This window comes from Pocillopora verrucosa, chromosome 1 (genome assembly GCF_036669915.1).
Source record: "Pocillopora verrucosa isolate sample1 chromosome 1, ASM3666991v2, whole genome shotgun sequence".
In the NCBI taxonomy this organism is placed as follows: domain Eukaryota; kingdom Metazoa; phylum Cnidaria; class Anthozoa; order Scleractinia; family Pocilloporidae; genus Pocillopora; species Pocillopora verrucosa.
In genome coordinates, this window is record NC_089312.1 from 12226696 (window position 1) to 12359131 (window position 132436).

Consider the following 132436-nt stretch of genomic DNA (forward strand, 5'->3'; position numbering starts at 1 on the left):
CCAGAAGTATACGGAATAAGGTGTTCGAATTGCAGGCTTTACTGCTTACTGATTGAGTGGATATCACTGCTATGACCGAGACCTGGCTTGACGATAACTTTCAAGATTCTGTACTGCATCGTAATGGTTACAATATCTTTTGGAAGGATAGGTGTAATCGTCGTGGTGGAGTGCTTCTGGCTATCAGGGATCAGATTTCTTGTATACAAAGGACAGACCTGGAAACGGAATCTGAGATGCTGGCTCTTAAAATCCAACTAAATCCTACTTGTAGTATTTTTCTCTCGGTGTTTTACAGACCTCCTAATGCAGATGAATAATTTCTGGCTGATTTTAGATATTTTTTTATTAAATATTCAGGCACGGGTTTGACAAACTTAGTGGTCACAGGAGAGGAGTTCAACTTTCCTTACATCAACTGGAACCTCGGATGCCCCATTGTGTCCGACCCTGAAACTGTGGAGTTCTGTAATGTCCTGGGTGATTTCTTTCTTCTTCAGAAGAACCATCATGAGACCCGTGATACTAGTAATCCTAGCACCAATGGGAATATTCTTGATCTTGTGCTTACCAATAATGAGTATCTTATCAAATACGTCTTAGTGCATACTAATGCCTTTGACTCTGATCATCACCCTCTAACCCTCTCAAGTTACATGTTAAGAAAACAAGGCCAAAAAATGCTCGACGTAAAGTTTATTAAACGGCTCCAAATAAACCCGGCCTCAGGCCCTCTTTTCACTACTGCTTAAGTAGTGTTCATAACTGCGAAGATCGCTTTCATATTCACGTAAAGTTTATTGTTACAGAAGAGGAGATTTTAAAGGTTTGCAAGAGACATTAAGAGCTCTACCTTGGGACCTGGTAACATCAGATACTAGTATTGACACCAGCTTAGAGAAATTCCAGGACATGTTGTTTTGTGCTATTGACCAGGGCATACCACAAAGAACTCTGAAACGGCGTTCTAGGCTTCCCTGTATTGATATCGAAATTATGAAATTGATTAGAAAGAAGAAGAAACTTTGGAAACTTTTGAAAACTAATGGATCAGTCTTTATCTGAAAAACTCCAAGAAAATCCTAAGCATATCTAATCATTCTATTCTAATAATTCTAAGACCAAACGAATTCCGGAAACTGTTATTTATGGAGACACTTGGTCTAGAGACGTGAATTCTAAGGTGGAACTATTCAATGTGTTTTTTCAATCTGTCTACTCTAAATCAACAACTGATGTCAATCTGGCCACATATGTTGTTAACCCAAACTTGTTATTTGAAACTATAACAACAGATCCAGAGCTTGAAGGAATCTTGAGTAGGATCAATATAAAAAAGGCACTTGGTGTGGATAACTTACCTGCTCGTATTTTACGTACTTGTGCAAAAGAGCCCTCTTACCCATTTGCTTATTTATTTAATTTATCGCTGAGGACAGAGAAAATACCCACCTTATGGAAATCAGCCGATATTACCCCGATCCATAAGGGTGATAGTAAGGTGCCCGTAACCAACTACAGATCCATCTCTTTATTGCCAATCCAGGCCAAGTGCTTGGAGCGTATTGTACATTCTGCTATTTATGATCATATCTCACCATTTGTAACTGATTGGCAGCATGGTTTTGGTAAAGGTAGATCTTTTGAGACTCAACTGATTTTAACCCATCATGATTGGGCAAATGCCCTTGGCGAAGGAAGACAAGTTGATGTAGTCTTTTCAGACTTTTCCAAAGCCTTTGACAAAATAAATCACTCAGTTTTGTTGAAAAAGCTGTGCAACTTTGGGATTACAGGATCATTATTACTATAGTGTGAAAGTTATTTAACCAATTATCAACAGAGAGTTGTGCTGGATGGTAAATCCCCTTCCTGGTCTGATGTCTCATCTGGAGTCCCTCAGGGCTCTTTATTAGGGCCTTTATTTTTTGTCATATTTTATTAGTGACCTCCCTGAAGTTGTTCTACATAGCAGTACTATTGCCCTTTATGCGGATAACTGCAAATGTTCCAGGATCATTGACACGGCTGGCGATCTTGAATTATTTCAACAAGACCTGGATAATCTGCATCAATGGAATATTAGGAATTTCACGAACTTTAATGCTAAGAAATGCAAAATCACGAAAATTTCTAGGAAGGTTCAACCACTTACTTCTAGTTTCTTCCTGGAAAATTCTGGATTGGAAGAGGTTACAGAGTTTAAAGACTTAGGAATTATAACTTATCATCACTTAACATGGAACCCACACATTGATTACGTTGTATGCAAGGCCAACAGAATGCTTGGCTTATGTAAAAGAACTTGTAAAGGTCTAGCTGACCCTGTGACATTGCGTACTCCTTATTGCTCATTGGTTCGCTCAAACCTGGAATACAGTTCGGTGGTATGGTCTCCCTATACAAAAAGAAATATTGATAAGCTGGAAAGGGTATAGAGAAGAGCAACTAAATTTATCTTAAAGAGCGATGATCCCTATGACATTCGCTTGAAGAAGTTAAACCTCATGTCACTGGAGAAAAAAAGATTACTGACTGATGTGACATTCTTATATAAAGTAAATAATGGCAACATAGATATTGACGTCAGTAAAATTTTAGATTTCCACTCTGAAGCAGACCGCTTTTCACTTAGGTCTAAGGACTTTTTAACTTTAAAGAAGAAATATGCCAGAACTAATGTCTTGATGTATAGTTTTTTCGATCGAATAATTGACATGTGGAAACAATTACCTTTCGATATTCGTTATTCTGATAATGTAAATATTTTTAAGTCTAGAGTTGAGAAGTTTATTAGTGATTCTTAAGTATTTTTCCTTTTCATAAATGCAGTTCTTGAATTTATTATCTTCAGTGTATTTATATTAATCAATAGGTGATCTGTTTTTATTCTGATAATGTAAATATTTTTAAGTCAAGAGTTAAGAAATTTATTAGTGATTCTTAAGTATTTTTCCTTTTCATAAATGCATTTCTTGAATTTATTATCTTTGGTGTTTTTATATTAGTTCATAGGTGATCTGTTTTTATGTGGGGTTTCGAACTCCTTTACAGATTATCCTTTGGCCTTTTTGACTATAGATTGTAATAAATAAGTTATTTCAGTTTTTGTTGCTAAACTACGCTTTCTTTCGCTTTATGACACCGAAAAGATGTTTCCGTTTGTTTTTCGCTAAATTTACGCTGTTTTCAGTTTTATCTCACTGAAGACTAAGTTTTCAGCCTCTATGCAGCTAAATTACGTCCCCTTTAGATTTATCTCACCGATCACGTTTTTTCGCTTGTTTGCCGTAGAATGAGCTGTTTTTAGCTTTATCGCACCCAAAAAACGTTTACTTGTGAATCTGGCTCAAATTCTTCGACTGCTTAAATAGTCAAAGAAGCAGACACAAATAGACTGCAAAAACTGGAAAATCTATTTTATTTGGTCGAAGTAAATCACATGGTCAAAGTAGCCTAAATAGTTATATGATACCCATTGATAATATAGCAGAACTTATCCCCTATCAGAATATGCTTACCGCAGGACAGATTAATAAACTAGGAGAAGGTATTAGGTTCGGAAGTCCTCTCTTTTGATTTTAGCTTTATTTCAGTCAAATCCAGGTTTTTGCTTTTTGTCGCTAAATGACGCTGTTTTCGTTTTTTTTTTTATCGAGAAACGTTTTCTCCTTGTTGTAGCTAATCACGCTAATTGAAACTGTATCTTACTGAAACCAACGTTTTTTCTTTCTTGCTTAATTACCCTGTTTTCAGCTTCATAGCACCAGAAACATGGACGATGGCTTAAAAGGATCAATCACAAATCAATTTACCGAAACACAAAACAGTTTCTCAAAACACAAACCAATTTCCCGAAACACAAATCAGTTTACCGAAACACAAAACAATTTCTCAAACACAAACCAATTTTCTCGAAACACAAACGAAAAGACTGGGCACTTGCGCCGTGATTATCAGAGAGATCCTGGAAGGGACTCATTCCCATGATTTTCCGCTTCCATCATGGCGACTGTTACTCTGTTGTGGACGATTTAACGAAAATGTTCTGCTACAATTGTGGATCTGAAGTGCTAGAGGACTATTTGTATTACTCTCAGTGTGGAAAAAAGCTGGAAATTGCTGTGTCATCTTTTCGATTACTGCTGTCCTCCAAAAATGTAACGGAAAAAGGAAGCAATACAGGCTAACTTTAAGAATGGATTCAGCTACAACGTTATTCTATGCTTTCTTGAGAAGTATCATCGTTGTGTTGCGTTGTTGACGCTTAAAAGGAGGTTATCTGAATGCAATCTTAAAAGAAACAAAGCGGAGGTCGATTTGTCTGACGTGGAGAGATTGATACGAAACGAGCTGGATGGCCCAGGCAGCATTTCTGGTTACATAAGGATGTGGCATACATTGCATGTGAAGTATGGCTTGTATATTCCAAGGGTTGAGGTGGCATCCCTTTTAAGAGAGTTAGATCCAGCTGGAGTAGAACAGCGAAAAAGGCACAAGTTGAAAAGAAGAAAGTATAACTCACCTGGACCAAATTACTGCTGGCATGTGGATGGGAATGACAAATTAAAATATTTTGGCTTTCCAATTCCTGGTGCTATTGATGGCTATCGTCGCAAGGTATTACGACTTTATGTTGACAGGACTAACAATGATCCAAAGGTCATGGCCAAATATTTTGTAGACTGTGTTGAGGAGGGCTGCCCTTCGTTACTGAGAACAGATTGTGGAACTGAGAATGTAGTAATTGCAGGTGTACAGAGCTTTCTACGAGCAGAGTGTGATGATGATTTAGCCAGTGAAAAAGTACTTGATGGACTTCTCATTACCAGCAAAATATGAAAATATTATTTCAACATTTGTCACAATCATACCTAACATCAATAACGACATGCATTATACATTCAGTTGATAAATAAAGGGCAAGAATGTCATCATTTAGCTAGAACACAATGTATACTATTTTAAGCATAACTTTATTAATGTATATTGAAACAACAGAACTGAACAGTCGGCTTTTTTTCAATCTAAATAAGAACTTTGTATTTAGCAAACACAATATCACTAAGGACGTTTTACAAGCACTTTAACTATGTGTAACAGCCTAGCATAATTCACACTTCACCAAAACTAGGTGAGCTGAACATGCGTTCTGTGAACTCATTCTTAAACGACTCATAATTGGCGAGCAAATCACAAACTGGAAAGTTTGACTAGGTGTTTGCTGTTAGTTTCCTATGGGGCTTATTGTGATCAAACATGATAGTTAAACTTGTGTCAAATCCAATAGCAGGTGTTCCATCACATCCTGTTACAAACTGCAAAACATATGCAAGTTCCATTTCACTGGTCTGAATCTCTTCTGTGTCAGGATCTAGGACATTTGAGGTCACTAAGACTTGATCAACATCTTCCAGGTAATTTGAGAAGTTGAAGGCTATAGCTTCTTCACCTCTTCGTTTGTTTCTCCCCTGATCAGAAAAAATGCAATGAAACTGGTTGTCGACAATGTCAGCAGTTAGCCTCTCGTTATTATCATGCTGCAGTAACTTGTGATATTTGTCTGGATTGTTTCTAATCATATCCAAGATGCCATTTGTCATCAGTCCTTTAATAAAATGATCAATTTCAGACTGGGTTGATAAAATGAGCTGGTGAAGGCAGATACATCTGATAAATTCTTGCTTGTCTTCAAAAGCCACAATAGGCTTTGTATATCCTGCTTTGAACCTTAAAGGTGTATTAAAAGAAGCTTCTTGCTTGAACTTTACTGGGTCGCTGATGGCTTCCAGCCCTTCTAAAGTTGTTTTAACCTTTCCCACTTAGGAGGTCACAAACTGACACTTTCACGGCATCTAATTTACCATACAGTATGTAGTTTGCAACAGGGGCAGCAAACATTGATAGATAGATAGATAGACGTTTATTAAGAATACCTTAATAGCAGCTGGAAGCTGAATTACAAAGGTGTACAAATTATATAATAGAACTATACAATAAAATCAAACCTAAAAGGGAACTAATTTACATATGGGCCCATATACAATTGTAATAGATGTCAATTAAAATGTCTTGCGCTTGCTGGAATGAAAGTATCTCTGAACCGATTTGTTTTAAAGGAAACTCTAAATGGTCTGCGTCGTCGTAACTCCATAAGTTGATCTCGGTTGTCGAAAGGCAGTAAGTGGTACAAACAATCCAAGGGATTGGAGACGATGTTGTTAAAGAATTTTAAGCAAAGGTCTTCCCTCCGATCCCTTAGGGTTTTCAGCTCTGCCATCTGAAGCACTTCTCTATAATGATTATCATAACCGTATATAATTTTCAAGGCTCTCTTTTGGACACGCTCTAAACTTAAGCTCAAATAATCGGGGAGACTATAATGGTAGACCTGACATCCATAAAGTAAGACGGATTGAATGCAAGCAACATAAAAATTCACTAATTCTGGTGATGGTACCTTAGCTCGCTTTAACTGAGTTAAAAAGTAAAGGCGCTTAGCGGCCTTTTTAATCGTCTCAGTAACGTGAGTGTTCCACTTGAGGTTGTCTTGAAAATACACACCCAGTAATTTCACGACACTAACGGTGCTAACCTTAGAGCCATTAATTTCTATGAGATCGTAGGAAGGAGGGGAGCGCACGAAGGAAACTCTTAGCTCATTACATTTTTTCGAATGAAGTTGAAACGAGTTAAGTGTTGACCAGGTAGCTACTTCGTTTATCATAGACTGAGCATTGCTAGGACCACCCTTGCTTATGATTTCATACACTGTCGTGTCATCTACATATTTTATACAATCACTGGCTGATGGTACTTTCAAATCATTTATCATAACCAAGAATAGCCACGGTCCCAATTTTGTTCCCTGCGGTACTCCTGCTCGGACCGATCCCCACTCTGAGAGACAATCATGTGCAAGTTTGACCCTTTGTTTCCTATCTTTAAGAAAGGCTATTATCCAATTAATGATGTAAGGGTTGATATTGTAGGTCGAGAGTTTCGATAGCAAGAGGCTGTGATCTATCAGATCGAAGGCTTTTCTATAGTCCAACGCAAAGATCCGCACGGTGTTCCCCGTTCCGTCTGTTGCTTGCGCCCAATTGTGCATCAGGTTTATCAATGCATGCGCAGTGGAGGATCCTGGAATACACCCAAATTGATCGGGTTCCAGGCGTTTCAGAAGTGCTGGTTTCACATGTTCATGGACGACGTAGTGCTCGGCAATTTTGGACAACGTTGGTGTCAGTGAAATAGGTCTCAAATCTTTCGCCGCATCCTCAACTATCTTTGTTTTGGGAAGAGGGGTGATGTTTGCACATTTCCAAATGTTCGGTAAAGTCCCTTGACTAATCGAGGAATTGATGATACAACGAAGAGGTTGAGCGAGCTCAGGAGCGAAGTCACGCAAGACCCAGTTTGGGATATTATCTGGGCCCCCAGCTTTGGAGGAGCTGACCGTACTAAGGCATTTGAAGGTAGCTTCCAGTGAAATAATGGGAGTTTTAAAACCCTCAGTGCTCACAGTTTCGATATTATCTAAAAGTGGGTCAAACGAAGCTTGAGGTTCTAGCAGAGCTGTGTTGATTTCATTAGCCAAGATCTTAAGGTTGATTGAGGTAGCTGGTTTAATTGCTAGGAGTTGATTTGCGACACTTGTAGATGTTTTGTTCATTCCACATAACCGCCTACATTCGGACCACCACATTTTAGGATTGTTTTCGGTCAAAACGCTGACTTTAGTGTTGTAATAAGAGCGTTTGCAGAGCTTCCGTTCCCTGTTTACTTTGTTCCGGTAGTAGTGGAACAATGGTTTGTTGTCTTGGTAATATGCTCTTTGACGGTGTGCTATAAGTGCCTTGAGTTTGGGTGAAATCCATGGTGCGTCGTTTCGGTGGAACTTAACTCGCTTTTTGGGAAGGATAGAATCTAACCCTATGTGAATTAGGTCACTGAAGTGAGCATACTGTTCTTGGACGCTATCTATAGTGTCGATTAATGACCAGTCGACCCCCGTCATATAACGACCAAAAGCCTGTTTGGACTCAGCGTTAACAGCACGTGTAGTAACCGTTCTGTTTGCAGGAATATTGGCCTTCGATCTAATTTTTGGAAACAAACCAACAGTACAATGATCGGATAGTCCGAAGGGCGGGAATGGAGAAGGTTTCTCGTAGTGTTCTGTAAGATTAGTTGGCACTTTGTCGAGTGTACGATCCCCTCTTGTTGGAAAATGGACGACTTGCGTGAGGCGGAACTGCTTAATAACTGGTGAAACATTTGCCCTGTTCCAGTCGCCAGCGAGAATTATACCTGCGCCAGGGATATCACTCTCTATCCTAGAGAGAGAATCCATCATGTAATCAAGGAGGGGCTCATCTTTGGCAGGCGGTGGAGGATGGTATACTGTACCAATGATAAGGCAGCTATAACCCCGGGGCAATCGGTTGGGCGTGATTTTGGCCCACAAAACCTCAGGGCCCTCGGGGTCAGGAAACTCATAGTCCCGTAGAATTGAGAATTTGATGGAATCTTTTACATATAGAGCCACACCCCCATGTAGCTTGTGGGTCCTATCTTTGCGTATGATGTTGTAGCCACTAATGTCAACTACGCTGTCATCAATAGAATCTTTCAGCCATGTCTCCGTTATACAACAAAGATCAAACTCGTGGGTGTTCAAAAAAATACGAAGTTCGTCTATTTTTGGTGCCAAACTCATTACATTAGACACAGCTATTGACGGTACGAACTGCAAGGTGTTTTTCCTGGCGTCGATGTTTCTCTTAGGCTTGATAATAGCCAGATTATTGAAATTGACGGCTCTTTCTTCTGTGTAACGGCTGGAGGAAACACGCGTAGTTACTCTCACGGGAATTGTTGAAAGTCTCGGTAAAGCGTGATTATTGAACCGTAAAGATTCATTCAAGATGGAAGAGTTATAGCAATTAACAGTTCTTGGTCTTGTGTAACTACTGGAGATGGCGCGTGTGGTTGTTCTCACGGGAATTACTGAAAGCCCCGGTAAGGTGTGATTGTTCGACTGTGAATAATTATTCAAGGTTGAAAATTCATTCGTTTCTGAAGAATATTTGCTTCGGCCTGTATTTAATTGTGTTTTAGTAAGTCTTCCGGACCGTTTCCCTCGGTACTTAAAAATTCCATCCGCTCGAATGTTCTTAAATAAAACTGACCGTCTCTCCTGAAGGCTGTAATTTTTCCGGAGCGACACCAGTTCGCGCCGAGAGTACTGTAGGGTCGTTGTTTGGCGAATTGGAGAATCAAGCTGCCGAATTAAATCTCGAGTGGCTCTCTGCCGGCTACCAATGGCGATAATAGATTGAGCAGGACCGGGGTTGGTCGAAATATCAACGTATACCGTGATGTCCAATGGAGGGTCGTGGCCAGGGATGACTAAGGAGACAAACCCGTGTTTAGTGTGCTTCTGCATTGGAACTCTTGATCGATGAAAACCATCTTTGACGATACAAGTGCATTTCTTCTTGAGTTGAACAGCAGTGTGCAGGGGTTCCCACCTTGATTTAAAAGTAGCCTCGAAGGATAATAAATGGTTTAGAAATGCAGCGCTTAAACAGGATAGAATAGTGATAGAAACTAGAGCTACTCTAAACGTGGCCGCCATGATTGGCGCCGATTACAAAAGGCCATGTGATCCTTGATATACTGATAGTTTCTTTCAGTGTCTCAAATCCAGAGTTTTGACTTTGGTATCCCGCAGCAAAACTGGATGAAACACTGGCACTACAAGGAGGACGGCTAGGATTGTTGCTACTCATGACACCGCTAACATTAGCATCACATTTATGTACAGTAGTACTACCTGACACAGATGAGGTGGTGATGGGGAGAGGACCTGACAAATCACTTAGTGTAGTTTTAGTATTTGAAGCCACAGAGTTGGTATGGGTGTACTTTGTAATTTTACTTTGTATGAGTTCACCCAGTTCTTGAAAATCCTTTTCACTATCACCCTCACTGTTACTACCATTAGAAATGACATCAACAAGGCCTTTTAAGGCATAATAAAGGTAATCTGAAGAACTACAAAGATACAATGTTAACCTGTTATAAGGCTTTCCCAGTTCAGCTTTGTATCCATGTAAACTAAATGCCTCATCAGATTCTTTCAGTCGTTTAATTTCAGTTCCATCTGGGTATAGCAGTTTGTGGGAATTCACAGAGCAGTAGAAATTTCATTTCCGTTATGTGGCGATTGCTTAGCCACAGCTAACTTTAGTACCTCCTCACTATCTGCTGTTTTAGGAAGCCTTATGGGAAGACTTTTTCCTGGCTGAGGCTTTAGCATACTTTCCTCCTCCACGTAACGCAGTATTCCTATGTTTATTGTCACTGGTTCGTCCTTTTTTATTCTTTAACTTCTTGTTCTTCCGCTTAAAATGAAACACCTGCTCATCTTTTTTCTTCTTCATGAAGGTATCCAACTTTGGAACAGGTTCTTTGGAAGATAAAACATCAGATGTGCTTAGATCAGCCTCCAAGCATCCAGTTCTGCTGCTATGACGTTCCATCGTTTCGCAGCTAGAAGAACGATCGTCAGAGTTCTGGGCCGTAGGATTACCACATTCTACGCAGAATTTAAAACAGGATTTTACCTCGCTACCGCAATGGCTGCAAAACATGTTATCGAAAATTTAATACCGAAAAGCACGATGAGTTTAGCTTGGTCACATGGTAAACAGTCGCCATGTTCGACGCAGAAAATCGAGGCTCTCTGATATTATAATAAAGTTCGGATATAACGCGCGCTGTCATTGGTTGAAAGAGCGTGCTCTATGAGAGTGTAGAGCATAGAGCTGAGCTAAAGCTGTCACCCCATCTGCCAAATTGTACTATGTTCGACCTTTTCCGGGACTTCTTTTTAGCTTTTTTCCGACAAATGAAAGTGAAATTTCGGAACACGCGAGCCGGCAAGTAGCAACAGACCTTTTCCGGGACTTCTTTTTAGCTTTTTCCCGACAAATGAAAGTGAAATTTCGGAACACGCGAGCCGGCAAGTAGCAACAGAAGAACTAAACAAAGGTTTGTAAACATACCAGGCGCCGTGGTTTACGTTATTAAAATGTGAGCAGATACGAAAATCCTCAAAGGAAAAACAAAATAGACGTTCCGAGTTTTAAATATTTTCACGCTCAGTTAGATTGCAAGCTTACTTACGTACGGTAATTAAAATCAAACACAGCTAACACTCGTATAGTATATAAAGTTCAGTGTTCAAAAGCAAAACAGAACAAAACAGAAATGATGAAAAATATTACCAAACTGGCATAACTGTTAAAATTCGTACTAATCATGATGGTGTCTGAGCAAATATGATCATGCAAAAGTCCATCGCGGCTCACTCATCATGGCGATCTCCGTTCATCACAGAAAAGTAAGCCTCAGAAACTACATCGGCCGCCCTTCGAGTGAAAAAATAAGAGGTTGCTCTGATATCCTTTCTGATGCGTTGAGTGGAAAGTCACATCAGTCACTGCAACCGAGTTTTGCGGCGCTGCCATCCCGAGCGATCTTCATGTTCCAGTGAATTCGGCTGTCGTTCATTCAAAAAATACTCCCCTTGAACAGTTTGTTTTCTACCTTGTCATGTGAAAAAACTCGCGTGTTTTATGAGCCATAATTCGGCTGAAGTTCACTGAACATTTCACTTAGAGATTTTGTATTAGAGACTTAAAAACTTCAGGCAAAAGTGTTAAATTCGACCTGCCGAACAATTTTAGTTTGTAAACTAACGCAAAATGTGAACTTTGATGGTTTGACATTTTTGACAGCTTCAGCCTTGCACAGCCAATTAGATTATTTGAACCATTCTAACAGGGATTCTGATTGGCTTGTTGTAGCGTGCTTTATGAGAGTATGGAGCATGCTGTCGACATTGTTGTTCGCTTTGGAAATGAAGTTTGTTTTGAAAATTGAAAGTAATGCTTAAGGACTTTAACGGATTATTTATTATAAATCAAATAGAGAAGCCTTGACTGTGCTCTGTTCTGTTATAAAATACTTAGGAAGCGGCTAGAGCACTCAAGAACTACGTCTCGTGTTTCTCCCTACACTTCTTTCGTGCTCTAGCTACTTCCTGCGTGCTTTATAACAGAACAGAGCGCAGTCAAGGCTTCTCTATTTGTTAAATCACGGCGCAAGTGCTCAGTCTTTTGGTTTGTGTTTCGGGAAAATTGGTTAGTGTTTTGAGAAGTTGTTTTGTGTTTCGGTAAACTGATTTGTGTTTCGGGAAATTGGTTTGTGTTTTGAGAAACTGTTTTGTGTTTCGGTAAATTGATTTGTGCTTTGAGAAATTGGTTTGTGTTTTTGAGAAATTGTTTTGTTTTGGTAAACTGATTTGTGTTTCTGGAAATTGGTTTGTGTTTTGAGACATTGTTTTTTGTTTTGTAAAAAAACATGTCTTCGTTTGTTTGCTACTAAATTGGCCGTTTTAAGCTTTATCGCACGTAAAACATTTTCTGCGTTTGTTTGCCGCTTTATTACACCCATTTTGACATCACTAGTGGTCCCTGTAATCTAATTGGCTCTAATTGGTGCGATTTATTCACGAATCACACCATTTTTTGCTTTAAATCGCATCTTTTTCCCAGCAAATGAGGAGGTTACGTTAAAAACAAAACAACCAATCAGATTTTAAGGCTTGTTTAAAGTAACCGATCAAATTGCAGGAAAATGAAAGACAAGGAGTATCATGTGGCAAATTTTGCAACTTTTGTTTCCAAAAACGTTACTTTTTTCCCCCAAAAAATGGACATGAATTTAATTTCAGACCGGCTCAGAACTGCATCAATAAAATATTTGAACTGACCAAGTCCTGTATTTGGGTGATTTAAAAATGGATGTAATAAAGTGGTAATTGAACCTCGTGTCGTGCAATTTTGGAAATTGAAATCTGAAATCATACTTATGATTTCAAATCACGCGTATGATTTCAGCCCAAATTGCACTCCACTCAGTGCAATTACAAATGAATTGAGCTGTTTTGTGACGATAGGTTTTCACTCGCTAACTGGGAAACTGAATCTTCGCGGACGGAACAATAACAACTTGGGGAAATAACTCGGTAAAGACCACTTGGCAGCGAGAACGGAAACTCGTCACGATTTCCTGGCACACGAAGATCTACTTCGAGCGAGCTTATACGGACGTCAAGGATAAGACAATCTTTGGTTCCACAGTACTTTTATTCTAGGTCAGGCCAACAAGTGACCTCTAGCGTACTCTAGTTTGTAATCATCAAAGCTGTACAAGGTACTTGCTTAAGAACTAACTGGTGTGAAGTGCTATTGTTATCCAAATCGCAATATTTGAATAAGGACACAAAGGAGCGGAAAAAAGTCTCTTTGAAGTCAAACGAAAACTACTTAAATATTCCATCTGTTTCTACGACGGAAAGAATCTCAAAATTAAAAAGACGGATGCAATAAACTCTAGGCCATTAAAAATAGGAAACTTAGGTGCGAATTTACAGCTCTGATATAGAAAACAATACCCATCTTAATTGCAGCAGCGCAGCTTAGGAAATAAAAACGGAAAAGCAAATAAAAGTTTCTGCTTATCTATGCAAGGTTGGTTTGGAAACCATCGCATGAAAAGAAATTAAATTTACGAGTATAAACTCAGCTGCTATCTACCATGAAAACCAATGTTTCCAGAAAGACCATTAACACTTATATTTACCTAAAAAAAACCATGTAATAAATAACAAAAGTGCCGACAAGTAGGTGCATATGATGAAAGCGAGTAACAACAAAATTCTATTCAAAAGCTATTGTGGTTTTTATGCAATTTTTGATTTTTTTTTAAATGAAAGGACTTGAAATGGTTAAATGTGAAAGTTTACGAATAAATATGTTCCAAACAACCACACGGAAAAATCAGTGAATTTTCCCGTAACAGTTTTTAGCTTTATCGCACCAGAAAATGTTTTCTGCCTGTATGCAGTTAATCACGCTAGTTTCAGCTTTATCTCACTCAAAACGTTGTTTCGCTTCTCCGCCAATGAATTATGCTTTTTTAAGCTTTATTGTGCCGAAAATAGGTTTTCTGTCTTTTGCAGCTAATCACGCTGTTGTTGCCTTTTAAAGCAACGTAAAAAGGTTTTCTGCCCGTTTGCAGTTAATCACGCTGATTGTCGCTATATCTCAGTCAAAACAACGCTTTTTCTCTTTTCCTGCTAAACTATGCTGTTGTCAGCGTTATCGCGCCGAAAACATTCTTTTGCTCCTTTGGCTCTGAATCAAGCAGTTTTTATGAATCTGCAGATTGTACAATTGAACCATTTGACCTAGTTATGCATTTTTTCCAATTGAACCTTTAAAGCTAGTTATGCATTTTGTCTGGTTAAACCATCAGGGCCAGTTTCAAATGGTTCTACTGCACAATTTGCACAATGTAGCTGAATTAAATCCAGTAGTTAAATTGGTCAAAATAGGTTAATTGATTTAACTGGTTAAATAGTCAAACAAGGGAACACAGTTAAACTGCACAAATTAAACAAACTATCTTCATCAGTTCAAGTAGTTTAAATGGTCAAACTAGTTTAGGGTTAGGGTTTAATCAGACAAAAAGTATTACTAGCTTAATTAGTTAAACTCGCACAAAACAACTTTTTTGCAGTTATGGCGCAAAACTACACTGTTTTGTAAAGCTCCGAAAACGTGTTTTCGTATGGTTCCAATTAAACTGGGCTGTTTTGAGCTTTATTTAATTAAAAACAATGGTGGCTTTTTGTTGCTAAACTATGCTGTTAAAGCTAAAACTAGCATGATAGGTTAGCAAAATGCAAAAACCTTTTTTCAGTGCACTTACGCTAAAAGCAGCGTAACTCAAGAACAAACAAGCAAACAAAACGTTTTAATTCGATAACAAATAAAAACCGTGGTTTGACTAACATCAGCGTGATTGGCTGAAAACAGGCAGAAAACAGGTTATTTCAGCGGCAAAGAAGCGAAATAACGTTTTCGTTGAGCTAAATCTACAGAGACGAAATTAAGCTTCATAAAAGCTGAAAACTTGGTCTTTAGTAGAGTAAAGCTGAAAACAGCGTAAACTTGACGAAAACAAGCCGAAACATCTTTTCGGTGCCAAAAAAGTTTAGCGACAAAAAAAGTAACACATTGCTTTTCGTAAGATAAAGACCAGAACAGCCTAATTTAGCTGCAAACAAAAGAAAACATCTTCTCGATGCGAAAAAGCTGAAAAAAGCATAATTTTGCCACAAAAAAATCCCAGAAACGTTGTACTTAGTGAGATCAAGGTAAAGTCCGCTTGATTAGCTGCACCCAGGCAAAAAAACTAACAAGAGTGTAATTCCAATCCAGTCCTTTTGCGTTTCACTGTTTTCGCTTGTTTCGTCGCTAAAACCATTTGACCCGATTAAGCTTGCTGGTGGATTTTGTCCATATGTGCCAATTGAGCCAACTCAGCAACTTTCTACGTTTTGTGCCGTTTGACTGTTTCCGCTGTTTGCACTTTTTTTTAGTTGAACTGTCTCCTTGCTGGTTTGACTACTTAACCACTTAAGCTGTTTAAGGTGGTTATGCTTTTTGTCGGATGAAACCCTAACTCTAAGTTAGTTTGACCATCTTAATGACTAGACCGTTGAACCATTGAAACTACATTGTGCAGTTTGTGCAGTTGAACTAATAAGCATAGTTATGTATTTTGTCTAGTTGAGCAACATCAGCTAATTTGACCATGTAAAGTACTTAAACCAGTTCAGATAAATTGTATAGTATTTCTCAGTTGACCTTAGTTTGACTGTTAAACAACTTGAATTATTTGAGCTTAATGGTTCAAATTGTGCAGTTGAACCGATTACACTAGTTATGCACTTTGTTCAGTTGAAGCATTCAAGTTAGTTAAAACAGTAAAACGATGATCTGAATTTCTCCAAAAGTACGCCGATTCTGGAACTGAAACTACCCTCCTAGCTGGTTATAATATTCTAGTTTTTAAATATGTAAAAATTTCTGCGGGCCTGCCTCTACTTTTTATAGGGGCAACTCGCGAAAAAAGCTCAAAATTAGATATTGCATAATTTGACGATGTTTACATCTAATGTTCTCAAGAACAAACGTTTCAGACAAATGGAACGTGCGAAGCTTTGAGAGAATGTTATCTTATGAGCAATATCCGAAGTGAAATCTCGCCTCTGGTTGTCATCTTTTAAAAAAAAATTGATCAACCTTCATGGAGAACAACTCGACGTAACTACAAACATATACTTCAAATCATCCAGATTCCGAATGTTGCACCTTCTTTCATGGGAATTTGAGCAATCCGAAATCCTCTGAAGACACACTGTTATACTTGTATGATGTGATTTGAAACATGTTGAAGTCGGCTGATCTACACGAAACTATCCTCACACCGGTCATTTGTCATAAAAAAAGCTTGTAAAGGTATAAGTATAACAGTGTATCAAGTACAATTATAACAGTGTATCTTCAGAGGACTTCTGATCGCTCAAAGTTCCATGAAAGAAGGTGCATCAATCAGAAGCTGAATGATATGCACACGATTTGAGGTATATTTTTGTAGTTACGTCGAGTAGTCCTCCATCGTTGATCAATTTTTGTTAAAAGATGACATCCAGAGGCGAGATTTCTCTTCGGGATATTGCTCATAAGATAACATTCTTTCAAAGCCTTGCATGTTTCATTTTTCCGCAACATTTGTTGTTGAGAACATTAGATTTTTGCGACGTTTTTGTAGGAAAATGAGGCCCCAGGCCTCGAACAAGCAGCCGTTGATACCATCACGACAATGATGCTGCGACCTTAAAAAGGAAATTTTTGTGCATTACCCCTGAGTGCCTAACTGCATGAAAAATTTGAAGGGGGGTTGAAAATTTTCATTTCCCAAGATATTTGATTATTACAGAGACTTGCTCTTAACTGTTATCGCTCGATTTACTTAAGTCTGTTGAGCCATGTCAGCCACTTGTTTTGACCAGTTTAACCATTTCAACTAGTTCTGAATTTTGTCCACTCGAATAATTTAAGCTTGATTGACCATTTGAACTAGTCTAACCAGTTGCCATAGATTCTGTAGATTATGCAGCTATACTGTTTGCAACAGCTTGATAATTTTTCCGCTTAAACTGTTTAACCTAGTTATGCACTTTGTTTGGTTGAGCTTTTTAAGCTAGTTTAACTGTGTTCCCTTGTTTGACTATTTAACCAGTTGAATCAATTCAAATACTTTTACCATTTTAACTACTGGATTCAATTCAGCTACATTGTGCAGATTGTGCAGCTGAACCATTTGACCTAGTTATGCATTTTGTCCAATTGGCCATTGAAGCTAGTTATGCATTTTGTCCAGTTAAGCCATTAAAGCTAGTGTCATTTAACGACCTAAATCAAGTTTTGGCTAAAAAATTAAGAAACTTTTCGCTAGTTTGACTATTTAAACCAATTAAGCTAGTTTGACCATATAAACTAGTTGAAGTAATTAAGGTAGGTTGTGCAGTTAAACCATTTAAGATAGGTATGCATTTTGTCCAGTTAAATTATTTTTAGCTAGTTTGACCACTTCAACCATTTAATATAGATTGTGCAATTTCCGCAGTTTCATGGTGTTTGTTAGTTCGATTATTTAAGCAGATCAACTAATCAAGCTTGATGCAAGCGTTTGTTCAAGTGTTTGTTGCTTTTTTTCCTTAAAAAGTTTTAGGTAGTTTAAACATTTAAAGAAGTTTAACCAGCTGAAAGTAATTTTGCAATTTTCGAAGGTTTACTGTTTTCAATGTTTAACTAACTGGTTAATTAGTCAAAGCAGCGAAGATAATTAAATACACAAGAAGTTGAAATGGTCACACTTGCCTAAAAAGCTAAATCGGACAAAATGCATCAGTTGAATAGTTCAAACAGTAAAATAGTCAAACTATCCAAAACAGTATAACTGCACAACCTATGTCAACAGGTTTGACTAGTTCCAATGGTCAATCAAGCTTAAACTATTCAAGTAGACAAAATGCATAGTTATGCATGGTTCAATAGATTAAACATCAATTGAGCAACATTTCAGCTGCACAAATTTCAAAATCGATCTTAATTGGTCGAGGTAGATCACATGGTCAAACAAGCTTAAATGCTTTAACTGGACAAAATGCATAGTTAGCTTAATAGGATCAACTGTAGAAACCACATAATCTAGCTTAATTACAGTTCACATGGTCAAACTAGCTTAATACTTCAACTGAAAAAAAATTAATACCTTGCTAAGTACGTTCGACTTCACAACCTGGACAATCTCGCTGAACTGGTTCACCTGGTTTAACAGTAAAACCAAGGTCACCTGAGAAACGGTCAAATAAGCCAAGACAGTCAAGCAGCACCGATTACAAAATCTTTGTCAATTGGTTGAAGAAGCTAAAATGGTCAAACTGGCTTGAATGGTTCAATTGCACAAAATGCATAACTAGCTTAAATGGTTCCGTTGCACAAAAACTGCACTATCTACCTTAATTGGTGTAAATGGTTAAGATAATCAAACCAGAAGAAACAGTGGAAGTGCACAAATTGCTCTACTGAAATGGTTGATTATGTTCAAATGCTCAAACTAGGTTAATTGGTTCAACTTGACAAAATGGATAACTAGCTCGATAGGATCAACCGCACAAACTGCAAAATCAAGCTAAATCGTTTAAACCCGCTAAAGAGTCAAAGTAGCCTAAACTACACAATCTTTCTTAGTAGGTGAAACTTGTTCAAATGGCCATACTAGCCTCCATGGTTCAACTGGACAAAATGCATAACTAACCTAAATGTCTTAGTTAATTAAATTATCAAAGCAGGGAAGACAGTTAACCAGCTTGAAGTATTGCAATGGTCAACCTACCTTCAATTGTTGAAGAGCAAAAACGGCAAAATCTAGCCCAATTGGTTTGAGAAGTCGAAATAGTCACACTAGTTTAATCGGTTCTACTTTTGAAATAGTCAATTTAGCTGAAATTAAAAAATTGCCCATTTTGTTGAAATGGTTCAACTGAATAAAATACGTAGATAACTTAATTAGTTCAACTGCAAAAAGTTCACAAGCTGGCTCAAATGCTTCGACTGCTTAAATAGTAAAAGAAGCAGACACAAATAGGTTGCACCAATTGCAAAATATTTTTTAATTGGTCAAAGTTTTTCACGTGGTCAAAGTAACCAGAATAATTATATGATACCCATTGATAAAATAGCACGACTTATCCCTTATCAGAAATGCTTCCTACGAGCCAGATTAAGAAACTAGCAGAGACTATGAGGATAGGAAGTCCTCTTGTTATCAAATCAACAACGAAACAAAGTGGTAGGTTCTTTGGTACACTGCTAGCAAGTATTGATGTTCCATTGTTATTAAAAGCATTACCTAGTAATGGTATTCAGGCTTATAGCAGATATCAATTGCCACCACCAAAATCCGATGGTAGTGGCATGCAAGTGAGAACATAAAATGAGTCATTGGTGCCGCACAGACCACCTCCATTTGTAGGTAGTTGGTCTAAAGAGGGAGAAGTGTATCCTCGGGCAGCACCACCATTCGTCGATAGTTGGCCTAATTAGACAGGTACCGTGGCTGCTGGTTTTCATAAAAGCAAAACAAAAAAGACAACAAATGGAAAAGGACTACTGGCGGGGAAAAAACTCACCATTCAACGGATTCCCTCTAGTGGGCACAAGTTTGAAAATAAAGCATTGTCCAATTATGAAATAATTAACTGGGTGTGTTTTTCAGAGATCAGAAGAGTGATAAGCATAGGATAGAATAATGTTATGAATGTCAATGATAGTGTAGGTGGTAGTCCACATTGGCTTGTCATGAATATCTAAGGAGATAATTGAATACTTCGACAGTTTTGGTCCAAAATAGGTTTTAAAGTTGTACAATAGATCACATCTCAATGATGTGTGTAACATCCCACAGTATCAGGATTTGTTCAGTGTCTTATGTGGATACTAACTATTGTTTGTATTACATGAATGACCACAGTATGGGGAAGACATATTATAACGTCATAAAAGTGTTTTCCCATACTGATTATGCTTATAAGAAAAACTCATAAAATAGTACTTCATAGAAGCATATATGCGTAAGATGTCGAAAAGGTGATAAAGGGGACACTGGAGCACAGGGACCTAAGGATGATGAAGGTGACACAGGGCCACAGGGGCCATCTGGTAGTGGTTATTCTGCAGACTTTTCAACTGTTTTATTATTATTGGATGGAACTCAGATAATGATAGGTAACTTGCATATGAATAGTAAAAAGGTTTTTAGTTTTGGGAATCCATCAGGTGTAACAGATGCCAGTAATTCAAAGTATGTTGATACCATTTCAAACAACAAACTGAGTGGCTCTGAGACTTTCCAAGGTGATATAAATACGAATAACAACCGTATTAAGAACTTGCATACACCCACTTCAAATAAGGATGCTTGTTAATGGCGTATCGTACTTGGCATAATACTTGTTAGTAGTTTGATATTAAAAACATAGTGTGAAACGAAAAATTTTAAATAGATTGAATTATGTCGATTTGCTTTTACTACCTACCGACACTCATTGAATTAATGTCCCATTTAAGAGGAGTGTCATTTGATAAAGAGAGTTATTTGGACCAGCTGAAATCTGTAGACAATGTTTTCCTACACATGTGTTCCTTGGTTGACGCTTTTAAGCAACAGTACAAGAGATAGTTTACTTGTGATTGATTAATTATTTATTAAGTATTATGTTGTAATCAGCACTAATTAGTTTTAACATATTGTTCCAGTAGTTGTGATAATATGAAAGGGTTTTCTTTGATTTGGTTATCTTTATGTAACCTACATTGATTTGTTTATCATTTAATATCATGATGAAATTAAAATTAATCATCGGTTTTCTATTACCATTGATCTGTGGTTACCATTTATATTTTCAAAGACTGTTATTGCCTTATTTTTGTTCTTTGGTGTTATTATCATGTCATACTTTTTGGTTGGACTAAATATTACCCTAATCAGGAAAGTATTTCCTGAAATATGTTGATCTTCCTATTATTTCACACTGGTTATTATGGAAGCTACAAAACTCTTTCATTGGTTCATAACCATCTACATGCCCACAATTGGTGCACAAAATCACATGGTCTTTATTCTCCAAGCACTGTTTCTCCCAACATTTCTCTACAATGACTGATCGTTCCTTTATTTGCTTTTTACAACGAATTACTTCTTTTAATTCAACATGAATTATTTTATTTGAATACTATATATCATAATATTACATAGATATTATATGTTTAAATATTATAAGGGGTCATCCTTGGTTCCTTTAAATTATATTTCATATTATATAATTTCTCTTCAGCTTCTAATATATTGTCCTTATTAAAATATCTTGTATATCCTGTATAAATATGTATTTTATCACGGTCATCAATCCAATAGGCATTATCATCCAGTTCACTATCATCTGTAAAGCTACTGTCATAACTATCACTACTATCTCAAGAATCGTCTTGACCCTCATATACATAATCGCTATCTTGACTACTATGATAACTACTATCATCTGATTATATTTCCTGAGATTCCATGTATACCCATACATTATGATAGCATATGGATTCTAAGAAATAATAAGTATTATAAGAAAAAGCCAGTCCAAAATTAGCACGCAATAATAATACAGAATCACTGATATCTGGTGAATATGCGCTGAAGCACCAAGTACTTCACCACTTTCTTAACTAGTTAAACCACTTAAGCTAGATTGTGTAGTTTGTGTAATGGAATTATTTAAGCCAGTCATGCATTTTGTGCAGTTGAACCATTTTAACTACTTCAACCAATTAAGACAGATTTTGCAATCTGTGCAGTTTAACTGTTCTCTCTGGTTTGACTATTTTACAAGTGCAACCAATTAAAGTAGTTGACCATTTTAAATACTTCAAGAAACTAAGAAAGAATGAGCAGTTTGTGCCGTTTATTCCCACAATTTTAAGTATTCCAACCAGTTGAGAAAGATTGTACAGTTTTTATCAGTTGACCTTCGACTGTTAAACCACTTGAACTATTTCAGTGTATTGTGGATTGTTCAGTTTAGTGTACTATTTTTGTGTAGATTGTGCAGTTGAACTGATTCAGTTAGTTATGCTTTATTAGCTTAAGCAAAACTATGTTCGCTGGTTGTACTATTCCACTAGTTAGTAAGACTATCAAAAACAGCTAAACTGCACTAACTGCACAATCTATCTCAACTAGTTCAAATGGTCAAACTAGCTGAAATTGTTTAAGTGGACAAATGCATAACTAGCTTAATAGGTTCGACTGCACCAACTTCTCAATCTAGGTGAACTGGTTGAAATGGTCATGAAATAATCAAAGTAGCGACAACTGTAAGTGCACAAATTGCACTATCTATCTCAAATGGCCGTTGTAGTTCAAATGCTCAAACTAGGTTAATTGGTTCAACCGGACAAAATGCAAACTAGCTCGATGGGATCAGCTGCGCAAACTGCACAATCAAGCTTAATTGGTTAAACTTGTTAAATGGTTAAAGTAGCTAAGACAGTTTAACTGCACAACTTGCATGATCTACCTTAATTGATGAACGTTGTTCAAATGGCCATACTAGCTTCAATGGTTCAACTTGACAAAATTCAGAACTAGATTAGTTGGTTCAACTGATTAATAATCAAACTAGGGAAGACAGTAAAACTGCATGAAGTAGTGCAATAATGAAACTGCCTTCGATTGTTGAAATGCACAAACGGGAAAATGTTACCCGTTTGTTTAAGAAGTTAAATGATCAAAGTAGCTCAGTTAGTTCAACCAGTTAAATAGTCTAATGGGCAAAGACAGTCATGTGCATAAATAGTCCAATATTAATTCGTTGAAGTAGTTCAACGCTCGACCGAACTAGCTAAAATGAGTCAATTGGACAAAATGCACATCTATCTTAATAAGTTCAAATGCACGAACTGCAAAATCTAGCATTATTAGTTCAAATTGTTAAAATACAGTAATATGCCGATTACTTGATTACTATATTTGAGCATATAATATCTATAAAATATTATGATATATTGTATTGTAATAAAATAATTAATGATGAATTGGATGAAGTAATTCGCTGTTACCCTTCCAAATATTGTGTACCACCTATTATTAAACAAGATGATGACAAATTGAATAACAGATTTAGTTTCTTGAACCTCTTATAGGCTTTTTTAAACAACCAAAGTTTCTCGGGGTAGTATTTGTGTAATAATGTAACTTCATTTATTGCGTCTTTGTTTAATGATTTATCTATATGATTAAAGTTTGCAACACTCCTTTTGTTGAAGCTTATATATATGTTTATATTAATCAGATATTTCTCATCATTAATTGAGCATAAAGCCCACCATCGAGAGTGCCATTATCTACACCGAATGATATAGGGTGAACGGTAAATTTTGCAGATATTCCAAGAAATGTAACATCTATCCATTCATTGTTTGTATTTTGTGCAAATACAGTGTATCGCTTACTAATGGTCCGGAAGAATCATGTACTTTATAGTAGAAATGTGTTGCAGGCCCCTTGTAACTATATCTTTGAAGAAATTCATATGTTCCATCCATATCAAAACGTTAATTTGTCACTATACACTGTGAAAAGTATATTATTGGAAACTCCACATTTTAATCTTGATATTAAGATTTGGTTTCCTTTTCATCATCATGTGCCATTTCATAATTAAAAAAATATACAGTTACAAATACCAATGTCGCTGCTTGCTTAACACCATCCACATATGATTTCTTTACAGCATCGTTATCGTTTGTTGGTGTAGCTAAATTGATTATGTCTTTTATTACACCCATTTTGAATCACTGGTGGTCCCTGTAACCTGATTGACTTCAGTTGGTGCGATTTGTGAATAAATCGCACCATTTTTTGCTTTAAATCGTATCCTTTTCCCAGCCAATGAGGAGGCTACACTAAAAACAAAACAGGCAATCAGATTTCAAGGTCTGTTTAAAGCAACCAATCAAATTTCAGGAAAATGAAAGACAACGAGTGTAGTAGCAAACTTTGCAACTTTTGTTTTCAAAACTCTTATTCCCCCCCCCCCAAAAAAAAAAAACTAATGAGGATAAGCAGTTGAAAAGTTTGCAGAATCATCACTAGCAAATGGCCCCTGTGGCCCTGTATCACCCTTATTACGACCTCTGACACCAATGTCATCTTTATCAACCTTTGTATCTCCTCTGTTACCTTTTGGACCCTAAGGACCAGTATCTTCCTTTCGGTCCTTGTGCTCCAGTGTCTCCTTTGTCACTTTTAGGACCCTGAGACCCAGCACTACCACTACCAAGTGGCCCTTGTACGCTGGTATCACCCTTGAGGCCTTGTGCACCAGTATCTCTTTTGTAACTATTATCAAAAAGTTAGACTAGTTCAAATGGTTAATCAAGCTAAAACTGTTCAAGTAGACAAAATACATAATTATGCATGGTTCAATAGTTTAAAAGTCAATCGAGCAACAGTTAAATTGCACAAATTGCAAAATCGATCTTAATTGGTCAAAGTAGTTCACATGGTCAAACTACCTCAAATACTTTAACTGGACAAAATGCACAATTAGCTTAATAAGATCAACTGCACAAACCGCAAAATCTAGCTTAATCGGTCGAATTAGTTCACATGGTCAAACTAGCTTAATACTTCCAAAAAAAAATAGACACTTAGCTCAATCAGTTCAACGTCACAACCTGAAACATCTAACTGAAATGGTTCACCTGGTTTAACAGTCAAATTAAGGTCACCTCAGAAAAATTGCACAATCTCTCTCAACTGGTTGAAGTACTTTAAACGATCAAACCAGCCAAGACAGTCAAACTGCACCGATTGCAAAATCTTTGTTAATTGGTTGAAGAAGTTCAAATGATTAAGCTTGCTTAAATGGGCCAATTGTATAAATTCATAACTAGCTTAAATGGTTGCATTGCACAAACTAGCTTACTTGGTTAACCAGTTGAGTTAATCAAACTAGAAAAGACGGTAAAAGTGCACAAGTTGCAGTATCTATCTGGAGCGGTATATGTTGTTCAAATGCTCAACTTGGGTTAATTGGTTCAACTGGACAAAATGGATAGCTAGCTCGATAATATCAACTGCACAAACTGCACAATCAAACTGAGTTGTTTAAACTCGCTAAATAGTCAAAGCAGCTAGAACAGTTAAATTGCACAAATTGCACAATCTTTCTTAGTTGGTTAAACTTGTTCAAGTGGCTTCCATGGCTCGTTCAAATACCTTCCGTGGTTCAACTGGACAAAATGCATAACTAACTTAAATGTTTCATCAAGTTAAATAGTCAAACTAGGCAAGACAGTGCAACGGTCAAATTACCTTCAATTGTTGAAGTGCACAAACGGCAAAATCTAGTCCAATGGGTTTAAGAAGTCAAAATAGTCACATTAGTTTAATCGGTTCTACTTCTGAAAGAGTCAATTTAGCTTAAATGACAAAATGCCCAACTTGCTGAAAGCTATGACGTTAGCAAGTCCTCTTATTATCAAACCAACAACGAAACAAACTAGTGGGTTCCTTGGTATATTGCTGGCAATTATTGGTTTCTCATTGTTATTAAAAACATTAACTGGTAATGGTATTCTGGTTTGTAGCAGATATCAACCGCTACCACCTCTTCCACCACCAAAATCAGATGGTAATGGCATGCAGGTGACAAAATAAAATGAGTCATTGGTGCCGCATAGACCACCTCCATTTATAGTTAATTGTCCAAAAGAGTGTATCCTCAAGCACCACCACCATTCATTGGTAGTTAACCTAGTTAAACAGGTACCATGGCTGCTGGTTTTAATGAAAGCAAAAAAAAGGCAACCAAAGGAAAACGATTACTGGTGGCGAAAAAAACTCGCCACTGAACGGAGTCCCTCAGTGGGCGCAAGTTTCAAAATAAAGCATTGTCCAACTATGCTATAATTAACCGAGTAAAGAGAATGGGAATAAATCATTTTATGGGTGTATTTCTTAGAGATCAAATAAGTGATAAGCAAAGGATAGGATAATGTTATAAATCTTGATGACAGTCTGGGTGGTGGTACACATTGGGTTGTTATGAACATCGAAAGAGATATTGAATAATTCGACAGTTTTGTCTCAATTGTCCAAAAGAGGTTATAAAGGCGTCCAATAGATTAAATATTAATGATGTATATAACAGCACAAAGTATCAGGATTTGTTCACTGTCTTATGTGGATACTAACTATTCTTTGTATTACATGAATGACCACAGTGTGGGAAAGACATATTATAATGTCGTAATAATGTTTACCCATACTGATTTTGCTTATAATGAAAACTTCCTAAAACAGTTTTTCTTATATAAGCATATATTATAATGGGCATATTTACTGTAAATCATAGCAAACTACAGATAGATACAACTGTGGACGGTATTGAAGGACCAGCAGGGCCACCATGACCAAAAGGTGATAAGGGTGATACTGGTTCAAAAAGAGACAAAGGTGATAGAGGTCTAAATACTGATGCACAAGGCGCCAAGGACGACGTTGGTGCACAGGGGCTATCTGGTAGTGGTGATTCTGTAGACTTGTCAACTGTTTTATTGTTGGATGGAACTCAGATAATGACAGGTAATTTACATATGAACAGTAAAAGAGTTGTTAGTCTTGGGAATCCATCAGGTGCAATGGATGCCAGTAACAAAAAGTATGTTGGTACCATTGCAAACAACATACTGAGTGGCTCTGAGACTTTCCAAGGTGATATAAACATGAATAACAACCGTATTAAGAACTTGGATACATCCCTTTCAAATAATGATGCTGTTAATAGGGTATTATACTTGGCATTATACCTGCTGGTGGTTTGATATTAAAAACATGCCATGAAAGGAAAGATTTTAATATGATCAAATTATGTTGATTTGCTTTTACTACCTATGTAAAGGCACTCATTAAATTAAGGTCCTATTTAAGAGGAGTGTCATTTGATAAAGAGAGTTATTTGGACCAACTGAAATCTGTAGACAATATTATCCTACACATGTGTTCCTTGGCTGATGATTTTGAGTAACGTTACTAGAGGTAGTTTACTCGTGATTGATTGATTATTTATTAAGTATTATGTTGTAATCATTATCAAATAGTTTCAATATGTTGTTCCAGTAGTTGTGATAATATGAAAGGGTTTTCTTTGATTTTGTTATCCTTATGTCATCTATATTGATTTGCATATCATTTAATATCATAATGAAATTGATATTAATCATCGGTTTTCTATTACCATTGATCTGTAGTGATGCATTGTTTATCTTTTCAAAGACTGTTTTCTTACTTTTGTTCTTTGTGATTATTATTATCTCATACTTTTTAGTTCGATTAAATATTACCTTATTAAGAAAGTATTTCCTGAGATATATTGACCTCCCTATTATTTTATAGTTGCTATCATGGAAGCTACAAAACTCTTTCATTGGTTTATTGCCATCTTGCTCACAATTCGTGCACACAATCACATGGTCTTTATTCTCCGAGCACTGTTTCTCTCAACATTTTTCTACTATCATTGATCGTTCCTTTATTTGCTGATAACAAAGTATTTCCTGAGATGTATTGACCTCCCTATTATTTTACAGTTGCTATCATGGAAGCTACAAAACTCTTTCATTGGTTTACTGCCATCTTGCTCACAATTCGTGCACACAATCACATGGTCTTTATTCTCCGAGCACTGTTTCTCTCAACATTTTTCTACTATCATTGATCGTTCCTTTATTTGCTGATAACAACGAATTACTTCATTCAATTCAACATGAACTATTTTATTGCTATACATTATATTATAATATTTCATAGATATTATATGTTTAAATATTATTGGGGGCTATCCTTGGTTTCCTTAAATTAGATTTCATACTACGTGATTCCTCCGCTGCGTCTAATATATTTCCCCCGTTAAAATATCTTGTATATTCTGTATAATTATGAATATTATCTTGGTCATCAAAGTAATAGGCATGACCATCCAGTCCACGATAATCCATAAAGCTACTATCATAACTATCACTACTCTCTGAATAATAGTGTTGACTATCATATACATAATCACTATCTAGACTATTATTTTAAATACTTCAAGAAACTTTGCTTGATTATGCAGTTTGTGCCATTTATCCACACAGATTGATTTGAGCATTTCAAGTATTCCAACCAGTCGAGAAAGATTGTGTAATTTTTCTTAGTTGACCTTTGACTGTTAAACCACTTGAACTATTTCAGCTAGATTATCCAGATTGTGCAGTTGAAGTGATTAAGCTAGTTCATGGTAACTAGCTTAAGCATCACTATCTTCGCTGGTTTGACTATTTCACTAGTTAATAGGACTATAAAAAACAGCTAAACTGCACTAACTCCACAATCTATCTCAACTGGTTGAACTAATTCAAATGGTCAAACTAGCTTAAATTGTTCAAGGTGACAAAATGTATAACTAGCTTAATAGGTTCAACTGCACAAACTTCTCAATCTAGCTTAACTGGTTGAAATGGTTGAATGATCAAACTGGCAAAAACTGTAGGAGTGCACAAATTGTACTATCTATCACAAATGGTCGATGTAGTTCAAATGCTCAAACTAGGTTAATTGGTTCAACCGGACAAAATGCATAACTAGCTCGATAGGATCAGCTGCACAAACTACACAATCAAGCTTAATTTGTTAAACTCGGTAAAAGAAGTTTAAATTCTTTGAATGATCAAAGAAGCCAAGAACGTTTAACTGCACAAATTACATGATCTATCTTGATTGATTAATGTTGTTCAAATTGCCATACTAGCTTCAAAGGTTGAACTGCACAAAATTCAGAACTAGCTTAAATGGTTCAACTGGTTAAATAGTCAAACCAGGGAAGACAGTTAAACTGCCTGAAGTAGTACAATGGTCAAACTGCTTTCAATTGTTGAAGTGCACAAACGGCAAAATGTAGCCCAGTTTCTTTAAGGAATTAAAATGATCAAAGTAGCTTAATTAGTTCAACCAGCTAAATAGTTCAATTAGCGAGGACAGTTATATGCACAAATTGTCCAATCTTAATACGTTGAAGTTGTTCTATGCTTGCTCGAACTAGCTAAAAAAAGTTCAACTGATCAAAATAAACAACTATCTTAATAAGTTCAACTGCACAAACTGCAAAACCTTGCTGAATTGATTTAAATTGTTGAAATAGTCAAAGTAGGTGAATTGGTTCAACTTTAAAAACGGTCAAACCAGCCTAAATGATAAAACTCACGACTTGCTGAAATGTTTCAACAGAAGGAAATGCGTAAATAACTTAATCAGTTCAACTGTATGTACTTTACAAGCTGACTCAAATGCTTCAACTGCTTACAAAATCAAACAAGCAGAAACAAATAAACTGCAAAAGTTATTTTAATTGGTCGACGTAGTTTACATGGTCAAGTAGCCTAAATAGTTCAACTGGATAAAATGCACAATTAGCTTAATCGGCTTAACTGCTAAAACTGCACAAGCTGAAATGTTTTAACTGGTTAAATAGGCAAACTAGCAAAAGCACTTAAACTGCACAAATTGTACAATCTGTCTTAATCGGTTAAAAAAGCTCAATGGCCGATCTACCTTAAATGGGTCAATAAGAAAAAATTTTATTCATAATATAGGAAAATGTGTTTTACAAATCTGCACTATCAGAAGACTAATTTAATCTGTCAGTAACATACTTCTGATAATGAATAGACATTGGTGTGCTATTACTGTTAATATTTGAATTGATAAAATTAACATCAGCAGCATGTCTTTTCTTGTGCCTGTGCCTTTTTGACATTAATTCTACTTTTGCTGTTCATATTCAAATTACCAGTCATTGCTCTTGTACCATCGGTTTTCAAATGATTGCTTGTTTTTGTATCAATATACCTTTTCTTGCCTCCATCTGTTGCACTTGTTGGGTCTGCTACATGAATCACCTTATTGCCTTTCATATCAAGACCTTTTGATGCGTCTATAGTAAAGGTTTTACTGTCAACATATTTCTTGTCGCTGAAGTCTTTCCTTTGCCTCGAGGCTACAGCTTCATCATCATATTGTGTTCTAATGAGGTCATAAATGGTCTTATCATCAGCTTCCCATCTGTTACCACTTCCCAATATTACCAATTGGTTATCATCACTTTTCTTTCTGTATGTTGTCTCGCAGAATGCCTTATTAAAAGCGTCATTATTTGAAGTGGGCGCATGCAAGTTCTTAATAGTCTGCAGAATCACCATTACCAGATGGCCTCTGGGGCCCTGTATCCCCTTTTTCACGCTTAGGTCCCTGTGCTCCAGTTTCCCCTTTGTCACGACCACCAACAGTAATGTCATCTTTATGACCCTTAGGACCTGGTATCTCCTTTGACACCTTCAGGACCCTGAGACCCAGTACCACCACTACCAGGTGGCCCTTGCGCACCAGGATCACCCTTGGGGCCCTGTGTACCAGTATCTCCTTTGTCACTCCTATCTCCCCTAGCCCCCTGTGCACCAGTATCTCCTTCTAGACCTCTTCTTCTATGATTCTATGTCTACGTGGCAAATTGCATGGAGTTTATCGGAAAAATCTTGACACCTGACTAATAAGGGTACGTGGAGAGTTCCAGCAATCCTGCCAATCTGGCTACTCAAGGCCTAAAGGCAAAAGATCTCACTGAGTTGGATTGGCTTAGTGGCCCCTAGTTCTTAGGGAAGACTGCATCTAGCACTCCCGAAAGAGACATAGATCAAGAGACCCTCAGTGCAGACGATCCAGAGTTGCACAAGGAGATGAAGGCTTGCGTCACTAGAGCCAAGCCACACAATCGAGGCGCACTACATGAGGAAGTTTTCAAGAGCTTTTCCTCGTGGCTGTCCCTCAGATGTGCCATCGCCACCCTTATAGATAGGGCAAGGTCCTTTAAGATGAGCAATGCAACGGACAAAACCTCAAAACACAATCCGAACAACGCCTACCCCTGAAGTGCTTACTCAGGCTACCAATATTATTATTAAGGCCGTCCAGAATGAAGGCTTTGAGGAAGAAGTTGCAGCCATCGCAAGCGTCAATCCCCAAAACGATGATGGTCATAACGGTGTCAAAGAGACAAAGAGAAAATTATAGAAGTCACACCAGTATCAACTAGACCCCCTACGTCGACGATTCTGGAATCTTGAGGGTTGGTGGACATCTTCATTGGTCTAACCTGAGTTCTCAAGAAATGCACCCGGTACTTCTACCAAAAGGCCATCCTGCATCAAGGCCGCTGTTGAGTCATTACCATCAAGAAGTACACCACCAGGGACGCTAGATCACTTACAGAGCCCTACGGAACGCTGGGTATTGGCTTGTAGGTGATCAAGTGGCTGTGGCAAAGCTAATTAGTTCCTGTGTGACATGCAGAAAGCTATGAAGTTCAATATTAGTACAGCAGATGGCAGACCTGCCACTCTAGAGAACTGAACCACCCTCCACGAACGCAGGTTTCGACGTGTTCGTTTCATGGATGGTGCAGACAAGGAGAACGAGAGGAGGAGTGGCGAACTTTAAGTGCTAGGGATTAGCTTTTACATGCTTAGCTTACCTTAGATGTTACCGAGGCAGCAACTTCGTCGGTGCAAAGTCTGAGACTGATGAAGCCCTCGCGGAGATGGATAGTGAGTCGGTTGCGAATTACCTGTCGGAACAGAATTGTGAGTGGATCTTCAACCTGCCCCACGCGTCTCATTTCGGCAGTGTATGGGAACGTCAGATTGGTACCATCCAAAGCATCCTAGACACCATGCTCTTGGAGTTAGGGGCGCGACAGCTAACCCACGAGTTTCTGGTTACCCTGGTGTCAGAAGTCATGGTGATAGTCAATACCCGCTCGATCACGGCGATACCATCCGATATTGAGGAACCTTTACTGTTGACACCAGCTATGCTGCTTACGCAAAAAGACATATACGCTTGGACCACTTCCAAGTACCTTCACAACACAGGATGTCTATGCTCGACAGAGATAGAGAAAGTTGCAATTCCTAGCCAGTCAATATTGGACCAGGCGGAGACGAGAGTACATCCAAAATCTCCAGGTGCAGATGAAGTGGAAGAAAGAACAGCAAAATCTAGTAGTTGGAGACATGGTCCTGATGAAAGACGAGCAAGCCCACCGAAAAAACTGGCCCCTGGGCAAAGTTGATGATGCAGTCAGGGGCAAAGACGGAAGAGTGAGGAAGGTGACGGTACTGACCTCCAAAGACGGGCAGAGGAAGATGTACGAGCAACCAATCAGTACTCCAGTGTGGTTGGTTCCCATGGAGGACGTTTCCATGCACTAGGACAAGAGTTGGTGACATTAGTTACAGATACCACTCCTTCAAGGTTCCACAAGATCCTTGGGCGAGGAGTGTGACGTGAGTCACGCTTATCATTTTCGGACTTGTCAAGTTAATTAGTAATAGCCTATCTATGTAATTCAGGGCTTACGCCCCCTTTAGCTATCAAATAACATATTTGTTGGAGTCTAAGTTAGGAGTTAGGAGTCATTTCTGTAAACACAATTTCATCTCATTCTTGGAGCTGGAGTTGGACAGTGTCAGTTCATATTTCTTTTGATCTTTTCAGCTATCCTGATTTTATTTCTGTTATTGTAATCATAGTTTTCCGCCAAGTGTTAATGAAAGCAAGTTTATCAATAAATCAAGTGTGGTCATCATGGCACTTGGTTGAAGCGGCATTGTTCTAACTCGCAACCCCATCGGAGCTGAGAAACGCGACAACTAGCATGAGTAGCTGCCAATAAGCGAAAAACCTTTTTTCAGTGCGATAAAACGTTTTTGTGCGATGAAGCTAGAAACAGGATAATTTAGCAACAAAAAGCCAAACCGTTGTTTTTAATTAAATAAAGCTCAAAACAGCCCAGTTTAATTGTAACCAAACGAAAACACGTTTTCGGTGCTTTAAGGCTGACAACAGCGTATTTAAGCAACGAACACTCTGAAATATATCTTTTCTTTGTCTTAAAGATAAAACAGCGTAATTTAGCCACAAAAAAAATGTTTATTCTCTTGAGATAAAGCCCAAAACAGCCCAATTTAGTTGCAATCGAACGAATACATGTTCCAGTGCCAAAAAGTTTAGAAAAGCGTAATTTGGCCACAAAATTCACAGGAACGTTGTTTTAGGTGAGATAAAGCTGCAATCAGGCCAAAAAAAAGAAGAGAAACACCTTTTCCTGGTGCGATACAGCCAAAAGGAGGCTAATTCAGCAGGAAACAAGGTAATTGAGATAGTTTATCCAATTTATCGCATTTGCTGTTTTCGCTTGTTTGACCGTTTAAACCATTTGACTCCGTTTAGCTTGTTGGTGGATTTTGTCCATATGAGCCAATTGAGCCAACTCAGCTATCATTTGCATTTTGTGCAGTTTCACTGTTTCTGCTTTTTGCAATTTTTTTTTTAGTTTAACTGTTTTTGCTAGTTTGAATTTTTAACCAGTTTCATTATTTAACCTAGTTATGCTTTTTGTCCAACTAAACCCCAACCCTCAGCTAGTTTGACCATTAAAACTACTCGAAGTAATGAATACAGTTTGTTCAATTTGTGCAGTTTTAACTGTGTTCCCTTGTTCGACTATTTAACCAGTTGAATCAGTTAACCTACTTTGACCAATTTAACTACTGGATTCAATTTAGTTACTCTAATAGTAGTGATAGTTGGTGATAGTTGTGATAGTAGCTTTATAGATAATAGTGAACTGGATGATGATGCCTATTACTTTGATGACCAAGATGATATACATATTTTTACAAAATATTTAAGATATTTTGATGAGGGCAATATCTTAGAAGTGGAAAAGGAATTAAATGATTATATTAATCAGATATTTTTTATCATTAATTGAGCATAAAGCCCACCATCCAGAGTGCCATTATCTATACCGAATTAAGTATATCAAAACTAAGCAAGAAGACTACAACGTGTTCAGTCAACAACCATGTTTAATCCTCTAACTATTACCACTGTGCATGCCCCAATATGCGCGTGACAGAAACCGAAAGTACAAAGTTCAATAACGCAACATCTCCCTTTTTGAGGATAGGAAATAACTTACAAATCTAACACGAAGTAACATAGAATCTTGTTGAACTATAATAAGCTTGCATGCAATGAACTATAAATAAGGTTCAAGGTAACTAAGATCAGTCTCTGTAATTAGTGTCCAAATGTTCAGCAAAGTCCAAGGCTCTTCCATAACTTGAGAGAGGGTCTGACGAGTCTCTTGATGAGAGACAGGGAGGTGTGATTGGCTTCAAAGGAGTTAAAGCCTTATGCTGAGATTGTCACTTGTTAACACAGGGTGTAGCTGTCTTTTCTGTAGTGCTGGGTGAGGTCAGCTTGTCAGTAGGGATTGGGTTGATATGAGAACGGTTTCGTCTCACTACGCCTTTCTCCGTCTCAATCAGATAGGATCTGGGTGTTTCTGCTGATCGGGTTATGGTACTAGTGGTTACTGATTCCTTGATGAGTACAGGTGTACCAGGTTGCAAGGCTTTCAGTGGGACAGCATTATGCCGTTGGTTGAAGCTAAGCCTTTGCTTTTCTTTGCTCTCTGCTTCTCTTTCACGTAGCTTACCCATGTCTGGTTAACACGGATTAGGATTTGCGTGGAAGGTTGGGATGGTGTTTCTGAGTTTCCGTCCCATTAGTTGTTCTGATGCTGAATAACCACAAGCATGTGGGTAGATCTATATCCTGAAAGTCCCTTGGATGGGTCTTTCTCTTTTTTTAGCAGTGATTTAATAGTTTCTACCGCACGCTCTACCTCACTATTGGATTGTGGGAAGCAAGGACTGCTCGTGATATGCTTGAAACCACACAAGGGTACTGTGGGCCATTGTCGCTTCTTCTGGGATTCCATGTCTTGTGAACATTGCTTTCAATGACTTCAATGACTTCAAGAGACTTGCTGGTCTTTTGCATGGCAGCTACTTTGATATAGCGCGAGAAGTAGTCCACCACTATCAGGTAATTCAGCTTGTCGAGCTCAAACAGATCTGTTGCAATCATCTGCCACGGGAGTTATTAGGTTACATTCTGGATAGAGCATCTGCGATGTACAGTTATTTTCCAGGCACATGGTTCACCTCTTTCAAGTGGAAGCACATAAGACGCATTCTTAGCCTCTGTATTCTAGGAGGGACTTCATCCAGTGTACGTGTAGCGAGAAGGGGTACCAGAGGTTTGTGGTCTGTTTCAGCGACGATAGACTTTCCAACTATGTAATCGCTGCATCACTCACAGGCCCAGGTTAGTCCAAGAGCTTCTTTCTCTATTTGTGCATATCTGCATTCTTCTGGGGTGATATAAACACCACATGGATATAAACATCACAGGTCTTCAGGTCTGGTCATCTTGCCTCTGTAACAGTACTCCTCCTAGTCCAAACGATGATGCATCTGCTGAGATTTTGGTTTCCAAGGAACTTGATTCTTGTTGCTCTAAACACACACTTCTCGATGTTTAGTGTAACACCTGCTGTGGCGAGCCGCTCCAATAATTGCCCCAATCTTTTGTTGTGTAGCTCTCGGGTAGGGGCATGGACGAGCACGTCATCAATGTTACATTCAGCTCCATTGAGCCCCTCAAGGATCCTGCTAATACATTTCTGAAACGTTTCTAAACCTGAGCGTATGCCATAGGGTAGCACATTGAAGCAGAATCGACCCCAGGGTGTAATAAAAGTCGTGAAGTGTCTCGAAGTTTCGGACAACCTGATCGGCCAGAAGTCAGAGTTTGCATCGAGCTTTGTGAATATCACGTTGAACATATTCATTAAGCTTCGTCAAGTCCACGCACACTCTCACTTTGCCATTAGGCTTGGGGGTGACCACCATTGGGGCACACCACTCCGTAGGGTTATCTACAGGCGATATCACTCCACCCTTTAACATTCTTTCGATTTCGCTCTTGGTGATGTCGTAAAGTGGCATTGGGACTGAGAGGGCAAAGGGCTTTGCGTCATCCTTTAGCTTAATGGCGTATTTCTCTTTCATGACTCCAAGTCCTATGAACAGCTTGGGGTAGCTATGCACCACTTTTGCTTTGTAATCGTCGCTGGTCAATTCACACACCCAGATGAGGTTAAGTTTCACTGCAGCGGATCTGCCCAGGAGTGGTCGTGCCAAGCTCTTCACTGCATAGATGGTTTCTTTAACAATGTTTGAGATTTAGGCAAGGTTAACTACCACTTTTCCCTTACAGTTCGGCTTGTAGTTACAAGGGCCCATTAGCACTTTACTGATAGGCTCCAGCTTTGTTTACAGATGAAGGTTGAGAACACCATATAGAACAACAGTGACATCTGCTCCGCTATCAATCTTGAAGTCTACTTTTTCATCTTTGACAAGAACGGTTGCCATCCACGGTGTTTTCGTGGAGACGCTTTGGACTTCATACAGGTCTACCACTTCTCCAAGGAAAAAGGATTCAGGATCTTCTTCAGTGGCTATTTCAAACAATTTGCCGGGTTTTGAGCCTTTGCAAGCTTATGCCCAGCGACCAATTTTCAAGCATTTTCTGCACTTAGAAAGACGTGCTGGGTAGATTTTCTTCGGATGAAAATTACCCAGGCATCAACATATTTCTTTTTAACCACATCTTTATTACTGTCATCACTGCTGTTATAATCTGGTATTAATGACCTGCTTTTTAACTCGTGAATTGCGTGCATGCGCAATAGCGAGTTATAGATACGATGTGGGGAATAGCATTCGCTCGCTCGATTGGTCGATTCCTGTAAACTTTTTTTCGATTTTAGGCTTTTGAGTGCATTTGATAGTTTTTGGCGAGCAATAAACAAACGAAATGGTGACCTTTGTTGCTAAGAATAGTGGTGGGGTGAAAAAGAAGCCGATGACAATCTTAAAAGAGTGTTTTTTTTTCCGTTTTAGTTTCAAAAAGCGGCGCCAGCGACTGGCAGGCAAGTAAGGATTCACACTGAAATAACAGAACAACCTTTGTTTTTCATAAAATTGTAATTCACAATCTTTGAACTTGAAAACAATCCGAAGATTCATTGAAAATATCACTTACTGCGAAGTGCACGGAGTTTGCAGATGTTCAAAAGCTTTTTCTGTTATGGCGTGAGATTGAGAACAAAATCGATCATTACGTTTCGTATCGTGTGTTTTTCCTGTATGAAGCAACAAAAGATGCCGGCGACTGACGAAATTACAAGTTAACACGAAAATCAAATAACACTTAAACAAACAATTTTAGCTACCGATTTTCAGTGAATTTTTAACGAAAAATTTTCTTTTGAGTTTCAAGACAATTTGAAGATTCAAAATACGTATTACGTACTAAAATGCGAAAGTTATACACCACAAAATTGATAAATAGGCCTGAAATGAAATTCTATCTTGTATCTTGTTATTGATTATACGTTGCCTAGCAAGTGACTAAAATCTACCCAGGCGGAGTTCCAAAAATGACGGTGGCAGTCTTGGCTTAGTTATATCACTCAAAACTCGTTTCCGTTTGTCTCATTTGATAAAGAGGGATCGTTAATGTTTTCATAAAGACAGTATTGCCTTGATTTTCTCATTTCTAAAATGATAGAGAGTAAATTTCACTTTTCACCCACATTTACTTCCAACCTAAAAACACATGACATCATCCACCCTTGTCAAATGTAATAGCATGATCATTTCAATCGCAATGCCTTCTTATCCCAACGTTACTTTGTTTCTTTGCTACATTAGCGAACACTGAACTACTGCTCGACACGACAATCAACCACAAAATTCCCTAAACCAGATAACATTAAACATAATCCATCCCATAATCATGTGTCAATTCACGAGTTTGCTCATAGAGCACTTTGATTAATGTTTGAGGTAACAGATTGTTAATGTCTATTTTCTTGTGTGTGTAAACTTTCATTTACCTCAAAGTTACAGCTTCATCATCATATTTCGTTTTAATAAAGTCAAAAATGGTCTTACCATGAGCTTCCCATCTGTTACCACTTCCCAATTTCAGCAATTGGTTATTATCACTTTTTTTCTGTATGTTGTCACAAAATACCTTATTAACAGCGTCATTATTTGAAGTGGGTGTCTGCAAGTTTTTACGGTTGTTTTTCATGTATATATCAACGTGGAAAGTCTCAGAACCACTCGACATGTATCAACATACTTTTTATTCTTGGCATGTGTTGCACCTGATGGATCCCCAAGGTTAACAACCTTTTTACTGTACATATGCAAATTACCCGTCATTATCTGAGTTGTATCCAATAATAAAACAGTTGAGAAGTCTGCAGAATCACCACTACCAGATGGCTCCTGTGATCCCGTATCACCTTTATCACCCAAAGGTCCCTGTTATCCTCTAACACCAATGTCATCTTTAGCACCCTTAAGACCTTGTATCTCCTTTGTCACCTGTGGGACCCTAAGGAGCGGTATCTCCTTTTTGTCCTTGTGATCCAATATCTCCTTTGTCACCTTTGGGACCCTGATGCCAAGCGGCACCACTACCAGGTGACCCCTTGTGCACCAATATCACCCTTTGGGCCTTGTACACCAGTATCTCCTTTGTCACCCGTATCTCCCTTAGCCCCTGTGCACCAGTATGTCCTTTTAGACGTCTATCATTTTTGTCTCCTTTTGGTCCAGTATCACCCTTATCACCTTTTGGTCATGGTCGCCTTGCTGGACCTTTAACACCTACCACAGTTGTATCTATTCTGCTATGATTTCCAGTAAATATACCCATTATATCATATACTTATATAAATAACTGTTTTATGAATTCTTTTATTATAAGCATAATCAGTATGGGAAAACCTTTTTACGACATAATAATGATTCTTCCCCATACTGTGGTCACTCATGAAATACAAACAATATTTAGTATCCACATAAGACACTAAACAAATCCTGATACTGTGTGCTGTTATACATATCATTGAGATTTAATCTGTTGAACACCCTTATAACCTCTTTTGGACAATTGAGACCAAAACTGTCGAAGTATTAAATTATTTTTACCTGTTCATAACAACCCAATGTGTACCACCACCCACACTGTGATCAAGATTTATAACATTATCCTATCCTATGTTTATCACTTATTTGATCTCTGAAAAAGACACACAAAATGCTTTATCCCCATTCACTTTACCCAGTTAATTATATCATAATTGGACAATGCTTCGTCTACAAAATTGCACCCACTAGAGGGACTCCGTTGAATGGTAAGTTTTTTCCAAACCAGTAGTCGTTTTTCTTTGGTTATTTTGTTTGTTTTGCTTTTATTAGAACCAGCAGCTATGGTACCTGTGTAACTTGGCCAACTACCAATGAATGGTGTTGGTGCTTGAAGATACACTTCCACCCTTTAGGAAAACTACCTAGAGGATAAGTTGTGCTATTTTTTCAATGGGTATCATATAGCTTTTTAGGCTACCTTGACTATGTGAGCTACCTCGACCAAATAACTAGATTATGCAATTTGTACAGTCTATTTGTGTTTGCTTCTTTGGCTATTGGAGCAGTCGAAGCATTTGAGCCAGCTCGTGAACTTTGTGCAATTAAAGTAATTAAGTTATCTCGTTTTCTCCGGTTGAAACACTTCAGCAAGTCAGTATTTTGTCTTTTAAGCTAGATTGACCATTTTGAAAGTAAAACCAATTATACTAGTGTGACTATTCTGACTTCTTAAACCAATTGGGTTAGATTTTGCCGTTTGTGCTCTTTAACAATTGAGGGTAGTTTGACCATTGCACTACCTCACGCAGTTTAACAGTCTTCCCTAGTTTGACTATTTAACCAGTTGAACCATTTAAGTTATGCATTTTGTCGAGTTGAACCATGAAAGCTACTATGGCCATTCAAACAAGTTTAACCAACTAAGAAAGATTGTAAAATTTGTGCAGTCTAACTGTCTTAGCTACTTCGACTATTTAGCGAGTTTAAACAATCTAGCTTGATTGTGCGGTTTGTGTAGTTGATCCTATCGAGCTAGTTATCCATTTTGTGCAGTTGAGCCAATTAACCCAGTTTGAGCATTTGAGCAACATCAACCATTCCAGATAGATATTGCAATTTTTCCTAGCTTGATTATCTTAACTAGTTAAACCAATTAAGCTAGATAGTGCAGTTTTGTGCAATGGATCCATTTTGTGCAACTGAACCAGTTAAGCCAGTTGATCATTTGAACTACTTCAAGCAATTAGCGAAGATTTTGCAATCTGTGCAGTTCGACTGTCTAGGCTGGTTTGACCATTTAAAGTACTTCAACCAGTTGAAATGGATTGTGCAATTTTTCTCAAGTGAACTTAGTTTGACTACTAAACCAGGTGAACGATTTCTGGTAGATTGTCCAGGTTGTGAAGTTGAACCGATTAAGCTAGTTATCCTTTTTTTTTCAGTTGAGGCAAATAAGCTAGTTTGACCATGTGGACTACTTCGATCAGTTAAGCATGATTGTGCAGTTTGTGCAGTTGATCCTACTAAGCTAATTGTGCATTTTGTCCAGCTAAAGTATTTAAGCTAGTTTGACCATGTATACTATTTCGACCAATTAAGCTAGAATATGCAGTTGATCCTATTCAGCGTATTATGCATTTTGTCCAGTTAAAGCATTAAAGCTAGTTTAACCATGTGAACTGCTTCGACAAATTAAGATGGATTTTACAATTTGTTGTTGTTACTGCTCCATTGCCATTAAACCTGTTGAACCATGCATAGCAATGCATTTTATTTACTTGAACAGTTTAAGCTTAACTGTCCCTTTGAACTAGTGTAACTTGTTGACGTAAGTTGTGTAAGTTGTGCAGCTGTACTGTTTTCGATAGTTTGAGTATTTTACCGTTTGAGCTATTTAAATTAGTTGAGCTATGTATTCTAACCGGTATAACTTTTTAAAGACAGCTTGACCATTTGAACTACTTGTGTATTTAACTACCTTCGCAGGCTTCACAATTTAACCAGTAAGTCAAACTTTCGAGAACAGTAAACCTGCAAAAATTGCAAAATCACTTTCAAATGTTTAAACTTGTTGAAATTGTTTAACTAGAGTTTTTTAAAGGGGCAAAATACATTATGAACTTACTAGGTTCAACTGGAGAGACTTTTCAATCAAGTTTAATTGGTTGACTTCGTTAAACAATCAAACTAGCGAACACGGTGAAACTGCAGAAATTGCACAATCCATATTAAATGGTTAAAGTAGTTAATATGGTCAAACTAGCTGAAAATATTTAACTGGAAAAAATGCAGAACTAGCTCAAATGTTTTAACTGTACAACCTACCTTAATTAGTTCAATTAGTTAAAGTGGTCAAACTAGCTTAATTAATTAAAGTGCCTATTAATTGGTTTAAATACTTAAAATAGCTAAAGAGTTGAAGCACTCAAATTTGATAAGCTGTCTTAATTAGTCACGGTCGTTAAGTGACACTAGCCTTAATGGCTTCACCGGAAAAAATGCATAACTAGCTTTAATGGTTCAATTGGACAAAACGCATAATTAGGTCAAATGGTTCCAGTGGTTAAAATGGTCAAAGTCGTTTAATTGATTTCATGCATAAGTAGCGTAAGTAACTCAACCGGCTAAATGGCAATCGAGCAATAACAGTTAAACTGCACAAATTGCACATTGTACCTTATTACTCGATGTAGTTGTCAATCTATGGTTATACTGTTTTAAAAGCTTTAACTAGAGAAAATGCATCACTAGCTTTATAGGATCAACTGCACAAACTGCACAATCTGATGGTTTAACTAACTTGGATGTTTCAACTGAACAACCTGTATAACTAGCGTGATCAGTTCAACTGCACAATTTGAACAATTAAGCTCAAATATTTCAACGGGTTTAAGAGTCAAACTAAGGTCAACTGAGGAAAACTGCACAATTTATCTAAACTGGCCAAAGTACTATAAATGGTCAAATTAACTTCAAGGAATAAACGGCACAAACTCCAGAATCTAGCTGAATTGCTCGAAGTAGTTAAAAAAGTAAAACTATTTTAATTGATCAAACTGGTTAAATAGTCAAAGCAGCCAAGACAGTTAAACTGCACAGATCGCAAAATCTTAGTTAATTGCTTGAAGTAGTTCAAATGGTGAAACTAGCTGATGTTGCTCAACTAGACAAAAAGCATATCTATTTTAACTGGTTTAACTGCACAAACTGCACAATCCAGCTTCAATGGTTCAACTGTCAAGTAACTAAGATAGTCAAACCTGCTTAGGGTAAGGGTTTCATCGGACAAAAAGAATAACCAGCTTAAATAGCTTAAATGGTTAAATAGTCAACTTGTAAGGAGACAGTTAAAATGAAAAATTGCAAACAGTGGAAACAGTCAAACGGCAAAAAATGCATAAAAGTAGCTGAGTTGACTCAATTGGCTCATATGAACAAAATCCACCAATAGCGATCAAACAAGGGAAAACAGTGAAACGCAAAAAGACTGGACAAACTAGCTGAGTTGGCTTATTTGCCACTGAATTACGCTCTTGTGAGTTGTGTCCCATCAAAAAAGTATTTTTAAAGTGCATGACTTTAGCTGTGCATGGCTGATCTTAACTATATCTAACTTCATACAACGTTTCTGCGATTTTTCTGGCCACATTATGCTTTTCTCCGCTTTTTCGCACCAAAAGGTTTGCGTTTGTTTTCAGCTTAATTAGGCTGTTGTGGGCTTTTTATCACGAAAAGCAACATGATACGTTTTTGTTGCTAAACTGCACCTTTTTAACTTTATGACACCGGAAAGATGTTTCCGTTTGTTTGTCGCTAAATTTGCGGTTTTCGGCTTTATCTCACTGCAGACGAAGTTTTCATCTTCTATGCAGCTAAAGTACATCTCGTTTAGATTTATCTCACCTAAAACATTTTTTCGCTTGTTTACCGCTGAAATAAGCCATTTTTAGCACCCAAATAAAGTTTCCTACCTTATTTTTTAGCTAATAACCCCGATGTTAGCCAAACCATGGTTCTCCTTTTTCGCTACTAAAATAAAGCTGTTTTTAGCTTTATCAAATCGAAAACGTTTTGTTTGCTTGTTTGCTCTTGAGTTACGCTGCTTTTAGCTTAAGTGCATTGAAAAAAAGTTCTTGCATCTTAATAGTCAATCACGCTAGTTCTAGCTTTAACTCACTCCGAACAATGTTTTGCTTTTTTGTCGCTAAACTACACTGTTTTCAGCTTTTTTTTTTTTTACTGGCTTTGTCCAGTATTTTTTGTGTTTCACTTTTTTCGCTTGTTTGATCACTAAAATCATCTGACCCAACTTAGCTTGTTGGTGGATTTTGTCCATTTGAGCCAATTGAGCCAACTTAGATACTTTCTGCATTTTGTGCCGTTTGACTGTTTCCGCTGAGTGCAATTTTTTGAGTTTAACTGTCTCCTTACTAGTTTGACTATTTAACTACTTTAGCTATTTAAGCTGGTTATGCTTTTTGTCCGATGAAACCCTAACCCTTAGCTAGTTTGATCATCTCAGTGACTTGACCGTTGAACCATTGAAGTTACATTGTGCAGCTGAACTGATAAACATAGTAATGCTTTCTGTCTAGTTAAGTAACATCAGCTAATTTGACCACTTAAAGTACTTCAACCAGTTCAGATAAATTGTGCAGTTTTTCTCAGTTGACCTGTTAAACCAGTTGAACTATTTGAGCTTAATGGTTCAAATTGTGCAGTTGAACCAATTACGCTAGTTATGCACTTTGTTCAGTTGAAGCATTGAAGTCAGTTAAACCCCGTGAACTACTTCGACCAAATAAGCCAGATTATGTAGTTTGTGCAGTTGATCCTATCAAGCTGGTTATGCATTTTCTCCAATTAAAGGCATTTAAGACAGTTTGAACATAGTTTGACAACTACATCGAGCAATAAGATACATTGTGCAATTTTTTTGCAAGGTAACTGTTATCGCACGATCGACTTAAGCTGGTGAGCCATTTAAGCTACTTACGCGTTTTGTCCAGTTTAACCATTTCAACTCGTTCTGAATTTTGTCCACTCGAACAATTTAAGCTTGATTGACCATTTGAGCTAGTCTAACCAGTTGACATAGATTCTGTAGATTATGCATTTATGCTGTTTGCAACAGTTTGACCATTTTTCCACTTTAACTATTTAACCTAGTCATGCACTTTGCCTGGTTAAACTTTTTAAGCTAGTTTGATCAGTTTGTGAAGTTTAACTGTGTTCCCTTGTTTGACTATTTAACCAGTTGAATCAATTAAATTACTTTTACCATTTTAACTACTGGATTAAATTCAGCTACATTGCGCAGATTGTGCAGCTGAACCATTTGAGCCGGTTATGCATTTTGTCCAATTGACCATTGAAGCCAGTTATGCATTTTGTCCGGTTAAGCAATTAAGACTAGTGTCCTTTAACGACCTTAAACAAGTTTTGGCTAAAAAATTTAGACACTTTTCGCTAGTTTGACTATTTAAACCAATTAAAATAATTAAGACCTTCAAACAATTAAGGTAGTTTGACCATTTTAACTAGTTGACCTAATTAAGGTAGGTTGTGCAGTTAAACCATTTAAGTTAGTTATGCATTTTTTCCAGTTAAATATTTTCAGCTAGCTTGATCAACACTTTTCGCTATCTTGACTGTTTAAATCAATTAAACTAATTAGGCCCTTCAACCAATTAGGCCAGTTTGACCATTTTAACAAGTTGAACTAATTAAGGTAGGTTGTACAGTTAAACCATTTAAGCCAGTTATGCATTTTGTCCAGTGAAATATTTTCAGTTAACTTGACCATTATAACTATTTCAACCATTTTATATAAATAAACCAGGAAAGACGACGTTTCGGGGTCATCGTGACTCCATTATCAAGAGACTAGTTTAAAAACATGCAAATAAGGAAAGGTACAAGAATAGCATAAATTAGAATGAACGGCTTAAACAAACACCTTGGCGCGGATGGAATCCGTTTGCACGTTCAGTGTTGGCTTACGCATGCGAATATACAACATTTCATTAACAAGGCAATCAAATTTGCCGTTACATTTCGCGATGACGTTGAATTGCTCGATCAAGCGTTCAGGCATTTCACTATTGTGCTGGAGGTGGTAGTGTTTGTAGATAGAAGATGATTTCCTTGTGTGCCCTTCTACGCGCTCGTGTAAGTGACCACGAGTATAGCCCACATACCCTGCATCACACAGGTTACATTTAAATTCATAAACGATACATTGTTGGTTAACAATAGGGGGCTTAATTTCGTGTTGCAAATCAACTGCGAGGGATCAATCAACTTTCTACGACTATGCCAGAGCTTCGAACTCACACCTACTTTTGCCAAGATCGACAAAGATAGGCGTGCTAAGTGGAAGAAATCATCTGCTTCCTTTACTAAGAACGTGATCGCGGAGGAGCTCAGAGTAAGAATACAGGAGAGTATGGTACTTCGAGAGGAAATCAATGGCATCTATGATGAAATCCGTCAGACCTGTTCACTATTCCGCTATATGTGCATCTTACGAACCATCACTATGCTTCGGAATAAACTCCAACTTGAAGTTACGAACACTCACACTCGAAAGATCTCAAGGCTTCTCTACAGAGAAACTGACGTCGACGAACACATCCTGAATATTTCCTCTTACGAACTATCGTTCTTCCAAAAATTGGTTCTCTGTCGTGGCCTGAAATTTGCGATCCCACAAAGAGTGTCTCCAGTTGAGATCAAGGCAAGCTTCGAGAAAGTATACTGGAACCTTGAACGGCATCTACCAAACGAGAATTCACGCGAACTAGCAGCCGCAACCTTACGATCTGTTGCGCTAGAGTATATTAATAAGAGTAGCCCAAAACCTCCTAAAGCCCTCTTGCAAGCTATTGAAGATCTGAAAAAACGCGATGACATCGTTGTCACAAAACCGGATAAAGGGTCTGGTGTTGTTGTTATGGATAAATCAGAATATCTTCGCCTACTATCCGAAGCGTCAATAAACGATACCAGCAAATTCCGATTCGTCGACTCGGAGAGACCGAGAACCAGAGGACGACCTCCTAAGTATTACCACCCTCTCCTTCAGAAAGAAAGGGAGTTGGAAACTCTCATTCGAAAGATTCTACCGAAATCCATTGCTGACGCTCTCCGCCCGAAAGGGTCCAGACTCGCACACTTGTATGGCTTGCCGAAGACACATAAAGAACAGTTGGCCGTGCGGCCAATACTCTCTGCTACTAACACCTACAATTACTCGCTAGCGAAATGGCTTGACGACAAATTGAAACCCCTGTCGTGCAACCAATATACAATGACAGACACATTCCGCTTTGCTGATGAAGTACGAGGCTTCGAGATCAAGAACGGCAAAATTTTAGTTTCCTATGACGTCACCTCATTGTTTACAAATGTACCATTGGAGGAAACAATACAGATCTTAGCTGAAAAAGCCTTTGCCCAGGATTGGTTCAACGAGACGCACAGCTTGAACATCTCTAAAGCGGACCTAATCGACCTCCTCCGAGCAGCTACGAAAAACCAGCTTTTCCAGTTTGACGGTGCTTTATATGAGCAGACAGATGGAGTCGCTATGGGTTCTCCCCTTGGACCGTTGCTGGCTAACGTCTTCATGTGCTCGGTTGAGGAAAACCTCGAACAACACAGTCAACTTCCGCGCTATTACCGGAGGTACGTCGATGACACCCTGACCGTAATGCCTGATAGGGTGACCGCTGGCCAGTTTCTAGACACCCTTAACTCTACCCATCCCTCCCTCCAGTTTACCATGGAAGTCGAACGGGAAGGATCCCTTCCCTTTCTAGGAACTGAACTGCTTAACCGTGCACCAAAGATTGAGAGCAAGGTCTACATCAAAAGAACCAACACGGGTCTCCTTCTGCATTTCCAGAGTCATGTTGACATTAAGTACAAGCGCAGCCTAGTTAACACCATGGTGGATCGCGCTTATCGATTATCTTCTAACTGGTCTTTCTTCTCCGAGGAATGTGACCGCCTTAGAGGGGTTTTTCATAACTTGAAATACCCAAAGCCACTGGTTGAAACTACAATCAAGCGGTTCGTTGAGAGAAGGATTTCATCTGCAGAGCCCTGTCCATCACCAGACGTACCATCGGAGATTGTGAGATTAGTGTTACCCTTCAAGGACCAGTCGTCAGCTAATCATGTTAAACAACAACTGAACAGTCTAAGCTCGAAGTTAAGCGTGACTGTCCAACTAGTGTTCGTTAGCCCTAAGCTCGATCAACAGCTTAAGCAACACGAAATTAAGCCCCCTATTGTTAACCAACAATGTATCGTTTATGAATTTAAATGTAACCTGTGTGATGCAGGGTATGTGGGCTATACTCGTGGTCACTTACACGAGCGCGTAGAAGGGCACACAAGGAAATCATCTTCTATCTACAAACACTACCACCTCCAGCACAATAGTGAAATGCCTGAACGCTTGATCGAGCAATTCAACGTCATCGCGAAATGTAACGGCAAATTTGATTGCCTTGTTAATGAAATGTTGTATATTCGCATGCGTAAGCCAATACTGAACGTGCAAACGGATTCCATCCGCGCCAAGGTGTTTGTTTAAGCCGTTCATTCTAATTTATGCTATTCTTGTACCTTTCCTTATTTGCATGTTTTTAAACTAGTCTCTTGATAATGGAGTCACGATGACCCCGAAACGTCGAGTAATAAATCTTTCCTGGTTTTTTCTATGCCTTTGCTTTAGCAAATCCCTGCTGATCAAGTGTTTTATATAAATTGCGCAATTTTTGCAGTTTGACGGTGTTTGCTAGTTTGATTGTTTATCCAGATCAACCAATCAAGCTGGTTGGTTAGTTATGCATTTTGTCCCCTTAAAGAATTTTAGGTAGTTTAACCATTTAAACAAGTTTAATTAGTTGAAGATTTTGCAATTTTTTCAGGTTTACTGTTTTTGATAGTTTGACTAACTGGTTAAATAGTCAAACCAGCGAAGATAGCTAGGTACACAAGTAGTTCAAGTGGTTAAAATAACTTACTTAAAAAGCTAAACCAGACAAAATGCATAACTTAACTAGGTTAAATAGTTCAAACGGTGTAATAGTCAAACTATCGCAAACAGTATAACTGCACAATTTAAAAAACCTATGTCAACAGGTTAGACTAGTTCAAATGGTCAATTAAGCTTAAACTGTTCAATTAGACAAAATACATAGTTATGCATGGTTCAATAGCTTAAAAGTCAATCGAGCAACAGTTAAACTACACAAAATGCAAAATCGATCTTAATTGGCCGAGGTAGTTCACATGGTCAAACTACCTTAAATACTTTAACTGGACAAAATACATAATTAGCTTAACAGGATCAAGTACACAAACTGCACAATCTAACTTAATTGGTCGCATTCGTTCACATGGTCAAACTAGCTTAATACTTCAACTGAAAAAAAAAAATGGATAACTAGCTTAATCAGTTCAACGTCACAACCTGGACAATCTAGCTGAAATGGTTCACCTGGTTTAAAAGTCAAACTAAGGTCACCTGAGTAGAATTGCACAATCTCTCTTAACTGGTTGAAGTAATTTAAACGGCCAAATCAGCCTAGACAGTCAAACTGCACCGATTGCAAAATCTTTGTTAATTGGATGAAGAGGTTCAAATGGTCAGACTGACTTAAATGGTCCATTTGCACAAATGCATAACTAGCTTAAGTGGTTGCATTGCACAAAACTGCACTATCTAGCTTAATTGGTTTATCTAGTTGAGATGATCAAACCACAAAAGACAATTAAAGTGCACAAATTGCAGTATCTATCTGGAACGGTTGATGTTGTTCAAGTGCTCAAAGTGGGTAATTGGTTCAACTGGATAAAATGGATAACAAGTTCGAAAAGATCAACTGCACAAACTGCACAATCAAACTAAATTGTTTAAACTCGCTAAATAGTCAAAGTATCTAGGACAGCTAAACTGCACAAATTGCACAATCTTTCTTATTTGGTTGAACTTATTCAAATGGCTTCCATGGCTTGTTCAAATAGCTTCCATCGTTCAACTGGAAAAAATGCATAACTAACTTAAATGGTTTAACTGGTTAAATATTCAAACTAGGGAAGACAGTGCAATGATCAAACTACCTTCAATTGTTGAAGTGCAAAAACGGCAAAATCTGGCTTAATGGTTTTAAGAAGTCAAAATAGTCATATTAGTTTATTCGGTTCCACTTTTGAAACGGTCAATCTAGCTTAAATGACAAAATGCCTAACTTGCTGAAAGCTATGAGGTTAGGAAGTCGTCTTGTTTCCAAACCAACAACGAAACAAAAAGTTGGGTTCCTTGTTACATTGCCTGTAAGTATTGATGCGCCATTGTTATTAAAAGCTTTAACTGGTAAAGTTATTCAGGCTTATAATAAATATCAATCGCCACCACCTCTTCCACCACCAAAATCAGATGGTAGAGGCATGCAGGAGAGAACACAAAATGAGTCCTTGGCGTTACATAGACCACCTCCACTTGTAGGTAGTTGGCCTAAATGGGGAGAAGTGTATCCTCAAGCAGCACTACCATTGATCGATAGCTGGCCTAATTACACAGGTACCATGGCGGCTGGTTTTCATAAAAGCAAAACAAAAAAGATAACTAGTGGAAAAGGACTACTGGTGGGGAAAAAACTCACCATTCAACGGAGTCCCTCAAGTGGGCGCAAGTGTGAAAATAAAGCACTTTCCAATCATGTTATCATTAACTGGGAAAAGTGAATGGGGATAAAGCAGTTGATGGTCGTGTTTTTCAGAGATCAAATAAGTGATAAGCATAGGATGGGATAATGTTATAAATCTTGATGACAGTGTACACATTGGGTTGTTATGAAATCTAAAGAGATAATTGAATACTCCGACAGTTTCAGTCTCAATCGTCCAAAAGAGGTTATAGAGGTGTCCAGTAGATTAAATCTCAATGATGTAATAATAGCACACAGTATCAGGATTTGTTCAGTGTCTTATGTGGATAATAACTATTGTTTGTATTACATGAATGACCACAGTATGGGAAAGACATTATAATGTCCTAAAAGTGTTTTCCCATACTGATTATGCTTATAGTAAAAAATTCCTAAAACAGTATTTTATATAAGGATATATATTATAATGGGTATACTTACTGGAAATCATAGCAAAATGGATACAACTGTGGAAGATATTGAAGGACCAACAGGGCCACCATGACCAAAAGGTGATAAAGGTGATACTGGTCAAAAAGGAGACAAAAGTGATAGAGGTATAAAATACTGCTGCACAAGGCGCTAAGGGAGATATTGGTGCACAGGGGCCATCTGGTAGTGGTGATTCTATAGACTTTTCAACTGTTTTACTATTGGATGGAACTTAGATAATGACAGGTAATGTGCATAGGAACAGGGAAGGGTTGTTAGTCTTGGGAATCCATCAGGTGCAACAGATGCCAGTAACAAAATGTATGTTGATACCATTGAAAACAACATACTGAGTGGCTCTGAGACTTTCCAAGGTGATATAACCATGAATAACAATCGTATTAGGAACTTGCATACACCCACTTCAAATAATGATGCTGTTAGTAGGGTATCATACTTGGCATTATACCTGCTAGTGGTTTGATATTAAAAACATACTGTGAAATGAAAGGTTTTAAGAGCTAATGTCAGCATCCATCAGACAAACAGCGGCAAGTCGCCCAAAATTTTCTTTTACTCCTACTTTCATATTTTGTAGTCCAATGTGTCCTAATAATTGTGGTGTAGTTTTTTGTCAAAATATATTTCGGTTTTCGAGAAATGATTATTTTCCTTCGACCGCTCAAATATGCAAATTTTCACCGTGAATATTACCCGAGTTGTGTGACCTCATGTAACGAATATACACGACCTCCGGTATTTCTGTCCATTATCCTTTGTTTTGTCATCTAAACTTAGTCCTCTGTCATTATTGAAGCTGGCAAAGAAATATTTATTTTTTGGTGGATATTTTTGTCCGACATACTTTTCCTATGTCGAAGAGTAGCATCAAAATAAAGACAGTTTTAACAATGACCGATATGACGGAATCTACTGAGCTTCAAGCTTTTTAAAAGACAAAAGGGTGGTTATAAAGTTGCTATAAAAATTTCCTTGTGTATTTGTGTTGTTCTATCTTGAGACGAACTCAAAGTCCTGCAAAATTTACTTGCTAGCGACTACGAAATATACATGGTGTGCCTACTTGTCGCCATCGTTAACTGGCATAAATCACTACAATTTGTAAAAAAAACTAACATAGCAGTCTGACCTTGTTTATTTATTATTTTATTAGCTGTTTCGATGATCACGTTAATTAAGCTCTACCACATTCTGGCCAGATTTCAGATTCGGAAAATGAAGTTGATCTTATTTTGTCGCGTGCTGACATCTTCAAGACACCAAAAGATATTCATGATTTTACAAATTGCCCCACTCATAGATCAAATCTCGGTGTTGGGTGAAGTCGTGGTTCCAATAGTAGATGTAGAGTGCCAAAAGAAGTGTCCGGCCATAGTAAAGGTAGGGTTAAGCCGATTCCAAAAGTCGATAGGGGAACTGGCAAGCGTGTATCACAGATAGTACTCAAGATGTGTGGAAAATTCATACAATCTGGCTCCGGTAAGTAGGCTGCTTACCACCGTGTGCAAAATTACGCGTCCCATTATACTTAAGTCTCGATTTGGAATTGGTTAATAGGTTACCAAAAATCCAGACAGAGGCAGAGTTTTCTGTACTAATGTCTGAACACTTTGTTGGCTTTCCGCCCTCTGAAGGGACGCGTAATTATGCACACGGTGGTAAAGGGCACTTCCGCACTAGTTACTCGACACTGACCAAAGTTGTTTCTCTTCACCAAAAATCACATCAAAATTTGTCCTTGCCAAATTTCAAGTACACTTCACGCATCAGTACCCCCGTGGGATCCCTTCACATAAGTGAGCGGGGGCGCGCGCCGGGAATTTCGAAAACGACCGCTATAAAATTATAAAAGGTATCTGAGTCTTATCCGTGTGGGAGTGGCAACAATTGATGTCTACCCCTAAAAAGTACTAATTCAAAAATAAAAACTGAAAAATCTCAAAAAATAAAAACTCCTTTATTTAGGCTTGAGTCAGATCATTAAAAACGTCCTAGTAATTCTTATTTCAGGTGTTTTATTGAGCGAGAAACACCCTAAAACGTTTCAGTTAGGTCTGTGATAGTCCACTTTAGTTTGAGACATTGTAACAAGTACCAGGTCGCTGATTTTGACCCCTAAAAGGTACGACACAAGCATCCTCACCCGTTTTCGATCGCCTGTTACTGTTTTCTCTCTCCTTGCGAGGGTTGCACTTTTAAGCGATTTTGCGTTTGCAAGGTATTTCATGTATCGTAAATTCGCGAACTTTTCATTTAAATTTAATTCCGCGTAAGAACACTAAGATAGAATCGAAATAGACTACCAATTTTTTCTTAGAAAAGGCAATTTTCATGAAATTTAAACAGTGATGAATAATATGTTATGCACGCCACAGACAAATCACGATAGTTTGCTCAACCTTGTCGCATAACTGTCAAGAAGTCTCTTAAGCCGAATGAATAAAGGGGGTAAGTTAAAGAAACTAAAGAAACTGTGGTGCTGCGTCGGTGGGAGAGTATAGCAGGTAATTTAGTGTTAACAATTGAGTTGAAAACGTAAATTGGCCACCGTAAAGGGTAAAAAAGCTGACGTTTCGAGCGTTAGCCCTTCGTCAGAGCGATTGGGGGAATTGTGGGTTGTGCGTGGGTTTATATGCAGAAAGTGGAGCTACGCTATCGGTGGGAATGTGTTGACGAGAAAACAGGAATAAATTCCCCCCCAAAAAAGAACCTTCCACGCAGCGGCTTTCTCTGTTTTACTAATATTTTTCATTTTCTTTAATAGTATTCACCCTAATTTTCCTTTTCTTTTTTAATCCGCCCCCAAAAAGAGAGGATGCGTGATATGTTGGTCTTGCCTTGTTATTCCGATGTAAGTAACGTGAATCTAGGTGATGTTTTAGAATAACTTTATTTATATGTCTCGACCTTTCAAGTTATATTCTATTATATTCTATCATTTGTAGAATACAATATATAATATAACATATAATGAACTATACAATCACACCTTATAACAATCTATTTTCGCGAATTTATCAGTCAATTCAACACATTGCTTGGTTTTTGGTTTGCATTTCATTAGTTTTTCTGGATCAATATCAGTATCTGGGCAACTGCCCACCTACCCCTCCCCTAACTCAACAACAGTCAATTGACAACAAGTTAAGGTTAATGTTGGGTTAGGGAGGCATAGGTGGGCGCCCAGATGCTGATAATGATCCGTTTTTCCTCCTCTAATGGCAGTCAGTGCAAGATGGCGGCCGGTCGTGCCATTTGGTTGCTCCGACTTTTTGTCCTTTTCTTTCTCCTTTGTGAGCTTAGGGGTTTAAAAGGGACAAGAAATTGCAACATAGCAACCACGCATAGGATTAAAGAAAGTTTTTTAGTCGTGTAATCTATTACGGCCCAAACTGAGATGCTGGTTATGATCCATGTGAAATTCCACTCGACTGTATTCATCCGAACCCAGGTGAGGTTATGAAAGGATTAAAGCCTAACTAAGCGACTGGTTGCGACTTAATTCCACCAAGACTTGCTCAGAAATCAGCGGAGGTGTTGTCCCAGCCGTTTAGCACACTGTGTATTTATGTGCTAGATCACGCGACTGTGCCATCACAATGGAAACTTGGTGAAATTTCTCCAGTGCATAAGAAGGACTGCAATCTTATGTAATCCAATTACCGGCCAATATCGATATTACCGTCACTGTCAAAGGTGTTCGAAAGACTAATTCATAACAGAGTCGGCCCATACTTTGAGGATCTTTACCACAAACTAGTTTTCGCATATAGAAAGAGGCACGACTGTGAAGCTGCCCTCCTCAGTTTAACGGAGCAGTGGAGGAAAGAATTGGTTAACCGAAAAATTGTTGGGCTGGTGTCTATGGTGTCTATCTAAAGCATTCGACATGTTACTGCACAGTCCAATTATCCAGAAACTGGCTAAATACGGGTATTTATTGCTACGAATTTTAATTACTGTGCCGAGTCTTGGCATTTTTGTTGTAATCGCTCAACAGAAAAACTCGAAAAACTGAACGAGCAGGCACTGCGCATCGTTTATCAGGACAAAATCTCTAGTTGTCTAGTTGTTCTAAAATCACTAGTTGTTAAAAATAGATATAGCACATTAGCATATCAAAGACTTGCAAAAATGTTAATTACAGTGTTTGGAGTAATTGGGAATGGAAACGCACCTACAAGTATTTCCGAGTTATTGACGGCACGTAAATCTAACAATAATTTACGTGGTGATGCTATTTTAAGACTACCTAAAGTAGATTCTACAAAGTACTGGATCAAGTCATGGAGACACCAGGTATGTATGTCTCTATTTGTCCTAGCTTTCCTAGAAAAATAAATTTCCTTATGTGCCTCTTTATCGTTAATTTGATCTAAAAGGGAATTTTCTACTTTCGTTCACACATTTGTACTTTATTGTGATTATCAGTATGATTATCTTTATATTTATCTAGAAACAAAAAATCTGCGAAGTCTCTGGTGGACCCGACGGCCACTCAAAAGGGTTTTAGCTCAACACTATCTATACTGACCTATTTTAAGGTACGCCTAAATCCTAAACAGGACGAATGACAAGAGATATAGGCAAATATATCTGCTACACCGTGTCTTAGAGCTTAAGCAAAGTTGGACGACAAGAATGTCAAAATAGTTTGTGCGTTCTAAATATCTTTACATTTCCTTGGCTCCTTTGTTAAACAGCAACGTTGATTTTGACGTGCAACACGACTCCTAAATCTTCTAAAAGAGCCAGGTTTAAGGAAAAAACAAGGGAAGAAATACAGTCGCAGTTGCGTCGTACTCATTGCTTAAGCTCCCAGCATTGGTTAACTTAACTGGAAGGTCAGAATTATTTAATTAAATGAAATTTAAACTTTCTATTAAATTTACTTACATGTGAACAAAAGTGGTTACAATAAATTTAACTTTCAAATAGTCATTTCTGGCAATTTTCTTATTTTCAGTCAGTTTTCAAACCATCTACCCGTCTTTTAGGTCAGTAATGGACACTTCAGCTCTTACTTCCTTTTTTTTATTGGGCATTAGGATGATACTGTAAAGAAAGAAAGAAAGAAAGAAAGTAGGAAAGAAAGAAATTTAGATATGGTTATTCAGTTACTTATTTTATTCACGTGATCCTTCCTATCCCCGTACATTTCTGTTTCTTCCGTCCCATGGATGTTTACTATTATAGCTATATAACTTTCGACGTTCATTTCAAATAAACTGTATTGCTCCCAAATCGTACCATTTCTCCCTGGGTTATCGTTTTGTATGGGTTTACGGAAGATTCTAATTGAAGGAATATTTTCCCATCCTTCCGCACACCCCTCCATTTCTCGTTGCCCACTCTGGATGAAGCGCGTGCCACCGTAGCGCTGCCCCTTTTTAATCTCCATGTGAAAGAGAACACGTTGTCCTCACTTAAGAATTCGGTTTCCCTTACATCGTCCTGTTTGAAAAATGATTCTCTATTCAGACATAACGGATTGCAGGCGATTGCAATGTTTTTAAACATTTTTTTCGAGGGGGGTGGGGAAGTTTTAATGGTTGTGATTAATTGGTAACTGGTCTTTGTGTCGTCCAATTTTGTCTGTAATCATTCTCTCTATTCACAAATCGGACTCCCGCTCGGCAGTTGTCCGATTTTGTTAATCACTCGTATGATTATCGAATGTATTGGACTCTAATTAGTACTTTTAACTTTATTAACCAATTGCTTTATTGATGACAAAATTGATTGATTGAATGATGGCGTGATTCAATGTTTGATTAAGTGACTGATCTATGCCTCTACAGATTCATTAATTGCTTGACTGATAATTATAACCATTTTAAAACAACTAACTCTATTATTTGGGGAACAATAAAACTTTTTTACAATCAAATGGTAAGTGAGACAGTGTGTATTCTTTATTATTTCATACTTTCTGGCCCGATAGTTGAAGACGTAGTCTGTGTATTTCACCCTGGTATAAAACTGAGTGGCTCAGTACACAGCTGACCATGAAGTCCTCCCACATGTACCTCTGGAACATCAGATTGCATCCTTTGACTTTGCAAGTCACAATCTTAAATGGACATAAACTCAAGTGGAATGCAACCTGACTCCTGCAAAAAAAAGTACAAAATCCAATTTTGTCCTATAAACAAAGTTTGTTATGAAAAAAGTAATCAATGAATGTTTGATTGATAAATTCTGGAGAGAAGTGGGAACATTTTTGTTCTTTTTCCAAACCACAAAGTCCAAAACTTCAACAAAAGATAGCTTTACTTACTTACAATAATTTTACTTCTTACTAATGGCTCGACTACACTGCCATGATTAACTTCGTAGAGGATTTTAGACTACTCACAGCCCTCTATTTTCTTGTATTTTCTTTATATCGTTCAATGTGGGGATAGAATCGCGAGGAAAATGGACGCCAGCGCAGAACGAAAGACTTGATTGCGTAGATGGGGACTGAGCCGTTCGATTCGTTCGTTAAACCCACCCCCACCCCCTGCGTGCTTTGTGCTCCCTCCGCTCGCTTTTTCTTTCGTGTGCGTGAATAGGCTGGGAATGGTATAAGAAGATTTCTCTCTTCATGGTAAACAACCTTGACCCTCCATTAAAATTCCGACAGAGAGTATACGATGATGTATGTATTTTTAAAAGCATTCGATAACACAGAGGAAACTTTCATGATAATTGAATCACCAAAGTGGTTGGTAACTTCAAGTGTCGGTCGAGTCTCGGTCGATATATCGGTCGTGAATTGCCTGACGAAATCTTACGATATCTTACTTTTAAGCTTCGATATAAAAGAGAACATCGAGTTCTATTAAGTTTTGCAAAAATTACCTTGCTTCAAACGAATTAATTGGGTATGTAGATTTCACTGACGTTAAAACGTTTTTTGTAGTTATTGACATGCCAAAGTATGTGAGGCTCTTTTTTATGATTTTTCAAGTACTTTTTTATTTAAGCCTTCTTTTGTGACGAGGATCTGTAAATATTTTGTTCGCCATGTTCAAAATAGATTTTCTCACCAACCAATAGGACTATGAAAAAAGCCTTTGGCACGTTTGTAGCTTATCACCTGCTGATTGGCACGGTGCAGTTTGTTTGGTCGTGCTCAAAGGCTGGTAGTTTAATTTAGTAAACATCGACTTTTTTAATGTTTAAAGGTTGCGTGCACTGACCATTAAACCAAATCTTTAAAATAATTATCTCTTCATAATCTACATTGTATTACCTTTGCAGTGATGCTTTTCAAAGATTATGTCATAAGCGACGCGCGTACAATCGTTTTTCCGTAAGACACCCCTTAAGGTCTACAGTAACCTTAACCGCGATAGCTATCGTTTTCACATGTGGAATTTAAAAACACTGAATTAAAAAATTGAGGTTCATGCATTCCTGGACATTGATTCAGTTAAAGACTTCTTTGTTGGAAGCAGAAATAAAAATAGAACGAAGGAAGTGGATTGAAACCACTTGACTGATTAAAAGTTTTACCTCTTTGCATGTTATATTCAAGGAGATTGACAAAAAACGCTTCCGAGTTCATACATTATTTACAACATTTTGAGTTATTCGAAACGTAGTCGAAGACCGTGAGCTAAGAATTTCGACAAACAGCGAAATATCATATCATCGATAAGATACCTCGTAAGACTGAAAATAAACTGGAGCCACACCCACGAGATTTTGTTTGATATGGGAGTTTTCGGTCGCTAATTCTGCCTTTTTTGGGTGCCCCAATAATTGACTACGTGAGAGCGCAATCCGTAATGGTGAGTCAGATTTTTTCACTTCACCATTCGTACAAGCCTCAAAGACCAGATACTACAAATAAATAAATATAATATATACTGTACTGTTTTCAACCTTCGAGCTCCTCAATGCATCTGCGCATCGCCGCTATTGTCTCCCGGTGCTCAGCCTACCTCTTTTTGTTGAGTTCTTCTGATCGCCTCATTTTTTTCCAAAACGGCTGCGAGGTCCTCCTTGACCTCTTTAAAATTTTTTTGTGGTACCATCTTCTCCTCTGCCCTCGCCGCCTGGTTTTTTGCTTTCCTCTGATTTATAAATATCATTCGAAAAATCTAAAGTCAGAAAACCAGGCCGAATCCCGCAGGCGAAATTCTTAGCTCCCATTTATTTCGCTACGTTAGAAAAAGTCAAATGCACACCATATTCTTAATTATTATTATTATTATTATTATTATTATTATTATTATTCTTCTTCTTCTTCTTCTTCTTCTTTTTTTTTCTCTAGAATTAGAGGATGTATGTTTTACTTGCCCATCATTGGTCTTCACTATCTGCTTCCTACCTTTGGTACGTTCCTTCTCGGGCGGTGTTTCCGAGGCCATAACTCCACTCACTAACTAGTGTTTACGCATTCGCCAGTATCGATTGCGTCTCCGCAAAACCCGCACCTATTTGAACAATCGACAATTGTGTGATCATGCAAGCCACACACCATACACGTTTCTACTCTCGTATCATCCATAACGAATAGTTCGTGAGGAGTTATTCGTTCGTCAGCGATCTTCTAAACCTTACTCCAACTGGCATTGAATTCTTCGAACTTATGCTCATTTGAACCATCCTTGTAGACGTCATGGCGTGAGGAAAACCTGACTATTGCCAGACAAATTGCCCAGCAAAGCAGTTTTAGGACCATCTTAAAAATTTTTTTCTACCGGAATGTCAACATTTTGTTTTTGACGCTCTGGTTGACATAAGAAAACCAAGAAGGACTGCTCTGCTTGATTAAACGCTTAAAAAAAGTCCGTTCCTTTAACCTTATTAGGTTAATCCCAAGACCTTAACATGAACACGCGGCAATCTCTTTTGTTCTTTCGGCTCATCTGGAGGATTGGGCTGATGGCCAGGGGGAAAGATGACAAGATGTCGGCGTTCCACTTCTCACAAAGGATCGGGATCTAATGATTTAATGGTTTATGCCAGCGACCTCATGCTATCTTCACACCTGTCTTTTTTCTTTCGACACAAAACGTACATGGAAAGTACGACCACACCTGAAGAGCTTAACGATGTACCATGTATTAAAGACAGGTTCCAGGTATGCTTAATACTTGTTTCAGGACTTTTGGGCGACACACACGTGCATCTCAGGACTTTTGCGCGTGGTTTGAAATGCTTAACTTTTCTCGTGATGAACTTGGTCCTCTTATATTTGGAAATGATCTGGGAGTCAAACTCCGTCTTATAAACTCGTTGCAAAGAAAGAGACTTCTGAAAAGAAATGTTAACTGTGCAAACTGTAGAAATGCAATGCACCTTACTCGCCATTCGCAAAATGATAACGGATACATTTGCTGAGTAACTGCTGTGTGTATAGACACGCGTATTCGTCAATTTCAATATCGAAGAGGTAATGTACTGTCTTGTTTTTGTTCTTATACTTCTTCTGTTAACTGTTTTTCTAAGAAATGTCTCCGTTATCGACGCACCTCATCAGTGAGAGTTCAGTCATATTTCGCCAGGAGCAGAATCTCGCTTGGAAGGCAATTGCACTTTCTCTGGCAATGAGCACAAAAGGATTAGTTGAAAATAATGGCGATTGAAGGGACGGCTTCACGGAAAGTTTTAATCAAGTTTGCCCGAAAGTGCCGTGAGGTTACATGGGAAGCACTACTGCATCACCCAATCCCACAGTTACGCGGCCCGGGTGTTATTGTATAGATTGACCAAGTCAAAGGTAAGTACACAGACAGAAAGCAGTTTTTTCATTTGTTGTTTTAAGGGGTGCTCATATTATAGATTGAGAGGACAAAGATCGAAATGCGGCTGGTGTAAAGTAATTCCCTATAAATAGAACTGCTCATAGATTTTCTTTTAAACTTTGCCTGTTGATTGTCTATCTTAAAAATACAACGATAGGTGCAATGTGTCAATATAAAGGAAAATTTTGATGTTTGTTTCATGATAAAGGCGCGCACTTTTTAACCGACAATGATTAAGTATGTTCCGAGCATACAGTGTCCTCGTGGCCATAACCAGCTAAGATCACGTTTCTAATGATAATGTATTTTTTCTTCATAGAAATTAGTCTATATTCGTGTTAAAGAAAGTCGGTGTTGGCTACACTCAAACGAAGAGAAAAAACTTTAGGTCACCGTATTTGTTCACGAGGAAAAGACGATTTGTCTCTCTCTAAAGCCAGGCCGCATAGAAAATAGCCGTCAGCTTGTTTGCGCGCGCGTTGAACGCGCTAGTCACTCATAAAATTCTGCGCAGTAAAGATGCGAAATGCAATACTAGGGAACCACCATAAAAAGAATTGTGAGTTGTCAACCAGTTCTCTTATGGCACTAATGCAAAAGCTCTCTTCCGTGCTAATCTTTCCTTTAATATCAATGTCCAAAGCAGTTAAAGAATCCAAGCGTCATCGAACCAAACCAAAAGAACTTCCTGTCACTTTAATTCTATCACATGGCCATGACAAACTTTCCAAAGGAACAATTGCACGGCCAACCAAAACCGTTATTTACATCGGGCTTTGCATGGTTCGCGTTCAAATTTGAACGAGTTTCGAGGATCGAGTCGAGACTGTTAACTGTCAATTTACTTTTGAGCAGCTGTGCGTTGTCTTTTAGGTAATGGTTGCCGAAACATTAATGAATTGAGTACTAAATTACATGTAACAAAGACGGCGAGACTACATTTCCATCATTATTCACGATTTAGGTAGAGTGGAGGGGTCTTCGGACGAAACCTCGGAACAAGTGTAAGAACAGAGAGTGGGTCTGGGACTACGTATATAAATTCTGATACGGCTTTATTTTGTTCAGGTAGTTATACGATGTTATACTGTTCTCACAAAGGTCCGCACAAAAGAGAAGACCGCTGATAGCTTGTGCCGTATGTTGTGCCGTATGGTTTTGTTCTGTATCCCAATTTACATCCCAATGTAATATTTGGGGTGAAAAATTTTTGATGAAAAGAATAAATGCTTTTACCCGGAATTTTATATCATCTAATTAATAAATTAGTTTCAAATATCCTGAGCTTGCTTCTCTCGGTTCCGCGTCGATTGTGTCCACAGATCAGCAGCCTGTCAATAGCCGGAGAAATCGGCTACCAACGTGATAAAAACTTTGACACATTCTTCGTATGAACAGATGTTATAAGTGTCGCTTTTGGCAAATTTTCTATCCTTTTCATCAAAACATTTCACTGACTACTAGATATTATAATATATTACACTATAACAACGCCGTCAGAACTTGATTAAAGGTAGTTTGTATCTGTAGAGCATATTCTTCACTTTCAGCCACCGTATAAGACATTGTTTACATAATTCTACTGAGAAACTCATTGACAATCACTAATCACGTCCGACAGTTTGTCTATGAGGATCTGTTTTTTGTCTCTTAATTCTACAGGGATCTCAAAATGACTACAGATGGCTCTCAACAAAACCACATTGAATTTCTGAAGTGTGTTACTATGGTAACGTTCACAGAGGTCGTACGTGTCGTAGCAGATTGGATGTGAGACTTTGATCTCTTTGTCAACTTTGTCTACCAGATCTTGTCTCTCGAAATTTTCCTGGACGCATTGGACATCTTTCTCCTCATCCAGCGATATCCCGATCACACCCTGATCTTTTCGTCGCATTGCTGCTAGCCGGGAGAAAAAGCTCTGAACTTGGCTCTTTGTCAGCCACTGTTCTCTAGTGAATACGTGCATTTGATTCATTTTTCGCATTTCGAATGTCCACTGCAACTTGGGCGGGGTCTGCCTTTCGCCCAGTTCTTTCTCCAAGTGTAAACCGTGCCTTTAGGTATTCTTTTACCTTATCTGAAAATCTAACGCTGCCCCTTGGTTTGCTTACGGCCCATCCTGTTCGTAGAGACGAGTGGGGCGAAGTATCCACGGGAGAAGTGAGTGGTGTAATGGAATCTAACGAACAGCTCGAACACTCGATACCAGTGGTATCTATCGACGAGAACTTAAGGACCCAGTCCCTTTTGATTACATTATACTGGCTTAACCTGCTGACTGTATGCTGTCCAACGTCCAGCTGCAGCTCTAGCTGCGAAAACGTTTCGAACACTTCAACACATCCAAACACAGGGCATTCAAACAATGGCGTTGTACTCTCTGTTTCCTTGCTGCCCTTTGAACGACGTTTGACCACACGCTTTTCAGGAGGGTCATAAAACCCTTGAGATTCTATGGTTTGAAGGGACGTTTGGCCTGGGTGCTTGATGTAAATTACGTCATATGGAATGTACTTCCCTTTACCGATGCCATAACATTTCCAAACTCTCAGACCTTTATCTCCATATTCGAAGTTGTGGAAGCTACTAAAATGCTCAATCTTAGTTATACAGAGAGTGTTCTATGATTCGTTGACTATGCTCACTGCAGCTGTTGTTCCCTTCACTGGGTGTTGCGTCAATGCATCTCCCATGTCCACGGCAGTTAGAACATTGCGCCTTTCGTTGCAGTAAGCACGAATAGAGGACTTCATTGGACAGAGGATACGATCGCAAATGTCTTTACCAGACTGCGGCTCCGAGTAGTCATAACTATGAACTTCAACCCTAACTGCTTTTGTGACATCTCTTACAGCGGCTACTAGGGAGCTGTTTTGATAGAAACCGGCTTCATCTGACCTTAGATGGACTTTCTGCAGCAAAGGATTCTTTACTTTCAGCTGCTTTAGAAGATCTTCGAGAATTGACTTAACTGCATACCAGTCCTGAGTACACTGATCAAAGAGGTGAGCGTACGAGATGACTTCCGTCGTGTTAGACTTGCTTCGAGACACAACGCTACTAATGTGCCAACTTAACCCTCTTTTTCCGCACCAGTCACTTTGCTTCTCTCTATAGCGCAGCTGCAGAAACTTCATGGCAAAATCTATAACAAGAAGACAAGAAGTCTGGTCAAGCTTTGCGATAATATCTTGCTTTGCACATTCCTGATTCACGGATCTCATAATGTGAGCTTTCCATTGGACGATAGCCTCCGAAGATTTCTGGATGTCGTACAACAAGTCAATTTTTTGGTCCTCGCTGTAAAAACTTAAGGTTTTGTTATCCTTAACAATCTGTTGCATATTCTGCAAAACGGAAGTAATCTCGTCGCATTGAGGGCAGAGAAGCGTGTGTTAATGTGAGCAGTGTTCCTGGAAATCTGGATCGTTTGGATCGCTGAGACCAAACTTACGACAGTGGTTGGGACATTCGCTCTCATCTTCCTGGCAGTGACTCTGAAACTGGGTTTTGAGGTACATTTTACCCTCGCTGAGGGCTCTCCGCAGTTCGTCTGCCACGTTCTTTGCGAGCCCAATCTGATCAAGCTCGCCCACTATCCGGTGGAGTTGCGCGAACCCCGCCGACCCGTCAGCTGCTGTGTTATCCAGGCCGCTAAGGGACTTCTGTTGAGAGGCTTCCCTTACCTCGAGGATGAGAAATAGGGTTGAACGGCCAAGTGGTTCAAACTGTTCTTCTTCGCAGAACTGAAGGTACTGCTTGACCATTGTTGACCTTGTGACTTTGCGAATGACATTTGGCATTGTGATCTTCTCGCCACTGCTGAGCCTCAGTTTCCTCGTACTAAATGATACGTCTTGATAAAAGTACGGGCGATTCGCGAAGTCTAAGAAATGGTCAAGCTTTATTGGTGGCAATCGAACTCGATGACACGGGGACTTTTCGACCATAGAACCTGGACCACACTCTCTTGCATGAGCTCTAGCGCGTCTAATTTGCCACTCGCTTAACTTTGAGTATGGCTCGTGGATTTTCTGAAGTGTCTTCACTGGATATCGATACGCATATAGGCTTAGAATTTGGGTCTTCAAGGTACTCGTCATGGCGTTACTGTAGGCTTGCATCAACGGTACAAGGTCTAAGTAGCTAGTCCCTTTATCTGGTGTAAAACAGGCCTGAAATAGCTGTTGTCCAGCCTTCGGCGCTATGATGTCACAAACGAGAGTACAAACTTCATTAGCCTTGCCAATGCAAATCTCTTTCTCGTGTTCTTTTGCCTCCTCTCATGTACTTTTCAGCTGAAAGGTCAAGGGAATGACACGGCCAGCACCGGTTGCTACCGGGTTAAGTTTCTCCATGGCATTGTAAACGCCGACATTGCTATCTCGCTGGTACTTTCAGCTGCCTCTTCGTCTCTAGAGCTCTGGCTGTCGGTCTCAGATCTGCATCCCAGAGTCCAATCAGCTGTAAGGGCATTTGGTTTCGGTCGAGGCGGCGTCGCGGCAGGCGTTGATGTGACTGTTGCAAGATTTAAAGCTGCCATTCGTTTGGCGAGTCTGGGAGTTGAGAAAATCAAACAAAAATTTGAAGTCCTCCCGCCATGTGATTGACTGCATAGTGTGTCCCCACTGAAATCTTTGCGCGCATTGTTGCGAAAGTAGAATTCCGTTCGGTTCACTATCAGCACCACCGCGTGCAATTGTATGGTACATTAATCAACCGTTTTCTCTTTTTAGGTCATCCAATTTAAAGCCAAAACACTATTTGTCACTTTTTTCAAAAATGTTGCCCATTTTGGCCGCGTACCTGTAAACATAACTTGCTTGCTGCATCAGCAATGTTGCGCAAAATGTTATAGTGTGTGCCACGCCGAGGAAAACAATTTTGCTAGCATGCAACATTTTAAATGAACATTTGTCGTTAAAAGTTCTTTAGGTGTCAATGCATATGATGGTCTGCTTTATTTATGGGATCAGGTAGCGTCACATCACCAGTAAGGTTCGTCCTCTTGCTGGTTACTTTCTTCGGGACGTTGCCCTTGCAACAACGTCATGTTCTCCGCGAGTTTGATCTTGTGCAGCTTGTAACAAGATACGCAGATCACTGAAAAGCACGAAATACAACAATAATGCAAAACGATAATAACTAGAGCCATACTTATAGAAAACAAATAAAAATTTGTTGCACTATAATCACGTGACCCCGGGGTACTCTCTTAATTTTAGGATAGCGGGTGTTTGCAAAGGTTGTTAAACTCTGACTCTATGTAGGGAAAATCGATGCCTGCTCGTTTTTACATCAATAACACAAAAGGGCTTTGTGTAAATGTATAAATGTCAAAAACAGAAGGAATGTTATCTTGCATCGGCGTAAACATTGGTCTCAAATTACTCTCCAAGTTTATTTATCAAGTATCTCGCCTTGCGTGTATGACATAAAAAAATGCTTTTGTAAACATGTAGATGTTAGAGATAAGGTAGGGCAGTAAAACCCAATGTATTACGCATTTTTCGGTGCAGTTGCTGTGTTTCCCGATTATATACATAATTGACTAACGTTACAATTTTGTGATATTGGAAACTTAGGTTGTAGATTTCAAGTTTGCTTCGGAGCAATGTTACAAGTCGAAGTGTGATTTAACTTATCAAGTTGCACCACAGGCGGCCCAAGCTCCAGTTGTGAGATGATCATCTTGCGCAATAACAGTCATGGCGGAATTATAAGAGTTTGTATGGGCATATTTACGACCGCTCTAAGGTATAAAATAATACGTCAAATTCTCTAAAAAAATACCTCACCTTACTTTCACAGCGTATCGCTTGTTATATGACCGCTTACTTTGATGAAAAGAACGCATTTTAGCGAGTTGTCCATTTCGAGGTTTTCAACGTTCATAAGAAAAGCCCAATTGGGCTTTTCTTATGTACGTTGAAAACCTCGAAATAAACAACTCGCTTAAATGGGCTCTTTTCATCAAAGTAAGCGGTCAGATAACAAGCGACACACTGTGGAAGTAAGGTGAGGTCTTTTTTTTTTGAGAATTTGACGTATTTTTTATTCCTTAGAGCGGTCGTAAATATGCCCATACAAACTCTTATAATTCCGTCATGACTGTTATTGCGCAAGATGATCATCTCACAGCTGGAGCTTGGGCCGCCTGTGGTTGCACAAGCTACCATGTGGTATCACGGTACGTATCTTGGGACGAAATCACAGCAGTTGTTTTGTTTTATACTCACTCGCGTGCGAGCTTTGGCCCAAATGTTAATCAAATTCCAAAGTACTGAATTCTGACATTTATCGCACCTCAATAAATGTGTAGATATCATCTTAATTTAAACCCTGCCCCTCATTTCAGGACAATACCTGGTTGGTAAGCTAGAATTTACATAAAAATCGTACTTACGGGAACCTTTTGGAACGAATTCTAAAAAGATTGTGTTAATTTCCCCTGACATGTCGAGATGAACTGCATTTCTAGTATTTAGCTGCTTTTTCCGGCCGTTGTGCAGCGGGTACTGGCAAGTGCAACGTGGTCGCCAGTTTTTACCCATGTTTCCTCTATGCTTTTCGCAGATCCAAAGTTCTTCAAGTTGATCAGGGGAAAGGTCGTGTGGTAACCCTGACCTTTTAATGATAAGCTCATATTCTTGTACCGTTCCTCTAAGCTGACCTAAGTGACATGCTTTTAGATGATCACTGATATCACCTCTACATTTTTAAAGCTTTACCTCGCTGAAGACTCGCCACAGACTGAAGCCTCTCTGGTCTCGAAAAAGCACTTGCATGCCATACTACACTTGCAGGCCTTCCAGAAAAAATAAAGGGTCAGCGGGTGCAATCGTTCAGCTTTAAATTCCAAATTTTAGCCCCCAAACTTCGACACATAGACTTACAAGTGGAGTTCTATGACTTATTCTTGAAGAGAATGCAGCTGCAATCCAAACTTTCAACCGGACATTAAGCGCGAAACATGGCTTTAGTTTTCGAGTTTAGTTCGCAACAGCGAGTCAAAGAAGAGTATCGATAGATGCCGACCGCTGAAGTTTGCTGGAGTTATCATAAAGTTCACCAGTTTGGGGCGCGAGGAATATCTGAAATTTCACATAAACCCAAGATGCGACGAAGGTAAGCTGTATTTATGACGAAATAGCTCTAGTAGTTCGATTTTGGTGTAGGCGAAAAAATCGCGAATGCTCGTACATGTGCTGATTCAAACGGTCATAACTTTTGAAAAATCGAAAACGCACCGGGGTTTTTGCATATTTTTGCCTATAAAGGTCTAAACTTAACGGCTGTGTAGAATAGGGTCGTCAAACAGGTCCCAAATCCCAAAACTAAACGTCTAAATCAAGGTTATTTACCCAAGAGCTGGGTCATTAGCTGATTTTGTTGGGCCTGGGCGGTTTGCATCCCCTCGATGGCTCGACTCAAGGCGTCACCCTCGCCTGAGAGCTATTTCATTACATCCCTGAAGCCTTCCTCCTCTGAGTCGCTTTCAGCCGCTCTTATGCGCTTTCGTCGGTTTTTGCGCTCTTTGCGGCGTGTGGTCTCGGCACTCGACTCCGAGTTTGTCGAACTGGAGGTAGCGGGCGAAGGAGTAGAGCTTCCCTCTGGTGTTTGCTCGGCATCTAGCGCTGGCTCCGGCGTGGTGATCCCGACTTGCCTCAGCTTATTGCAGGTTATTACATCCCTGCAGGCTAGCACCGCGTCTATGGCATCGTAGTGGGGGCTCTTTTGAATATTTTTCCCACTGTTTGCGGTTCCAGTCTTTCTTTTCTTTGTATAGATTCTAGAGGTGCTTCAGCTTGCGCTGGCACTGATCTACTGTTTTTGTGATGCCTTGTTTATCGTTCAAAGCTCTAACAATTTCATCCCAAGCTTTCCTACTGTCCTTGCTTTCCAGGCGGTAGATATTATCGGCCCATAACTGGACCAGGACAGCCTCGTCTCTTGTTTGCCAACGCTCGCGGCTCTTCTGAGTGGAAGGTCCGGGCTTTGATGGCTCAGTTGGGAGCGATGGCGATGGCGATGGCGATGGCGTTTGTACTGTGGAATTAAACTGCTCTGCTCCTTGCTGCATACCATGACTTGAAGAATAATAAAACCCAGGAAATTGGAGAAATTCCCTCGAGCCACTTCCAGGAAAGTTCAGTGGAGACCCGGGTTGGTAAGGAGAGTACTGGTTAAAAGAATAAAGGGGTAAGTTTCTAAAGAAACTGTGGTGCTGCGTCGGTGGGAGAGTATAGCAGGTAATTTAGTGTTAACAACTGGGTTGAAAACGTAAATTAGCCACCGTAAAGGGTAAAAAAGCTGACGTTTCGAGCGTTAGCCCTTCGTCGGAGCGATTGCTTTCGATTGCTTTAAATAGAAAACCCTATAGTAAACTGTAGAAGCATATTTTGGGATTATTTAAAAAAAATGTTTTTTCTATTTATTTACATTACTTTATTTTTAGATAAATTTCGATAGTGAAGTTATAATTGACCATTAAAGCAGCCGTTTTATTCAATTTATTTGTATCCTGATTGTCATTTCAAGCAGAGGAAATTAAGGTTGGTAACAATAAACAAACGGCGTGTTTCAAAACCTCAGTCGAAATCAATATATATATATATATAAAGTGATTTCGACTGAGGTTTTGAAACACGCCGTTTGTTTATTGTTACCAACCTTAATTTCCTCTGCTTGCTCGTACACTAAAAAAGAAAAAGAAAACGAAAACGAGAATTATAATCGAAATGCGGTAATAAAAAGAAAAAGCAGTCAGAACAAATTCATCCATTTTCATTTAAAATGGGAAAAAACTTGTTTTTTGTAATGTCCCATCTAACCTAAATCAGGTTATTTGGGCATTAAAAGCTATTTCTTTATCTCATTAACATCGCTCCATGTCTACTATAATAAGTGAATAATTATTGTTATTTTTTGCAACCCTTAAAGGTGATTACACTACGATATGTGAATTTAGACATCATTGTTATAAAGTAAAAAAAATTTAATATAGCTTTCAAACCAGTTTTCGCCATTTAACGCCAGACGATTACGTTCACGCCTAAAAGAGGCGCGAGAAAGCAACACAAAACCTGCCCAGAGGCCATTTGATCTTACTGCTAGACGAAATATCAAACCTCTGGATAAAACAATTGAGATTGCATCTTTGCAGCCGTTTTAATTTTTTTCTCGTTTCCATGCAACCCAGCCGTAAATTTGGTCAGTAAATCCCCTGTTCCATTGGTTTATTTGGTGAGTTCTTTTTGCACTTTCTGCTTTTGATTTTACTGCTTGACCAGCCAACCAGCCTGATTTTACTGCTTCCCCGGCGTGAGCAGTTTTAAACTGGAAGTGAAAATTCTTGTTGTAGGACGGCAAAAACACCTAGAAAAGGAGGGAATTTGTATTTGTTTTTTCTTACGTTTGAATAACTATCACAGATAGATTCGATAAGGCAAAAAAATTCTGTCACATACTTTAAATAGAGTTAAGTACGTTAGCGGAGACAGGGGACTGAATAAAAATTTTGAATCATTTAAAGCCACTAGCTTATACCTGTCAAATATAGCTATCAAATATAGCTCGCCGATAGTTCACCGATAGTCGACCGATAGCTCGCCGATAGTTCACTAATAGTTAACCGATAGATCATCGACACTATCGGCCGATAGATGGACGCTCAAAAGAAAGATATTGACCGAGTATCGGTCGAGAATCAGTCAAATATCGGCCGAGTGCCGGCCGAGTGCCGGCCGAATGTCGGTCGAGTATCGGCCGACATATGGACCGATACTCGACCGGCACCCGAACGATATTCGACTGATTCTCGACCGACACTCGACCGACACAATCGACCGATATGTCGACTGGGTGTCGACCGATAGTGCCGACCGATAAACATAATCGATATAATAAGGAGAAATTCTATCTTGGTCACTCACAGGAGTTTATGGGTTAAGACACATATGGTAGTCATATGTATGAGAAAGACAACATTTTACTCCAGTAAAGTGTTCTTATGTAGAATGAAATGCCAAACTCATTGAAATTAAGTTGACTTCGTGATTCAGGTTTTAGCTAAAGAAATGTGTAATACCTCTTTACAAGGATGAAAAGGAAAGTCCAAAAATTTTCTTTAAGCAATTGTCTTCATATCAAACCGGGTGCAATATACAGTCGCAAAAGCAATCTTATTCTAACTTTCCTCCTTGAAGGGGCTTTGTGTATCAATCATGTAAAGTTCAGTGCCTCCAGAGTCATAAGCCAGGATTTTGAGGTTACAAAATAATAAAATAATCAACGAGTTATGCCAGGCTAATTTATCGAGAGTCAATTACGTATAATTTCCTAAAATCGTATGGAAAGTTTTAAATGTGCCTCACTTGTGCTACATATACGGATTTATCGTTCTTAATCACTGATGAAATTTCGAAGGTGTGATTCAATTAATTCAAAAGAAAATATCCAAGCAGATTAGAGAAATGGTTCACCAATTGTAAACTGATTGTATGTTAGCAAAACTTCCCGAAATTATGGTGCCGATAAGAATTTATCGTTCAGAATCACTCATGAAATTCCAAGATTGTAACTCAATGAATTCAACAGAAAATATCCAGGAAGGTTACAGAAACTGACTCTCGAATTAGAAAACTGTAAACAATTATTTATGCTAACCATGTGCTTAGCAGCGTGTTTGTGAGCTCAAATTGACAAGACACTGTTTAATAACATGATCACAGCTCGGACGCTTCTTGCAAAATGTGATGACTATCAGTTCAGAAATTGATTCTTCAGTTTCCACCATCAGGAAAAAATAATCGTATCGCGAGCATGTTCATCATAACCCGAACATTGAGTACGCCTCGAGATGTTAAGTGAAGAGAAATTTGATCCCTGTTTTGTGAGACAAACCATTTCCTGAAGTTCGAACGAATCAAGTAGAAAGCACGAAACCATAGCGCTGAAAAGTACCTTGATCAAACAATGAAATTCACTCCTCCAGCAGACTGACACCACTTTTTCATCCACATCTGCGGTCAGAAATTTATTTCTCAGAAGTTTGACGTATTCTCACATGACAATATTGTCAAAATCAAATTACTGCGTCAGATTCAATAAAAACATGAACATCGCTGACTCAATCTCATTTTACTTCAATTTCGGGAAAGGCTGTTACTTTGTTTTTAGGGTAAAACAACACATCTTTGTTAAAGCGCAATTTTTTTTAATGAACGAAGTAAACCCTGCGATAGTTAATTGGAGAGAGAATGATAGAAACTTGCTCACACCGTTCGCTATCATTTGAAAACTTTCTAGGCAAAATGTAATCCGTAAGAAAACTTCTTTTCCCTTAACACCACAACTGTATTAAACATTCCAAAGATAGGGCAAGAAATGACTTGAAAAATGCAAACTCTTAATTTGAAATGTTATTCGAGCAATAAACCAGCGCGAGGGTTTTAAAGCGATGAATGCGAAAGCCGTTGTTTTACCGAAACGCGATTGAATTACAAAACTGAAACTAGTATCTAACGATGATTGGCAAAGAAAGGTTTGAATTTTTCTGCGTTAGAGAATTTTTCTGGCGTAAGAGAAAACCTAGATAAGACACCATTTAGCTTCTCTTCTTTCTCGGATCCTTTGTAGTTCGCTTCTTTTTGTTGAAGACCTCTTTTTAGTCCGTTTTCTGGAGCTCTTTGTATTTTCTTCTTACGTTGCTCTTCGCCAGATATTCGCCTTTTAACTTATGCCTTTTCTTGTTCTCTTTCGCGTTCCTCTCGCCGTATTCTGCCTATTTTGGCGTCCTTTATAATTTTCTTGCACGTTTTTCTCAACGCGCTTCTAATTCTTTTATTTCTTTGGTCGCTCTGTCTCTTTCTTTCCAGAATTTTCATTATTTTCACTCAAAACCCTTTCTCCGCGAATTGAATATAGCAATTTCCTCCGGCTGACAAAGCATTAGCTCTGTCGGTATTGTTGCTTTGCGAGTATTCCCTTTCGATAAAGTGCAACTCATTCTTGATATCAAATTCTTTACCTTCTTTGTTGATGAAAGAGTCAACAACGACATCTTTGCTGAAGCTAATGTACTTTTCCTCATTATTGGGAATACATTTGATGTTTCCTTGAGTTTTACCGAGATTGTTAACAAACAGATGAGAGTCATGAGCATCCAAGTTGTGAAAGATGGCAGAAGTGAAATTTCGGCCTCTTTTTGTAGGTTGCATATGTAGTGAGCTGCTCCACGATATTTTCCTGTGAAATGGCAGTGGTCTCTCACTTTGTCATTATTAAATGAACCCTAGCAGATCCAGCAGTGCGCAGCGCTATTAAACTCACGCCTATCTATCTGTATCTATGAAGATCATATCTTATGCAAAGTCGAGTTCCTTATAAATCTTCTGGATGTTTTTTTCAAGTTTTTCAGCGAAGATCTGAGCAAGATCTTAATCCTCACTTTTTCGCTCTATAGATGACTGGCTCTCGTTCGTCTGCCGCTCCGCGGCCTGCCCCTGCGGAGCCTGGCCAAAGGCTTAACCAAAGGTCTTCATTATCTCTCACCATCTCACACGATAAAATCATCTTTATCTTCATTTGACGATTCTCTCAAATTATCCTCAAGACTTTTGGTTTGACTTTTTCCATGAACTCTCTATTCAATACCTACAATTCCTTCAATTCTATATCGCCTTGTAAAACCTCTCAACGTCCAACGCTTTATTAGCAGAGTATTTCGTTCTTCTTCTTATAATTTTTAAGTTGCGGTTGACTTCTCTGAGCGTCTTATTTAATCCTTTGATCTTACTTTCATTTTCTTTTGGAGTTGAAAGAATTAGTCTTTCAATCTTTTTCGTTCTCGGCGGCGGAATTGGTTTTTGAACATTTAAAGCTGTACCATTAATGTTTTTCGTTTTTTGTTTATTTGCTGCCGCTCTTAGAAGGTTCTTTGAAGTGAACTGTGTAATCATTGGAATCTGCAATAATTGTCGACACAACCTCTTTGATTATAAACGCAAGAAAAAGTTTTGCGTAATAAAGCTAAGACAAAAGCCTAGAACGACTTCAAAGCAAGATATACAAATGGAGACTTGAGTAAGTTCAGTGCGCAAGTGCTGAAGTTTACCTCAGTCGATCAGATGGAGTTCAGTCGAGCGTCTCAGGATCAGACAGAAGATATTGGGATGATGACATGAAGAAGGCACTTAGAATTGGAGGTTTGAAAGTTTGAACTTGAACTCACTCTGAATCGATGAGGAAAGAAAGAGGTGGTAGCAGTTTCATTGAACAAGAATCCTGTGAGCCGCTTAAATGAGGAGATTAAGGTACATTATCCTAATACTTCGATGCAAAATTCAGAGGAATATCCACAAGAACGAAAAATTTAGCCCTCTTCAGGCGCAGAATCAGAGATGGCTTGCGGGGCCAAATATGAGCTACTAGCCTCGAGAGCGCTTCGCAGTATGATGCACAACAACAGGCTGTGGAATCTCTTGTGAAGAGTAAATCAGCTCCTCCAGGAGACCCAGCGTTCAATCAGACAAACAGTAATTATGAAACCCCTTCGTTCAAACAAATATGCGCAGAATTTGGAATTTCATCAAGTACAGACTTCTGCTTCAAAGGTTACAATCACGATCTTGGTTTCTGTTTTCATTCATGTGACAAATCTTGGACGGTCGGGAACTTCAAACTCTTATCTTGATAATAACAAGTTTAGCTATGAGCTTGGAAAAGCCATCTAAGGAAATCTGATTTATTTCATAATGAATAATAAAGTGAAAGTTAAAAAAGTTTGACTTTTTCATAGCAGACAAGTCAGAGGGCTTGACGCAAGCTGGGATGGCGAGACTGAATCAGTCAATTGAGGCATTCGCTTACTGCATTCTTGGTTCTCAAGTCAATGTTAGATCAAGAGAGATAGGAAAATGACAGTTCCGAGACAATGCAAAACCAAGGATAAAAAAGTTTTTTGGGTCAAGCACGGACCACTTTTTATCCTTGGTTTTGTATTGTCCCAGAACTCTAATTTTACAACTACGACTGAGACAAGCGCGGAAATGTCATATAACAATTATGATATAATAACTTGTCAATCTTTAGTATCAGAACGAATTTAGAAAATTTCAAACATTTGACAGGATCAGCGTCAATGTTGTATCTTCACGCAAAGAACTCGTGATATGCCTTGATTTGTTCTTCTGTTAAAACACTGTTTTCTCAAATGAGAAGAGTATGACAGTTTCATTATGAGTTCACGCTTTTAAGCTCATGGTTCATGATGATGAGCTGAGCATCAGGGAGGATTTTCCTGGACTCCCTTCTTTCGTATCCACCAATCTCAATCCACTTCCATGAGGATCATTGTCTCTCACACTCTTGAGATCGATGAATAGAGAGAATCTGTCTCCGGCATAAAATTCTGTTGCCTTTATCGCACTGTTTTCCTTACCAAATCTTCTGAAGACCTCTTCCCACATATCTCTTGTCTTCATTCCTTGGCTGTAAATCTTATCTGGGATTCCATCGACAACCACCTTCATTTCAGTGATGTCAGGATTGAGTGTAGAATCGGAGTTTGGATTTGATACTATGTTGCCAACAGAAAGGCTGGACGTGTGGCTGCCGACGCTCACGTTCTTTTGGGAGACGAAAATATACCATATTCTATTGCCAATACGAAGCGAAGTCTGTTTAAAATTCCTTTAGAATTCAAATGTTTTAATATATTGATAGCAGACCAAGGTAATGCATGTGTGCTATTATTATTTTGGTAATGGTGTTTTGTACAACTTAATTCCTCAAGTATCTGTGTGCCGGTTCAGGGTTGAATACCCGTCAAGAATACAATTTCCTAGCCCTGGAGAAAGCATTCCTTTGTCTCTAAAACATACCTACAAAGTCGAAGCTAACCGATATGTAATTACGTTATTACTTGTAATAAGTAATAAGGAGCTCTGCGAACACAATTTTTTTGATAATATCACGCGAAAGAGAACCTTAGAATATTGGTTGAGTTATGATTATTTTCTATATTCTCATTGGTAAGGATTACTGAGATAGTGAATGATCACATGCGATGTAATGGAGGAACTTACAATCGATTCCATTAGTTTACCAGGAACACTGAATAATGAAGTAGGGTGGTAGTTGCATTTGTCGGTCTCATCGTCTTTTTCTTTTTTGTACATGGGTACAACATCAGCTGTTTTCCACATGGTAGGAACTAGGAACAACGTTGCGGTTAGCGCTTACTTTAAACACAGACAGCAACGAAGGAATAATAGCTGTATTGGCCAGCTTGAACAGTTTTGGTGGGACTTCATCAGGACTACAAGAAGTATTGGACTTTAATTTTGCTAAGGCATGAGTAATGTTTTCTGCGGTGAGGCTAATACTCGAGATTGTGGATGTGATAGTGCGGGTCTGATTGGAGCGCCATCATGATAAAGTGGTGGCCATTCATGGGAAATTTGTCCGCCTATCGTAAAGAAGTGGTCATTTAGGAGGTCGGCTTTTTTAAAATCAGAGATTGCCAGAAACTTGTCCTCTTTCCTGGTGTTATTGATATGTGAGCTGATGCACGCCTCAATGGCATTCTTGATGGAATTGGTATCCTTTACCTCATCAAAAAGATTCTTGTAGTTATTACATCTAGCAATTCTAACCTCGTGTGTCTTGATTCCTTAGCACCCTGTATTTTGTCCACAACTTCTAATCATTGGAGTTTCGTGCTTTCAGCAGAGTTTTAAATCTGATGTTAATTCGTTATGGTGGCTAATTTGCATTATAAACTCGGTTTATAAAAACCAAATTATCTTGTTATACTCCCCCACCGACGCAGCACCGCAGGCTCTTTAGAAACTTACCCCTTTGTTTATTTGTTTTAGAGAAAGTTTATTTCCGAATGGCCTTTTCCCGCTTATTACGTGAATCGAGTTCTTCACCAGGACACAACCAGGTTTATAGCAGTTTTAAACACAAAGAAGAGTTAATTTATTTGAACTTTAATGGATGAAGCAAACGGCGTTACATACATTGTAACACATAAATGCCCTTAATACTAAAAAAGTAGCTACTGGGGAAACTCCAGGCTACCTCCAATCATCAAGATCACTTTTTCTATTCCGCTATTGACCATATATAACCAAAATATTCAATTATAAAATTTACTTTATACCTCGGTTGCAGAATTATGAATTTACAGATACCTGAAACAAAGAATTCTTAAATACATACTACAAATGTTTGAATACAAAATTAAAGAGATCTTAAAATAATTATCATTAACCTGTAAGATCTATAATGCAGAGGTCAAAATACGTTTTGAAAATAGCATCAGTTATAAAACCGGCATGCATCATATGAGGTTTTTAAAATTGCGTCCTAGTGATAAATAATGTCAATTGGATTTTGTGTCGCATTGTTTCTATTTCACGGTACATAAAACAATTACTTCCAAATGCTAGTAAAATATGCAAAATTTAAAAACAAAATCAGCTTAACTTACTTGTACTGAAACTAAGAAAATAGTTGTAAAAAATGAAAAAAAATCCCTGCAGCCTTTTTCCAAAGAATTGTTTACTTTTCCCTCTGAAGGAATCCGTCACTCTAATCTAAACTTCAATTTAAAGATGACAGGTCAATGAAAACTGGCAAACCATATGAAAATAAAGAATTCTTTTCTCAACAGAATACTCGTTTTCTTTGTGAAAATTAGTTTTTAAAAACCATTTAAGTCTAGTTACTGAAGGTTTTATCATCAACCATTTTCGTTTCATTTACCTACTAAGCCTTGCTCGTTAAAAGTCATTATTTCTACTAGGTCTTTGATTGCTACACTATTAACTAGGCTAAAACGGGCATTTTCTTCCCTTCTTTGATATGACTTAAGATAAATTTTATTGTTCTTTATTCATCAACCTCTTCTAACTACTTTACAGTTCCTACGTTTGTAATTTCATAGTTTTATTTCCGTTTCTCATGGTACAATAGTTGCTTCGCTACCAGTAATTATATATTTGATGGTGAGGATACTTTTATTTCAAATTATTTCATGGTTTTCACCTCGATTCAGACCCGTTTTAGGGAAAACTTCCTTGGTTAAGACAGACGTTTCTTCGAATTAATTTGGTTGCGTGCAACCACGTAAATGGTAAGAAAATATCAAATGTATGGCGTAGTCTACAATACTATTAAGGATAGCTAGCGTAGCGTGTATGCTTAAGCTTGTTAATCGTATGGAAATTACGTTTAATTTCTTTTCTCCGGCTACAACCTTTGTGAAAAACAAAGCTTAAGCTTTTGTGCTTAAATCAGTTTTGAAAGCCCACAAACTCGCCCTCAGACCTAGCATAGTTAATCATTGTTATTCTTTACTAGTATTTACTGCTAGTGAGAATTGATGCAGTTATGTCTTACTGAGTGTATAAATAAAGATGCTTGCTCAGACCGTGTGTTGTCTGTGGGAGGGAAACAAATTAAGAACAATTAAAGTAAAAGGAAAACTAATGCACCCACTCTACACAAGGCTTTCTTTTCAAACGTCATTGATATAATATTTTATCCCAAAGATATATCTTACCTTTTTCTTAAGTAGAAATAAAGTAGCATTTTCTAAGTGAAGTGATCTATAAATATTTCATACATTTCTTGCATGGTGGAAAATGGTAATAGTTAGCTCGAAAGATATTGCCTCAAGGCATAAAAAAGATATAAGTTTTGGGATAGTTGGAGGGAAAGCAATCTAGTCAGTCTTGATTCGTATGTGGTATGGTGTAATTATTGAAACTGAAAAAAGATTAGTTAATGATAGTCTTCAAGAACAGTCTAAAAACATTAGGATATTACACTTCTTGTGAGATCTAGCTGTGGTGCTACCATTAACTTTCATTAATTGTTACCTTTTTTGGAGGAAGTCCTTAACCAGGCACTTTTTTTCTCGTGTAGATGATGCCCACACAGGTTCTAATAACTTATAAACCTTACACTCTGAGATAGCGAATAACATGCATAAATAAAGCAAAAAATATTATTATACATTTGTACGAGCTAGAATAAGTGAAAAGGTGTAACTTATCAAATTCAGAGATGATGTTTGCGTGGCAGATAGTTTTCAAGTCACCGAACGAGGTAAACGTGCATACAAGTTAAAGCCTATTAAAATTACAAAAGGATGGACAATTTCAAAAATACTTGAATAGCAAATCATTGTGAGAGCAATTTATTGTACTCAATCGTGACGTCGTCACTGACCCCTTTGCTACGAAATTTTAAATGTAAAAAGTCTTCTTGACAAATTTTGAAGAAGTACGTTTATAGAACCTTTAAAAATCTTGAGCAAATAATCTGTTTTGTACAAAACAAAAATTGTAACGAATGTAACATCTAAAGCCAATTAGCATGTTGTGCGTGTGAAATTACATTGATATAGTTTGGGTCATCGGGTCTCAGGTGTAACTGGTAAAAATGGTACAAATTGCAAGTGTTCTGATATGCTTTAAAGTTTGAAGCCTAATTAGAACAGTATCTTTTTTTCCCAGCAGCACACGATTGTCACTTTCTGCCACGCGAACAAGCAACCCTTAAATTGTATGAATTGATATTTCTCAAACTGATTTTATCATCTTCTAAAACTAAATGTTTCCAAAATTAAACTCATTTCATATATTATTTGAAGTAAATATAAAATCTATAAAAAAGTTCTGCCCTTTTGAACAAAAGATAAAAGATAATAGCTTTATCCTCTCGAAACAAAGTAGAATGATTTCTCCGTTTCAATTTATCACTGTGTTATTCATTATCCAACATCGATAGTACGGTTTAAAAAACCAATCATTATTTCTCATCACAATTGTGTTGTTTTGAAATAACGGAAACAAAAAATATACAGGCTATTTAATCCATTTCAATCCGATTGTCGTGATGTCTTGGTTTTGCACTCCGGCTCAGTGAAGAATTTGCATACTGCCCCCCATCCTCCCCACCCCGCCCCTTCTTTATTTGACTTAGAAGTATTTTTTTTTTTGTTTGTTTGTTCGTTTTTAACAGTAGTCCTGCCCATATCTAAAACTATTTCAACAATGGTAATTCTCCCATGAGTCATTACTAAACATTCTACAAAATTAAACTCCAGAAAAAAAATTCCCTCTTCGCACCAAGGCATAATCTTTGCGTAAGTTTACAACTTATCTTTCTTCGCTGAAATTTAATTTTGCTTTTCAGCTGGTATTTACAATTCTATTAGCAATAATATTTTAATTTCATGTAGTTGTAATTCGTTAAATAAAATAACTCTACTCGTTCAAAGTATGCAATTTTCTCTTCGGTTAAAAAATTAAAATTTAGTACTCGATAAAAGTGTTAAACTACTAAAATGGAAAAGGAAACCTCCCGCACATTCCGAAATATTCTTGAAAAATTCTTCACTTTCAAATTGAAGTTAATTGTGAAATTTAAACGCATAAACTGAGAGTCCACTCGGCGTTGTGGAGTGAATTTCTACCAAGCAAAATGCTTCCTTCGTAAACGACAACCTCGATTACCTGACACCAATTCTATTATATACTTTCCTCTCACTAACTCAACTCCAATTAACATTTACATCATAGACCACACAGTAGTGAAGAAGTAAGAGAGAAAGGAAAGACAAAGCATACCTGAGTTTACTAATCACAACAATTTGATTAAGCAGATTTTTTCATCCAATTCAAGATGGTATTTTCTCTTTAACTGGATAAAGAAATTCTTATCAACTTGGAATCGAGTTGATATTTACTTGAATTAACTATATTTCTTTACCACCTAAATGGAACGGTTCTTGGTCGGTCAGCGCCTTCCTTGACCAGAGGCTTGTGAAATTCCCGCCCTTGCCTGGAGTGTATGAGTGCCCAGCACTGTTCGCAATAGTACTGCAGGCACGTGACATTTGCGCAAAAAAATGGTGCAAATTTACCTGCGCACCGGGCGCCATGACACTCGTCACACAACTGATCATCCAAAACATATGGCTTGACTTCAACCTGGAAAGTGATATGAAACTGTGTTATTGATAAGAAAGGCTATTGCACATACTAATGGAGTAAAATAAAAAATGGGAGTAAAGCTATTTTTATTTAAAACCTACAACTATCAACACAGCTAACTAAGATATCTTCAAAAGAGTTATAATATTAATATATATAATATTAGAGGGGTTTGAGAAATAAGGTATTCCAAGACTTTTTTGCTCAGGTATACGGTATTCTCTCATGATAGTGATTTGTCTTTTTATCACAGGTAGTAATTCGGCATTTAGTGGATGACCAGAAACTAATAATAGTTATTCCCGAATGAAAAACAGTTGGGTGTTAACACTTATTCAAGTGGGCAAAGTAGTTTTTCCGACCTCCGCTATTGGGAACGATGGTATAAGGAGATGTAATATCAGTAGTGAAAATAGGTTTGTCTTGGCCCAAAATCGCGAAAAATTGACTAACATGACATGACTAACAATGTCAGTCGAAAGGCTTACTCTTTTATCTATGTCGCCATGTTGCAGCTGCACAAATCTGGCACTGATAGCGGCAATATAACTTTGTTGATTGGAGAAGGCCACTCGACCAGCACCTTAAATGTAAAGCAAAATGTAATATGTCAAAAGCTGAACAGCAGCTCCTTATCTGTTGCCGTTGCAACTTAATTTAGTGTTAACAACTGGGTTGAAAACGTGTATTAGCCACCGTATTAGCCGCCCTTTACCGTGGCTAATTTACGTTTTCAACCCAGTTGTTAACACTAAATTACCTGCTATACTCTCCCACCGACGTAGCACCACAGTTTCTTTAGAAACTTACCCCTTTATTCATTTGCCGTTGCAATTTGTTCGATATTCGTAATTTTGCATATGCACGCTTTGTAAAATTGCTCTATTGTCTTCGCTATATTTTTTCGTTTTGCATGTAATCCTTTTCCTAAATGTCGTTTTACTAATCCAGTTAGCTGATTCGAATTTGAAAAAATCTTTCTTCGAGTTTATGCAACTTTTTATTACTGAAACGTAACAACTGCGTTAAGCTAAATAACTCTTACCCTTAGGATATTTCAGTTCAGGATCTACATCTATCCCAGCATAACAGACTCCTCCATACAGCCGATCCATTATCATGGCCAGCTCTATTGCTCTCAATGGGCGAGGCACTCCACCGACAAAAATTGTTTTCCTTGGGTCAAGTGGATGTGAACCGTCCATGACAAAATCTGAATCATTCAGATTCCAAGGCCTTATCTGAACCTGTAGTTTCAAACGAAATGAGTTTTTTTCATACATTCACAATTTTTTCTTGAAGGGGGAAGGGGGAAAGAAAGAAATTTTAAATTACATCCGCTAATTTAACATAGGTCTTTGTAGGCTCTAGGCAACTAGGTTAATCAGAGTTGAAAAAAATTTACAACATCGTACTAACCGATCATAAGGGCCGTACAGGGGAAGATTTGCCGGAGGTCGTAGCAGTACGGACTGAGCGCAGCGACGTCCGTTCAAAAGCGACCTTGGGCCAATATTCTCCAGTACAGCTGAAGCAAGTTACGTCAGTAAGTAGTTTCATATGTGGCACCCGAACCTAACCTGTTTAGTTTGAATTTGCCGGCTATCGCGACCAAAAATACATGGCTTATGGCCGTTTCTGTGGAAACGGTCAGCATAACATAATACGGAGTAAGAACCGATAAGGATGTTCGGAAATAACTCAAGACACCTTGCTAAAAAATAAAATGTTAAATTCCAAATTAAGAGTTCTCCTGTCTTCCATCCGAGTTAGAATAATGATAGGGACACAGAGAAAAGGAACTCACGGGTTTGTCTTTAATAGTAGGACTGGACACACACAGGTAGAGTTTGTCATCTTGCTGGAAGCAGGCGTCGATTAGTTTCTGCACCGATTGCTCCTCCAGGTACAGCAGAAATGCATAACCTGTGGAAGAAATGGATTTTATTATAAAAATTGACGTTAAAAAGCGCGACGTTTCTTACCCCGAAACTTTTTTAGAGAATACCATCAGACATTTTATTGAAATGAAAGTCACTGTACTAAACAACAAGTATGCGATGAACACGATGCTCCTATCAGAGTTGTCCTACCGTTCAAAGACCAGAAAGCAGCAAATGCGGTAAGACACCAACTCGGTGATCTCAGCCGAAAGATTGTTGCCGATGTCCAGCCCGTTTACACAAGTCAGGAGATCAAGGACGATTACAGCCGAAAGAACACAAAAACCTCCAATTGTTAATCAACAAAACTTTGTTTATTATCATAAGTGCGGTCTGTGTGATGCAAAAAAGTATTTACCTAATCGATTCACTTTTAATGTTTCTTTCACCTTAGCGTTTTTCATCACTCTTGCCGCAGTTTTCGTCAGTATCTCATTAGCATTTTTACAATTAATCATAGAAGCGCATGATAAAATTCTTTATCCTCCAACTTAAAAATGACTGTTGAGCAGTCGAAACGTCGTTCCTTTTTCATATGGAAGAAATGTTTTGATATAGGCGTTATGGTAATTTAAAAGAACCTTCGACATTACAGCGCGAAGTCGTGAAGAAGGAATAAAAGTGGTGCGTTAAAGTTATCGTGTGTTCTTATTGGAAAGGCCTGAATTCAAAAAGAAGTTCACCTAATAAGCTTACCTTTGGGCGGAAAGTATGACTTGCTCTCTGCTTTGTGAGGCCAATCTACAGTCAAACTACCAAACCGACAGAAACTGGCGTGAATCTCATCTATAAAATAATACATAAGACTTGCAGCTGAAGCTAATCAAAATGTCTCTACTGACCAAGTATCTGGACACTACTAAATCTCGGCCCTTTTAGGTTAATGAGAGTTTCCAGGTAGCAGCAGTGCTACTTTTATCGAAGTAAAGCCAAGTCGCCCTTAAGAAGCCCTTCTTTCATTTACTGACGCAACCCTCAAGGGGCAGAGGTGCCCCAAATTCCAAAGACTATTTGCTAGTTTAGTATCTTCAACTAAAGCCATGACGAGTACTGACATATTCAGAAACGGGTTTCCTATAGCATTTGTATCTTGTTTTACCAAGTGGCCGTAAACATTGGAACAAGTTTTTAAGTACACTTCTTCATCCATTGACTTTTATCCGTTGAAATACTTCCTACTGCTGAAATGATGAATGAATGAATGAAAATATTTTTAACAGAATACGTGTTGGTTCATGGACTTGACTTGTTCAGTTGGACCCTTTTGAAACGAGAAATAGATGAAAGAACGCTCTACCTGAAGTAAAGTAACGGGTTTCGATTGAATCAATTTTTCTTACTGAACATTTTATATAAAATACGACTAAATAATCTCGACAATTTAGTTATCAAGGCCTCAGTCTGAGAGTATCCCTTAACGACCTTACTCTAGTTAATGAGTAGTTAATAGCCTGTGCACAAGCATAAAATGTTTTCATACCTTCATCAATATCTGGAGGCAGTCCTCCAACAAATACTTTCCTCGAGTAACGCTCGATATGATCCGGCAAATCCGATGTTGGAGAGCAACTAAGAGACCATATTGATGGTACAATTTGATCTATGAGCAAATAAATAAGTAATTATTAATAAATAAATTTCCCGTACACTTGTTAGGAAAATATAAATCTTGAAAAAGGTTAGTTGCAGAAATTTACCCCGGGTAAGGAAGCCCTGTAGGGTTTTTGCTCAATGTTGGCGCGCGCGCCTGCGTAATGTTTTTCTAGGAAATGTTTATGTTTTTGCTTTTCAAGGTCACTGAAAGCCATCAAAAGGCGATGAGCAAGGTTCGGACTATTGTTTGCTGTTGTAAATATTATCAAACTGATTTTCGTTATTAAGCTAAGGCTCCACGAAGGGAAGCGCTCGTCGCTGATAATTTGGCCTTGCCCCTGATTTTCTTCTATCTCTCAAAATTTTTACAATTTGTGAAATTTGTTCTGCCGATCATTTAAAAGCTCAAAAAAATAGGGGTTTCAGAGAAAGTTTCCTCGCTATTTGCAATTTTGTATGTTCCACCTCTATCTCAAATTTGGTCATGAATTTCTTTTTTTTACAAGCAAACAGTTCAGCAAAATTCCATCGAAGGAAACGCGATAAATCTTGCTCGAAAGACTCCGATTTTCTTTGTCGCATAACATTACGTCATGGAATAAAAGTTCGCCAAGATCTATATCTGAGCATGCGTAAACTTTTGGCAATCTTTCCCACGGTGTTTTCTTTTCAGTTGACTTCTTTTGTACAGGGACTATGAACATTACGGGTGCAGTTGCTGGAAACCCTAGATTCCATCACACAAAAACTGTGTGGAGTTAAACTGTTTTTAACTCACCTTTTCAGGTAACAATCGTGCGATCGTATCGAGCCACCATGTTTGTTTTGCATGGTGACACTCGGGCTATGTTCGCACCAAGATCTCGCGCGGTTAAAAACCCCTATGGAGCCTCCTATGCTTGACACATGTTATAAATGTTTCTATCCCACGAAGGCGGATTTCTAGGCAGCAGTGAAAATAAGGCCCGAAGAAAAAATCAGGCCTGTACGGGATTTGAACCCCTGACCTCTGCGATACAGGTGCAGCACTCTACCAAATAAGCCAATAAGCCAACTAGGAACTGGTCCTTGTGTTGGTTCCATGACATTGTTCATTATGTTGTTGGTAGAGCTAACATTCTTTAATATCAATTTTTTTTCACAATGTTATCCCGTTAGGTCTACGCAATTTAAAAACTGCGTAAAATTAACGGCATTGTTACAAGCTCAGAATAACTGAAATCAAGCTTGTTAAGCCATGTCATTATCATGTTGTCACTTTTCGTTCCCATGTAAGTTATATATCTCAGATTTCTGAGATACATAACTTACTTGATAACAGATGAAATTTTTTTCAATCCAGTTTTGGAGAAATTTGGTCGCCTTATCCTCTTTTCAAGGCGACATAATTTGAAGCTAACGGACGTACTTTTAGTTAAATTGCATATTTGCAATTTTTTTCAATCATTGCAGCAGGATAATATCTATTTTTTCAAAAATTGTTACAGTAGATATTTGGAAGAGAAAAAGCTTCTTTTTTATTATTTAAGTATATTTCCCAAATCTTTTCATCATATCGGGACTATACAGTCTGACGAAACATGGGCTGCCGTGAACGCAGGGTAACCAATTAGATGATGCTTACTGTGTACGGTTAAATTACAAAATAAAATCGTTTAATTATTTACCTCCTGCGTGAGAAATTCCTTTCTTTTGCAGATGATACTTGAAGGCTGAAATGCAGAAAAGATAGAATATCTCGTTAGTATTCACATGGCCATGCTTAAGAAAGGCCACCATGTGCTCAAATAATGCCCAAATTGTCGATATAATGCCTAAAATGCAAAGTTGCTCAAAAGTTTTGAAACGTTTCCTTTGAGATTTTCAGCCAAATTTCAAGCTGGCGCCGAACTTTGTTAACGTTTTTTTTTGGAAACTTTGCAAAGAGCTGTGGTAGATTGTAGTTAAGAAAAAAACAAATAGGAGTCATTGACCTCGTTCTTGTTTTAAGGACGCATTATGCAAAAAGTAAGGGCGTTTACAAGAGCCTGTAATGTTACTCTGGTGAACGTACTTGTTTGAAAATTGATGAATACGTATTGATAAACAATCGAGAATTTTTATGCAAACTCAAGGGAAGCAAATGTGGAAGCTGCTAACCATCATTTCGAACCAATTTGATTCAACTGAGCGGAAGTCGCTCTTTGCAATCAGAAGATGCCCCCGTTCACCTACTCATTTACCGATTCACCGATTCGAGCTTAGGGTCAAACTGTAAATGTGACATGGGTCAACTATCGAGTATTCATTTAACAAAACTTGTCACATATATGTGGATGAGATAATCATTTTTTTTTGTGTTATGATTGGACCAATCAGTTACAGTTATCAGCTCATATACCAAGCCATCCTAAAATGGAAAATAGTCAAATCAAGCGTTGTTAAGCTGAATCAAATTTTGGGCGGAAGCAAACGCTTCTCCTGAGCGGTGGAAATTAAGTAAAACAGATGCTAGTCAATGTTATCACGGTAAAAAAAAGAAAATCAAAAGAGTCTGATAAAGCTCTATTTGATAGTAGGTATAGTTGAAGTTTCAGTAATAAAACGTTGCACCTGGCACTAGTGTTATCTAGTCTACAAAAAGATAGAGCACAACAAAGAGAACAGCCGGTTACCTCCAAAACTTTGGGATAACTTACAAACTTTGCCTTCAAATATCTAAGCTAGACCAGGACCTTTATTTACATCAGCTTATCTGTAAACTACGTTCAGGCAGCCATAACTTTGGTTATTTTCCCTTGGCTACCACATAGCAAAACATTTGTGAATTAACACAATGCTTCAGAATAAGCTTGAAGTTCTACAAAGTGAACCGAATACTAATCTCAATCTGTAACTCGTTACTCCTACACCTGGATCGAGACCCAGAGTTGAAGACATTTAAACGAAAACTGTCTTCAATCTCTTCCTTCGCTCGGTTCCACAAACCAAAACAGTTGTCGAACCCAGACAGTTTTGAATGCTTTTGCGGAAGTGTTCTAGCTCGTACCCTTGAACTTTTTTCGGATTAAAAATTTCTTCATTTCACTTAGCTATTCAGGTCCGGCTGGGTAAACTGCTTTTAGCGTTGGATTTTGTTTAGCTCCGGTCCTATAGTATTACACATTTCATGTGATTATTTTGCCGCTTTGGCGGTCGGATGCAACATCGACTTACGGAAATTTTAATTTGAAAAAAACTTTGAGAGTGAAAAAAAATTTAATAAAACTGAATCATTCCATTCCCCCTTGTTGGATACGATATTGACTCATATCCCAAGCGTGCTCCTGGAGTTATCAAAAACTATCCATTTTCATTAAAAATGATTGTTACAGTACTGTAGTGTCTGATACTCAAGAATCAACGTCTCAACGTTAATGTTTACAGAAAAGCACCCATGGCCTCCTGTTGAATTAAAACTGAAATGTTTCGGAATGCATTATGCAGAATACTTCAGTCTCCGTCATCGTCATCGTGAGTGAATTGCACCCGCCTGTCGAGTTTCTTTTTCTTTTCAGAAACGTTTTCTTAGCCGTAAAGCAATTAACTCAATAACCAAGAGGGACGTTCTTTAGGTAAAATCTAAAATCTCCAACTTCGGCCTTGTTACAGTGATCTTGCACGATGATTACGGCCCCGGTTCAAGATTTCCCTGTAACGACCTTCCTCTATGTTATTATGTAGTCAATGTCGTTAATATTTGACGATTTATTGATGATGGCATATATCGAGGCGCACGCTATGAACTTTTGCTTTCTTCACAAGAGGTGTAATCAGAAAAACGAAATGATGATTACTATATCTGACTTCTTGGACGTAATCCACAAAATCAACTTAACCTGAATCGATATTTTGAGATATATAATGGCGTTTTTTGACTATCCCTCTTTATGGCATCATTCCATCTTTCAACGCTCGTCTACTATGTTTCTCGTTCTGCGCCCACAGTTTACATTTGTTATTCTCAATTACAAAGCCTCTTAAAATCGTTTTTATTTTTAATAGACCGTAAGCTCATTAAAGAACCAAATTGGACTAAATATGTGACAGTTTGGGAAACAATCTAAGGTCATAACGCTAACGATTACAAAATCGATTGTTCATTCACAAGTAAGAGTCACCGCTTTTAGTTACTTCTTTGTGGCAATGATTTCATGCAAGAAATTTGTAGGCATAATCTCAATTAAATTTCATTAACATTAAAGTTAACGGAGATTATGCCCACGAATTTCTTGCATGAAATCATTTCCACATTTTTTCCGTTTTCTGCAAAAATATCTTTCTTGGAGACATTACCTTCATCACAAGATGATTGGCACATATCCTGGCCTTAATCAGGTCAATTTAGACACCAGATTTGAGACTAGTGAACATGGTTTGTTTTAACTTAATGAATTGCTTAAAGTCTTTATTACTAGCGGCAAAATTTAAGTACAACGTTATCCTTTCATCAGACAGATATTTTAACTTTTCTTCATAAATAATGCTCTCGATTTCAAAAGAGTAGGGCAATCGCTCCTTATGAAGAAGTGGAATGTATTTTAAGTAGGACGCAGGCTTTTGGAACAGAGCAGTCTAAACACATTTATGAACGCCAGTAGTATCCTCCCGAAATTAAAATTAAAAATGATTATGATGTATCATAATTTCTCAGCTTAGTTGGTTTATGAAGAAACGCATGAAAGAGAAGGTTTTTTGCCACACAAGTGCACATGTCTGTGAAATAAAGTGCAAACAAATGTTGAAGAGCAACTTCGCAGAGCAGCAATTCAGTTTGACTTGGTTGGAAGTCAAAGGAAAGTGTTGAAATAAATTTGCATCGAGTATCGTGCTGACTTAAAAACTTGTTAACGAGTCTCAATTCTCAATACAAATGAGCACGATTTTAGCCAGACGTTACTAAGGTTGTCTGAAATGGCAAAGGGGTCTCTAAGGATATTCACCTAGAAATCTCATTAGACAACTCCGCAAATCGATGTCTCCAAAAGCTTGGCATCTTCTGAGAGACGTTGTTTGACATAATCGCCAAATGTGCTTCCTTAGCTGCCAAAGATTTGCCTTTCTTTCTCGTAACCAATCAGATAGAGAAATTTTAATGGAGAGTAATTTTGACCTATTGTTACTGAAAATCCATACAGCTGTTATCCATGTTATATTCTAAACTCAGCTTGTGGCCCTATATAAAGGTCCTTTTTGCCAAACGTATGAGAGGAAATGTTGATAATTATTGCAGAATAATATCCTATCAAGAAAATGCACTTCAAAGCGAAGAAGAGCTTTAATAAAACATCACGTCAGAACTACTTTTCGCTATTAAAATTGGTTTTCTCGTTTTGAATATTAATATAAAACCGCGTGCAGCTGAGAGATTTAATTGTGTTTTCAGTTTACTGTAGTAAAGTTTTAGTTAAAAATTCTGATATGTATTCTCGATTTGAACTCTAAATTTCAATTTAAATAAGGAAAATTCCCTTTAAAAGATCGAGAGTTCGTTCGTCTCTTCTCTTCAATGGTATCGTCAGCTTTATATCGGTAACTTTGCTCGGTGCTTTACTTAACGTCTGCTACAGTTTTTTAGCTGAAAGCTTAAAAGGGAAAAAGAACGGAAGGAAGGTAGACTTGAATAAATTATCAATAAAATTTGTCTCTCCCGAGCTTTCCTTTCTCGTTGAGGGTTTTCCTTGTATTTCTTTTAGTTTTTGATCAAAATTTTCGGTGGAATATTTTCTTTTCGTCAAAAAACATCACCAGTCATTATAACGTCAGCTTTATAGATGCGATCTTACTAACTATGAGATGCCGTATAAATCTGCATTTTACTGCTTTTTTCTCAGAAACCTCGCTTCCTCTGTTTTAGATGATTAATGGATTTTGTTCCTATTCTCACACTCATAGAGAAGAATTGAAATACGGAAGAAATTTAGTTACTGGGTCTGTTTGTACCTCAGGGACGAAGCTGCGTTGGCGTTTCTTGCGTAAGCCCTCTTCATTGATCTTATACTTTCGCAGTTTTTCGTCATATAAGAAAAACCTTTTTCATTTGTTTGGCGTAAGAAAGACGTTTCCTTCGAGCTCCCATTTTTGTGTTTTCTTTTGACCAATTTTAAGTGTTTGATCAGTCACGAGCCGTAAAAGTGAGACTTGAGCGACACTAAATAGAAATCAAATTACGTTTATTTTCCTTAAAGAAAAGAAATATGTTTGGTAGTCAGACCCAACTGTTGTGATTTTGATTTTGTCTCAGGGGACTAGAGAAACCTTCACTACAAGTTGTAAAAGCGGTGATATTGTGCTTTTTCTCCCTTTCAGGACTAACAGTAATTTCACAAATTTTGTTCGCGTTAAAAGGTTATTCAACCAAATGAGACCGCTGGGAGTCTGATTTTGTAGATGAGTTAGTAGAACTATGGTTTTACAAAGATTGCTAAAGAAGCAAACGCAACAAATTTAAACAGAGGATTATCTGAAGTAGCTGATTATCGTTTTTCAACGGACGGAACGGCGTGGAGACAATATGAAAAACATTCAACAATGTTTTCATGACTTGGATGATTTTTAACTTTTCATTCTATGTAAGGGAAAGAAAGGGACATTTTTGTGATCCTTCCAATGAATATTCTGATCTAAATGAAATGATTATGGCCTTCGCCATCTCTGACTTTTCATCTTTTTGACCGTCGCACACACTTCAACTCGAAGGATAGATTTAAATGTCGTTTCCCGTAATAAAGCAGTCGGCGACCATGCACCCTCATGCAGTCCATCTTTAATTTTTCGTTATTCTTTCCTTTAACAGTCAACGACGACAATTTGTTAGAATACGACATGAAACAATTTTTCTTTGAATGATACGAGAAGTGACTTTGAGACAATTAAATAGTAAGGATAATTTTATGGCTTCCTTCCTTTGCAATTTTACCAGTGGTACTTCATCAGCATCCACAGTGTAGCATCCTAGACATTCATATGACTTAGGAAACAAGCGTACTCTAATTATTTTCTTTTTTATTTAAAATTGAGAAAGGAGTATTTCCAAACTGTAGTTTGTAGTTTTCTTCCAAATGTATCTTTCGAGTCCTCTTCCCACGATTTACGCATTTACCGCCATTTTTTAGGTTTATCTTAACTAAAACTAAAAATGCTGATTGTCAACAACACTAACCCATCAATTTTTTGTTTTAAAGAAAATCTTTTATAGATGTAGAACATCTAATTTCCCAAAACGAAAGGGAAAGCAGCGAAGATATAATAGAAACGTCAAATATTCTTGTTTCTGGCCATTTTGAAAACCCATTAAAAATTAAAAGAACCATCGCGGAAAGTGCAGGTGCCGTGAGCCAGAAATTAGTAGGGAATGAAAGTTTTCATATTCTTACTTTACCGCAGTCTAATAGGGATTTCCAGCGAGATGCGAACGTGAATGAATGTTCTATCGCGATGCGCACTCATTATTAACCAGATGAACTCTCAGGAAGAGAAATTTCCCATAAAGACTGGCTAAATCTGTAACATGTGTTAAAAGCAATGTACGTTTGCGCACAACCTAATTTCACAAAACAAAATGTTATGCCGGTATATGAGCGTGGCAAAATTTGATAGAATTGTATGTTCCTGTTGCTTTGGCTCTTATTGAACAAGGTATTTTATTCATGCTTCTTCTTCCTTGTGCCTTCAGACATATAAAGGGATTTTGCGTCGTAATAAAAGATCATACTAACCGCTTAAGTTATCTGGAGGATCCGAAGGAGAACGAATTATATCAAGTAAACGGGTCTCCAAAGATGGAAATTTCATTGAATCCTGAATAGGAAAGAGAAGACAAAAGATCCATTAGTGATGAGAGTTTAAGATCCACAAAGGTTTAAAAAAAATTTCCCTAAATTTCCACTTTTATTACGACTTTACATCATAATTTCGAAGCAGCTGTACCTTTAAGCCAACTTTTTCCCTCATTAATTTATGTATGTTTTGGTGAAAGGACGGAGAAAACATTATTGATTCTAGCGAATCCATATTTCTCATTTTTTATTTCGCTCGTCGTCTCCTAACGATTTCATGGAAAATACCGTGTGGCTTTAAATAGACATCTCTTATCTAATATAAAAGGATTCTTTATTACGGTTTCTAACTGTATTCGTGTGAACGTAACGTTGTACTCTTCTTAATTTCGGTTCAAAAAATAATCTGCATTGGAAGGGAGAATCACCCAACGTACGGTATCTTTTTATGTGCCTACTTGTTCTTTTGTATATGATGTTTCCTTCAAAATATGTTTTATAATTTCTATGATTTTACCTGATACGAGTAAAGGGAGTTTGAAAGCTCGTTGTTTTGGCCATGTGAATTTCCAAGGCTAGGGATATCATCCAAAATCGTACCGTCCACGGGTTGCCGATTCAGACTCAAACTTTGTAATCCCTGCGTTATGCTCTGTGTTGAGATGGTCGATCTTGAAACAGGAGGAAACGTAGGGTTTAGACGATGATGATTTCGCATTCGCGAAGAGCTTGGAAGTGTTAAAGAAGACGGCCTAGAATTTCTTCCATGTGGGAAATTTATGGCGTTCAGTGTGTGGTTTGAAGGCCGACTTCCCCACGAGTTTTGTTGTTGTGAAGGCCAGCCTGAAATGGATGGCGGGGTCTGTTGATTCCATCCCCCCAAACTTGTTATAGTAGGCATTGATTTGTTTTGCGTTATAAACGCCGAGTTATGAGGAATCGGTCTTCTTGGCTGATGGTTCATTGTTGTCGTCATATTCGTCGGCCCATTTAATCTTCGTGGCTGGGTTATAACCGGAGTGTTGGAGGGTAAATGAATGCCGTTTACTGGCTGTGGAATTGCGCCGGGTTGTACAAATACATCCTCTACGGTGGCTGGCGACCAAAACGTGGTCGATGCTGCAAAATCGTGAAACATGGAGTTCTCTGAATCTCTCGTGAAATTAAGTTTTGTTTGCTCCAAAGGTGTATTTCCCTGCGTTGAATTTACCTTAGATTTTGGCGAGTCGTCTAAACAGTCTTCGCATGAACCGTTTTTAATATTTTTGTTTTCCGAATGTTCCTCCTTTAGATTTCCAGGGAAAAAAAGCGACGTCGCTCGCGAGTCGCTGTGACTGTAGTCAACTGGTGAAAGTGATCTTGTTGTGTGGCCAAAATCGGCCATATCCCAGAATTGTAGAACTAAGGCGAAATAGTGCCTTAGTGGATTACGTATACAGCAGGTGCTATTGTGTTCACCGCGCCACGTCGTTCCTTTTTCTGTCAAGTTGAACAGGATGCGAGTCAGATGAATGGTTCCGCGGTCAGTATCACGTGGTTCTACCTGCTTATGGGAAAATTAATAATGATCATATGAAATCAGATTCGACGATCGGACGCGCATTTCTAATGTGTTTTCGACAACGGTGGTGTTTGATTTGACCTAAGGAGGAAAATACGATTTTCTGCCCTTATGAAAGAATATTGAATGCGACTGGCGCTTTTAAAGGCCTCGGGGTGGCTTGAGAAACAACATCCTGAAAAAAGGCCGAAATGCTAGCGGAAGATGCCTCGCCAGTGTAAACAACTAAATGCGTAAATACGATTGCGAGGTTTGTAGGCTAAGGATACAGTCGCTTTTCATGAGCGCGCGAGAGAGAGTCAATAGATTAAAGCGATTGCAATGTATAATTTTCCTTTTTTCGGAGTTTTGCACGTGGTCAAGATGGCTATGGACGCCTTTTTAAATAGTAATAATTATCACAAAAGATACGACTCGTGCCCCTATATGTTTGTACAAGGCAGGTATAGAAGGGTATTGTTCATGGGGTTGTCAAAGTTGTGGTTGCCGGGCTCTACCCTTTTAAAAAATCACAATTTAAAGTTTACGAACAATTCATAATGGCTGAACTTAAGTCAGCTCAACCTATTGATTTCCTGACAAAAACCTTTCAACACAAAAGGGAATTTTCCTAGTTAGTAGGCCTCCTTTCATTGCATAGATAATATAGAAAAGAGTTTATTCTGATTGGCAGACGATTTCTAAGAAAAGATTTAATCTTTGATCTGATTGGTAGAGGGCGTCTTGTCCTATTGTCTATCAAAACTTCCAGCTGCTACTGCCGTGCTATTGTCGTGTAAACAGATTTTCAGTTGAAAGAAATTTTGCTCTCGCTAGGTAAAACATGTGTGAAGTTGAAGCCATTTCTATGTGCATTTCTCCCACTACTGTGTCTAGGAAATCTCCAGTTGAAATGCACACTCTGACGCCGTCAATGTTAGGTTTAGTAAATCATGCTTCTAGACTTTCGCACCCTATCCATCTTGTGCTCTGATATAAAAGCGACACGGCTGCATATCCGCATCACAGAAGTTTACTTTAATTGATATCTTAGCGATATAGACAAAATTCTTTTTTGCCTCTCGATATGTTTTCGTGCGTAGGTGAGGTCGGAAGTGATTGAAAACCGGAAGTTTCTTCGACTTACTTTTGCCCATAACCCAACAGGGTCACTCGACGCCATCTTGAACGTTTGCAAAGCCTTACCACTCGCTTACTTTGTCAACAATTTGCTATAATTTTTGTGAAATCAGTGGAATAATTCTGGACTGCATCTTGATGGCTTCTGCTTTGGTTGATGATTGGGATATAAGGTAGGTTAATAAGCCATAAAACTCCTCCAACAGGCCTTTGCCTTCGATCCCTAATCTAAGTTGCCAGCTTATTAGAGCGGCTAGAGAGCGAAGGAAGGTTATCTTATACACATAGTTGCGGAGGTCCATCTGTTGTCAGTAGCACCAGTGCTGGCGAAAGTATAAGGTCAGTATCCCCAAGTGCTACATCTTTGGATCCTCCGATCTGCTGCACTAAGCACTAACTCTAGAGAACTTTAAACAACACGCGTTCAAACAAGGAAGCGATCGGCACTCGGTCGGTTGATTTTTCGTCAAGTAATTAACTTAAAATGTCAGAACAGGGAATTTTTTATGCGGTTAATGGTAAAATTACAGCTGAAGTTGCTGTGTGCGTGATGATCGCCAAGTTTATTGTGAACTGCCTTGGTATTTGTCGTCCTCAGGCCTCAGGTTAGTAAACGTACGCATTTCTTAAGTATTGCTTTGGACGAACTTGAAGGATTTTAGTTCGACCATTGACTGGCGCTGAAATAGGACCATAGACTGCCGCTCGAATCAGTTGAACGGTTCGGTTGTCGTGACCCCCATAACTCAGATAATATAGTAACCCTTAAGCTTAGAAATTTGGTTTTGATATAGGTAAACAAGCAGAACAGATAGTTATGCTTCTTGTATTTCTTTCTCAATTTGGAACTAAAATTTGCTGTAGAATAATTGAAACCCTAACAAAAGGGGAATCTAAATTATGCTAGTGACTAAAATGAGCTTTCGACTCCACAAAGAGAATATTAGATACAAAATGTCTTTTGACTTTATTTTGGAAGAATACTGAGCTGCTTGAACTACCTAAATCACATCAGTTTGCAGCCTTCAGTGCTCATAGTTTTTGGAGAATGGAAAGTAGAAAAGAAATTGAAAAGGATGAGCAAATATTGAACCTACTATCCAATCCATTCATGAGACTTTATCTATATGTACAAAAAGGGCTTGTTGAGGATGCAAATACAGGTTTGCATACAACCCACAACCAATCAAAACAATCATGAGAGGCTGCAAATGAAAGCACTAAAAAAATGTCATGTGGTACAACCCTTAGAGAACTCAAGCTTAAAAACAAACCTGTAAAAACATTCACATTGTCAGTGCCACATGTTGCTCTTAACCTTGTTTACACTTAAGCTGAACACTGGTCTCAGTAAGGTTCTCTCTCAGCCACAAATTAAGTTCAGCCATCCTTGATTGCGTCCATCACTTGGTTTCACACAAACTGTGCACAACTTTTGTATATGTTGTTAAGCTGGAACTCAAGTATGGATGAAGGAATCAGATAAACAATATTCCTGGCACCCTTAAATGTTTTTTGATAGTGATATTGCTGTATCTTTTGCAATTATCCTTAGAGTGGACATTGAATATGAGATGCTAAGTAGCCAATGGGGCACGTTCCATAGGTAGCCATAACAAATTTTGTATCCGATGGGCACAAATAGAATGTTAATTGTTTCTTCCAGCTTTAATTGTGAAGCAATGCACTTGTCTGGTGATCATTTTGCCACTTTTGGGGCCAAAGTTGGTTGTTTGCTCAGTGGTTTAAGCAGACCTTTTTTCAGTTTGAAAATTAATTTTGCAAGTTTTTACAGCAATATCAAAACTTATAGAATGTGTTAGACAGTCATTCTGTTCAGGGTAATTGAATTTAAGACTTAATGCTACTTGTTTCAGTGGCTATTCACTATCTCGTATCCTAGACACTCTTGTGGAACAATTGTCAAGTCCATTTTTATGGGAATTTAAGTCCTCATCAGTGATTAAAGTCAAATCAAACCAGAGCAATGAATAATTTTTTGGACCAACACATTTGGTGTCCATGCAGTTACTTAGATGTTCATGCTACATGGAGGGGGGGGTGTTTACTTGACATGTGGTATTTAGTTAACTTGGCTTGAATCACAGCATTGGGCAGTTCTTTTGCAATTGAACATTTTTTAGAGAACAGAGGATACTTTTTGAGTGTTCTTGAAATATCCCAAGTGCTTTTATAATTTAAAGATGCACTTGGTGAATCTTTTATTTCTGTTATAGAAGAAATTTAGGCTTAAGCGCTTGTTTGTGAAGAAATTTTAATTACCAAACATTGATTTTCTCCTTCCATTGTCAAAAATGGAGGATAAGTTTGATAAACTTGAGTAACTTCACTCCTCTGTGTTTGAGGGCATATTCATTTTCATTTGTGTTGACCACGAGTGGATGTTACAGTGGCTGAATGGTTGTACACTTCAACCAATGTGGTTGATATTTCTGTGGAATGAATCTGATGGACAGGTTGACCATGTCATTTTTGACACTGAAACTTTCCACATTTTCTAGTAGCCTGAGCATTAAATATAATTATTGTGGTTTTTAGAAAAGATTCTCTGAGTGAAATAAACATACATGTAGTTTTAAATTTCAAGTGTTTCTTTCTATTTTTGTTAGACTGTGATTAGGTATTCCCCTGATTACCTTCTTACCTTTAAAAACGTTTTTCAACCCAATTCAGTAACCATGGAGCCTTCAAATTTTGAGGAATACATGAAGAACTTTTTGTGTGAATGTTTAAATTCAAAAGATTAAAATTTCTTATTTAATAACCTTTATAATTTTTATCTTATAGACGTTGTTGGGTATGTTTTGCTACAGAAGAAGATGAACCCTTGTCACAGTGGGTTCGGCCCTGTCGTTGCCGTGGGACAACAAAATGGGTCCACCAGATTTGCCTTCAACGCTGGATTGATGAAAAGCAAGCAGGCAGTTCAACAACAAAAGTGTCTTGCCCACAGTGCAATGCAGAATATGTCATTGTATTTCCACCTTTAGGACCTCTGCTTCAATCTGTGGAGTTCTTAGATAAACTTATCCATAAGTTCTGCCCCATAGCTGCGGCAGGAGTCATTGTTGGGTCATTATATTGGTCTGCTGTCACTTATGGAGCAGTTACCGTTATGCAGGTTTTGGGTCATAAAGAAGGACTTGAGGTTATGGAAAAAGCTGATCCTTTGTTCTTATTTGTTGGACTTCCAACTATCCCTTTGGCACTTATACTTGGGAAAATGGTTCGCTGGGAGGATCACGTGTTAAGGTTGTGGAGACGCCATTTCAGTAAGATGTCCTTTCTTGGCCATATTCTGCCCAGTTTAGCTGCGTGTGATTATGCATCACGCACTCCAGCAGAGCCCACACCATTATCTGACCCAGTGTCTCTCACCAGGCTCCTTTGTGGTGCTTTGATTCTGCCAACAATCTCCACACTTATCGGCAAAGTGTGTTATGGGTTTGTCCCTTCAAGTCTGCATCGAGCCTTACTGGTAAGTGTTAAATTACTGTGTATGAAATTTAAATTGTTCTGAAAATTTTCCCCTCAACTTTGTGTATACAGTGCACACTGTAGGACCAAAGACTTTAATTTAAATGGTTATACCTACACCTTTTCTGTTCATGCGCATAGAAGATACTTTCAGTTGTGTGAATAGGTAGGCTAATTAGACAAATTATTTTTAATTTCATTAAAATGCGTAAATCTAAGCAAAAACAGATACATTATTGATTTAACCATGGCATTACAAGCAAGAAAAGGAGAGAATGAACATTCATGTACAAGCCGCTTGTGGAGAACAAGTGGGGAAACATTACTGTCACCATGGCCATTTCACCACTTAAAAGCTATGGCTTTCATTCTCCTATATTTCATGGAATGAATGCATAAAGATTTGTTTGCATATAGCAAAAAATGCATGGTCATCTGTTGATGTAATATAATGTTATTGCATCTGAAAAAATGGTGTGTGAAGATCACCTATTATATCACTGGCAGCACCTGTGGGCAATATGAAGCAAGTCCTATTATCTCATTGGCTACCCAGGCAAGCAAGAATTTTGATCCTTTTCAAAAAAAATATTACATGGAGTGGACTTTCATAGAGTCGCAAAATTTCTCATGGAGTTGCAAGAAGCAGCAGATGACAATCAAAGCTGGAAAAACACTGATTTCATGGTTTTATTGTGCAATTGGCATTTTTTTCCTTGCTCTTGAAATAAACAAATCATTCTTGACTCTTACAAAGCAAAATCTTTCTCATTCTTTTTTTGTGTGTTTATGGACCTTGACTTCATCGTAGTCCATAAAAACCCAAGGAAAGGGAACTCGTGCAATATCTGTCCATCTTGACATTATGCTTAGTCAATAAGATATATGTATGTATGTATATATATGTTGCAATAGGGAAAAATACAGAGAGACTATACTTTCATCCCTACACTAATTAAAAAATCAATAACATCCCCTGATATATATATATATATATATATATATATATATATATATATATATATATATATATACATACAAAGATCACCATTTCATTGCCTTCAATATTGTTAATTTCTACCCATCCATTTCATACAAGCCCCTCAAGGATGCCCGAACTTTTGCGGCTTCTTATACCAGCATCTCTGTTTAAATTGGAAGAATTATTTTCCACACTAAGCAATTGCTATTGTTCAACGATGACATCCCATGGAACAAGAGGTATTCACCAGCCTCATTTGATGTAACAATGGTCTCCTTTGATGGTGCAGAAACCTGAAAACTAGTGGGATCATAGTTGTTCAACTACTATGGCGGCCGTGGTGCATTTCAACAAAAGCAAAAGAGATCAAAAGAATTGAGAAAGATATTTGCAAAGTGTTCACCAACAATGGCATGAAAATAACAATTGAAGCAAGCAAGGTTTACACTGAACCTAATCAAAGGAACTTACGCTCCATATGCAAACCCAACAACATCATGCTGTATGTGTGCTGTGAATGTAATCACTCACACTCCATCATCAAGAACGTTCCCCTGATTATCAACTAAAGGCTTCGCTAAATCTCATCAAGCAAATAATCCCTCGATGAAGTGGCATCTCTGTATTAGCAAGTGTTACAACCAGATTCATAGTGAGGAGAGAACTAGGGCAGAAAGATACCCACCCCTCAGCACGAACATCGCTACTGATGTGGGAAAGAAATTTTTAGGTGTCGTAAAGGAATCCTTTACAGCAAGGGACCCAATGAGAAATAGCGAATAATACATGGGTGCACATGGATATGGAATTTCTCTTCAGGTGTTAAACTTAATAGCTCACAAGTGAGCGCAGCAAAGGAGTAAGATGTCAAGTTGAATATGAGAAGAGAAATTTTATATTCACAAGCAACCATGCATTATTTTGTTTATCATATAAACACTATAGCCCTTTACCAAGAAGAAAAGTCAACTTATATTTATGATTGAAAATAAAAGGATCAATAATCCCTGAATAAAGATCGTAAAGTGTATTGCCACACCCAAGATGACCCGTGAGAATAATTTGACATTGGTGGTTTACCTATTCACATTAATAAACATAGTTATTTTTTTCAGCTAATGAACAGCAAAAGGTGTAAAATGAAATATACTGTAAATGGAAACAGTAAGAAGTCTGTTCACAGACCTTCTTTTAAAATATCGTTGTTGTTAGTTATAGTTATCTTCTGGATATTAAGAGTCTTCTTACTATTACAATAGTAAGGAACAAAATATAAACAGCCAGAGGAGAACCTAGGTAGGATTTCAGATCTTCTGCGTTACTACTTCATATTAAAGATATATCAGGACATCTTCCTCGCTGCCCACAACAACGAGACGTGTGCACCATTTCCAAATCGGACAAGACGATCGGGTCACACTGAGAGCGGCCGTAAGACTCACTTTGACCATGCAAACGGGACGGTGTCCTCCAAAACATTTTGATTGAATGCGTCAAAGGGTATATTGGGGAAACGAGGAGAGCAATGTGCGAAACAATGAAAGGACATCACAACAAAAAACTCACAACTTAGCAGAACACGTGAACATAACAGGACACGAACTGTTTGTGACCCAAACTCATAAACTAATGGGGTTAAACAAGTCACCCACCCATATATGGAGAAGAAATTACGCAAGTATGGACGCCTTCAATCAACTAGGGCAAAAGCTGACCAGTTTTAAAGCGGATCTGCAAGGGAACAATATCACAAATGAAAGTGTGCCAAACCTCACGTACATGTAGGGCAACTAACTATCGTGTTCTTTAAAACAGGGACGCGTACCCATTCAGCCTCATAAAGTGGCGAAGACGCCGCAGTGGAAATGTCGCTTTCTGGGATTGATAGCTTCACTCTTCAATTGATTTTATTCCTTTTCATGTGTATTATGATTGAACTTTCATTTCATCAGTTGTCAGTTGCATGGTGAACCAAACCTCTGGGTTTGTTAGATTCAGGGAATTTCTGGCGAAAATTGATAGAGTTTGGGCCATTTGAAGTGGAGGGGGCGGGTAGGTATTTTGGGTGCGGCAAGAATTCTTTTTATCCTTTTGATGGCTGAAAATACAATTCAACGTGTCTAAAATTCTTGCTGAAAAGCTTCAAAAAAAAAAAAAAAAGAAAAAGAAAGAGAATCTTTATGAATACAGAAAACGAATGGGAAAGTATCACCTGCACTTTAAAAAGTGGGAAAAAGCACTTTTCTTATTTTATCCATACACAACTTTAGTAATTGTTATGCTGTTATTTCAGGGAGGCATAAGCTTTGTGGCAGTGAAAGGAGTTGTCAGGATCTACTATAGACAGCAGCAGTATGTAAGGCAAGCTCAGAGAATTGTTAAAAACTATGGTGAGGAATAATTCTTCAACATTTGGTGCCTTTGAGTCTCTTTCAATGGTGATAAAGTACACAGCCACAAGCATTTGATAGATGTTCAGCTGTCTAGTTAGAGATTTATGGCCTTAAGAAGAGGTGACTGTAGATATCAAGAATCCGTCACCAAGACTAAAAGATGAAATATGTGTAGCAAGGAGAATTAAGCAAGCTCTTTTTTTGAAAATTTTTATAGAACTTTTTGGTGAATTTCTATTCTTTAAAAATCCGCCAAAAAGTGAAATTGACGTGTTCGCGCTCTTGTCGTCAATGAATTTTTGCAGTAAAGTGTTGGAACTGATTTAAATCGGTCGTAGAGAAAGACGGCTGAACGTTAATAAACTATCCTAAGCAAGTCAGTTGGTTAGTGCAATTTTAGTACAACTCACGCTGGAGTAAATACTTGGATATTTGAATTTTTTTTTCAATAGGGAGGTTAAGAATTTTTACTTGAAACGTTAAATTGGGTGTTCTAAAGAAACATCTCATGAACGTCATGCTCTTAGTTTTCGTTAATGGCAAACTTGGGGCTAATCTTACGCTGCACTCATTATCATTCCCTTCCCCAAGGCGACGTTTAAAGTGCGCTCATTGGCAAAAAGTAAAGGCATCAATCTGAATTCATTTAAAGATCAACAGGCCAGGGCTGAGGACATGTTTTTATCGTGGTCTCCAAGGGGTGTAAACGTGGCACTGAAAACAATGACTGTTAACATTAGGAAAACGTCATCTGTTTCAGTCAAGCAAAATCAGAATGTAGCATGTATGCGTTCCTGAACCGTGAAATGATCTTGCACCTCAATTGTACTGATCCACGTTATAGTGGATAAAAGCTCCATATCATCGAATGATTTTTGTCTTACTTCAACTTTAATTGAATCACATTTAGACGTGTTACTTAAACTTGGTTTAAATCATATTTAAGCGTTTCCACTTTTGCTTACTATATGTTCCATTACCTAAGCGTTTGCATATACAAACATGTGTGAAGAAGGCAAAGCAACTTTTTTTTTAATTTGCAAGTATGACCAATCAAAACTCGGTGAGTTTCAGAATTAAGTGTCTCAGTTAAGTCAAGATTGGTAAAACTCATTGCTATTTTATTGCTTGTGTATGGAAAGGAAAAAGAATTAAAGCTATTGAATTGTCAAGCGTTTTATCGGTGAGTTGACATAGGAGTAACATCGCAGCACTTAAGGGAAGACAAGTTTAAGTGGATAACTTTTCTGAACAATGCTATAAAAGATCAAAGCATTCTTTAACCCTTTACACCCTAATATCAGTATGTATATTCCCCTTACTATCCTCTATATATTTCCTAATGCACTGAAAAAGAGAATTTGTTTCACGTTCAAGAGCTCCTCTAGTTGGTGATCATTTCCTTTATTCTCACGACCTTAACCTGCGATTTTGGGAAGATATTGTAAGGCCAAATTAGATACTTCTTACTCTTAGGGGTCAAAAGGTTAAAGAGCCTCCTTTGAGGAAGCGTTGACATAAATTGTAGGATACACACTGTTCTCCCAAATATTCCAAATGGATCCTTGCAGCCAGCAATTTTCTTATAACAGTCAATCAGTCGATGTGTGAGCGCGGAACATTACTTGCAGGACGATTGCTTAATCCCACGTTAAAACCGAAAATTCTTTGTCGCGCTGTTGGAAAGGGTAGTCACAATTATTATGTCCACCACAATAAAGACGTAAACAAAGTTTATTGAAGCGAGGCGATGAGACACAGGACTTGCCTAGCGAAGTGGTGAAAACAAGTGGAGTAAAAGATGTATTAAAGAGAGTATAAATCGGTATAGAGCGGTGTGTTGATGGGGCTTTCTATAGTTCTTCAACTTCAACCTCGTGGACAGCCCAAATATGCAAAACGTTATATGGGGTATGAGAAAACCCAAACGGAAAGATCTAACAATTTTCTTCCCTTTTAGATTTCAAAATGTGAACTTACAAAACACACATAAAACAAGATGAAAGTGAAATAAGATAAAGTTCTCTGGTTTGCGAACAAAGTCCAGCAATCTCACAAATAAAGTCCTCCTAAATCGCAAGTAAAGTCCTGCAATCTGGCAGGTAGCATTAAAACTTGTGGGTGGTGGGTGGGTGGTAATCAACTTTGGTTCAGGGCTCGGTTTAGGTTGGCTTTTAAGGACTGAGTTGGCGCTTCCTTCTGCTCGGTCTCTGGAACTACAGGCATCACGTGTTTCCCTATCTCAGGAACAAAACAATCATTTGTTTCCTTTCTAGGTGGGGCAAGGTAGCTATCCTGCAGTTTCTTCACAAGGCGCCTCCAGGTCTGGTTATTTACCTTGTAAAGAAATGGACTCGTTCGCTCAGTGATTGTGCCACAAACCCTTTGTCCCACTGTGGTAGAGCAGACCCATACATCCTTGTCATTGACATAAGTGCTTTTAGACGGAGGCACTTCTTGTTGACCCTCCTGAACAGTTGTGTGACATCCTGAGGTTTTGGCAAGGGTAGGGTAGGGTAGGGTAGGGTAGGGAGGGTAGGATAGGGTAAGGTAGGGAAGGGTAGGGTAGGGTAGTTTTTAACTCTTTAAGCATGCTAGAGTGACGCTTGCATTTGGTCACCCCTGTATCAAAAAGAGTATCATTAAAATAAAAACCCAGTTTTTCACCCTTTATGACATCATCTTCCTCATGCCTTAAGATACTTAGGATAGCTGCTCACAACCCCTTGTAGGAGATTGCATTTTATATTCTTTTCATTTCTAATAGTATCCAGAGGCTAAATTACTCTTTGAGAAACCTAATTGACCGACTGAAATGATATTTTTCTGTTTTTATCAAAAAAGTGTAGTGAAATACCGGTTTCCCATCTATCATGATATTTTTACTACTGTTTCATTTGAAATCTGCCCCGAACTGAATCAGTTCTGCTTAAAATAACATTTGAAATATTGAAGTATTCTGGGTCGTAATCACAATAGAAGAGAAAAGATCCTCCACAAGTTGTAGCAAATTATTGAGGTAACACTTCCAGCCAGCATTCTAACCATTGTACAACCTTTTTATCCGTGATAAGAGAAGAGATCTTACAAGCAATGAGATCAAAATCTAAGACTCTCAATCTCACAATCTCACAATGTTCTCACAATCCTATCCTGACTTGTCCATAGAAAGTTAGAAACAATTCTATTAATTTATTTGATAATTTCTTCCGAAAAACAAACATACTTGCTACGTAGATTAGCTTGGGCTAAAGAAGAGAGTTAATTACCTGAGCCCTACCATATAGAGTTTAACCTCTTCTCGTTTCCACCAATTTGCTGTGTTTTCTAATTTACTTGATACGTTGTTCATCGTAATAAATCATCATAATCATAAGTTAAATAAACCCCTGGACGTGTAGGCCGAATAGGCCAATTGGGACCAAAGAGATCACCCTTCTGACCGCGATCTCCTCCTAAACCCATATATTCAGATTTAGAGGTTGATCTAAGCCTGAAATTTTTTCAAAGGATTTTAGTATCTCCAATAACATCTTCAGCGAGACTTCGTCTCTTAAAACCCCAGTTGTATTGTCTGCGTATTGTAGTAGCTTTATTACACTGTCCTCAATACTAATTCCACGAAATTTATCATTAGCCCTAACTGCTAATTGCAATAATTCTACCACCGCAATAAAAATATATAAGGCGGAAAGGGTTCCCTTGTCAGACTCCTCTCTCTATTTATATAAAATAATCTAAATACAAACCGTTTTTACTAAATACAGCTCGATACATTAGAGTATAGAAATAAGACCCATCTCCTAAAAACAAGGCCAAGACCAAAATCTTCAAAACGTCTGAATATACAGTTCCATTCAATACTGTCAAACACTTTCTCAAAGTCAAGAAATGCCAGAATACCACTTCTATCCTTAGTCTTTGCAAATTTAATTACATACTTAACATACTTTATTTGAGTAGGTTAGAACAGGGCAGCCAAAGGCTGATGTGGACCTACATACATATGATTAAGAACATTATAAGAAGTAAAACTATTTACAGATGCAAATAAAAAGTTCGCAGTTCATTCATTTGTAAGGTAAGCTCAAAACAATGTTAAAAGTAATTAAAGTCCTTGGATTTCACCGTAACAGTGGCAACTTCTTTGTTGAAAGAGAAAGCCTCCAGGTCAGCTTTTAATTTTCTTATAAAAGCTTTGAAGCTATTTAAACTACTCGAAACGTCAATCATTTTGTTCATATAGATCCATATGAGGGGTTTTCTGTACCTTAAGGAATCTCTTCCGACCTCAGGCTTAGGTTTGGGTGTAAACATCTATATAGCTCGTAGAGATTTACCAGTGACTTTCTTCGAAAACAGTTCATCGGGCCAAAAAGACAGGGAATCAAAATAAACCTTGTGCATGAATACAAGGACAGACGTTTCGTAAAAACAAGAAACAGAGGGCCAGTGAGAATTCAAAAGACAATCAGCATCAGAAATAAACGAATCGAGGTCGAAAATAACTTTCGCTGCTCTCGAATGTGTCAATTCCAGAGAAGAAAAAAGGGGCTGTAGAGCAGTTTCCCAAATTAAAATACAGAAGTTAGACTCGGAATTATTGTCTTGAAAGAAGTCTTTAGAGGTAGATACTTTATTCGTTTCATTGCTTTAACCTTTTGCCTTTAAACAGATTTTCTGACTTGAGAAACGTTTCAAACCATGAAAGTCTACAATCAAGCTTCACACCCAGGCAAGTCGATGACTTGCTTGGGTTGATGACTTGCCTCACCTTGCATGACTCAGTCATGCAACATTCCATTTGTTTCGTCAACATACTTTCCTTCCACATAACCACTTTCATGACTATGAATGCCATAAGGGGTAGAATTTATTCAATTATTCAAATAAGAACGATCTTTATCTCTCTTATCGATTAATGTAATGACTGCCTGCCTCTGCGAGATGGACAAAATTCTGATTCGAAAGCAGCATGAAAAGTTTATCAAACTTTCGCAGAGATGCCAAAATTTTTTGTAGAACTCAGACAGTAGACCAAAATTTTTTGTAGAACTTAAATAGTACACCATTATTACCAGGGCCTTCATTATCTCTAAAAGTCCTTGAAACTTCCTTGGCCTAATGTCAGTATTCATGGTCTTCATTCTGTTTTCCGTACATTTACCAATGTGCTGACAAGGAGAATTTGCCTAAAAATCAAGAGTTTCCTTAGTTGGTGATCATTTCCTTTATTCTCATGACATTAATGTGTGATTCATTGGTGAGGAGAAATTAGATGCTAGCCACTCTCATGAGTTAAAGGATTAATTGTCACCTCACCCTCCATAAGTTCTTCAAATCATCTGTAAGTTTCGGAATATTTGGGTTGTCAAAAAAAAAACTACTTTCGGGGCCGTAAAGGTCTTTTGTTGTTGAACAGTATAATTCTTTGTAAAAATTTATTTGACCTTCTAATATTTTATAGGGATCCTTTGTGATAGTTCCACTCTGATTTAATTTTCGTATTTTCTAAATTTCCTCCATGCTAGTCCTAACAATTATTCCATCAATTCTTTTTTCTTTGTAAGACTCTGGGTTTGCTCGAACTTTTTGTATCAGATTTAAAGTCTCCGTAGTCGGATGAATCTCATGAAGCGGTTTAAACTTTTCCAATTCCTGCTTCAAATTTGGTTTCTCTTCCGCTCTTTTCTTTTGTACCTTTTTCAGCAAAGCTTACAGAAAACTCGCTTATTTTATAATTTAGCTAATCCCATGGCATTTGTGAATTATCAGAATTAGATTTAGGCTCGCTAGACCATATTAGAATATTTCGCTTCATTACTTCAATATAATCCTTGTTCAGTAACAACAAAACATTCAGCTTCCAAACACCTGAGCCCTTGACTTAATTTTCTGAAAGTTTGAATTTCAGTTGTGATTGCAAAATGGTCTGTTTTAACTCCCCCGATTATATTAATGTTGTTTTTACGGTATCAAAAAGATAAGACGACGTAAACCAATAATGAAGCCTACCGGCAGAACAACAACAGCGATTTTGACTCTCCACCTGATGTTCCAACTGTCGTGTAAAGTAAAATCTTCTCGTAAGCTATCGATAGGAATTATTTTTTATTATTATAACTTGTCTGAATTACAGGTGTGTGTGGAATCAAAGTACCACCTTTCTTATCCAAAAGAGGATTCAGTGGACAACTGAAATCTCCGCCAGTAACAATCCTCACGGGAAACTCCAAATTCCAATAGTAACTGCTGCAACATTGTGGAAAAATTGCGTGGTCAACTATCCTTGTTTGGCACACAAAGAGTTAATACGGAATATTCGACGTCCTAGAAATTTCTAGAATTCCTTAATCGCTTTAATTCCCAATTCACGTTCCCGTTGTCTTTCCACTTCTTTTGCACTATGAGTTTCTTAAAGAAAAAGGATGTCAGATTTCATTCCTCTAGATCACGTAAAAAGTGGTACCCTACATTTCTTGAAGTTGCTCAAGCCCTTGACGTTCAACGACGTTATTTGAAGCATTAAGAACTAGTTAAACTCTTGTAATAAAATCTGTTTAATACAAAGCGATGGTGAAGCCAAATGAACACATGATAATGATACTTGTACATAGTCACTATTTACCCAGTGAAAAAAAGTAAACAAACTAATCTGACAACCGTCGACCCGCGGAACGACAGCTGCCCATGGTCACGTTCCCTCTTGAGCACATCGAGTTTTCCTGAGTTACAGTCCAACCTGTATTTAACGACACTGTATTGAAAGGTCTTAATTTAGCAGTCAGTTGTCAAAGTCAGGAAGTTGTTTCCCATTAATCACTGTAATTTTCAACTCTATTAAGCAGTCACCTCTATCAAGCAGTCGCGGTCACCCTCTACTTAGTCCCAACGGCCTGTTTTTATTGTCCTCCACCTGTACTGAATGGTAACTGAAAGTGGAACCTCTCAAATAAAACAAATAATAATCTTTCAAGTAATTCTTAATCCATATTTCACAGCCAAAATCAAAGTAAGTAGAATTTTCGGGCAAGATTCTGTACATCGAGTAGTCAATTATTGCATAAAGTGGCGTTGTTTTTTATAATAACCCTGGTGTGTGAAACCTGTATTTAGCAGTCAACCTGCCCCTTAGTGGTCAATCTACCATTTCCCGTGACTGACCGTGTTATGGATAACAACTGCCAGATTAATATCTAGAAATTTCTAGAATTCTTACTCATGCTGACGTGCATACCTCACGTATTTAGGATGTAATAGTATCAAACTATGGTGTTGTAAGTTTTTAGACTGTTCTGTTAAAGAAAAGTTGTTGTGTAACTGAGCCCATCAATCTTTAGAAGTATGTCTTAGATTTTTGCACTAAGCTCTTTAAAGCTTGTGAGTTAGCTAAAGTCTACTCTCAGAAGTCTATGAAAAAGAAGTATGACGAAGTTGCTGAAGAATGTGACTTTATGCTAGGTCAAAAGGTTCTTGTGTTGTTGCCAGTGCCTGGTAACACACTTCATTCTCGATGCTTTGGTCCCTATGTCTGTGAAGAAGTTACACGATCCAAATTACATAATAGTCACTCCAGATAGGCGAAAACAGACACAGTTATGTCATGGAAATATGTTGAGGCCTTATGCAGAGAAAAGTAGTAATCTAGTTGAAGAGCCTGTAAATGTTAATGTAGTTGTTTCTGAGCCCAAAGAATTAGGTAGTGAGCTTAGTAGCAGTCATCTTAGTCCCACTAACACGAAAATACTAACAAACTTCAATGTGCTGCGGAAGTTGGACTTCCTACTAACAAGAATAATCGCTTTGATTTTGTTTCTTTTTGTACCATCAGAAAACTGCTTTGCTTATGACCTTGTGTGTTAACACAAAACAACTTGACAGTTAATGTCTCCACCAAAGCCCATAAAAAATTTGAACGAGATGACATTTAAATCTTAAGGTAAACATTTGTAGGCACTGACTGTGAATTTAAGAAAATCATATACGTAATGAAAGTGTTCCTCGCAGTAATGAACACTAGTTAAGCAGTAGTGAAAATAAGGCCTGAAAAAAAAGAAAAGAGAATAAAACTGCTTAAGTAGTGTTCATCACTGCGAAGATCACTGCACAGGCTTTCATTTGTGGGTACTGTTTTAATAACAGACCAGAATATTAAGGTAGCGCCGAAAAATTAAAGTTGTGGCGGCAAATTAAAGTCCTGCCGAAAAATTAAAAACATAAATTTTTTTAAAAAGTCGTGCCAAAGTTAACTTATGTCTAACAAAAAGTGAGGTGGCATTGACTATTGAGAGTGAAATAATATGATTCTGACGCCTGTAACGTAAAAAAAGAAAAACTCACTGACAGCCATGTAGTTCACTGTGACATTGAAATCTATCTTGTATTGCTAACGCAACTTTAAAGGTCAAGTATGCTCTGTCAACCAAAAATTTATCACTCGCAGGTCTTTGAGATTCCGTTCAAAAAGTCTTCAAATGAGCTCAAAACTATGACCACGAAAGCCGCCATTTTGAAAACAAATCGGCTAACTAACCGGACCTGCAAAATCCGAACGGGCTATTCACAAAGACCCACCCTTCTGCTTACCTTATAGAATCATTACGTGTGTCAAGAATGCCTTTTCCGTAGCGTTTTATTTTTCAAAAGATTAAAGAAAGTGTTCAGAGATCATCAAACAGTTCAACTTGACTCTCCAATATTCACCGCTGAGCAGTCATCATCACTTCGGGGAATTCTACTTTTCCTAATGTACAGGTTTACGTCATGCGAATATTTGCACTCGTCACCATACGTACACTTGCCAAGTCGAAATTTCTTACAAGGAAATTGTTTGTAATAATCTTTGTCTTCTTCTGGAGTCCTTCGTCCTTGTAGACGCTGCCTCTTATCCTCTATTGTCTCTGTTTCTTTTTTCCTCTTTGCCCTACGTTTTAACATAACGAACTCATATTAATATTAAGTATCACAAAACCCAAGCCTTTTCCAATTTGACTTACACATCTATAGGATTAACAAGTTCTTCATCTTTTCATAAAAGTACAGATGTCTATGTGGTGGCTGAGCAGATTAACATTGACTTGGGACAAAATTATGAACGCAAAAGTGTAGGTAGCGTTAGGTAGAACCAGGCTTTCGGCAATGACAATGATCGAAAAATGGCGTGGCTCTGGCAGAGAAAAAAATTAGGAGAATCCATAAACATTGTTTTCGATATCTCACACAGCCATACCTCTTCTTGTCAAACCCCGTGATTTGCTTTTTCAGTGTTAGCATAAACGCATTTCATTCACGTCAATAACTTGGCATTGACGTGAAGAAATTTCAACCATGGCAAGAAAGCAACGCACATCGCTCTGCACATTAATGCTTATCCTGCAAATCAGGTTTCCCTTTTAAAACGTGGGTGAAATGGGATACTTTTAACGATTTTGCTCGCCCACTTATCGAATGGCATCGAATCTGACCAAAGAGAAAGGGTACCTGTGGCAGTTTCAAAGAATGGAAGGATTTGGAGGAGAACCAAGGAAAATTTAGGGTAACTTATTAAAAGCTAACCACATCCAAACCCAGAGAATTTTAAAGTGTATCATTATCAGAAATTAAGCTCAATACCCATGCAGATGTGCAACAGCTTTCACGCAAGACAAAGGATGCCTGACGAAATCACCACTAATGCTTAACTGTGTTACATACCTAGGCTTTGGTCCCCAGTTGGCCTCAGGATTCGCTTGATATCTCAGAAGCTTATTCTTTCTTGACAGAGGGTTTGCTTCAGGTTTTTCTTTGAACGACACCTGAATGGCAGGTTCTTTGCTGAGAATGGCTGTACCTGGAGAATTTTCTTTCCTTCGTTTTACAGGGTGAAGTTTTTCCCAACACCTCATGACATCCCACACAACTAATAGTAGAAAAAATAGTGTATTGCATAAAATGTCGTTGTATTATAGAATTTTCAATTTTTTAAGCATTGGTTTTGGACTTAAGACAAACAACAAAGATCACGCCTCCGAACTCCTAGTTTCGGGGTCAGATCCACCAGCAGCAACTTTATGTCAGAACAAAAAATTGCGATATTGTATATTGTAAATTGTGACGTTAGAAAGTTACATGTAACAATAGCATCAAAACTTGGATCAAGCTAAATGGAATTAATTATCTTTGAAATTAAAAATGAAAATCGAAGAAAAAGGTTCAATTTTGTACTATTTTAACCACTGGCAGCCAGGAGGACATCAGCTCATGTCCTCTTGTTTGGGTTGAATATAGCAACATTCGTAATGAGGTTAGAACAAGTGACAATAAAATACACCCAACTAATAAAGGGAGCCCACAAAAATGCTGTGAACAGTTGTACATTTGAGTTTAGAATAAATCTATGGGAATACTGATGCCCTTTGTACTGTTCATTATCACCCAATCAAAGATGAGTGGAACAACGTAAGTCTCAGCAGGCACACGAAAGTTCAAATACGCATTTATTGAGCCTCAATTTCTTGATTTCTCAATTTCTCGATTTTATTTGGACTCAAGTTCTAAAATTTTTTAACGAGTTTCAAATGTGATGATACATAAAGAGAGCTTAGGCTTTTAAATTTCCTCATGCATTGTTTAGAGCTCATACGACTGCAGTTGTAGGTGAAAATTGCCTTGGCGTAGGACCGCTTTGTAATAGACAGAAAACTGAGCTTTACACCCTTGATGGTCCAATCCCGAAGCCTACAAATCGCTAAAATTCGCCGTCTTCAGCAACAGAAACGAAAATTACAATATACTGGGTGGAAGAATGTTTACTGTGATGTTAAATGAAAATATTCGTCGCAATCAATTACAATAATGTGGAGCTTTACGATATTTCCCTTTTCACTGAGTTAAATTGAACAAATAGCCTCATCGTTTAGGTGTGCCTCTCTTGTACATACCACTGTGAGGAGCATCAGTTTTGAGTGCTTGTTTGCACGCATGAGAGCTGGAAGCCTTGTAGCCTGCTTCTAGTAGAGCAGATCTGATCTGCACAAGAGAAGGTGTGTTACAATGAAGAACTCCACAGAGATGATCCACACTGTAGTATAGAGGACAGTCAGGTAGTTCTTCTTGGATAACATTCAACAGTCCTGAACAGGAAAATAAATTAAATTTTTACACGTAACTTTCATCGCAGTAAATGGTTTGAACCCAGAGGTAAAAGTTGAACCTCTCGTCTGACCTTCCAGGTGAAAGTTATTATTAGAATTTACAATTTCTGATGATAACTTCCGCTCAGGTCGTTAAAGAAGAAGTAAAGTTATGAAACCGTGTAACTTTTCTCTGTAACATCAAAAAAGATTTAATAAAACTTAGTTCTGACTGTGATATGAAATTCCAATGAGTAACTTAAGCGTTCAATAACTACTTTCAGATTTGCTATAAATTAGGCCTGCAGCACCGTCATTTTGAAGACAGTTCCGTAACGCGGCCACACACACCCAAATAGCGAGAATCATTACGCGTGGTTCAGCTGCTGTTTTTGTGTAACGCAAGAAATCAATGGCTGAGTCAAGAGTTTCGTATTGGTACCTCCGTGGTAACTCAGTCAATTGTTCAAACAACTCCCACCGGATGAAAACTGAGGAATCATAGTATAACCTTAAGGGTGAACAGCTGTCTTGCCCCATAGACATATTGATATTCGACACCAAACTTCCTCCACTCGATTCAAAGTATTGTACGAGTAACAAATTTCCTATCGTAGGAGAATGGGCCAAATTATGATGATGAAATGGAAGCATAACATAGCGGAATAAGGATAAAATGATCTTTACAGGATACAAACCTGGGGAGGAGAGAGTTTTTTGTTTATTCGGTTTCTTTTTATCATGAGATTCAGAGGATAGTGAAGAGCTTCGTTCCACACCTAACTACACCAAATCCACCAAATGACACTAATGCTGGAAATACTTTCTAAAATACTGAAAGACTTCTGGTTTAAAAAAGAAGCTGAAAAATTTGCGAGTAGCAAGATGGAAAGGTTGTCGTTATTTATCGCAAACTGGTATTGAAGTACCATCACTTATCTCACGAAGTGGGATCGTGCTCTCAATGTTTCGAAAGCATACTTCTAGTCTTTTTCAGGCATTGATATTGACAGGATACGTGGCACCCTTATGCTCTTTTATGATTAGCAGGTATTTAATAGCTTTCATCAGTGTATTTTTTGGAGCTTTGTTTCCATACTGTTCCGTTGTTACACAACCCTCATGGTGTTGTGTTTAATGATTGTCGGTATCCACGCTTCTGAGATTTTAAGTCCACTGGCCCAGTTCATATTGGTGAGACTGAAAGACCTACGCAGGACATAATCAAGGAGCATGAAAAAGAGACAACCGACTGTTAAGACACAGACCTCTGCCATTTCAGTACACGCCCACAACACCGGACACCACTCGTTCAGTGAAGAAGTAAACCTTACTGATCATGATCCTAATTATTGCACATACAAGATAAAGGAGGAAATCCGAATTAGACTACCCCAACAAAATAAATAAGGACAGTGGAACAGGAATTCCAAAATGGGATCAAGAAATACATTAACTGAAGAGCCATGCGACAGCGGATCACTGAGGGAATGCATCTTCACAAATTCACCATAAACAGCTGTTGAAGAACAGGCAGAGAAAGTGAAGTATAATGTTTCAAAAGGTCACGCATATTCCACCCACCTCACCACTTGAAGAAGATTACCAACATGCAGTCAAAACGTCGCGATCCACATTGGAAGTGACTACATCATGAGACGAACTATATTACTATGCTTTGAAAAGATCCCAAGTCTGCTCAGTAATCAATCACAAAAGATGTCGAAATGTGATAAGATCACTACCCACTGAGGGAGAATGAACAAAGTCAAGAAGCACGAAAAGCAGAAATCACTAACTAACCTTTATCAGACATAGTTTGAAGCTACACTGGTTTGCAGATTTAATGAATGTAACCGAAGAAGTTACAATTCATAGACCCAACGTTTCGACACTCCTGTCTAGTGCCTTCATCAGGGGTGATCTAACCTTTATCAATGTAAAGGAACGGAAATTTCTTTGTTACTAACCAATTATCCTTTCTGAAGTCTTGAACAGACCAGGTTGTTCCTTCACAGTCTTGAGCAATCTTTCTACAAACTCAGCATCGTGAATTTTCTCTTTCCATATGGGTCCTCCCATGTGGAATTGCCTACCGCACTGGTCACATGAGGATCCAACTGGAGGACCAATGGCTGGGGGGTACTTCTTGCTAAGACCTTCTTCAATACAGCGGCCCACTAGCAAAGACAACAAAATTTGTGTTCAATAACAAAACTCATATAGAAGTCCACCAAAATTTTTAACTGATTTAAGAAACTAATATTTCACAAGTTGATCACACCCAGAAAATTAAGCATACATTTATATAACTGAGAATTTCAAGTCCCCTTCAGGAGCAGATGATAATTTTAGTCGTTTAATACATTGTTAACAGATGTGCTGGGTAAGGATTGAAATGGGAAAAAAATTAGCACTAGGTGATTAGTGAAAAGTTCACCTTACCAGTCTGAATAGAAAATAGCTTAGGGCCATGGAATTCTGCATAGGAACCAGAGAAGATTACCCATGGTTCTCCCTCAATACTGAAAGTCCTGTAAATCTTATAACAAAAATCGCAAAAGCCACTCTGTGTCGAGAGAATTTCCCGTCCTAGGCTATGACAAATCACACCCCCTAACTGGCCGACTCTAAAACTCATAGAAATGATTAACTAAAATACAATTCTACGCATTCTAGAAAGTGCCATTGGTGCAAACACATACTTTGAGCCGTTAACAAACAATAACTTCTCAAAGACAGTACTGGAAAATTCTATTACATCAGTAAGCCGGAAAAGTTGGACCAACATCTCCTTGGAATGTTTCAGTCTCCAAATGTAGGACACCAAAAGTAACAAATCATGTCACTGCACCAACAATTTTGAAATAAATTAAATAGATTAAAATGATTCTTATCATTTCGCATATAAAAAAAATATGGAAGTAGAAGGGTTTTCTCCCTTTACATTTTTAACTCCCTAAATGATTATGATCATTCTAAATCTTGCATAAATGTAACATAGAACAAGGAGTTATTATATGTACATGTATTTGTCATTTTCATCATACCAAGAAATCTAGAGGGCCATCATTTTCATCGTTGTTGTAATTGTCATTATCTGAAACCCTATTACCAATGTACTTGCCATAAGATTGATTATACAAATATTTACTTAGAACTTCATGAGTTGAACTTTATGATACATTTTTGACCACTTCAATTAGTATTACCACAAGTCTTAGCTTTTCTGCAAATAACTTGAAATAAACAGATAAGGAAATTAACACACCCAACATTGGAAGTCCCCTTTCCTTGTCTGTATTTGTGCTTGTCAACAGGAAAATAGGTTAAAAGGGTGGTCAGGCACAGGAATGTGTGCCATGAGTCAGCCCGCTAAACTTATCTTAAATTTTCAGATAAGCACATATTACCTAGATAAGAAAAACAAAGAGTGTCACTGAATCCTTTTTTTAGTTTTGTTTCAATCAGTGGGCCAAACTGCATGTGCAGCATGTGAGATAGAATGTGTACCAAAAGGCATACTTGTGTTCAACAAAGCTCGTGTGCTGTGTAGCACACATTCTGCTGAATTTCATGTTGCTTTTACTTTCTTGGAAAAAATACCCCTTTGGCATAGGGTTTACTGGAAAACTTGAATTTTTCCCACTCCATTTGGAAAGCATGTTTTATTACAATGCATTGTAAGTTTTTAAAGGTGAAAGATGCTTGTGCAAGTGTCAAAGTATATGTGATACTTTGAATGGTTTTCACTGTAGTGTGGGTATTAGACTCAAATGAAAATCTGTCAGTAATTTTTTTGTCCCACTTCAAGGACTGTTTGCCAGATAACAAGACAAGATGAAACTTTGATTGGATATCCATTAGTCCCTTGACAGTTTCAAAAAACAATAATGATGAACACAGCATGTCATTTGATGCAATGAACACTGAACCTCAAATAAAAACAACTAACAATACTTAATTTTATGAAACAAAATTTTAAGATTCTACTGAAAAATTAGCAACACACAAAAACACAACACACAAAAAAGTAGAAACCATGGCAATCAGTTCTACCCTAAATTGAATGTCTCATGTAACTAGGGCATGCAATACAGTAAGAAACAATACTACTGGCAGTTACACTTCATATCAATGAGCACTTTGAATCAGTCATCACAACATTCTTTTTTGACTGCTTGGTACAAAAAAGCAAAAAAGAAAATGAAATATGCAACTTAATTGTAATGGAAACAAATTATACCTGGGTGCACAAATAATTAACTTGCATGCAAAAGAAAAATGACTGTAAATATATGAAAATCATTACATGGACTGCAGATAAATAAATTAATATGGAAGCAATCTTCTCAGTAACAAAACACTACTTAAGCAGTAGTGAAAATAAGGCCTAGAAAAAAATTCAGGCCTGTACAGGATTTGAACCCATGACCTTTGTAATACCAGTGCAGTACTCTATCAACTGAGCTAACAAGCCAACTGAGAGGTGGTCATTACGTTGGTTCCAAATAATCCTATGAAGTGATGAATAAATGACTGTAAATACATGTATATGGAATTCATATATGCGAACTACAGATAAGGACATGAATATGGAAGCCTTCACACATAATGATTTTCATATATTCACAGTCATGTACTAAAGTGCAGATAAATAAATTGATATGGAAGCAATCTCCCCAATCATGAACACTAATTAAGTAGTAGTGAAAATAAGACCTGAAAAAAGTTCAGGCCCATATGGGATTTGAACCCATGACCTCTGCAATACTGGTGCAGTGCTCTACTAACTGAGTTGACAAGCCAACTAGGAGCTGGTCATTATGGTGGTTCCAAATAAACTGGTGAAGAGATGAATAAATGACTGTAAATATATGAAAATCATATAATTATGTGAACTGCAGATAAAGAAGTGAATAAGGAAGTGATTACTTCCATAGTCATGAATTTTTTTCAGGCCTTATTTCCACTACTGCTTAAGTAGTGTTTGTTACTATGAAAAATAGTTCCATATCCATTCAAAATACAGTTTTCACTACACTCACTTGGCTGAAAATGAAAACTTCCACATCCAATGCACATGAAGACCAGACAGTTTTTACTTGCTGATCTTTTCACTTCTGAGGCACTTGTAAAGACTTGCACAAAAACGCGCACATAGAAATCCACACTTATGCTTAAAAGAGGTTTAATGTATCGTTTGTATCTATTAGCATGAGTTTCCAAAGAGAAGAGCAACACTCTCAAAGCCTGTGAAGAAAAGAAAAAATATTTGTAGAATTGAGTAACATTTTACGAGAAGTCACAAGCAAATAGCTCTGTAACCTAAATCATGAATTTAGTACTGGTAATGACTGACATAGGGGCTACATTGGGACAAGATCAGTCTTAATCAAGGGATAGAAAGGTAGCTCAAAAATGTCTACAGTGTTAGCGATAACTAAGGTACTAAATACATGAATATGAAAGCAATCTTTGCAGTAATGAACACTCCTTGAGCAGTAGTGAAAATAAGGCCTGAAAAAAATTCAGGCCTGTATGGGATTTGAACCCATGACCTTTGCAATACCAGTGCAGAGCTCTACCAACTTGGCTTGCAAGCCAACTGGGAGCTGGTCACTGTGTTGGTTCCATACAAACCCATGAAGTGATAAACAAACAACTGTAAATATACGAAAATCATATATGTGAACTGCAGATAAGGACATGAATATGGAAGCATTCACATAATATGATTTTCATACATTCAAAGTCATGTACTAAATACCGCTGTCCTTCCATGACTGGAAATCTTAAAAAACTCCATTTTGTTTAAACCTCAAAATGAAAAGGTAAGTTAAAGCCTTCTGTGAGCTACAGTAGTTCATTAGCAACTAGATGGATCAAAACCAAGTAATCATGACTGACATAACATATTTGATAATTTAGTGTTAACAACTAAGTTGAAAACTTAAATTAGTAACCAAAAAGCATTTAAAAGCTGATGTTTCGAGTGTTAGCCCTACATCAGAGTGATTGCAGGAATTGTGGGTTGTGTGTGGGTTTACATGCAGAAGATGACTGCATATCAAACATATAACTTACACGCGTAACTCTCAATTGGTGGACAATTGGGGAGAGAGAGAGAGAGTGTGTTGTGTGACATAAGCAAACAACAAGGCAAGTATACACTCATTATTAGCTTTTTGTCTCAAGCATTTCTTAATTGCCAATGGGAAAGTATAGGGCCTTGAGTAAAACCAGCCTACAAGAGGAATATAGCACCGATAATTTGTGCCAGACCCTTGGCAAACCTCTCCCTGACCCATCTCAAATCCTTCTGCAAGCAGAGTTATGGGACTCCTGAAGCAATAAAATGAAGGCCTACTCACAGGTTTAGACTATGCTTACTGCCATTCCTTTGCCAAAGACAAAACCAAAACCTAACCACCTAAAACTTCAAATTAAAATTTCCCACCAAACTAAATTGAATCAAGGTCTGTAGCATGCAAGTGCTGGACAGTTTCCCATGAAAAAAGTTGAGTCCAGTCTCCTGAGACTCCATGGGGTGCCTCTGTTTCACTACATGTATTGGCGGTTGACATGTCTAGCAGTCAACATGTTCACTTAACTTAACATGTGAGTCAACCAGAAAAAAAAAATGTTTGCAAACTTTAGAAGCAAAAACAACCTACTTAATTTTTTATGTCTTCTTTGAACAAATAAGAGCTAAACTGGATTAGTTCTAATCAGATGACCTTTGACAACAGTGTAGGTTGAACTACACTTGTAGTGTACTTACCATCTCGTGACAAAACTTGGCTTTTAAAGACATACTGCCATATTTTCCAAAACAAGCCTCGCTATGGTTTCCACAGAGCACCCCCATGTCTGTGCATGTTACCAGGAGAATGCCACCATCAGCTACAGCTTGAACTGCACTATCAAGAAAGACTGATGCTGATCCATATGGATCTAAATCTATTGCATCAAAGCGACTTGAAGGAGGATGACGATGTTTGTACATCAGTAACCTTCATGAGAAATTGACAAGGTTCTTAATAAAAGTTTATTTCACTACACTGCAGCTGTGAATGAAGATGAAAAATTTTAGAGCCCTATGTTTTCACAGTAACATACCATTCAAATAATTTAAGGCTCCTAGTGGATAACATACTGGACAGAGTACAAGAGCAATGAGATATCTTTGACAAAGAACATTTATTCTATTTATCTTGTAGTACAGTATGGTGCTAAAGACTAGTCCCCCGAAAGGTGACTCAATTGTTTCAAGTTGTTCAAGGGTTAGTCTAGCTACACTTGTAGCAAAAACCTAATCCTAAACCTACCCTAGGCCAAAGCAAACTGGAGATGAATAAAGGGGTAAGTTTCTAAAGAAACTGTGGTGGTGCGTCAGTGGGAGAGTATAGCAGGTAATTTAGTGTTAACAACTGAGTTGAAAACGTAAATTAGCCACTGTAAATGGTAAAAAACCTGACGTTTCAAACATTAGCCCTTCATCAGAGCAATCGATGAAGGGCTAACACTCGAAATGTCTAGGTTTTTTCTAGGGGAAAAGTCTAGTACAGGGGAGGGAGAATGAAGTTTTAAGTGGGATGGATCAGCAAGGAATGGAAAGGAACTACATATCTCCTACAAAGAATGTACACTTGACAGAGTACATAAATATGGCATTCATATGTGGAAAGCAGAGTTTTGAAAAGCATTCATAATAAGAACTTACTGCATAATTATAAGTGACCTTTTCCAGAGGAATATTAAAGAGTTTATTATGGAAGGTGTCTTCAGTTTTGAGTGTGGCCATTAACTTCATTACACAATTTTTCTAGCTGTTTTGTGTTTCATAGGGCTGAGTTGCCCTTTAGTAAAATACAGTGGAGCAAAAGAAAAGCTCATCAACTAAGCAGATGGATGGTTTCACAAATTTTTCAAGAGCCCATTCATTTAGTTATTATAACCTTTAGTCCTGTTTATCTGCATTAAATATGCTGTATACACACACTCACCCAGCATCCTCTTTGCTTGGCTTTACAATATGCTGCACATTATTATGCTCAACATTTTGCTGAATCATTTTGTAAGCATCAGCACTGATATCATTGGCAGTTACGCTCTTTACACCTGCCACTTCCAAGGCATATCTCACTGCACGCAGACCAGATGCTGACAAACCTTCCAGGATAGTGATTCCATCATTTCTTTTTTCTTGATGATCACATAAAACAACAGAACTGATGGTGCATATCAAATCAAGTAAAGTCAATCAAACCTATTTCAACAACAGTCTAAACTGATGCAGCCTTGAGCAGCATTTTGAAGCCCTGATTACACTTTTTCATTTGAATAGGTCCTCCCACCCACCCATTTGCTTTGATTTTACTTGACCTAATTGTAAATCTACTGAGCCCCCACAATTTGAGACAAATGCCTATTTATTATAAGTGAATTATCCCAGTATCAAATCTGACTACAATAATAAAACTTCTGCATGATTCAAAACAAAGTGGGGATTTTTCAGTATTCCTATTAGTTACTTTGCAGTTTTTCCAGTCACTTTTTCTTGTTAAGAGTTTGATAAGTGATCATTTTTCATTACAGGAACAAACCAAATTTTTGGTTCTATATGGTATACACTGAAACAATTATTCACATCAGTGTTAGTGAAAGAGGTGGAAATTTTCCAAGCTGCAAAGGAGTGAGGTAAATATGCACCAGTATTCACCTCCACGTCAGTGTGTAATTGTTAAATATATACATAAAAAGATTAACTTATTTATTTATACATAGGCGGGACAATTATAATTGACTGAATAAAGGACTTCCAGTCGAAGGATTAAGTCACGATCAAGTGATTCTGAGAGTATTAGTAGGTAAGTGTACTGAGGTAAACAATGGAAACCAACTTCCGACTGTTCAGAAATTTGATTACAATGTTCTTCTAGAGGAACTTTCTCAGTGAAATTTGAAATTAAAAGTTTCGGCTACTAGCTTTCTTTAGATAGTTTTGAAATTTTTAATTTCTTAAAAGTTGAATTATAAAATGTTTAGATCAAAACTTACGTTCACTGGGTATTTTCCCTGAGTATAATGCCACTTTGGGATTAGACTTCTCCTGGTCAAGTCCTTCACACGTTTCATCCGTTCCCTCGTCTTCTCCATCGGAAGTACTTTCCAAATTTGGTTTTCTCTTGTCTTCCAAACGTTCCTTGGAAAAAAGCTTTATGACTGCTGTACTTAAATCTCTGTTAAATTCTTGAACGGGGTTGTAGAACACAGAATTTGAATCAGGAAAACAGATCTCTGCCTTTCCCTCTGTTATCTTAATATCACTGCTAACCTTTCCCGAAGACATTTGGATTGTAATCGATATTTCAGGAAATCGCACAACAACTCAACCGCTGGTCTGTAAGTTATATAATACGTCATGTAAAACCACAAGTTGAGCCCTCGATCAAACGAAAGGTACCAGTCTCGAGCCCAGGGTCAGTTTGCCTCCTTGTCAACGGTATAGTAGTTATGACCTCTGGGAGAATGCAAAAATATCTGCGGTACGCAGTTTAGCAAATATTAAATTACTGCATGGTCTTGTGCGGTTAATTAGGTGTATCATAGTGTCTGTTTGTATCTCGGTATTTAAGCGGTGTTAGGTTTTTTCCGTACGGTCATGTAAGTGTCTGCGAACGCTTATAACGCTTTTATTGTTTCGCCCTTTCCAGCTAATCAATCTAATTATTCTGGTCGTATGCGGGCCAGAATCAGAAATTCTGCTTGGCTTTTTCTCCGCAGTAAAGTGCACAATAGGCGTTACGTTGCAGTTTTTAATTGGCGCAAAGCAATGTGGTGGTATGGTGTATCAGGCTTGAAGTACTGGACTGCGCATAAACAATAACCAAGCTTATTACAGTTTACACTTATCTTTCGAGTAAACTTTAAAATATTATTTAAAGCTCAAACCTAATACTGTAGATCGCTTCAATTGTTAACGTACTACAGTAAATGGTTTGAGCCCGGAGGTAACATGTAATAGTGTAGTTTGATCGTCCGAGTGAGTGTAGTCCTGAGAAGGACTGTTGTCGGTAGTGGTGACTGACGTTTCGACAACCTGAGCGGAAGTCATCATCAAAGTCAAGTGAAAGGTTGTTGTCAGTCGAATGTACTTAGTCCGGTTTGTGTACACTGATTGGTCAGTTTTGCCGTGATGTTATTGGCTGTAAGACTCAAGTGGCGTAGGTCAGTCGTGATTGGTCGGTTTGGATCCGTTAGTGAAGTTAGGTCGTTCTGTTGGGTTCGTTTGTAATGTTAATGTCGTGGATGAGTCGTTTGTATGGTGCCGGTAGTGGTTGACACCTGTTAAGGGGAGTCTGTTCCAAGTTAGTAAACCAGCTTTCCAGGTTCAGTCGTTGAAAGTAGTTGGTGCTGTACCTAAGTATAAACCTAGCATACCTTGATGTCGTCGGTTATTGGGTCATCCCAGCCTACTTCGTGGCGACGCAACTCTTGGAGAATTAAAACATCAATAAAAACAGACCATTCGGCAATAACCCTTTCAATTAGCGGCTTAGATGAAACTGAGAGAGGATCGAATTTCTGGAAATTCAATTCGAACTTAGTAAATGACTCGGACTACTGTGAAATTTTAACCACTGAATATGTGAATTGGTTAGAGGAATTTAAAGAAGTTCAGGATAAGCATGTTTTATGGAATTTAATTAAATACAAAATAAGACAGCGAAAAATCAAATACATTAAAGGTAAAGTCCGTGAAAGAAGAGCAAAACTACAAAAGGTGGAAGCATGAACAACGCGCTTGAATAATTCCTACGGAAAGCCTTCGGGTCACGCAACAGATATTAGTTTTGAGGAGTTCTGCATGGAAATGCTCGATGGCGGTAAGTGACGACGACAACACTATTTTAATTTTATTTTCGGTAGTAGCACAGCTTTTAGTTTGATAGAATTATTGATATTTGCTCTAAAGCGAGAGCGCAGAATTTCTCGTCTGTAGAAGCCGAAGTTGTAGCACACTTGAACTTGTAACAATGTCAACCAACACGCAGCGTGTGACTTTAAAATCTCCTAAAATGTGCGATAATGATTATAAACAATCAAATTATAGACTAATGAATGCTTTGTGCCGTACAAAAGCCATATTTGCTGATTATAGCAAATCTCCGAAGTAATAAACGACAGAAGAAAGAAACGCTACGATTTTCCAATCGATTTTTCGTCTACATACATCTCTCTAAACGTGAAATTTTCCATTCCTACGAAAAATCTCGAAAGTTTTTCACATTTTTTAGCTTTCTTGCTCAATCATCTTGTATGGAGAGCTAAAAAAATGTAGGATTATTCGGTCAAGTGACCGGCCAGAGCCAGAATTGCGTGACAGGTGTAGCTGAGAGAAACTTGTCACAGTCGCAGATTTTAAAAGGCATCCAAGACAAAAGTACGGTAGTGCCCAAAGATTTTTTTTATGGTTTCCACAGATGAAATGATGGATTATAAAGGGGAATTAAGATTAGTGTTTGTAGCACGACTGCCCGGTGCTCTCGTGGACACGCTCTTAAGTGAACTTGACCGATCAGCGTACAAGAAGAACTATAGCACCGAATCGGCCTTGATAAAGGTTCAGTGTGACATTCCACGGGCCATTGACAATAACTGTTGAGTGATACTGCTGCTACTTGACCTTTCAGCGCATTTGATACTCTTGATCATCGTATCCTCCTAGTCTGTTACAACAGTTTGCTAGCGCTGGGAATGCTTTGGAGTGGTTCCGCTCATACTTGTTTGCTCGGCACTAAGATGTGAAAGTGAATGGTAACGCGTTTACTTGTCGCGAGCTCTGCTGTTGTGTACCCCAGGGTAGTGTCCGTGGACCCATTCTATTCCTGCTTTACACGTCTCTACTGGGTGTTGTCACGAGATACCGCCATTTCAAGTTCCACCTGTACGCTGACGATACTCAGATGTATCTTACCTTTGAATCGTCTACCTCTGTCAGATTATTTGATCATTTAAGTTGGTTGCCCTTTACGTGGAGGCTCAAATTTCCAAATGTCTAGCTGCATTTGAGAGACTACGGGGAGAATCGCCTGCGTGTATCACTCGCCTTTTAACACGTAATAGTGATCTTCACTCTCGTAATACTAGGTATGCAAACCATATCTTAGTTTGCTCAAAGTTGAAACGTAAATTAGATGGCGGTAAGACTTTCAGTGTTACCACATGTCAACTATGGAACAGTTTCCCAATGACCTTACTACAAAAGACATCAATAAAAAGTTTTAAAAAGGACTTTAAAAAGGCAGTTTTTTCTTGGAAACCAACAGAGTTTGAATCATTTTATAGTTCAATTAGGTTCCTTTTTATAGTTTCCCAACTCCTAAGATCCACTTGATTTTAGATTTTATCATAGGATTTTCAATTTTTTCAACTGTTTATCTGTTTCTATGTTCTTCTATGTTTCTAATGTATTAATTTTTACTTCTTATTGATATCTATATTTGTTAGTTTTTTCTCATTTTGACTGTTTGGCTATTATTTAGTTTATCTGACTCGTTTTTTAAATACTTCTACGTAAGATATTTTTTAAAAAATCATTTTAGGCTCTATTGGATAGCGATAGAAATAGCGCTATACGAATAAAGTATTATTATTATTATTATTAATTATCAATTCCACTCAAGGTTTTTTCCACGTTTTACAAATGGACCGTCCTTGCGCAACCAAAATTTTTCTGCTTGTAGCTTACACGCTTTCGAGTTGGTCACTGTCACCTGGACATGATCTGGCGATGTCTTAGGTACAGTTAAAGTTAAATTTTTCAAGAATCAATTCATAACACTATAGAAATATCGCGAGATAAGAGAACAAAAATATGTTTACAGACAAATCAAACTAAATGCATCCCATACATATGAAAGCACTCGAATCATGTGCACTAAAGGTAGTGTCGGGTTGCTATTGCATTCGACTCAGCGGTCGACATGTCGATCGATTATCGGTGGATAGTCGGTAGACATATATCGGTGGAGAGTCGTTCGATATCTCGATCGAAGAATGCCGATACTCCATTGATATGTCACCGACACTTCACTGCCATTTCACCGCTATTTAACAGAGTGTGAGTTGGTTATCGGTCGATAGTCGGTCGAAGGTCTGTCGATGCATGTCGAGATTGTACTCATATTTCATTACCAGCCAGGCTACTTTGCAATAAAACAGAATAACAGCATTGGAAAAGTTAATAAAAGTTTTAAAATGTTATAAAGTGCTGTGACCGGTTTCGTTTTTCTTTTCTTTACAAAAAAGAAAACAACCATGCTTAAAAACTACTATAAAAAGGTTAACACTATCTAGAAAACTAAAATTGCTGAAGTTAAGGGAAAAAAACATTTCTTCAATGCTAAGACTACTTACAGTACTAATATTTTTTGTTTTGTTACAATAGTATTTTCCTTGGGAAGCAGACGCTACTAACAGCTTTGAAATTACTTTTAATACTATGTTACTACGTGACTTACCTGTTTCACTCATCTTTATCATTTTTGTTTGTTTGTTTGTTTGTTTGTTTTGTTTTAGACTTAAAGACTGAACGATAACTCTAACAAATTAGTAGGAAGACGAGAGTTCTAGCACAGCCCTCAATCAATTTGAGACAATTTTTCATTGCATTTTGATTTCACTCTGATCACACTTTGATCCCGAAATTTCACACTCTCCCTCGCAAAAGCCTATGTCCATGAGCAAGAGTGGAAATCGTGTCAACGACAACATGTCTCTTGCCATCGTTCGTAGAGAGAGCAATCTTGTCGAGAGTTTTAGAGAAGAGCGCATGCTTGGTCGAGTCAATGCAGTTCATCTTCCTGAGCTGATATTCGGTCAATCTCTTCAGCGGAACCTTCCGAGGAAAGTTCGACTACATCTTCCTCTTCTGTCCGACATTCATTAACAAAAAGACATACGATGGCGTTCGGAGAACGTGACAAAGACTTCTTCGTATTGACTCCACTCTAAGATCAGATGGATGATTTGCTCAAGATCACCAGTCATGTGCGCAAGGGAAAAAATGCACTGATCATTCTAGATGACTGCGCGGCTTCGAGAGATGTGAAGACGAAGACAAATGAACTCGTGAATTTGGCATTCAGCGTAAGATAAGAAGGTATCAGCCTGTGTGTTCTCACATAGCAGATGTCGAGTATCGCGAAGGCATTCGGAGAGAACATGGCTTCATTGGTTCTCTTTTACACAACGACAGCCAAAGACATATTAGTTTCGATGATTACGCAAGTGAGATGACGAATGATTAAAAGAAAGAACTGATGGCAAAGTTCAAGGGTGAGAAGCATTAACGTCTCGTCTTCTGACTTCGTCATCCCTTTTTGCACTGATCTTGAATTTCCATGAAAGTATTTCCATTCCTCAAATAAAATGGAGATGACTGACAACGAACAAGACGCTGTCAATGATTTTCTGAACATTCTCGAGGTTGAACCTTCAAATGATTCAGATAATCGAGAACAACTCGCTGTTCTCGTTGCAACCGGAAAAGCAAAGGAAATAATTGAGCAAGACCTAACTCAAGATAAGGTTAAGCGACTTTCTAGAAAAGATATTGAGGGGTACTTCAGGAAATGTGAGATCTAATTGTCTCCAAAGAATTGTGATGCGATAGTTGATACATTTCTTTAGCTTTCATGCTAAGCATTGGCATATTTTCACCCTGTTGATGAAGGAAAACTTCTGAAGGATTTGAATGAAAACTTCGCGGTCAAGAGAGAACTCGGGATGATTGCTGGTGCATTGAATCTGAGGTATGGAAAATGCATGGCGATTGCAAGTGCTGCTCTTAAGAATGTTGAATACGATCGCGCACATCCTCCTGAAGAACTTGACAAGAACTTGAGAAGGAACTTGTCAAAAACTTGACAAGAACTTGAGAAGGAACTTGTCAAGAACTTGAAAAGAACTTGAGAAGGAACTTGAAAAAACTTGAGAAGGAACTTGAGAAAGAACTTGACAAGAACTTGACAAGAACTTGACAAAGAACTTGACAAAGAACTTGACAAAGAACTTGACAAGAACTCGACAAGAAACCTGACAAGGAACTTGACAAGAACTTGACAAGTACTTAAGAGCTAATGTCAGCATGCATCAAACAAACAGCGGCAAGTCACCCAAATTTGTTTTTCCCTCCTAATTTTATATTTTGTAGCTCAATATGTTCTAATAATTGCGGTGTGGTTTTTTTGTAAAAATGTTTTTTAGTTTTCGAGAAATAATTTTTTTCGTTCGACCGCTCAATATGCAAATTTTCACCGTGAATATTACCCGAGTTGTGTGACCTCTTGTATCGAATGTACTAGACCTACGGTTTTTCTGTGAACATAATCCTTTGTTTTATCATCTAAACTTAATCCCCTGTCGTTATTGAAGCTGCCAAAGAAGATAGAAGACAGTTTTAACAATGACCGATATGACACAATCTACTGAGCTTCAAACTTTTAAAAGACCAAAGGATGGTTGTAAAGTTACTTTGAAAATTTCCTTGTGTATTTGCGTTGTTCTATCTTGAGAGGAACTCAAAGTCCGGCAAAATTTACTTGATAGCGACTATGAAATGTACATGGTGCGCCTACTTGTCGCCACCGTTAACTGGCATAAATCACTACAATTTGCAAAAAAATCTAACATAACACTCTTATCTTGTTTATTTATGATTTTATTAGCTGTTTCGATGATCATGTTAATTATGCCCTACCACATTCTAGCCAGATTTGAGTTCCAGTTGCGTGACAAGCGTGACACAGAAATTCAAAGATGAGTCAACCTCCGAAATACCAAGAGCTGGGTTTTTTTCCCTCTTTGCATGACATCTAGAAAAACCTTTCAAGAATTACTGCATTCAGAAAACTTAAATGTCCAGATCCATCAATGATTCCTTTTCCGGCTGAAGTCATAGTATGGTCACAGTGGTCAATTTGATTGACAAGCTACATACTGATTTAGCTAACTGATCTGTTTTATAAGCGTCTCATTTTACATGCTAACATGGAGATTTGCTATTTACTGGGATACCTGTGGTAGCCCAGTCATAAAATGCCTTTGTTTTTTTGTCGTCTTTTTATTGGGATACCTGTGGTAGCCCTGTCATAAAATGCCTTTGTTTTTTTGTCGTCTTTTTTTTTTTTTTTTTCCTCCGCCACAAAATGGAAAAATTGCGCAATAGTACCCATAGGTCATTAGGCCCTCAACACCATGACAACTAACTGTGATCCAATGAGGTGTTCACATGCTGATCACGCCTGCTATCTTGATGATGATTGACGTTGTCATGCACGGACAGGGCCGGGTCACATGACGAACACGAGATTTTTGCCCATAAAACTATTTTGTCAGTCGTTTTGTATTTCAACGTAATTGGATTACGATCATCTGGAGGATTATGGGGCAAACGCTCAGAATACTTATAGACGCATACACAAGTCGTATTGTTCGCGGCCAATCCACACAAAAAGATGTTATTGAGCGGTAATTTTGGATCGGACAGAATCGCGAACGCTTGAAAGCCATGAAAGCATTGAATGCCTTGTATTTCTTGTATGCCAAGTATGCCAATGTCTTAGTTGAAAACGTAAACTCGTTGTAAAAAGCAAAATCTGAAATCTGAAATCTGAAACCAAACTGCATATACTCTATGCAATCTATTGAACAACACTACTACCGTGAGACTGAAGAACAAAATTCAAATGGATGCAAACTGCTAGTGAAGAAAGACACCATGTTGGAGTCACTTGATGCCAGGGAACGTAGCTACGATAACAGTGCGAATGGTATTAATTTCACGATCAGAAAGGTGAATCTTATCTTATCCATAAAATACCTGTGTGTGAGGTAATTCGACATTTTCATTCTTTCCCGCGTTAATAATCTTCTTTCCTTTTGTAAGAATGTAGACCACTTACAATGTTTCAAGTAATCCACCCACCCTAGAAAAAATAACTCTTGCATGCATAGCATGCCTATGTTTTGAGACAGGTGTATGCCCTTGGCCAGACTTGAGCTCACTATTTCAGTATACTAGTCCGACACGCGTAGTATCACTACACTTGATTCCACGGATCCAGTACCATCCAGGTATCCCAGTTACCCTGCTCACAGGGTCTAGTTTTTTTTTTTTTTTTTTTTTTTTCCTCCGCCACAAAATGGAAAAATTGCGCAATAGTACCCAGTGGTCATTGGGCCCTCAACACCATAACAACTAACTGTGATCCAATGAGGGTGAAGGTGTTCACATGCTGATCACGTGTTATCTTGATGATGATTGACGTTGTCATGCACGGACAGGTCCGGGTCACATGACGAACAGGAGATTTTTGCTTAGAAAACTCTTCTGTCGGTCGTTTTGTATTTCAACGTGTTCTGATTACGATCACCTGAAGCATTATAGCGTAAACGCTCGAAATACTTACAGACGCATACACAAGTCGTATTGTTCGCGGCCAATCCACACTAAAAGATGTTATTGAGCGGTAATTTTGGACTGGATTGAGTCGCGAATTGTGTATCCGTTGTAGTTTCTGGTGATTTCTGCCGTTTTAAGCTTGCTTTACCATCACTGTTATTCACATCATCTACTTTTGTTACGTTGGTAAAATATGTACAGACATCACACAAACCAACTCGCGCACAAAGTAAGAAGAGTATATTGAAGGCTTGAAATTATATTATGATCGATTTTCATCAAGAAATGGGCCAGGAATTTTCCACAATAGTGCAAATAATCGTGAAGGCTGATCGAGGAAAAGCGATTGCGTGACGCTCGGTAAGCTGTAAGATGACATGTTATTATTTACCAGACGTAAAAACTCTTCAGATTCTCAGTCTGCATTTTGTACCCACTCTGCAGTCTCCAGTCTATATTTTGTATCCGGTCTGCTGACTGCATTTTGTACTAACAGGTATCTGTGGCACCAATACAGTTTATTTTTGGTTACATTAATTCGCACAACACACATAATCTACCACAAAATACCTGTGTGTGAGGTAATTCGACATTTTCGTTCTTTTCCACGTTAATACTCTTCTTTCCTTTTGTAAGAATGTAGACCACAAGTAATCCACCCACCCTACAAAAAATAACTCTTGCATGCATAGCATGCCTATGTTTTGAAATAGGTGTATGCCCTTAGCCAGACTTGAGCTCACTATTTCAGTATACTAATCCGACACCCGTAGTATCACTACACTTGATTCCAAGGATCCAGTACCATCCAGGTATCCCAGTTACCCTGCTCACAGGGTCTAGTTAGGTAAATCGTTCGCTGGTGAAACTTGTGGGTTTAGTTATCGAGAAGACCAAGTCGTTCCCTTAAGTGATTGTTAAAAAGCCATTTCATGTCACTTGCGGAGTTGCAAGTTTTTAAGATCCAGAAAATGAAGTTGATCTTGGTTTGTCGCGTGCCGGCATCTTAGAGACGCCAAAAGATATCGATGATTTTACAAATTGCCCCACTCACAGATCAAATCTCGGTGTTGGGTGGAATCGTGGTTCCAATAGCAGATGTAGGGTGCCAAAAGAAATGTCCGCCCATGGTAAAGGTAGGGTTACGTCGATTCCAAAAGCTGATAGGGGAATTAGCAAGCGTGTATCACAGATAGTATTCAAGATGTCTGGAAAATTCACACAATCTGGCTTTGGTAAGTAGGCTACTTACCACCGTGAGCAAAATTACGCGTGACGTCAAAGTTAAGTTTCGATTGGGAATTGGTTAATAGGGTACCAAAAATTCAGACAGAGTCGGAGTTTTCTGAAATAATGTCTGAACACTTTGTTGGCTTTCCGCCGTCTGGGGGGACGCGTAACTATGCACACGGTGGTAAAGGGCCCTTCCGCACAGCGACTAGACGCCGACAAAACATGTTTCTCTTCGCCAAAATCACATCAGAATTTGTTCTTGCTAAATGTTTAGTGTGCTGCACGTATTAGTACCCCCGGGGGACCCTTTACATAAGAGGGCGGGGGTGCGCGCCTGGAATTTCGAAAACGACCGCTATAAAATTGTGAAAGGTGCTTAAGTCTTATCCGTGTGGGAGTACACCAATTAGCCTGTAAAAACAAGTCTTTATGTCCTTTTCTGTCTTTTTCAATGCTTCGCTCGCTCCTACAGAGGATTCATACAAATATGAGAGCCGAGCAGCGTTTACATTGTACAGGTAGAAAAGGTCGTCCATAATGAGTGTTTCGTTCTGTAATGAAAACCCCAATAAACTCACTCAGAAATGACTCATTTTGAATAAACTTTACGCTGGGTATTATGTGGCAACCGATATGAACTCGTTCTTGTACAAAACTCATTCGGATATCATGTAAAAGGCCCCTAAAAGTTTTTATTCCCAGAGCATCCCGCTTTGCTCGCCTGACTGAATACTAAAAATTTCAGTAGCGTTGAAACAACAACCCGCTTTCAACTGCTTCGCTGCCGCTGAAGCAACTATTAGTAAAGAAAGCACATATTTTTTAGTATTTTTAATTCAACGCAAACAAAAATCTTTATAAATGGTAAATATTCACTTGTGTCGGTATCAATTATTGCGTGACCAGCTTATGATATAAATGAGGGAGGGGAAAACACAACGCAAAACCTGAGCTCCTGTCAAAAAGTAATACCCAGGCAAAATATTATAATCGAAACGGCTAATAAAATCATAAATAAACAAGGTAAGAGTGTTATGTTAGACTTTTGTACCAATTGTAGTGATTTATGCCAATTAACGGTGGCGACAAGTAGGCGCACCATGTACATTTTATAGTCGCTATCAAGTAAATTTTGCCAGAATTTGAGTTCGTCTCAACATAGAACAATGCAAATACACAAGGAAATTTTTAAAGTAACTTTATAACCATCCTTTGGTCTTTTAAAAGTTTTTTAAAAGGTCACACAGCTCGGGTAATATTCACGGTGAAAATTTGCATATTTGAGCGGTCGAACGAAAAAAGTAATTTCTCGAAAACTGAAGTATATTTTCGCAAAAAAACTACACCACAATTATTAGACCATATTGGGCTACATAGTATGAAAGTAGCAGAGAAAACGAATTTTAGGCGACTTGCCACAATATTTAAAATTTGTTCGATGGATGCTGACATCCTCTCTTAAGAAGGAACCTCGCAAGAACTTGAGGAAGAACTTGAGAAGAAATTTAAGAAGAAACTTGAGAAGAAACTTAGCAAAACTCGAGAAGGAACTTGAGGAAGAACTTAAAAATGAACCTGACAAGAACTTGAAAAGAACTTGACAAGAACTTGAGAAAGAACTTGACAAAAACTTGAGAAAGACCTTGAGAAGGAACTTGAGAGAAAACTTGAAAAATTTTTACCAAGTAATAAAATGGATGAACGTGAGGCAGCTAAGACAAGACC

General features: G+C 38.0%; 4 protein-coding genes across 4 annotated transcripts; 2 read left to right on the top strand and 2 right to left on the bottom strand.

The window, feature by feature from the left end:
• The first annotated feature begins 45519 nt into the window (after positions 1 to 45519).
• LOC131770282 (uncharacterized) lies at positions 45520 to 47802 on the top strand. Its single transcript, XM_059085996.2, has one exon. It carries the CDS (start codon positions 45520 to 45522, stop codon positions 47674 to 47676), a length of 2157 nt encoding a protein of 718 aa, XP_058941979.2. The 3' UTR covers positions 47677 to 47802.
• A 28720-nt stretch (positions 47803 to 76522) lies between these two features.
• Positions 76523 to 92807, bottom strand: LOC131770274 (cytoplasmic polyadenylation element-binding protein 2). Its single transcript, XM_059085985.2, has 9 exons — positions 91859 to 92807; positions 91282 to 91363; positions 85213 to 85257; positions 83433 to 83552; positions 82649 to 82738; positions 81817 to 81935; positions 81055 to 81256; positions 80498 to 80592; positions 76523 to 80006 (listed from the first exon to the last, which is right to left on the bottom strand). The coding sequence occupies exons 1-9, from the start codon at positions 92723 to 92725 to the stop codon at positions 79782 to 79784; spliced, it is 1845 nt and encodes a 614-aa protein (XP_058941968.1). The 5' UTR covers positions 92726 to 92807; the 3' UTR covers positions 76523 to 79781.
• A 928-nt stretch (positions 92808 to 93735) lies between these two features.
• On the top strand, positions 93736 to 102066 carry LOC131770294 (E3 ubiquitin-protein ligase MARCHF5-like). The gene is made up of 3 exons (XM_059086012.2): positions 93736 to 94194; positions 96830 to 97520; positions 100795 to 102066. Exons 1-3 carry the CDS (start codon positions 94160 to 94162, stop codon positions 100900 to 100902), a joined length of 834 nt encoding a protein of 277 aa, XP_058941995.1. The 5' UTR covers positions 93736 to 94159; the 3' UTR covers positions 100903 to 102066.
• Positions 102067 to 107429: 5363 nt separating this feature from the next.
• On the bottom strand, positions 107430 to 121377 carry LOC131770271 (tRNA (guanine(26)-N(2))-dimethyltransferase). The gene is made up of 8 exons (XM_059085981.2): positions 121069 to 121377; positions 120015 to 120213; positions 118790 to 119021; positions 117054 to 117258; positions 113976 to 114185; positions 111814 to 112005; positions 110588 to 110792; positions 107430 to 109817 (listed from the first exon to the last, which is right to left on the bottom strand). The coding sequence occupies exons 1-8, from the start codon at positions 121358 to 121360 to the stop codon at positions 109574 to 109576; spliced, it is 1779 nt and encodes a 592-aa protein (XP_058941964.2). The 5' UTR covers positions 121361 to 121377; the 3' UTR covers positions 107430 to 109573.
• Positions 121378 to 132436: the final 11059 nt, after the last annotated feature.

Coding starts and splice junctions, on each gene's coding strand:
- LOC131770274 (XM_059085985.2), bottom strand. CDS start 92,725: ATGGCCGATTTTGGCCACACAACAAGATCACTTTCACCAGTTGACTAC. Junction 80,593..81,054: donor TGAACTGAAATATCCTAAGG/GTAAGAGTTATT, acceptor TTTACATTTAAG/GTGCTGGTCGAGTGGCCTTC. Junction 80,007..80,497: donor ATGGCGACATAGATAAAAGA/GTAAGCCTTTCG, acceptor ATCACTTTCCAG/GTTGAAGTCAAGCCATATGT.
- LOC131770282 (XM_059085996.2), top strand. CDS start 45,520: ATGGTACTTCGAGAGGAAATCAATGGCATCTATGATGAAATCCGTCAG.
- LOC131770294 (XM_059086012.2), top strand. CDS start 94,160: ATGGCTTCTGCTTTGGTTGATGATTGGGATATAAG. Junction 94,195..96,829: donor GTTGATGATTGGGATATAAG/GTAGGTTAATAA, acceptor TTTATCTTATAG/ACGTTGTTGGGTATGTTTTG. Junction 97,521..100,794: donor GTCTGCATCGAGCCTTACTG/GTAAGTGTTAAA, acceptor CTGTTATTTCAG/GGAGGCATAAGCTTTGTGGC.
- LOC131770271 (XM_059085981.2), bottom strand. CDS start 121,360: ATGTCTTCGGGAAAGGTTAGCAGTGATATTAAGATAACAGAGGGAAAG. Junction 120,214..121,068: donor AGGGAAAATACCCAGTGAAC/GTAAGTTTTGAT, acceptor GTGATCATCAAG/AAAAAAGAAATGATGGAATC. Junction 109,818..110,587: donor AACTGGGGACCAAAGCCTAG/GTATGTAACACA, acceptor GTTAAAACGTAG/GGCAAAGAGGAAAAAAGAAA.